The sequence below is a fragment of the Athene noctua genome, chromosome 3 (genome assembly GCF_965140245.1).
Source record: "Athene noctua chromosome 3, bAthNoc1.hap1.1, whole genome shotgun sequence".
Lineage (NCBI taxonomy): Eukaryota > Metazoa > Chordata > Aves > Strigiformes > Strigidae > Athene > Athene noctua.
In genome coordinates, this window is record NC_134039.1 from 31218242 (window position 1) to 31321694 (window position 103453).

The 103453-nt window shown below is 42.4% G+C and overlaps 2 protein-coding genes across 3 annotated transcripts in view; both read left to right on the top strand.

Moving 5' to 3' along the window:
• Positions 1 to 5313, top strand: part of RBX1 (ring-box 1) — a 12007-nt gene extending 6694 nt beyond the window's left edge. The window contains exons 3-5 of the mRNA XM_074902546.1: positions 2338 to 2408; positions 3687 to 3772; positions 5143 to 5313. Of these exons, the coding sequence (XP_074758647.1) occupies positions 2338 to 2408; positions 3687 to 3772; positions 5143 to 5155 (170 nt within the window). The 3' untranslated portion in view covers positions 5156 to 5313. The remainder of the gene's footprint in view (positions 1 to 2337; positions 2409 to 3686; positions 3773 to 5142) is intronic.
• A 30497-nt stretch (positions 5314 to 35810) lies between these two features.
• On the top strand, positions 35811 to 94934 carry EP300 (EP300 lysine acetyltransferase). Of its 2 annotated transcripts, XM_074902547.1 has the most exons (31): positions 35811 to 36125; positions 50100 to 50758; positions 57991 to 58167; positions 60271 to 60532; positions 61300 to 61413; positions 62323 to 62559; positions 65100 to 65193; positions 65527 to 65661; positions 66048 to 66165; positions 66581 to 66755; positions 68864 to 68941; positions 69799 to 69908; positions 70391 to 70546; positions 71607 to 72047; positions 72566 to 72754; positions 73683 to 73839; positions 74402 to 74520; positions 75495 to 75734; positions 76290 to 76378; positions 78788 to 78868; positions 79447 to 79503; positions 80872 to 80949; positions 82056 to 82123; positions 83502 to 83652; positions 83996 to 84142; positions 84525 to 84638; positions 86379 to 86544; positions 87205 to 87369; positions 89365 to 89526; positions 89963 to 90244; positions 91534 to 94934. In XM_074902547.1, exons 1-31 carry the CDS (start codon positions 36032 to 36034, stop codon positions 93775 to 93777), a joined length of 7359 nt encoding a protein of 2452 aa, XP_074758648.1. In that variant the 5' UTR covers positions 35811 to 36031; the 3' UTR covers positions 93778 to 94934. The 2 variants fall into 2 exon arrangements, with proteins under 2 accessions (XP_074758648.1, XP_074758649.1); XM_074902548.1 differs by lacking the exon at positions 68864 to 68941.
• Positions 94935 to 103453: the final 8519 nt, after the last annotated feature.

Genomic DNA, 103453 nt, shown 5'->3' on the forward strand with positions numbered 1-103453 from the left:
ATTTGTTTTATTTCTTTGTTGATATATTGTCCTTTTCTGAAAAGAGACAAGTAGGAGACCAAAAAGTGCTTCAGCTTTTGGGAGGCCTTTTTTTGGCAGTAGTGCCAGCAGTAGTCTCCAGCCTGCTTGATGAGAGAGTTAAATCTGGGTGTCTTGTTGGAAGGGGCTTACATCACCACCAGAGAACTCCTCCCAATCTATTTCTGCAAAAGTTCATCTGTCCTCTTAAGCTTTTGGGACTGTCATGTTGTAGACTGTATTTGGTTATCAGCAAATGTTTGAGTAACACTAAAATGAATTTCAGTGCTGCTTTTCTTCCTTACCTAAACCACCTTTTTTTTCCCTCTCTCTCTCCCAGTCAAAATATACAGTCCTTTGAAGCATGAAAAAATAAATTAAAATTGTGTTGTGTTCCAGACCACACAGCTCACAAGTTAGTCACTTGAAGGGGGATGGGGGGAAGAGACAAAATGACATAAAAATGGGATAGATGGACTTCAGATCGAATATGTACAATATCCTATTGCCAGCAGGGAAAGGGGAAGAGAAACAAGATAAGTATATTACATGCTGGAATATTTTCCTTGCATTCAGCTGAGACTTCCTGAGTTCAAGTTTGCTTACCAGTTGACTTTTCTTCCTTCAAATGGATTTCCTCTCCTTTTCCTACTATCTTCTCACCATTTTCTGTTAGTGTACAGACTCATGCCAAATATTTAAAACTTAATATAATATGCCCCATGATATTCAGCAAGACTGTGAGTCTATACTGCAGTAACAGTGCAATTGTTGCAGCAATCTTGCGTGTCAAGTTTTAAACAAATGTCCAAAGTAATTGAACCCCTTCAAGGTTCTTGAGCATCCTCCGTTTTCTTGATCATGTTTAGTTTTATTGCTGTATGCATTGCGGGTTTATGGAATTAAGACATCAGATGTTTCAGGTGCACTGGATTTTGTTCTCTTCTGTAGGCAGGTCAGGGATTGAGCTCTGGACCTCCTGCTGTGGTATATCGTATCTTGATGTAAACCATATAATAAATACAGGTCCATTCAAACCTTGCAGGACAGTTGTTGCTACTTAGTTTCTTTAGACCTTAGTCTTGTTTTGAGTAGTTTTTCATGACCAAGGTTAACCGATCTCTCTTACATCTCAGGAAAAATGGGCCTTATTTTGTTCACCTCTACACCTGAAAGAGAGTGAAAAATGGAGAAAGAAGTTAATAGGACAGAGCAAATAAAGATCATTTTTCAGCCAAGCCTGTGGGGTTTGAAAGTTTTTGAATCTTTAGTTGGTGAATCAAATACTTTCTCCTTTGGGCACACAAACAGTGAACAGAGAATTGGAGCTCATTCAGACATTTTCTTTGCCAGGAAAAAAAGATCTGCAAAACAAGGAAGCAACAAGCCTATGTATTGAGTTCTAAGATGATCATCTATCAGCATGTCCTTTCAAATCATTTGAGCTTGACTTTTAAAGAAAGCATCCTTTAGCAGAAGTAAAATGTTGATCTCATAGATTTGTGCTGCTGACTCTGGAGGAGTTGGAAATACCTTTTTTTTCTCCTGAAGTTTCTTCTTGAGCTGGAGCAGAAGTGAATTGTTTAGGCTTTAGAGTGGAGAACCAGTTTGCTGGATTTATTTTCTCAGTGCTGTTCATTCTTTCCTCACTCTCATCTCCTTCATCTATGCCACCTGACACAAAAACCCAAAACATAACCCAAATCCATAAATAGTCTTTATCCTTTTTGTGATTATCCTGGGTACTCAGATCCAAGGTATAAAAAGTTCACAACATGAATTTTTAAACTGTATTTTCTGTTGTGTATTTTTGACGTGTACTTACCTGTTACAAGACCATAGAAAAAAGACAGGCAAATTCCAGCATTACATGAGCAAATTAATTTGTAAATATAACTGATGGTACATAATGTCTGCCAAGACAGTGAATTTATGTTTAGAGAAACCTGTATAAGAAATTTAAGTAAATGTACCTTCAACTGATCATCAAAAGACATCTCTTAAAACACAAGAGAAAAAATTTAAAATATTTATCCTTAAAATTTGGAAAGCACACACGTTACCAGTAGATGAGCTGTAGTCTTGCCCTGTGGAACTTTGGAATACTAAAAAAGTAGAGGAAGGAGAAAGCAGGATGAAGTATGTTTTGATCGGATACTTTTGGGGAAACAGTACATATTTTGACACTTACAGATGTAATAAACGCAACAAAACAAAGACTCTTGTCTTTTATTCTTCCCCACTTGCTAATTTGAAGAAATCTACCAGTTGATGTTGCATGTATATCTGCATATCTGTGTTTAATCTTTCTTTTCACAGGCATAGAATGTCAAGCAAACCAAGCATCAGCTACCTCTGAGGAGTGTACAGTTGCATGGGGCGTCTGCAATGTAAGAAAAACTGTTTTATTGTGGAGCTCATGTGTGGTGATGTTATCCTCTTTTTCATGACTCGCAAAATGAGTGCTATAAAATGTTTTAGATAATCCATAAGAAAAAAGAACTTTAAACACCATATATTCAGTAGAGTGTAGAAAGGAGAGAAGAGAAAAAAAGTGAAAGTTGGAGAGGTGTAAGATGGAAGCCAGAAGAAGATAGGCCTTTACCCCCTTTTTTTTTTGCTTTTTTAAAAAGAATAATAGATCTTTCATTCTGAACATGATTTCCTGATCAAGGGTCTGCCTAGGAACTATGCTTTTTTTTTTTTCCTGATAAGGATTACTTGGATGTCAGCATGCTTGATTTGTCTTTGTGCAAGCTGATTCAAGGAGTCAATATGGGGCAACTAGTTGATTTGCTTCCCCTTTTGGAGGAAGATCAGATTTCTAGTGTATAATCTCCAGCTTTTCAGTTTATTGCTGTATGTGCTCCTTTGTACATGGTGCCACTAGCATGTGAACTCAAACTTGCATGCCTCGTGGCTAGCCTGGGTCTGAGTTGGAAGATAAAACTTTCTGTAATGGAATAACTACCTGTTCCTCAGTCCCATCCTTGCTATGCTGTGGGATCAAGTTACAGCGTGATAATGCTGGAATGGGATTATAAATGTTGTGATTTTGTTTCTAGAGGACAAGAACAGCTCTTTTAACCAGGTCAGAATATTCTAGTGTCAAAATTATGTTACTGTGTGCAAGAGTTACCACGAGTAGAAGCTTGTTTTTAAGTAGCTGTATGGAGTATGGAAAAGGGTGTCCTTATTAAACACGTAATAGAGATTTTTCTTCTTTGTAATTTTGCAAGTTCCTTTTTATTCAGGCTTTGGTTTGTCCAGAGGACTGGCAGAAAGCTTTGGTATACATATATATCATCCCTGCTGCTCACTCTGAAATCTTCTTTCTTGTCTTTCTGATTATGCTTCTATCAGCATCTGCTCTGCTGATTTCAGCAGCTGCTAAACTCTGTGTTTGCTCCTTCATCAGAAATCAGTCTGTTGCCACTGTAAGTATGCACTGTGGAACAGGCTCCCTGCTGCCATTTCGCTAGTGTTCCCTTCCTCTCTGAAAATGTGGATCAATTCTTTGGTGTTAACCAGTGAGCTGGCTGATTAGTCCTCTCCACCTTTGCAAACACTTACTACTCTCTTCTTACCATGATGCTTTCAGTGGTAGCTTTCACATTGAGATACATTCATGTGTTCTGAAATGATGTGATCTAAACTTTCTTTTCCAGCATGCTTTCCACTTCCACTGCATCTCTCGCTGGCTCAAAACTCGCCAAGTATGTCCGCTGGACAACAGGGAATGGGAGTTCCAAAAGTAGGTATCTTGCACAGATTTCAAGATGAAAAATCCAGTTGTCCTGTTAATAGAAATGATCAACATCAGATATGTGGGTAGTCTGTCTCGTTTGAGGGCATAGCTGCTGTCGGGAAAGGGTTTTTTTCCACCTTGCTGTATAGGGATGTTTCCTTAGTCACCCAATGCTAAATGTGCTCTGAAGGAAGCCCGAACAGCTGTGGGGCAAGTAGGAGTTGTTAAAAAAATAGTGATTTCTGTTGACATTCTCACTAAAGAATGGAGAGCAGAAGATAAATGAAATTCACTGGAAATGGAGCCTCATGTGAATACTACACTGCTGCATGAGCAGTTTGGGTTTTGAAAATGACCTGAATTTAGCTGCTTGTATTCCAAAGCATTTCTGCTGAGGTGCCAGATGTTTTGGGTCCCTCTGTATCTTGGTGATTTGTTTTATAACTCTGATAAGCTCAGAGATTAATACACCTGATTCCTAACATCTGGAAATCAAATGTCCATGTAACCGTTGCTGCAGCCTTGGCCCATTTATTTATAATTTCTGTATTCTTTGTTTTGATTTGTGTTTTTCAAAGGTCTGTTGTTAGAATAATAATAGGAGATCCATGGATGGGTTTTTGAGAGGTAATTGTACGCTGAGAGGGAGTTTTTCTGTCACTTGCTTCATTCTGCGCCATTTATCCATTCATCTTTTCTTAACTGTGTATTTTTCCCTCTCCCCGCCCCCTTTTTAAAAATTAAAAAAAAAAGTAATTCTAACCAGAGTCCAGATTAAAACAAAGCAAAACAGATACTGTAATTGTTCAGGATTATCTTGAGGTTCACAACCAGTTGTGCAAATCATCATTGTCATGACAACTTGAGTACCATAGTTCTGATATTAGAATGTTTTAATGAACACTTAATGAAAATTGAGCCCATGTTGCCTGGCTAGTGACTTAATATTGCACAGGCAGCATGATGAGAAATGGAGACATGAATGAATATCTTCTTATATGTGTAGGGCTATGACATGCTTTGGCCTTGTTTTCATGCAGGATATATTTGAAGTGAGATTTGGGGCAAAAGATGATGATACTGAGGGTCTCTTGCATATAATATTGTGGATTGCTCAGGCTCTCTTTTAACTAGTATCTGGACAGACTTCTGGGGGAAGCGAAATGTGGAGAACTTCCTAAGGTTTCCATAACATAGCATTTCACCTTCACCTAGTTTACATGTTAATTACATTGTGGTAGAATGAGAAGAAATCTGCCGAAATCAGCACTAGTATGAAATATAATTTTTAAAGAAGCATTAATATATCATATATTTGCAGGTATGGACACTAGAGAGAATTTTTAAAGAAGCATTAATATATCATATATTTGCAGGTATGGACACTAGAGAGATGGTCACCATGCTTCTTATTACATCGTCAGCCTCAGTTGTTCTTGTCACCATGGGTTTGTTTTAGCAACTTGAAAAATCAGTAATGTATACAGTTCTTCTTTAATGTTAATTTCTCATTATATACCATTGAATAAAATCTTGCTGGAGCTTCCCATCAGAGTTTTGTGTCTTGTGTTCAGGAGTGGGCAGTCAGTGAATGAGGGAGGAGAATTATCTGTAGACTGGGGGCTTAAGCTAGGCAGTTCTTAAGATGGGCAGCTCTTTTTGTTGTTCTGCCCAGGTTTTGACTGTGAGTTTGGTCTTACTCCCAAGCAATCAAGAACCACACCTCTGGCTCACTGAGGTCAGCATTAAGCTCCATCGTGTAGTGCAATGGGTGAAGGACTTGGCCTGGCTAAGTGTAATTTACGCAAATAGCATTTCATTTGGACGTGCTTTCTTGCAGCTGAGTTGAAATGATGATCTATAAAATTAGGGGCTGTGTCATTATTAGAAACTACTCTCCTGCTCTTGAGTTTGACTAGACCAGCTCCTCTGCAGAGGAAAATTGCACTAACTGTTCCCAATTCCATCTGTTTAGCTTGGGGGACACGAACCGAATGCTAGTTTTTATCAGCGCTCATAAAGCACTTTCATGTGTGAGGTGAAAGTAAACTCAGGAAATTCACATGCTAGATTGGCTGGGAAGCTAAAGGTACAGTGTAAAGCAGTGTACAAAGAAACTAATTCTTGTTTGACTTTCTACTGGTATTTTCCCAGTTCAAGCGAAGCTGTAGTTCTTACTGGCCAAAAATTGTTACTCTTAAAACTACATAGTGTTTTGTTTTGTGTCTCCTGTGCCAAATGGCCTGGTTTCCTCTTCACTGCTTCAAGTTTTGGCCCCCTATGTTGACAGCCTCAGCAGATGCTGGGAACTCAAACAAGGTCCAAGAAATTCTTCCTGCTATAAGAGGCTGTGCCCCTTCATGTCAGCAGCTGTAGGTACAGTAAATTTCTGTCATTGGCTGTCCATTATGCCACCTTTGGATCAACACTTTTTTGCTAGTTATTGAGGATGGCAAATTTGATAGCTGATGTTAAAACATTAGTGTGCTATAGTGATAGGGAATAAAGATGGTCATTGACAGAATGAAAACTTGCAGGCTTTTCAGTAATTGCTGGAGTTTTCTTTAATCTGCAGCGAGCAAATCTCAGGATTATATTATCAGCTGGTGTCAGTGCTTTGAAATAATATGCTTTGCTGTTTTCCACCCTGAAGAAGAAAAGAGAAACAACTAGAATCAGGTGAGTTTATAGTTAGACAGTTTATTTACTAGTTTTAGTTGGTAGAAAGATCATCCTGAATTGGCAAGGTAGTTCTGGTGATGGAGGAAGGAACGGAACAGAAGAGGAGAGGGAAGATGATCTCAACAGTGGTCAAAGCATTCATCCAGGCAGTGGGATACTAAGGTTAAATGCCAGTCCCTGAAATTTGAACTCCCTTTAGTGTCCTGTCCAGCTGAGTAAAATGTCAGTTGTCCCTGTTTACAATTGTCCATTTAGTTTGCAGTGTTTGACTTTTTTTTTTTTTTTTTTTTTCCAGGACCTGGAACCCAGATGCTCACTGATTGGGGAATTTATGTTCTTAAGAACTTTGTTTTGGGTCCAGCTACATCATTCTAGTTTGTCTCCCTTTAGTCTGTGCATATTGCCCTGAGGATATTTTTTTGGCTGGGGACAGACACATCAGTGCAGGCATTTCCCTCTCCTTCATGGCTTTGTGTGCATTTGCTTGAGGCTGTGCCTGCAAGAAGACAGGGGGGTTTTGTATTTTTTTTATTGCTTTTTTTTAAATGGATCCCTCCTAATGGCAGGCTGCAGGCACTCTACCCCCATGCCCTTTGAAACTGTTCTGCTGAAGTGCATCAAGCCCTAACTGTTAAATTTGATTTCAGATGCTATTGTAGCATCTGTCCCAAACCTGGTTTTCCCAAATGGAACAATACGGACTGTAAAGCAGCAGTTGCTTTTAGGCCCAGGAAAGAAAGTCCTTTTGCAGCTGCTGCCCATTGGAATGGCCCTCCTGCCGCCTCCCCTACTGCAAAGGGCCCACACTTGGTGACGACCCACGGCAGCTCCAGCACAGGGCTGCCAGCAGCCCCATTTTCCATAGCGCATTAAGGGTTGTGTCTGAGGGTGGGAGGAAACGCTTCCGCAGCAACCTAAGAGAGAAGCTCTGTGGCACAGGCTGAATTAAGTGGAGGTGAGAGAAATCTGTTTTATCCAAAGGCACAAAGCACCCCGTTTTCCCAGGACATGGTCACTCAGGCCAACATTGCTCTGCCCTGACTTTTATGGTTTGGCCTCCATCTCCACTGAACATGGTGGTAGTGGGAGGGGGAAAACCCATTTGTTCCCACCACCTTTTTTTTTCCTGAAGCAAATGTTTTTTACTACAGCTGCCCTTTCTTGAAAAATAGAGGGGTTTGGGGTGGAAGGAGGAATTGGTCACATTTCCACGCATGCTGGGGGGAAGGTAGGTGTGCAGGGGAGAAATGAAAATGCCAGAATTGGGATCACATTGTGCAGAGACGGCATGTTGGGCTATGCAGAAGTAGGAGGGGACAGATGGGAATTTCCCTATCAAAATCACACTATGGGCCATACATTAGAAAAATGGCAGTCCATCAGGAGGCTGCTGGTTGAAAGGTGTCATCAGAGAGAAATGTCTGAAGCCTCAACTAGTTTGCCAGCCTTGTAGTGGCACAAGGTTGCTCACTTCAGCCCGGGTGAAAGTTGCCACTACCCAGAAGCCCCCAGGCCACAGCTGGAGAGAAGTAGGAGGAGGTGACACTGATGAAGGTATTTTCTTACCACAGGTTCTCCAGCAGGCTGGAGGGGAGGAGGAGGATGGGTGTGGAGAAGCATCCCTTGTCTCCCTGCTTTGCTCACCCTGTTCTCCCCATAAAACCTGTGGGAAGAGCAAGACCTTCTTGCGTGCTTTTGCTTTTCCCCACTAGCTCACTCTGCCAATATTGCTGCCAGCTTTAATCTGCTGTGAGGAAACACACTGTTCACTGCACCACACACTCTATACATTGCTTCATTTTCTTCCTCAATGCAGCAGGTTTTGCAGCAAGCCTGTTATTGCTCGCTGTGGGGTGTCTCTGGTGTATGGACAGCTTCCACACGCCCCTCACCCCACCACTGCCCTCTCCCAGTTCCCTGTTGCTCGCTCTGGTCTGCTCTCCTCTTTCACTTTTCCCCTCTCTGATCTGTTTCCCATGGAGATCCCAAGGCATCAGTGGTGCTGTTCCTCCATCCAGAGCCTGAGAGAGGGGGGTCAGTGGAATTTGGCTCACCTGGGCTGAAGTTGCATCCAGTCCCTGAAGTCAAGCTACAAGTTGCTGGAAGATCTGTTGTTTTGTCTTTCTGTCACTTGACTCCTTCACAACAACAGGACATTGGCCTGTTGTCTCACTTTTTTCAGCCGCTTTCCAGCCTCTCCCCATCAGACATGGAAGGGGATGCTGCCCAAAGCTCAACCCAATGGCGGTGCAGCTTGCTGGGCCTTCACATCATGCCATTGCCAGCAACGGTCCCGGCTGCAAAAGAAAGAAAACAAACAAACAAAACAAAACATTTGAGGCTGCAATTTTAAAAATCTGTTGAAAATTAGCACCAGCTCATTCTGGAAAGGCCAGATCTGGGTGTGGAGATGCATGACTGCCGCCTTGCTGAATTTACCCACTCTACTGCAACAGCCTGAATGTTGCCTTTTTGCTGCCTTGTCTTTCCATATGACTGTGAACATGGCTCAGCCACCTGATTTCTTGGTCCTTACATGAAAGGTGAGTCCTGCTGTCACTGCTGTAGCACATAAGCTAGAAGGAGGGCACAGCAGTTGCCTTTGGAAAGGTACAAAAAGTACCAATGTGGTAGGTATCAAAACTCAAGATGGGACTGCGAAGCATGACCCTGGTGCATCAGGATATTTTTGTCCACGGAACATCGGAGAGGTATTTTCAGTTGATCTGCTGTCACAGGCAGATGATCCTAGATAGCAGCATGCTGGCAGTGCCTTTGAGCACATGTCCTCTTCTGGTTGTGCCCTTCTTCCTTGGTCACCCTCATCTCCTATTTGTTTTCCTATGTTGGGTCTCAAGTGGATGCTTATGCGCTGGGGAAGGGGATTAAAGGAGGTTTTCTTCTCTGGAGACACAGTCTGCTTAGTATCCTTTTCATCCCCCTTCCTCTTCCATGCCCTAGAAGATATCAGCTACAATGCAAATCGAAAGGGGCATTTGTCTGAGGGGTGGTGTGCCATTGGAGCAGTCTCTTCATCCCAGTTGTACTAGATGCATTGAAATGATTAATTCTGACATTTTAGACATGAAACGTTATGATTTTTTAATGAAAAACATGGGGTTGTATGTTTTGTGTACTTTCCCCACCCCCGAATGTCACTATCGTGGATTTTTTGAAGGGCGTGCATTTGCCAAAATGCATTCCAGAACTGCAGCCTTTTCTGTAAAACATGAGTTCAGTTTTGTACAGTTTCAGTGTGTAAGTTACCATGCTTGTCATAAAACCCTTTCACTCATGTTTGGTTTTGGGGGTGAGAGCTGGTTCCAGGTGCCAAGGCTCTCACAGTCCACTGGTCCATGTGGAACGAGTGGCCATCCATCTCCCTGCTCAGCTAAGCAGAGACCAAACATTTAAAATACTCGTAAATCACTCATTTCCAAACTGTTAGAGATTAAGGTCTACAAAAGCCCACAACAGCCCTGCGAGGATTGTCCCTGAGTCTCTGGTTTCTCCAGAAACCTCCCAATAAGATAAAACACTCCCCAAAGGGATTGGTGTGAGGAACAACCCAGACTTGTCCTCCCAGGCAGATATTTTGGGTGTCTCTCAGTGACACTGTGTACCTTTCCTGTGGGGCGGTGAGACAGCAAAGAGGTGTTGCTTCCAGGTAGGAGGCTAAATGAGATACCTGTGCTGGTTTTGACTGGGATAGAGTTAATTTTCTTCACAGTAGCTAGTATGGGGCTTTGTTTTGAATTTGTGCTGAAAACAGGGATGTTTTAGTTAATGCTGAGCAGTGCTGACACAGCGTCAAGGCCTTTTCTGCATCTCACACCGCCCCACCGGCGAGTAGACGGGGGGTGCACAAGGAGCTGGGAGGGGACACAGCTGGGACAGGTGACCCCAACTGACAAAGGGGATGTTCCATACCATACCATATATGATGTCATGGTCAGCATATAAAGCTGGAGGAAGAACAAGGAAGGGGGGACGTTTGGAATTATGACACTTGTCTTTCCAAGTAACCATTACATGTGATGGAGCCCTGCTTTCCTGGAGATGACTGAACACCTGCCTGTCAATGGAAAGCACTGAACAAACGCCTTATTTTTCTTTGTTTGCATGCACAGCTTTTCTTTACTTTTTAAGCTGTCTTTATCTCAACCCACGAGTTTTCTCACTTTTGCTCTTCTGATTCTCTTCCCCATCCCACCAGGACAGATTGAGCAAACAGCTGTGTGGGGTTTAGTTGCTGGCTGGGGTTAAACCACAACAATATCCCATCCTTTTTACAGGCATTTTAGGATAGGTTTAATTTTATCCACCTGAGATCTTCTTGAGGAGGTTCAGGTAAATGTGAATCCCAATGGGTCTATTGGACACCACTTCCAGGATGGCAAAATTTAGAAAGGCCTGTGCTGGATTTGCTTCAGGAGCTTTTCACCTATTTCCCAGACCTTGTCCCCATCCCCCCTGGAGTCACCTACAAGCATCAGCCTCTTTTCAGACAGTCACCAGCTGTTGATTAAACCCAAATAAGTCTCCTTTTTTTGGTCCAGATGCTACCCACATTCAAAACCCAAGACTGAGCAGAGGTGCTTCTTCTGCTGATGGAAAACCGGAACCCATCCTTATTCTGTTCCCGTATTACATATGACATCTCTCTCAAATATTGCTTTTACTGTTTTTGCAACCACTGTGCACATGTGACATTTCTGTCCTGGGTTGTGACCACCTCCACCACCTCACTGACATGGCTTGTCTTGCTTACAGTTGGAGACCTCTGAGAAGGAGGATGGCATCCATGAGAGACACACAGTAAATTCTCAAAAATATAACCAGCTGTGGCATTTGTGCTGAAAATCAATGTTAGAGCTTCAGCCATTGTTTGTTTTCCACCCATTTCCTCAGCCCAGTGCTGGAGGCTGCACTGGCAGAACGAAGCTATGGGTGATATTAGTGGCCTATTTTACACCTGGGGCTGTGGCCGCTGTTAATGATCTACTGAAGCACCAAAAGCAGCTCCTGGAATATGAGGCAGCCTCATTTCCTTTCTCCTTTCCCACTTGTCTCTTCTGGTGTCAGTACACCATTTTTGGCTTATTCCCTTGGGCTCTTTGTCCAGATCTTTGAGTTGTCTATGAATGTAGTATCTTCATTAGCATTTAATCAGCACAATGTAGGGTCATCCCTGAGCAGTAGCTCACAAAGATTCCATGCTTCAGATGGGAGGCACCTGTAGTTGGCTGTATCTGCTGGGGCAGCACACGCTCATTTGAGCTTTGCACAGACAGTGGACGTTCCTGGCATGAAGGTGATGACCTCAACTCAGGTCCTTTCTGCTGCCCATAAATCACATTAGAGTATATCAAAGCCCTGAACTGTCAGCACTACCTAGATGTAAATACTGTAATTATCCTAAGTAAAATTAACAGTTTATCAGAATTGCTGTGCTGAATCTTTTTATTGCAGGTTTTTTTTCATCACTGATTTGATTTGTCATGTGACCATGGATTATAAATCTCTGGCTTTCAAACACTACCTGACATCATGAGCTGTTGCAGCAGCTAATTGGCAGCCACTCAGAGGCTTATTTTGCTGAGGAGAAGGCTTTTTTCCTGGCTGCCCTGAAATTAGCTGGTCCCTTTCAAAAGAGGTTTGCCTATGCAGTGAGTGATGCCAGATCTGTACCAAGGTCCTATGGGATCCAGGCGTAGATGCAGCCCTACACAGTTAAAGAAACAAGCCCATGTCAAGGAGTGTGTGGGGTGGTGGATGTGAGGGGAGGAAAGGACTCAAGCCTCCCTCATCCTCAGCAAAGCAGAAGGCAGCAGCATCATGCAGTGGATGCAAAGATGATCTCTTCTGCCCACCATCCCCACCAGCAACTGCCATCATGGATGTTTCCATGTTAGGTGAGGTTGAGGATGGCAGCTGCCAAGGTAGGAGCTTCAGTGAGGAGCCTGCACAAAGCTGTGCTAGCATCAAAAGTTATTTATAACACAAAGCTTCTAATGATCGTATCAGGCTGCAGAGTTCAAGTCATGTGAAATAATATTTTTTTCCCCTTATCAGAACAGACGCTGCTGAGCAAAATTACTCCAGTAACAGGGAAGCAGTCAGCAAAGCCCAGCACTGCGTTTTCCGCTGCCCACCTCCCTGCAGCAAAAGCCAGCGGACAGTCTACGCAGGCATTTCACCACAAGTTACAAGTGACAGACCAAAAAAAAAAAAGGGCTGTGCATCTAACACACAAAAAATGAGCCTTTTCTCATATGTGTCTTCGCAAGCAACATTACTGCTTTTGTCCCAGCGGAGCCTGGCATAGCGGGTTTGTCAGATGTTTTTCCTGCCTTTGACTCTCAGCCTGTTCAGTGCCTCTCCACCAGCTCCACACCTCCTGAAGGTGATTCAGAAAATGAAATGTGACAAAACAAAAGTAATTTTAATAGCTTGTCTTGGCCAAGGCCAACTAGGAATATAGCTATGTTATTATCATGAGCTGGAATGCAAAACTATTTACTTCATTAGCAGGAATGACAACAAAAGACCAGACAACAAAACAGTAGAGCCAGAACTAAAATATTGTGTACAAAATAGATAAAAAGACCTGGAATAAACTCCTTATTATGGATCTAGAATAATTTTTCTTGGATAAAATAGGCTCAGAAAGCTCCAACAGCTTGTGAGAGGCTCCTTGAAAAGTGGGGTTTTATCCAATGTCTGACTGTGCAAACCTCTGACAGGCTGAAGAGATGCTTCCAGACGAGAGCCAGGGGCTGAACACTGGTACTTCATTGACCATGCTGACAATGAACATGACTTCATTGCTTAAAAGCTGGAGACTGAAGGACAGAACTAAAACTAAAAAAGTATTACATTTCGGGCTGACTACAGTTCTGGAACCAGGAATTTGTGTTTCCATTCCCAGACATTGAAAAAAGCTGAAGAGCTGCAGACAGAGTAAAGTAAGAGCAGGCTGAATTCTTTACCACGGGACTAACATAACCAGGTTGTTTTTTGGTTTATTTAATTTTTTTTATTAAAAGGCTCTCCATACAATTTGAGAAGTCTTTTCACTCATTTGGGATAACTTCTTTCAAGGAGGAGATTTCATTCCCCAGCCAGACCTGGAGCAGTTCCCCACAGCAATGTGCATGTGGAGGGGTTGCCTTCTCTTGGAGAACAGTTCATCAGAAGTACAAAACATGAAGATTAAAAGTAGAAAGATCTTTGAAAGAGGAACAGAGTGTTTATCTGGTTGTAACAACATAATGTCCTTCAGTTTGTTCCAAATTTTCATTCTATCTTGGACTCCTTTTTGCATCTTAAGTAGATCAAGCTGTCCCTAAATCTCCCATGAACATACCTGAAAACAACATGTGCTGTACCTTGAGCATCTGAAATGTTGCCTTTTTCTTCCACAGTGCACTGGAGAAACCTTTTAAAACAGCCCTTCAAACAGCCTTGCAAGCGATGAACCCATCCCTTTGTGGGATTTCAATTTTCTCTTCATGTGCTGGACACTCAGTCCATCTGCTCTGCTCCACACTGCCCCGTTTCCCCGGCTGTGGCGCTACTTGCTTCATGTGCCCTTACAGGCACTGCTGGAGGAGCCCCTGCACCTACCAGCCCTGGCAAGCCAGGAGGTGGCTATGGGAGGTGGGCCCCAAAGATCTCCAACATCTTCAGGGACTGGCGCAGAGAGCATCCCAACTGGCGACACAGCGTGCCACGCTGGGCCACCAATCCTCCAACACAGCACACCTGGGAAAATTGCTTGCTCTTGGGGCGAGAGGTCTTCCCCCATTCAAAACTGCTGTGAGCAAGGAATATGGCTGCATGTGCTTGCTCCAAGCCATGTATGTTTATGCCAACTTTAGGAGGAGATACAAAAGCTGGCAGAGCTGCTCTGGCTTCCCTCTTTCCTTGAATTATTTCCGTCACCATTTTTCCCCACACTGCTGCTTTGTGTTCAGCTGCAGCATAAGCCATACAGAAGCTTGGAGAGGACAAGGTAATGTATGTATCCCAGAAAGGATGAGCTTTGATATATTTAGTCCATGAGCACGTTTGCATGCAGAATGGTGTTCAAAGGGCCAACAGGAAGAGAAATGCAGGCAACAAGTCCTGGCTCTGCCTTTTTGAAAGCTGAAAATCTCTGCGACACCCACACTCTCTCAGTCTGACTCTGCGGCCTTTCCAAGATGTCAAGCTCACCCTCCGCCTTGACTTTCTCATTGGTGGGCCTGGGAAAGCAACATGAACATCGGTAGCATGGGGTTAGAAACAATTACTTAGAGTCTAATGTGCTCTGGATCAGAAAAGTGCAGCACAAGCACTTTTATTATTTAGGTGCTAAACATGTATGGTCATTATTCAGTGCTCATGTGTTTGGGTTGCTTTCTAAGTTTAGTCAAAAAAAACCCCAGCACCACGAAACAGTCATCAGTAAAGATGTCTTGAAAAGACAAGCTAAGGAAGGAAAGTTTCTGTAGTGAGTCATGGCTAGATCAGAAGTAATTTATCAGTGACTTCCAGTGGTTGTCTGTCCTGATCCATCCCGCTGGGCGGCAACCAGGCAGCTGCCTGCCGCCCGTGGCAGCACCCAGAATCTCCATGCAGGGCCCCGGTTCTCACCTGTCTTCTGCGAGTCACAATGCATGGGTCCCTCTGCATGCCTCTCTGTGTGCACATCCTCCCCAAAAGGTAGTCTTTGGGGTATTTTTCTTGGATTATCCAGAATGGAAAAGATACTCATGCTGGGACTAAAGTGTAAGCTCTTCCTTTAACAAGTCATACTGTTTGGATACAAGGAAAACCAAAAATCAATTTTCTTTCCCTCCTTCTGCTCACACACTTAGAAACACAGACTAAATTAATTGCAGGAACATCAGGCACCCAGAGGGGTAGAGAAAAAAAAATCCAAAACCTTGTAGTACAACTGTAACAGTGTTTTCTGGGGTCTTCATTCACAGTGACTCTACATCAAGGCTTTATCACACAGAACTCAATGTAATGTTTATTACACTCGTTCCATGCTAGGGACATGTGCTTGGCCTCTGAAAAAAACCACTCGATGCATCAGTGCTCTTTGAGTCTCTGGTAGAAGCAGGGCTCTAAAATTATTTCCCTCTTTGGTTTGCTATGAAACGACAAGCTTTTTCTTCCTTTCTTCTCTCCAGCACTGGATTAACAGATAGGCAATATACATCTGTGCCAAGGTCCCAGCTCCTGGAGCAAGGTGATGAAATTGAAATCTCAGCTCTAGGAGCTGAGATTATTTCTTTGAATAAATTGAACTTCCAGTCTTTCGTGGTACTGAGAGGAAATTTGAAAACATCACCTACATGTCAGCGGGAGTCTATGGAGATGCTGGACCTGTGGCTCAAACAAGGGATGTGCTGCACCATGCATCTCAACTGGGACTTAAGGACAAGGCTTATTTCTACAAGGGCTCCCTGGTTTATGGCTGGAGAAGAGCATGACAGGCCCAGCCTTTTGCCAGCCCATAAATGTGGCTGATGGGGTGGGAGTTTTGACAGGGGTCTTTCTGACTGACAGATGTGTGGGAGCCTCATAGCCTGATGTGGGGTTTGCCATCATACTGAGGATGGTGGACTCCCCACCACTGAATTGCCAACAATGGTATTTGGGATAACCTTTGGAGATGACATGGAGGCTACAGCAAATTGCAGAGTGCAGCTGGCTGCCGGCACAGGGGAGCAAGCCCCACAAACACACTGTACCGTGCTGGGGGGGGGGCTCATGCTGCAGCCTCTTCTGGGGGCTGCATATAGTATGGGAAGTCCTGTACAGGAAGACCTGGCAATCTTAAAGAGCACCCACTTCGTGCCTCCCATCAGGAGTGCTACAATCACTGCAACCTCCACCTGTTCATTTCTGGGGGTGAATTTTTCAGGGTTGGTGACTGAGGTGGTGGTGCTGGGAGCAAAATGCTCTGATAAAGTTCTCCGGGTGCCTGTGGGCAAAATGCCTGGCTTGGAAAATGAATTTAGCCTAAAAAAATTTTAGGCAACCAAACATCTCAAAACACATGATGCTGAATGTTCTCGGTAGAAGATCTTCTCTATAGGATTATCTTCCTTCTCAGAGCATGTCAGAGCCTGGACAAGTCAGTCCTCCAGGCCCCATGGAGGTTTGCTGGGAAAAGCCAGCCTCAGGGCAGTCATTTTCTCAGCTCTGAGTGAGGAGCTTTGTCACATAAAACGAAAGCAAGCAGTTAGCAAAGTCCTGTTTACTTGTTTTGCCATCAGTATGTGTGCCTTCTTGCACAGAAAGTTGTTCCAGCTGTCACTCGTCACTTGGGCACTTGCAACCCCCATACAATGCCATTAGATGATTCAGGCTTTTCTATAATAAAGGAACTTACTTTGGATCCTGCTGCTTTAAACTATTCACTTCCTCTTACTCTCTTTTTTTTTTTTTTTTTCCTTGAGCAAGTGAAAGTAATTTGCCTGTTCTTGCAAGATCTGTTTTGCCTCTTCCTTCCCCAGGACTGCCACACCACTGCTGGGACCAGTAGGTGACTAAGGGCTTTGCTACGGTGCAGACACCAAGCAGAGCACTTTGCAAAGTTGCATGTAAGATAGTGGGAAATGCTAAATAGGACATAACAAGTTTCAGGGCTTGGTGTCTCAGCAGCCAACACCAATTACTCCCGATCTGGGATGAATCACCCTGAAGCTGCTGTAACCTCAGGCAGCTGCAGCAGAGCGGGGAATGGGCTGCTCTGCCGCTGCCGGAGCCCTACCACCACCTTCACCGTGGCCCTTCCCATTTCCCATCAATGTTTTATCCAGCAGTAGCAGCATGGGTACTTCAGTGGGTACTGCTGCAAGTACTCTGCTTTCCCTGTGGCTCCAGTGCAATGCCTGGAGTATGTCTGGCATGGTGGGATATCATCATGGATTAGCAAATGGCACCAGAAAAATAGGATAGATATTCTCTAGCTGGGAGGTCTTACAGGGAGGTCTCTAGTCTAGCTCTGGGTCACTAAGCCCATGCAGTTTTGTGACAGCAGTATCTACTGCTGTTGGCTACTGCCATTCTTTAGAGAGGCAGAGGGATTCAACGACCCTAAAAGCTCCCAACTGAAGTAAAAAGGGCTGTGGGGTCAGCCTTGCTCAGAAAAGCACTGAAACAGGGATCACAGAGTAAGGGTGAGCTTGAAAGGTGGCTGAAAATGTTGGTGAGATCTGCATTCTGTTCACATGCTGCTCACATTGCTGGCTGTCAGACAGTGCTTGCGTTTAAAATGTCCATGGGGTGTTTTGGAGGAGCTGAGCCTAGATATTTGTTCAGGGACCTGATTGCAGCATCCCAACTCATCCCTGCTTTGTCCTGACCGCATAAATGACCCCAAAACAACACCTGTGTCTGGGCAGTAATGGGCCAAACACGCTCCTCATTGAGGACTCCCACCAGCAACATTCTGCAAACAGCTTCCCTGCTTGGCACATGCACTGCTAAACAGTGTGAGTGGGAGATGTGTCCTCCTCTGCTCTGGACAGCACCCCCTGGCTCCCCAGGACTGTTTCACGCCCTGCCGTGCAATGAAAGCTGGGATTAGTAATAGCCTGGCCGGTCCAGAGCCATTGCCATCTGCTCTTGGACATCCTGCTCACATCACTCTGGGAGCTGCTGGTAGCTCCAGAAAACAAACATCTGAGGGGATGCTGCAGGGTGAGCTTGTGTTTCAGCCCAATTAAATGGTGGGTTGGGTTGGGCTGGTAATAGTTTGAAACTGGGTCCTTCAGCAAAGATGGGTGACCAGAGGTGGATGTTTTTATAGTTGGAGACAGGCTATTTATAAGAAGAAAGTAAAAAACCTCAGTGATGTGATAATTCATTGTTTTGTCCTGAATTCAACTGCTGCTCTTTCAACTCCTTAAGATAAAAATACAGTAAAATAGGGATTTTTCAAACTGACTAATTTTCTCTATAGTAGAAGATAAGGGCAATGCTGAGCCAAGGTACTGAGCTCTGCCACAAGATCATGGTGGGGGGTTAATTCCAGTATGGGACCCTGGATTGCAACAACTTCAGCACTCTTCATATTTACAGTGGGATCTCACAAAACATTGCATCTGTTTACAACTTTTGTCATAAGTCTGTATATATGAATATGTATATATATAGGGAAATGATGCTCCAGGCTCAGCTGATGGGGAGCAGGGGCTGGCTTTGTGGTGAGCTGACATCTAAACCTGTATGCAGGCACTTTTCATGTGAAATGCTGCATTTAAATTTAAGCTTTTTCCCTGTTGTTTGTCGCTAAACAACTTTCAGGCCCTCTGCTTTGGAGCAGGATGGTGCTGAGCAAAAGTCAGCCATGTAACAATGACCTGAGAGGGTTTTCTCTTTTTTTTTTTTTTCTTTCCTGGATGCTGAATGAAGCAGCTCTTTTGTGAACAGCAGTGGTTTACACTCTTCCTAACAAAAGTTGGGATTTCCTCTGATGTTAATAATCTTGTCACTAATGTGTACTGCCAGTCAGAGTGCTTGGAATAGCTTTTTAATAATGTCTGGGCCAACTTGAGTGTGCTTGTCATTCATAGGAACAGCCTCCTGAAAGTCAACATGGTGTCAGCGGAACAGGGAGGCAATTCTTCATCAGCACCTTCTTTGGCAAGGGCAAACACCACGGTTGCTCCCTGCAAACCTCGGGCCAAGGGCTGGACCATGTTTGCAGTGTGTCAAAGCACCCACCATTATCCTTCGATTTACTGATGCATGTCAGGACCTCCAACATGCAGGGAATGATCAGCTGAAGCACCTCAGGCCAGTCCTAGTTATCCTGAGTGTCCAGCCACGTTTTCCACATTTGCATTTGTGCTATCTAGTAACTTAAGGCAATGTTTTCTCTGAGCATTTCTGTGTCATCTCAGTATTTTGTTTCTTTTCTCTCTGAGGGGCAGTGCTTGGCTTTGGTCTCAAACATGTGGCAAGGTGTGAAGGTTGACATTTTTCTGCATTCCCATTCAAAGGTGGGGGTTATCATGAGGAGGTTACAGCCATTGGGGCCGGCTTCTGCTAAGTATTTGATGATGTAAATAGGGAAGAGATTTTCTTCAAGGAGCTGGTCTTGGCAGACACCACCCTGCAGTTGAGCATCATCCTATGGGATCACAATTGGCGCTTGGGGCAGGCTGCAATTGCCAGCAAGCTCAGCAGCATGGAGGGAAGCTGCCTGTAAAGGATTGTCTGTGGTCAAAAATGGTGAATGACACAGACCCCTTTTTTTGTCCCCAACATATCCTTCAGAAAAAGCTACTTGGTAGCATGACCTACCATGACCCTCTGCTCCCACCATGGTTCTGCCCTGTACCCAGGGAGAAGAGAAATATCCCGGTGAGTTCTCCAGCTCCTGGGGTGCTGGGTGCAAACCACTCCTTCCACCTCTTGTGCTAGACCTCTTCCCACCACCACACAAAGGGCTACATGAAAAAGAAAGGTCCTTTCCAGAGGGAAACAAGCAAGCAGATTCCCAGCATTTTGGTTCTGTCCCTAAAACTGAAAGGTTTATCAAAACCTGCTATTGAGCTACCTAGGAAGCCCTCTGCCAGTTAAGCAGCTTTATTTAAGAATGCTGCTATGTTTTAGAAGACCAAAGCCAAGAGCACCATGCCATGCTCTGTAAGTAAAAATGTTAGAATTCTAAAAAGAAAGTAGTTTATTTTGACTGTCCAGAATGAATGAACGGTAGTAACCAAACTACATGAAAACACAACTAAAAACATAGTCCTTATTTTCTTTATCTGAAAGCATTCTGAGCAGGGTCTCTTGATTTCATGTCTGTACTTTTTTATTATTAGTTACTTCATAGCTCTTACTAAACTTCATGTTGAGAAATAAAATTTCCTTATTGATAATCTCAAAACTATAGAGAAAACTGAGTTTCCAAGCAAACAGCTCTTCCCATGTCAGCACCTGGATGTGAAAGTTTGAAATGCAATAAAGGTAGACAGAGAGATTTCAGTGCCTTTGAAAGCAAATGCCTCCCTACAATATTACTACTAAATGCAGAAGTACTACCATTTGTCAAAGTTGAACAGGCCTTAACCTCCTAAGACATGCTGAAAAGGAGATACTGGGGGGGGTGGGGGGGGTGGGGGGTGGAGCTGGCAGAGAACTGCTGTGTCTGGGGGGCTGGAGCAGCTGGAGGAACATGCAGAAGGCAATGAATGAAAACCCTCTCTGCCAAAGAGAGACAGGAACTCTGGTGATGGATGAGCCAAAAAGGATGCAGGTGCAAGTTGTGATCCTTCATTAAAACAGTCATTAGATCAGAAGTGCTACAATCGGGCAGGTAAAAAAGTATTAACTCCTTAGCTGGGGGGAGCAACTGCTGGGGTCTGAAATGTCCCTCATTGATGAACAAGCATCTGCAGGTGAGCAAAGGTGGGTGAAGTTACCAGATGCACTCTCTGAGGCTTCCCCTTCATTGTTTCTCTGTTCCGTTTGTCCCCTAGTTGAGCTGGGAGCATCAAGAGGGGGATCCCCTCAGGTGACCCGCAGGTCTGCTCCAGGCCAAAACTGCCTTCAGGCTGCAGACCCTAAAGGGCTCCTGGTCCATCCTGCCTGGGTCCTGCTGTTCCCCCAAGAATTGGGGCAGGGGAGCACCTGAGCACCCCTGCTGCTCCTGTTGCTGCCGCAAGCCACCCTGGCTGGGTCATAATGAATAATTTGATGGGTTTTGCATCCAATCCAGGGGACAAAATACAGATTTTTCACTTTCTCTCCAGTGTTCTCAGAGGACTGTGACAATGACACAAAATGGATATTAAATTGACAAAAAGTCTGGTTTGATCATTAAAAAATAAATAAATGCAACAGTGGACCACAAAGGTTTCTGGAAGTTTTTCCTTGCAATGTATCATTTCCCTCTTGAATTCAAAACCACACACTAGAAATTTGAATTAAAATCACTGAAAATACAAAAGCTCCAGAAGTGTTTCTGATTGAAATAGATGGACAACAAACAGATCATAAAGCTGCACGCAGTCACCATAGCGACAGGGCTTCCAAAAGGATGCAGGGAAGACTCAGCCTCCAGGAGCATCACCAGTGTCCATAGTGCTAGGAGAAGAAAGAGCATCCCAAAACGGGGGGGTCGGGGTTGTCCTTTGCAGGGAACCATTCGGGAGGGCAGGAGGGAGGTTGTGCAGACAGGGCCCTCCTTGCTTGCTCCCCTTGCCAGAAAAGTCATCAGGGCAGATGTGGGGATTTTTGGATCTGGGGAAGGGACCTTCAGAAATGTGGCCTTAGGACAGCCATTGAGTTGTGTGGGCTTACTGCAGGCACTGGGAATGGGAGGTGATCTTGGTGTCTTTGCCAGCCCAAATTTCTATTTGAGAGTGAACCCTAAAGAACTTTTAAAAAAAATCAAAAATCCAACAGAGGCCAGAATGAACCAGCTTGGCTCCACACAATCTTCCATGTCATGCACTGATTATTAAAAGAAGTGTATTGGACACCCCTGACTCCAGCACGGGGCACAATTCACAATTCACTTAATCTCATAACATAATAAGAAGATGAGTAAGGAAAAGTGTTGCTCTGCTACCCAATAAATAGCAAATACTATTGATAAGTAATAATAAAGTCCAAGTGCTTAATACTTTTTTAAAAAATTATTGTTCTTCAGTGAATATATTGCTGCTGAGTGGGCAGCCAAGAAAGGGAATGATATGGAAGCCTGGGAAAAAGAAGTGGTTAGAGAGCACCTGGATGAAGTAAATGTTTTCAATCTCATTGTGCAGGAAGAATTTCACCCAGCACTGACTGACACTACCTCAGAATAGTAGGTGGTTAATTTGGGGAATTTGTGACAGACATGTCAGGGCACCCCAAGATTAAAAAAGGGCAAAGGAGTTCCCATCAACAGAAAAGGGAAGACGAGAAAAGCCAAGGGAATCACAGGCCAGCCATCTTAATTTAACTCTCTAGGACAAATAATCAATTTATGTGTAAACATCCAGGAGGTGGCAACAACATGAGAAGCAGCCAACTTGTATTTGTCAAGAGCAGGCCATAGTAAACCAACCCACTTTCCTCCTAAAGCAGACTAGCGGGCTCTGGGGTGAAAGAAGCTCCAGATGTGCCACAGCTTGGCTCCAGCCAGGCTTTGGCACGGCATCACGCAATGCTCTCCTAAACCAGGCAGAGAAACTCACTGGATTAAACTAGTAGAAGACTAGTGGCAAAACCCTGTGCTATTATGGTCTTTAGCAGTGATTCATTTTCAAAATGAAAGGCTGTACTGAGTGAGGGTGAGCCAGGATCCGGTCCGGGTACAGGCCTATACATGGCTTTCATATAAATTATCTGCCTGAAAGAAGAAAGATTAGGTTTCTTAAACCTGCAGATGACCCAAAGCTGTTTCAGGCTGCAAGTAACACAGATAATTCTCCCTAAAAATAATATAAAAGAGGCTTTAGAAAATAAAATAAGACATTCAAATTTCAGGTATGCTTACTAATAGGATCTTTGAAAGACTGAATATACATATAGATGAGATCAGTCAAAATCCTTAGCTACATATCACCCTAAATCAGGAAATTACTTTCTACCAGAGCACTGTGCAGAGTTCAGCTCCTGATTTGTGCTGTCTCTGCAAAAGGGGAACCAGTGCATCTTTTATTTTACATTTTCATTTTTTATTTTTAAGGCCCCCATTTCGCCTCAGGTGTGCTATAATTCACATCAGTGACAAAGAAATGTGAAAAGCCTTCACTGCATTACCAGCAACCCTGAAGCCTCCATGAATTGGGAATTCAAATAAATTTTGACCCTTGCTTCAACTGGAGGTTGTGGAATGAAAATAGGTCCGAATTAGAGTCCATCCTAAGAGAACTTTAGTGGTCAAGTGCTGGTTAATATAATGGTGTTTTGTAGTTTTAGGTCAGAATCCATGAGAGTAAGTAAAAAAATTACCCCCAGTTAGCTCCCCAATTCTTTTCCATTAAAAAATTCACAGTATTTTAACAACTGCTGACAACACTGGAGGAGGAACTGGCACAAGGAAAATGCACTCAGGAGAAAGTGTGCTGAGCAGGTTACCAGGTATTTTTGTGAAAGCTGATTTCTGCTGACAGAAATTATTATTACACTCCCTTTAACTCCGTTGAAAGACTGGCATCTGCCTTACTTGCAAGGCTCCCTCCCATACATATCTGTATTTTATATAACCGATGAAGGTATGATAAGGAAAAATGAAAGATCACTTGCTGATGGGATTTCCCACCACAGCTTGTGAGGGATCTGGATGACAGATACCATCCAAAACACCAGGGTTCACAAATGGCCTGCCAGCCCTACAGCTTGAACCCAAGGCTGATTTAAGTAGAAGTTACACCTATAAAAATGATAAAAATGTTGAAAACATGGTTCTTTGTATCATTCATTCTCCAAAATAAAAACACCAACATCACTGCTCTGTCTTGCACTGGATAACCCATGCAGAGGAAGAAGAACTGGACTCGTGTGAAGGATCTCACCAGGCTGGGCAGGCTGCGGCCTGCTCCAGGGCCATGTCAGGCTCCAGGCTGTGTGCCCGGAGGAAGCCTTCAGTGCTGTGCTCAGCATAACGAAGAAATGCAGATGTGAATTAAAACCCCCGAGGAATGATGAAGATGAAATGACATTATTTTTACCTTTGTTTTAATGAACTGATTCCCTCACTTCTTGTTTTTCTGATTTTCTGTTGATATGAATGGGTGAACAGGTGCATTGGTGGGAAAAATACCCTTGAGGGACTACTAAAATTAAGTTGTAAATTAATTAGGGTGGCAGTCTTTGGAGCTGAAAACAAGATTATTCACAAGTAGCTGGGCTTACTATAACCACCCCTACTGCTTTAGCAGTGGAGGAAAACCAAGCCATTTGTGAAATGGGGACTATACAGACAATAAATGTTATGATGTTTACAAATAAGCTTAAGCTTTAAGGAAGATGTGTTAAAGGAAAGTTACTGTGGAGATACCTATCACATTATTTCCCCAAACACAGCTAAGATAAGATTATTGCATGATCTGGGTCATATAGCTTGGCAAAAAATCCAAAGAAGACTGGACATCCCCCTTCAAATCAGGGGAGAGATCTCCTTCAAAGGGGGGATATATATGCTTATATCCTTCAAAGACCTATGTTCTTCACCAGGGGGGTCACTGCATCTGCTGAAATGGGGTTCTGGCCTGAAAAGACTCTGCTGCCTCCTTGAAATCTTCCTGGACAAGATTAAACCTAAATAATTCCTTCAGTGGCAACTTCACAAATCACTTTGATAGACGGATATATAATCTGATGACTGACCATTTTAATCTATTGATTTATCGATTTGATTTTAATCATGATCTCCGTGTGATCACTTCATTGGTCTGCCTTTAATTAGCTTAGTAAAAATAATGAATTAGTTTAGCGATATCCTTACTCAGGTGTGCCTTCATCTGCTCATCCTTTTTAATCACCTCTGCAGGGAATATGCAAGGTAAGTTTACCCTATTGACTAGTCACTGAGGTCACAAACCTGAGGGGAGTGGTAAATTTGGGTAGGGCACATGCAGGCAGCTCAGCTTGGCAGGTCTTCAGTCAACACTTCACACAACCAGTGAATAAACTGATCTTCAAGCATGTTCAGTCTCCAGCATCTCCCAAAGACACCATGTTGCACTGCTGAATGAGGACATGGAGGGCAAGAAGAAAGTTCTTTCACTTCTCAGAAGTGAAACTTCTCAGAAGCAGTCAGACTTTTCAAGGACATCTTTCTCCATGCTGCACCACCAAGGAGGAGAGAACAGGGCATCCTGGGCCCCACAATGGATGATTTATCCTCCCTTAGCCTTCACTTGCAAGCACACAGAGCTCTGACTCTTTTAAAGTCCTTAGGGAAAGAGCTCTGACTGAAGTAAACAGAAAGAGAAGGTGAGATTTTGAATAGTAAGGATTTTGAATAACACATTATGGGGATCATAAGCATCTCATTTCATTCTTTATTTTTTGCATTATCTATGTTTTTGGATATCAGGAGAGATCATGCCCCCCATGGGGTGGGTAGGTACCACACAAAGAGCAAGTTTCAATGGACTTTTATGGGTGGTGGAAGGAAAGCAGCAGCTGAAATCCCACAGAAAGGCTCTTCACTGGTTATTTGCACCCAGATGGTTAGAAATTTTGAGCAGAAGGACTGAGACTTTATGCTTGGCACAGGATGGGAGTGAACAGAGAAAGAAGGAACTGGGCTGGTGCCCATGGAGTTACCCACCATCAGAGCACGCACTCCTGCTGCTCCCAACATCCAGGTTACTCTTCTTGCAGGGTTGATGCTTTCAAATTTAGGTCAACTGCATAACTACAACAGAATCAGCAGCAAAAAACCCACATATTACAGAGGCCATCAAACCATGAGTGAGTAAGGGATGCGGCTTTCCTGACCATACAGGATTTGTTAATCTTTTTCTTTATGGATATTGCTATCTGTTAGCTTTGTGAGGAGGTCCAAACACATCATCTGAGCTAGCTTAAAAAATCATAAACAAGGTTTTGTTTTGTTTTGGTTATTTTTCACTGGAGGAGCTGTTAGAGGCCTGGTTCGAAGCCAATTTAAGTCAATGGCAGGATTTAAATGGGCTTTGTTTCCAGGTTTGGCGGCAGCCTCTTTTAAAATCATTCCTCTGCTTATAATCAAGACTTGTCCCCATCAGATTTTAATCACTTCTTCCTAGGTTAGACACTGTAATGGGTGGATGACAGTCGCTGCTGCAGTCGCATACCACTCGTGTGTTCCTGGCATTCGAAGCCAGTCTGCTTCACTGTTTCCACTGTCGACTGCAAACACAGGAGAGGAGCTGGGAATGAACAGAGTGATGCAGAGTCAGGGAGGGAGGGGTTTGGTGACTGGGCTGGAGTCAGTCCCTGCCGACTTCCATTTCCAGATCGTGAGGAAGGACTCAAGCCATTTTAGGCGTCTTCTTGGACTTCCTCCTCGGGTTTTAACTGAAATACCCAGGAGGGATGGAGGAATCCATAGGCCTGTTTTGCACCGATGTGGGATACTCATGTGCAAGCACAGACACACTTGCCCTTTGTATCATAGTGTCAGGCCACCATTGTTAGCTCTTGGCTCAGCTCCTTCACACGGGAACAGGGAATCTTCCACATGTGCTTCACCTTCTGGAAGCTGATGCAGTCATCTGCAGAGACGTTCACCTCAGTGCAAATAATTTTTAAAGACTTTTCTTGCAAGGCCTAAATATGCTGGGATGGCTTGAATATTTGAAACAAAACACATTTAACTTCTATACCCTTGAGGTATATACATATACATATGTATTAATACATACATATCTGTGGCAGTGCCACAGATGAACCTGAAAACTGCAAAATCACAGGAGGCCTCAGGCACCTCTGTTTCTTTTCAGTAGGAATTCAGATGCCTATATCTAGCAGAGCAAATGAGAAAAAAACCCTGCATAGCTGCCAAGACAACCGGCACATCCAGCCGCCAGACTTTTCGCTACACTACTCACTCCAGTGTTTCAAGTTTTGCATCTCCCCTTGCCCAGCAGCACTGTCCCTTTGGCTGGAGCAGCTGTCTGGGACATCACCACCAAGATGTCCTGGTGGAGGAAGGCAGCAGGCACACTAGGAGAACATCCAGCATGGCCAGGCAGAGTCACTTCTTTCCGTTCCCAAAGAGGGAGCTGACACCATGCAGGGCAGCAGCAGCAACAGATGGGGGTTGTTGGTGTTGCAAGGATTTGTTGTGAGGTCGATGTTACAACCCTTTTTTCTTGTGCTGAGACAAGTTATTTTTCTCTGTCCAGGGGAGCTCTGTGCTCTGGTCACCCCGGGAAGTTTCTTCTGAGGCTTGGTGCTTGGCCCTGCAGTACCACACAGAATGACCATGGCCAAGCTCCTTCATACTGGGCCCAAACGCTGGCAGAAAACATTTACTCATCACATACATGATGTTGAAATAACCAAACTTACCGTCATTTTGTGATGCCAATTGTGCATCTTACACTTTGCATTTTTCTTTCTTGAAGCTGGTTCTTAAATATCAACAAATTTGCAGTCATATAAATATTGACAAAAGAGGAGTAACATAAACCTTGAAATTGTTGCTTTTCTGATCACTAGAAAACTTCTCTACATTCCTCCAAAAGTTACCTAAACGTTTTTTCAGCTCTAATGAAAGAGAAACAATTCCTTGCTGCTAAAATACTGTGCCAGCTATGACTTTCACTTCTCATCGGGGCTTGCCAGTGTATGAAAGTTTTTTAATGGCTGGTTCAGCTGTCTCAAAAGTTTACAGCTTTACTCCCAGTGCAGTGCTTGTGATGGACCGAGCAACCCTCCCCTGACAACTCACCAACAGGCTATTTGTGTCCACCTCTGTGCATTTAATCCAAGGTGCACTGTGGCAACCCTCTCCCATGCCTGTCCTGAGATCAAAGGGAAGGCATCTGAGGTTGGAGTAGATATCACAAATCAGCTCATAAACCAGCCCTGCTCTGCAGAAATGATCTTTCCAGGGCTTCAGGCAACATGAGAGCACCAGGAGGAAAAGCATGCTGCCGAGGGCCGCTACAGCTTCTGCCTTCTTGTTGCTGTCTTGGTGGCTTTTAATAGCATAGCACCATCAGGAGCTGATGCTCCCTTCTCAGAGGCTCACAGGTCTCATGTACAGGGCGGTCAGAGGTTGCGAACGGAAAGTCCAGGGCTACCTGCCTGATGTTGGTGTCCCTTGCTGGGAGAGATTAAGAGAGAAAAACCTCATGGCGTTGAAATATGAGGGTTCACAGGGGAACTTCTGGGAAGAGAAGTGATAAGCCCATATAAATTAGGGAGGTAAGGAATTGAGGATTAACCCTATTGTTTTACACAGAGCCATTGTGTTAGAATCAACTGGCTTTTGGTGTTTGTCATTAATGATTGACTTTGATCTACATGTAGAAGAAAAGCACTCATGAAGGCACTGCCTTTTCTAGCATGTCAAAAAAGCCAAGAAAGTACAAGATCTTTTTAGAGAAAAGTAGAAAAAGAAAAAAACAAAACCAGCCAGACCTATATTTCCTGTGGAAATTTTCTTTTCCATGGCAACTGTAAAAACAGCTTCGATTGTGTTGATTAACTAAGTGTATTATCCTGTGAACAACAGGGTCCCATTAACTCCATCAGAAGGCCAATACTCTCTGTACTGAAAAACTCTTGATTCAGTACATTTCTCTGCTGAAAAGTAAATTCCTGCCTGACCCCATCAAAGAAATCACTTTATATCTTGAAGCACGAAAACTAATAAAACAAAAAAATTGTTACTTCTTCCCTCTTCGCATTTTGACTGCAGACATCAAACAACCCATTGCAGTTCAGCATATAGAATGTTGTAGCACGCAAAAAAAAAATCTGAATTAAGGAACACTATGTGAAAAAGCAGAAAAGAGAGAGGAAATATAACAGAAACAATTGTATTTGTTCTTTAAAAGCATGTGTGGACAGTGGATTTGTATCTGTAGGACAATTTGGGAAACAAATGAAAAGATAAGTTTTGGGTTTAAGCTCAGCAGATTTCAAAGCACATTGTTTATACCTTCTGCAGTGCAGTAAAGCTTATCAAGAACTTTCCCATTAGATACCAGAGTCAAAAGATGTAAGAGGAATGTGAACAGCGTCCTTCCTCCAGGTCGTTACAATAACTAATTCTTTCAGCACAGATTTCCCATGTTAGCTTGAGCTCCATTGCACAACAATCATTTTTAGCAGATCTTAGTAAATATAATGCTGAGCTGACCGAGTTGTTCTGAAATTTGCCATCCTTTCAGCTTCCACAAGCTCAAAGTATGTGGCAAGTTCACAGGCTCTTAATTAAAAATATTATACTTTCACTCTAGAACCTCTTACTGTGTCCTTGTAATACTCTGGGATAAATCAACTGCTGATGTAAATGCATGTAAATTTCAGTGTAATTTTATTTAGAAGATATGAGAGTATTACATTTTCGTTTAATGATTCAGATGGGCTTTCTGTAAGGGAGGAGTAGCATCAACTCCCTGTTACAGAGGGCAGAGCTGAGCCTGGGAAGTGAAAGGCAGTGATTTGGGCAGTCCTTGCTAAAGCTGGGGTAGCACGCAAGCCTCTTGCTCCTAGTCCACATTTGTGCTTTCAATGTGAACCGGAATATGAAAACAATGTATGAAGCTATATACATTTCAGAGCACAAGATTCAGCTCTAGATTACCAGACTTCAAAGCTGTGGTATTTCCTAGGCAGAGTGCACTTCTGCCCTCTTCTTAAATTGAGAGTAAATTTTTGTCTTCTTTTTCTATTTAATTATTGCAAAGGGAGACTGCATGGCATGTTTGTTAGGACTATAATGTTGCATTTGCTAACTAAATAAAGCGGGTTTTTTGGAGAACTTCTTTTAAGCAAAACCATGTGTTCCAGGGAGGAAACATTCTTCTGGTAAACAGCTGAGCCCTTAACATTTAGCAACATAACTCTGTGTTTGCATCTATTGAAAACTGTGTGACCAAGGATGCCTGTGTTTCTGGAGCCGAGGACTGAAAGCATTTTTCTTGCTGTCAGAAAGCCAGCCCTTTCTTTTATGTATACGCTAGATGCAAGAGCCAGCTATTGGATGGTTACTTTTTATGGTTTTAATAAAATTTGTCTCGTATCAAAACGCTGCTGGGTTTTAATGTTGACGCCACAGTGAGCGATGTTCTCCACTCTGGCACAGCTGGCTTTTGCTTTCCAGAAATATAGCTGTGCCCTGACATTACTTGCAAAAATTGCAGCGTTAAATAATTTCCTTGCCCCTCTGACCTGTACCAGGAAGGACTCTCCAAACACAGATCTCCTCACTGGTATGGAGAAGGGGGTCATTACTCCTTCTCTCCCTGGCAGCGGTGCTGTGCGAGCAGAGGGCTGCGGTGGCAGGAGGTAGCTGGTGAACAGGAGAAATTACCTGCCAGACACTAGCAGCAGCCCTGGAAAGCTCAGGAAAAAAAGATAATATAGCTGGAAACTGCAGGCAGGAACAAGACCGAGAAGATGGGAGTGCCCCATACCTGGCTCATGCTCCCTGTCCCATGAGTACCCTTCTTTTGGAGACACTTGCATGGCTGCAGGGCTGTGGGGCAAATCCTATTGAAGGGGAGCGGGGAAGTTTTATTTAGTGTAAGTGATTTCCCAAGCAGCATTAGGGAGGGGGGGATGCTGGTCGGGTGACTTTGAGATCACACACTGCTTCTCAGTCCAGCAGCTGGAAGGGGAAGGCCACAGCCCCAGCCCCCTCTGAGATGAGGGAGATTATTACTTCTCTGCCTACTCGTCTTGCTGAGGCTGGGATGCTGAGCTCTGGGCATCACACTGACTCTTGCAGTACAAGAGGATCTTATCTTGTTCCTTGTAGCCCTTGAAGCAGCTGGGCATGCTTACAAATTTCAGTAACTACCAGTGAAGGCCAAACAGGATCCCATGATAAAAGTTCAAGGCCCTGCATTCCTCTTCTTATTGCTTTCCTGAGCGGATTCTCATTTTAATCGGACTTACGGTACTTTCATCCAGTTATCTCAAAGTACATAATGATTGCTGTAATTACTGGCAATAATGAGCTAACTAACTCTTCTGGGTATCGTTTTCAGGGGATAAATACTACTATCCTTGCTGTAAGAATGGGGAAACCGAGGCAAGAAGGAGCAGTTGTTGGGTGAATAGGTTTCTTCTACTTTTAATAGCATAATCCATAGGTTTATGTATTTGCTTCCCAGTATGCTTTGTGTTCTATTATTGCTTTCCAGCAGTTTTGTATGTTATTGTTTTGGCAGGTAGCATTTAGGAACAGTTGGTTGTGTGTATGTACCAGGGTTCATTTAAGAAAACTGCAGTGTTTCTAGAAAGATTAACAGATGCTGAAGAGTTTGTTGTTGGTGTTTATGTATATATGATTTATCTTAACCCTGTTTTCCTGCGTTTTCCTTTTTCTTCCTCCTTCTCTTGTTTCAGATGACCTTCTTTTTCAGAAGAAAAACACAAGTAGCATTTTTTTGTATTTGTTTTCCATATACTTCATCTTGCATTTAAGTCTCTAATATCAAAAGCTAACTGAATATGACTTTCTAATATGTAAAGAACCAAAATACTCTACTGGTTATAAAGCTTGTAGGGCAGAGGTACGGTTTTCCTGATTTATTGGTTAATTACTCATATCTGCAATTCATATTCAGAAGATATATGCTGTTTTGGTAGCATTTACCAAAGAGTATAAATTTCCCACAGTTCAGGTGTGCTTCCCTGAACTCATTTGAAGGGTAGATAGACAGGTAACCAGAGCAGAGAGGAAGCTGCACCCAAAAAAAAAAGGACTTTGTTTATTAAATTTTTCTGGTACTTAACAAAACTAACCAATCCATACAATATACTCTGGAGTAGCAGATAACTACCCAGTTCTTTAACTTCTGTCTCTCAGGCTGTACTCCAGCAAGCACACATGTGCTTTTTTTTTCTCAGTGAGTAGTACAGTGCGATTTCAGTGGAACTATGTGCTGTATAAAATTAAACACACATGCAACTATTGGTAGGATCAAGTCTCTAGATAGGAACTAGTGTCACGAATCTCTTATTTGAAACATCTGCTTTGCTCCAAACTTGTTGTTAGTAAGGGTCTGACTTTTAAAAGCATTTAGGTGTTTATGTGCACCTTGGTGTCTTTATAAACCCGGCACTAATTCTTTATTGAACTATGGATTAAGGGCCTCTAGAGAGCCTGAAAACCTTATATAGACTTATTTCAGTCAACTTTTAATTCTAAGGAGACTTAAAAAAAAAGTTAAAATTAGTCTCAGCTGTGTTAAAGAAAGTGCTTCATAAGCAAGGGAACAGTCAATCTGACAAAACAAATAGATTGAGGTAATACAAGACTTCTGTAACTGGAATGATTTGGGGAATTTAGTAGCAGTAAGAGGCAAAAAACCTGTGAGAACCATAACATGGTTTCTAAGGTGATGCTGTTAGGTTTGACACTGTTAATCCTGACAGCTTTAGTTCTGAGACTTTCTGCTCTCCAGACTATTTTCCTATGGCTTACTTGTCCTTGCAAGGCTCCCTTCACCTTTGTGTTAAAACATACAGATTTGTGCACTGCCTATGGCTCCAAGACTTTTCCAGAAGGCTTATACATGTACAATCTTTAAGCACTTTTGGAGGAGGTTGAGTGTAACCCTATTTGCATTTTCCCTTTTGTGCAGGGGGAGACAACAAAAATCTTGCTGGAAACAAAGCCCAAACAAGGGAAGCTGAAGTGTGGGAGTATGTGAGGGAGCCGGTGGATAACTGTTCCAGAGCTGTGAATCTCCACTCATGCTTTCTCTCATTGCCTGTGGTGTTTATTCTGGTGTTTAGGCTAGGCTCTTCCCAAATACCTGCTTCAGTTCTTACACACAGGATTGCGAAGAACTCAGCTCTGAAGGTGGGTGGTGAGAGACGTCCTTGCAAACGTGCCACTTGGATCAAACAAAACTGCTTTTTCTATTAAAATATACACAGGCCCACCTTTCCCTTCCACTCCTATCCCATAATGGTGTGCGACCCAAAAGAGCACAAACACACCGAAGGGAAAAGCCAGGATTGGGTATTTCCTCACCGATGAGCCCTTACAGATTTGAGGAAAACTCTTGGCAGGTCAGTAATCCTCACTAAGCTGTAAAGCGACTCAGGGGCTGTGGAGGTTTACGAAGGACCACGTCGATATTACCTGTCCCTACCTGCAGCCCGAGTCAGCCCGTGCCCAGCGCCGGAGAGCGGGTGCGTTTTCAGGACGCTGCTGTACCATGTAACGCCTCCTGCCTCCTTCCCCAGCACACACGGGTGATTTTATTGGAATTAAGGATGGCTTTTGTGGGTTTATTTACACACGCGTAAAGTGGGGGGTTTATTTTCTGTAACGCCGATGAAAACCTCCGGCAGCTCCCGCACTCCCCAGTTAAAGCAGTACGTCTTGAGATCTCGTACGCCCACCGCCCGCCGGGCCTTGGGGGTCTGTGCGGCCGCTGCCCGGCTGCCAGCGGATGGGGGTGCTGCTCCTCATCCCCGCTTTTCCCAGGCCGGGGGTGGTGGTGGTGGTGTACCCCCGCCCAGCGCCGCCGCCCCGGGGCCTGCCTGCCGGCCCGGGCTGCCATGTCTGTGGCGCAGCAAGGCCCAGGACCGGCGGGCGGAGCGCCCCGCCCGCCGGCACGGCGGGGAGCCGACCGGGCGCCGACAGCCGTGAGGGAGGGCCGCGACGGAAGAAACCCGCTCCGCCCGCCGGCCCCTCAGCCCACCGGGCTGGGCAGCGGGTACGCTGGCCGCCTCCCTGCTCGTCCTGAGCCGCAGGTTACAGCCGCCGCCGCGCACCTTTCGGCCGACAGAAAAGAAGAACGTGAGGGCAGAAGGAGGAAGGAGCTTTTTTTTTTTTTTTTAAATGAAAAAAACCCCTTTGCCTTTAAGGGGCGGAGCCAGGGGAGTTTGCGGAAGGGCCCGGCAAGAGGCGGGCGCTGATTGGACGGGCGCGGTCTCGTGACGACGGCTGGGCGGTTGCGCTGCCCCCACCCCCTGCTCGCGCACGCCAGCCCCCCGCGTTCCATTGTGTGCGCCAGCGCCGCCGGGCCCCGCCCCCAGGCCTGGCCCCGCCCCTTTTTTTTCTCTTGGCTCATTTCCGGCCGCCGCCGCCGCCGTTCGCTTCCCTCCGAGGACTCGGGAGAGTGAAGAAACAACAGCCGCCATTTTGTTTGTGTGTGAGCGACTGAGGGAGGGAGCGAGAGCGAGAGGCCGAGCCGGACGGGGCGAGCCAGGGGGAGGGCAGCGCAGAGAGACTCAGGGGCCCGGCCAGGGGACGGGGAGAGAAGCGAGGAGCCGAGACGCCCCCCCCCCCTTCCCCCCCCCCCCCGCGCCAGCCTGCCCGTCCCCTCTCTTTTCTCTCTCTCTCCTTTTTTCCTTTTCCCCGACTTCTTTCTCTCCCTCGCTTCCTTCTGCCCCCGCTTCTGCCCGCTCCGCCACACACGCCACTAGAGCGGCCGTAGCTGGGCCGCCGCCGAGCGCCAGGCAGGGGCAGTAGGGAGCCTGCGCTCGGCCCCCGCGCTGCCTGCGCCGTCCCGCCCCACCCCCCCCCCCCCGCCGGGGAGCGCCGAGGACCCCCCCTCCTCCTCCCGGCCATTTAACCCACCCCGGGGCGAGTCCCTCACTCTCCCCTGGCGTAATTTTTCTTCTACTTTATTATTTTAATTTTACTCCCCCTCCTCGGAGGGGTCGCTGACCGGCCTCCCCCTCCCCTCCCCCGACTACCAACCTCTTCGCTTCCTTCCCCACCCTCGCAGAGGCGAAGAGGGAGTCCCCGCCGCGCCCGAGCAGCGGCCGAGGTTTTTCTCCCTCGCTTTCCGCACTCCGCATAGCCCGTGGGTCCGCGGGAGCGGAGACGGGCAGCCCCCTCCCTGCCCGGCGCCAGCATTCGCAACCATCCTCGGCCGCCCGGGAGGGGGGAAGGTAGGCAGAGAAGGGGGGGAGGGGCCGGCTTCTTCCTCCTCCTTCTCCTCCTCCTGCCGCTGCTGTGGGATCGGCCCCTCTGCCTGCGCCGGAGGGGGGGGCAGCCTGCTACTGAGAGAGAGAGAAAGAGGAAGGGGAAAGAAGAGAAGAGGGGGGGGGGGGCAGAGAGGGTGTTGAAACCCGCCCCCCACCTTCCCATCCCGCGATCGGTGCTGCCTCCATCAGGACAACAACCCCTCCTCCTTCCCTGCACAACAAGATGTGAAGCGGAGACTCCTGGGACTTATCCTCACCCTCCTCATCCTTACAGCTCCCCTTTCTGCAGCCATTAGCGACGGGCGAGGAAGAAGCGAGTGGAGCTGGGGACCCCGCGCACGCCTTGCTTCTCTCCCCGCCGCCTCCCCCCCAGCCCTGTCGCTGGCGGTGGGTATTTTTTTGCTGGGTGGTGTTGGAGGGGGAAGGAGCTGCTGCTAGAGGACGGTGATCTTTTTTTCTTTTTTCCTCCTCCTCTCCCCTCCTTCGCCCGCCTCCTTGTGGCGATGAGGAGGAGGAGGACGGCGCCGAGGAGGAAGAGGCTGATGGCGGCGGTGAGGAGGCAGCAGGAGGAGGAGACCCCCCGAAGGATGAAGATGATGATGGTGGCGGCGGCGAGGAAGCACCAGCAGCACAACAGCCGGGATTAATTTTACTAAAAAAAACCAACCCCACCAGCCTTTTTTTTTTTTTTTTTTTTTTTGGCGGGGGCTCTACCAGCTCTTCTCATCTTCGCTCAGCCCTTTCGCCTGGGGGAAGAGGCCTCTTCCCCACCCCCCACCCCCCCCGCCCCAGCTCCCACCTTCTCTCTGCTTCTCCGCTGTCGCCCTCCCGGAGCCCGAGGGGCAGAAAAAGGGGAACTTGGCCCCCCTCCTCCGCCAGATCCTCCTCTCTCGCTCTCGGCATTATTGTTGTTCTTCAGCTGACTCGGGGCCCGAGAAGAAGGTGAAGGTTTTGGGGTTCACCCTGCACCGTCTGTGCTCTGAGTGATTGTCTAAAAAAGAATTAAAAATGGCCGAGAATGTGGTGGAGCCGGGCCCGCCTTCAGCCAAGCGGCCTAAACTCTCCTCACCGGCGCTCTCCGTGTCCGCCAGCGACGGCACAGGTCAGTCTCGGGGGCCCAGGCCCTCCTCACTTCTCGGTGCCGCAATTACTGCCCTTTTCTCCCCTCTTCTGCCAAAATCTCCTCCCTTTTGCTGCTTTTAACTCGTGCCTGCCTTCAGCCTTTCTGTCTGCCTGTTTCTCCCTTTTTCGCTCCGTTTCAACCTATTTGCGTTAATCTCACGGACAGGGTGTTTGGATGTTTCTGCCCTTCTGTTTTTTTGGAAGTGATTGAAAGCAAAGCTCTTGAGTTTATTGCGCTTTTGATCAACTGCGGATAAGACTTAACAGTTTGTCATTTTCGTGTCTTTCACAATAGTAGTTATTACTGAGCTCCTTGCTAAGCATATACCTTTAATGGCAGTTGCAGAAATCCAACACAGTGCTAAAGATGATGCTTTTGTACTCTTTATTGTTGAGTTATGTGTTTAGTTCATACACACAAATTTGTCTTGTTTCTTATTTTATTTGTATATACAAGGGTTTTTTACAGCTCGTTTAGAAATGAGATTTATTTCTCCATCTTTCTTTTTTCCTTCTTACATGCAGTCTGCTTATTTGATTTACTTTTTACAATTCTTCTTAGTCTTCCTTGTAGGAAGATATCTAAAAACTGTTTTTCTGATGATTCAAATAGACCATCGACTTGAGGGAAAAACAGCTAAACCCAAAATCTAGATCCTAAGCTTGGGGCATAAGATTTATCGAGACTCCTCTTAGCAATGAAATGTTATTTCACCTTATTTGCATTAAGAATCAATATGGAGTGTTCATCTTGCATCTCCCATTTCTTTGCTGCGAGACCAAGATGTCTGAAATTCCCCTGTAGACTTAAGGGCTATGAAGATAAAGGGACTTTTCTGCAGTCCTGCCAAGGTCTTCAGTGCTGCTGTGAAGGCAAGCTAGAGGTTTGAAATCTTAGGTGTCCCAATTCCTAGCAAATATGAACTGGTTGTACTGGAAGGGGGGAGGGAGTAACAAAGGGCTGTTCAGCTTTTTAATGCTTCTTGTGAAGCAGATGAGTATTCGGTGTCATTTTGCTATGAGAGTACTTGGTTACCTGTCCCAGAGGAGTTTCTTTGAACTCACTTTAGATCTTTTTAGCCTATGGGATATGGAGAAGGCCTTCTCCTTCCAGAGGCTGGTGAGTGGTGGCGTTTCTGGAGCCAGCGGTGGTCTTGTTCAGTGCGGTTAACAGCTGGCAAGAAAAAAATTTGTTTTTTATTAAAAAAAAACCAAACTCCTCACTTGACAGTAAACAGAAGGCTTTAGTAGCTGGTTTTTGGTTGAGCAGTGGATGTGATTCTACTTGGAATCATCTTCAAGATTTTGATTTTTGCCTTCTCTATTCTCGGTGAATGATGTATTAGTTTTGAAAAGTCTGTGTGTAACTTTTAGAGCATATTAGATACAGGCAATGTTATGTTGTAACTGAAGGATGTGACTATTCCTAATATCAACAGGTCTCTAGGAAGAGTAGGAGAAGCTGCTCCTTGCTAGTTGCGGTTTTTGTGCTGAATTCAGTAGTAACCATTTTTAATTTGTCTTGACAGTGGTTATCTTGCTCTTTTTAGAGAGGTGAAATAAAAATGTGTTTTGTGAGAGAATTCCTGATACTTGAAAAATACAAAAGTTAAAGGCATCTTTTGATTGATTAACGCACATATCAAAGCTAAGACATTTGTGATCACATAAGGTTTGGATAATTTGTGAATGTACTTCAGTTTAGCAGGTGCAGATTTTCACATAATATTTAGTCTGCTTTAATTGTTACCTTACTGGGTAGCTCACTAAATGAACTTTTTACAGTTCTGGTGAAACACCTAGGGATTGTTGGACAGTTTCAGTAGTGCACAAATGGGATGATTTTTTTCAAAAGTGATTGAGATTGTCATCACCTGATAGCTATGCAGAGGTTTATAGTGGTGCAAATACTTTATATACGCTGCATTAAAAACTATTAAGGGTTTCTTACTCTTCTGGATTTTTTTGACAATTTATTACCTGAATTTGGGACAGCTTCATTTTCTGTGTTTAACATGATCTTATATCTGTTTCTCTAATTAACTAAAATCAAACCTCTTAACCAATAAGTGTGTTTTGAGGGTTATATTTTATTTGCTGCTTGAGAGACTGCAATTTTTTGTCCAACTGCTGTTGTGGGAAACTGCTCTGAAGCTTACATTTTTTTTTTAACCTATCTAGTCCTTAAGTTTCCCTTGAAATAGTGCAAGCAGTTTTCATTGAGTAAATTCCACTTTTAGACTCTTGTATTGTCCCCACTCCTTAGTTAATTATAGAAAATAAATAACATGGTGCTTATGTACTTACTCAAGCGCTCTTTTTAAAACTCTTAGATTCACAACATCATTAGAGGGAAGGACAAGGGTAAGGAACTTGCACTGTTGATGAAACTTTTTCTAGCACATGTGCATAGTGGATCTTTCTGTGTATTCCTCCTGTTAACTTTTTGACTCATTTCTTAATCTGAAATACTGTTTTAGCCTGTTAGATACCTAAAAACAATGACTGACTCTAACTCCCAAACTTGCAGATGTTCAGTGTGTTTATATTGAAGACTAAGCTGAGTCTCTAATTCACTCCTGTTTTCACCGTAGACCTGGATGATACTGATATTCTGGGCTTGGAATGTACTAAACTCAGATGTTGGTGATTTTCTTCTAAAAAGAAGTTGGCAAAAATTATCCTAATTCACTTCATTTATTGACAGTAGCCAAATACAGCTGTGTTTCCCACTGTTGTTGCAGTGCTGCATCTTCATCTGCCTTAATCTTAAATGGTTCATGTGTTCTCTGCTCAGAGTTTGCTTTGCCATAGAACATAGGTACTAGTGTAGTTTTGAGTTACTTTATTAATGCCAATTCCTTCTTCAGGAGGTAAGAATAATGTAGACTTACAGGGAAACTGAAATGTTTGTAGCTCATTTTGTAATAAATATTTTGAAGTAATTTAGAAAGTCTTGGTATCGTCAGTGTTGTGTAGTATATTAGAATTTTTGAATAGTCTCACTTTTTTCTTTAATGTTGTGTGGTTCTAGAATAGCTTCAGGAGCAGGACTGTGTGGATTCCCTTAAACTGCCAAAGGTTTTTCTACAACTTTTGTTTCCTATTTAAATGTTAAATTTGCTGCAGAGAAGAATGGTAATTATGCATACATCTTGTCCAGACGTTAAATTTTCTGAGGGCCTTTACAGCTCTACAGTGGGGTCTCCTTTTGTTGGTACAGTATCCTTACTACGGAATATGAGCTTGAGACACTGGATGCTAGTACAACTCTTCTGTACTTTGCCAGCGTAGCTCGTTTTGCTTACATTTCTTACAGATAGAAACACTGTTGTGAGATGTTGCACCTACTCTAACAAGACTTTGTTATTGTATCAGCAAACTGGTGTGCACCAGTCTACTTTGCGCACACCCCCACCCCCCACCCCCCCCCACCCCGACTGATTTGCATCCTGAATAGTTATCTCCTTGAGTAAATGGGCGGAAGTATTTTGTAAAGATAGGATTTTAACTGGATGCCTTAAACCAGTGATTATTATTTTTTTTTTAAATTTGTGAACCTGTCAGTTTTTCCTGCAGTAAATATAGGTCTGCTGAAATTGCCACATACAGATTTCTGTGTGGTATATTCTGGAAGGGAGAGTTAAATCATGTTTTACAGTCCCCCCCCTTAGAAAGAACCTGTTTCTGTGAATTAGGAAGGCTTTTGGGGCTCTGCATTCAGAACTGCTGTGTTTTGTCAAGGAATAAAAATGGAGTCTACTTTCTGCTGCAGCATGGTTGTATGGTATAATTTGAGTTGCTTGATCAGAAAGTAGTATTTTAAGTGCTTAGTGTTTCTGGCTTGCTGTAATGTTGGAAGTTGATTTTCTACAAGTAGTTGGCGTGTGTGTTGCTTCAGAGATCAGTGGTATGTACCTTAACATCCTTCAGTTTACTATACCTGAAAGTTGCATTTTTTCAGAGTAAGAGCACATCTTCAATCTCTTCAGTACCTATCTTTAGTAGAGTTACTATGTTCCTTTTTTTTTTTTTTAGAGGAACTCTTGTGACCGTTAAAACTTTACTGTCCCTTACATCAAAGGTCTTAAGACTTGTAATAAAACTTCTTGCCTGGACTACTGCAATTTTTACTGATATTCATCTTTCATTTGTTACAAACGCATCAGGATGTTTCTTTACACAAAATTAGTCATATTAAGCTTGTCTCACTGCTTTTTCCAGAGGTATATGCGTAGTTTACAATTCTGTTTTCAGACAGCTATGGTTTCTTCCTAGTGTTTTTATATACTACTTTCAAATACTTTTCACAAATCTGTTTTCTGGGTAATGTTTAAAACCAAGTCATTAGTTACATCTAACAGTCATCAGTTAAATATTTTTATTCCTTCTTGTTGAGAGCCACATTTTTTCTTACTGTAAATCAAGTATTGCAGTGGTGGATGGTTGTGTGGCAAAAATGGGAATCTTTGCCTTGTAGCTAAGTAGATTCTCAAAGTAACTATATTAAGAGTAAATTTAAATTAAGATACTTTAAGCCTGCAAGATTTTCTTTAGAAAGTAAACTGATCATTCGTATGGTGCTTAGTAACTTTTTAAAGAAAATCTTGCAGGCTTTTGAACCTCATAGGTTTCCAAACTGATAAATCTCTGCTTTTTTTCCCCTTTCACCAAGTGGATTGTGTGTTTGACCCTTGTATGTACTTTTTCTGAGCAGTGTTAGAAAGGTACCTATTTTTTTTTTTTAAAGTATCCACTACAACACAAGGACTGTACATATTGTGATGTAAAACTGAATCGTGAGCACATACAAATAAAAAAACTTGGAGACTAGAAAACTGGTTTACAGTTGCAACTTAAACAGATTCACAAGTTTGATATTGCAGAGAAAACCTTTGTTGCTGAACTTGGGAATTTAAATCCTAGATTTGGAAAAAAAAACCCCAACCACCTACGAATTTTTGCATCTTGTCCCTCAGGGTCCTAGAGCAGGGTTTGGATTTAGTCTAAAGGGTCCTTAGTTCAGGTTATTGGTCAGTTGTGTATTTGCAGAAAACCAAAGTTTATTTGGGAAGGGTCTAACACTCTAGGATTTACTGTACCTTTTTAGGGGATGTAGGTTTCATAAGGTACTGGGGGTAAACACTGAACTTTACTGTAGGAATTCTGGTTTCTGCCACCTTTACAACTTGGAGAAAATTACTTCAGATTTTTATTTGGTATACTTCAGTGTGTATTTCTTGCATCTTCTTTGTAGGCTGCTTGCTTATCTCCAGAATGTCACTTCAGTGTCTTTGCTTAGCTGCTCTAGCAGGAGCAGCCTTTCAGTGCTTGTTTTAACAATGTAATGGTACTAGTGCCCTCTCTGACAGGGCTTGATCAAAAATAATTTAGATGTAATATTTGGCTAATGGAGTAATTTTGCTAGATAGATTTCAGTGATAGATAAACAATGCACACCTGTCTCCAAGGATTTGGCTTTTCTGTCTTAAAGTATAGCAGCAGGCTCAAGTAAAATACATCTGTGTCTGCATATGGTTGCATGCACTGACAAAAAATGTGATTACCTTGAATTTGTAGAACTTCAAGGAGGGCTTGAACTAGGGCAATTCATAGAAGTCTTCTCCCTGAGCAGTAGGTGATCTGACAACATCTCTCCATTATGTTCCTAGCAACAAGTTTCCTTAAAATGAATTGGCATATGAATGTATTTAAAGTTCTCTTAAGAACTTGATGTGCTATATTATTTTTCAAGCATGTATTTCTTCCAAAAGTTTTTGAAGAAAATCAGAAAAAGGAGTGTTGAATTCTAACTCAAATCACAGTAACTTGTGGTTTAGCTGATATCGGGTGTGTTTACAGGAACAATAAGAGGATGAAATCATGGTCCAAACTAGGGTTTTCATTAAAAAGTGCAACTTAAGTACAGGACCATCAAAACCAGTGCAGGCCACTTTCTGTTATTGGTGGTTGTGAGATGGGGCAGAGAAGATACTGCTTTTTTTCATTTGATTGCAAAATGATTCTGTACTGCACCTTCTGTTGCATCACCGTAAGACATACAAGTACAGTTTTGAACTATATCTGCTTGTGGAATCATAGTTTACTGTTTCTTACTTTGTAGAACTCCCAAATACAAGTGAATAGATAATCTCTTACAATATATTCTTACTGTGTTAATGAATTAAAATAATCTAATTATCTTTTTTCTTTTTTTAGAATTCTAATAAATAAAATTCTGGTGAAGTGCTGGTATATGTCTTGCTCAGTACAAATTCTACTGAAGCCTGTTACCTATTCCTGAATATAATTTCAGGAGCTCTGGTAAATTACTGGTTCAAGATAAGAGAAGTCTGATCTGCTGACTTCTGGTTTTAGTTTGCTTGTATATTTTTTGGTAGATGAATTCAGCATTTCTTTCTGGTTTTACTCAGGAGTAACATTGAATGAACTCAAGTTAGTAATACTCAGAAAACTGACTTGACTTTTTTTGGTAATTGTATTTTCATACATCATTTCAAAGTTGTTAACTTGACAATGTGGTGAACTTTACTCTTTTCTTGAAACTGATTTGTAATCACTTCTAAAATGAAACTGATTTGGTGTGTTTGTGCACATAATAGCAGACCAGCAAGGCATCGCTAACTTTCCAGACTTGTGTGCATGGTGGTCCACAATTTATCAGACTCCCAAGTGAAATGCCATTCTTAATATTTAACAATACCACAGACCGAGGTAACTTAATGTGGTCTTATGGGAATTTAGTGGCATATACACAGCATAGTCTTGGGAATAAGAATACTAATTTAGAGACTTTTCACTAAAAGTAACCCAATGAAATTTAGACAGATAGCAATGTGTTCACAAGGAAATTAACTGTGTGACTTCAGTTTGGAATTAAAATGTTAAAACTCCATCTTATTTGGGTCACCGGTGATGGCAAGACCAGTACCTTTGCATTGTGTGTGAATAGGCAGCTGCACGAAAACCAGTATCTCTGAAATTCCCCTTTAAGTAATGTTAAAACATTAAACGTACCTTATCTTGATTCTTGCACTCAGTCTTTTCCGTATGATTACACCATTTCTGTTTCCCTAGAACAGCTACAGTTCTATATTTCAGAATCATAACCATTGAATTTTTCACTATGGTTTTCAGTGGTAAACACGTGCTGTCATCTATATCTCTAAATACTGTTTGTTTAATAACTTTAAATATGATCATTTGTAACTGTTATAAATACTGTTCTGAAGTTGCAAAAATATACATCAATCAGTCTACTGAAGTGAACATTTCTGTTGATACTAGTTTGGGACAAGTATGACTTAAACTTGCAGATTATTGAGTCTTTGCAAAATTAAGGCTTTTTTCTTTAAGCAAGAGTTGATGTGTTTGATACCGGTGTTTAAATAGGAATAACGCTAGCTTAAAAAAAATTGGAGAAGGGTCCTAATTTTAGGAGTTCAGTAGATGCTGAACAGTAAGTTTTTGGTTCTTTAGAATGATTTTTTGTTTATACTTGTGAAATACTTATGTTTATACCTGGTTGTTAGAACTAATGATGAGATTGTGTGCATTCTGGATAGTGGATTCGACTTTGACCAACAAACATTTGTTTGTTTTTTTAAAAATATGTGCCTGAAGTTGTGTGCTACCATGATATGCTACTGTCTTCTGCCTTTGTTGTCTTCCAGGGGTTTTGAGTATGTCCTTTTTAGATGTGTTTTCTGCTTATATTGTTTGCAGTCTTCAAATTATCAAGTTTCTTGGTGTAGTGAAAAAATTCCAGGTCTTTTCCAGATTAGCAGGTAAGGAAGGAGTCAGTCCTTCCCCAGCTTCCTACAGGAAACGGGATTAATATCAAAGGCTAATGCTGCAGACTTTGTTACCCATGTAGCGTAACACAGAATACAAGTTCTCAGTTGCTGTCGTGTAAGCAATAGCGAAGGCCTCTGCATCACATTTCCACTTTGGGGGTGAGTGATAATTAGGGTTGTACAGGGACTGATGTCCTAGGATTTTGGAAGCAGTAGTTGCAATGATGAAAATATTCTACACTGATGTTGAATTTTTGCCCCTTTGTGGCAAATCAAATCAGTGGATTAATTTAAATATAACTGTACATTTCACATTAGGACAAAGTGGTTTGGCAGTTTCTGTTACTATTGGGTGATTGTGGCTTCATAGGGGATCACCATGAAAAGCCTTCTCCTTAATGGGCTTTAATGGTAAGAATAAATCTGATCTCCGAAATGCTGTATAGCAAAGTTCTCTCACACCCACCTGGTAAGAATTTTAAGAGGTTTTGCTTCTTAGACATGTGGTCTGTCCGTTGTTGTCATGTTCCCCCCACCCATCCACCTGTCTGTATGTGTCTAGACTCATTGCCTTGAGAATTGATTACTTTATTAGCACTTTGTTTCAAGTTTGTGATTCATCTTTACATCTGTGTTTTCATGGATACATGAGAATCATCTGTGAGAGTGTGTCTCCTTATTTTGTTCTACCTCTTATATTCTTGTTTTGACTTCTGGCTTTTTTTGAAAGTCACTTGAGACAATAGATTTTAGGGCCTGTAATGCTGGTGCTTGACCGCAAGCTTGAGTGGCTGGCTTCTTTGGAATATTAGTTGTATTCTCTGGGCACCTCCTCTGTTACATCTAGGCCCTGTTCGATTCCTGGATAGCTTTCATGTCGCCATGCAGGGAAGATACTGACCTCAGCAGCTTATCGTTATTCTTTGTTGAAAGTGCAGCAAAGGTATCATGTTTTCTGTGTAGTCCAACATCATCTGTGGCTCCTGTCAACCCTGTCACGTGCATGCTTTGTATTCAGTGTCCTGTATTAAGCCTTGCCTATTTGTTTCATTGTGAACCTAACAACTGTGATGTAATTTGATCCACTGATAGGTTTCTGGAGCCCAGAAATATTTGTGCAAAAAGGTGACTGGTCAGCAGCTTTCTAATTTGATATGTCTGTGTTCAGAATATAATATAATATAATAAATGGGATGCAGGGACAGGAACTGTAAAGTTTCTTACCTCTTAAGATCAGCAAGCGAGGGTGAGCACTGGAGTAAGTTGTCTTACATGTCTGGCATGCAGGGTTCTTCAGGCATCACTGTTCGCACACGATGCTGTTTGTTTCTTCAAATATACCAACTGTTCTTTGAGACTGAGTGCTTGAACGTATTGAGTCAGAGGGTACATATACATGAAAGTGTTCTTGCTATTTTATAGCATGTGGGCAAGTTCTTAGAAAAAGTATTATTCACTGCAGCCTATTTGCTGGAACCAGATAATCTCCATATTAATAGAAATGTTGTTTTATTCTGAAAGGTGAATAGAGGTCTGTTGTCTTAATCCAGAAATGAGAAAACTGAATCGTGACTGTAGGCTAGAAAGCATGCAAAAGAAACTAGCATGTGACACTTGAACCCACATGTTGGTTTCTTTACTAAGTAGTTAGTATGGAAATGTTTTCCTTGCACTGTAAGCATTGTCAGAAATCTCTACCTTGCCTTGCATGCTTTGAGAACTGTTACATCACTGGTTCTGCCAGGTGCTTTTGAGTAAAACTAGGTTGAATTAAATACTTTAACTCATTTGAAAATTGCTTTCTTGTTAAGGCACCAGTGTGTTAATTGATTTAGGATTTTGGTTGCACACTCTGAATCTGTACTAGTTTAAAATCTGTTTCGGTGCCAGGTAGGTTTCCATTCCAGGCCAGCAGTTTCCTTGCATCTTGCAGATCAGATACTGTCAAAGACAGACTTCTTAGAAGGAGGGTTCAAAACTAAGAAAATAATTCACAGTATGCAACACAAGTTAGCACACTGATTTTTTGAAGTTGATTTCTCAGTTTAGGCTGCAGTTCATATTACTTAATCTAGTCTAACTGGACTGCCATTGAAAGAAATGGACCTCTCGATCTACTGTCTTTTACTGACCCACTTTCTCACTACAGATTTAATGTAGCCAGGGCAAGTCAGGCCAGTTCCTTGACTCTACAAAAGATGAACTCGCTTAAGTGTTCAGTAGTGGTACAGTTCCTAAAAGGAAATATTATATGCCTTTGCATGTTGCGACTACCTCAGGTTAAGACTTTCTGACTATCTACTTAGATGTTTTGTGGAGGTACTTATCTTTCCTTTGAATCTTAGGTGGTGGTAACAATCCATTCTGTAACTTCTTGTTACCTACGGAAAGACATACGCTAATAATACCGTAAGTAACATAATGTGGAATCACTCTGTGCCACTCCATTGTGATCAAGATTTAGCTCTACCACTTATTGCCTGCATGTTACTGAATGTTTTTCAGCTCTTAGGCCAGATACTGTCTGTTCTCTTACGCACCAGTTTTTCTGTGTCTGATTATACCCTAAGATCTCCAGGGATTATGAATCAGGTAGACAAACCTTTGCAGGACTAATCTACATCCTTTGCCTTCCCACAAGCTTTATTTTGTTAGTAAGAAATCTTCATGTGTATCCTTAATGAAACAGATTGCAAGACTAGCAGTGAAGTCAGTCTCTTCCCTGGATATTTATCACCACTGTCTTAAGCTGTGCCTTTGGCTCAGCCTTTCCAGTTTTTGTATTGGTCATAGGTAAAACTCTACAGTGGGCTTTAGGATACATTTTATATATAAAAGACAGTGAAATGGATTGCAACTTTTGCTAGATATGCACAAAGTTTTACTGATCTTTATGGCCTTTTGAGACTGTCTACAGTCTCAGTCCTGTATCTGAAAACTTCTGCCTCCTGACAGTTGACTAAAAATGTAATTTTCATAGTTGATGGGAACTGAAAGGTTTTCTAGTTTTGTTGTTGATCTACTGGATGAGGAAGACTTTGAAGTTTTGTTTTTGGAAAAGACTTCTAGAAAGAGCAAACTCACATCAGGATATTGCCTTGTTGGCCTTTACTAAAGATTTTGACTTGTACCTGATGATAATCTTTTATGATTAATCTTCTCTTGTGTATTCTCTAGGATTAAAATCTTAAGTTAGTTTTATATGGAAAGTACAGTTTTCATTTTTTTTGATGCAAAGAACTAATCTGATTGGATTATCTCACAACATTCTGGGTGTTTGCTTTTCTAATGTAGCTGTTGATTTGTGTATTTTGAGACATTAATAAAAAGAATTAAAACCACTTGAGTTTTTATGATATTTTTCTTCCTGCTTATGGGTGGCACAGAATGACCAGCCCAAGGAGCTCAGGTAGCTTGTACCTGGATACTCCAGTTGGATATAAGCAAGTAAGCCTTAAAGGTGAAATTATCTTCCCATTTATGAGGAGGGGGAATTTAAAAAACAACTTCAGAGAAGCAGATTAATATTTTCTTGTGAAGAAAGATGGGCAAATTTTTGTCTCTCAAAAGAATTGCACTGTCCCTTTGCAGTGTTATATCTGAAATCATCTAAATGAGTCTTTCTGTGTTGGATTGAAAAATGAATTAGTACTTCATATTTAGACATTTACTGATCACTTTCCAGTGGTCTTGTGAATGACTTAATATATGATGGTCTGATGTCAAGAAAAGTGGAGATTTTTTGATTTGGGATTTGCCCTGTCCTGGAAGCTGTGTCTGTTCAAGAGCAGAGGTTCTTTTCCCCAGTTAGTCAGTCACAAAACTGGCCTTTGACCTGTGTGGGCATCTTTTGCCTCAACAGCTCTTTCCCAGTTTGCATATGAGAGGTTGCTGCATGCTGCCATTATGTTTGTGGTAGGTACAGGGTTTACACTGGCTTATGTTCTTCCCAGACACTTAACTTTTGTTTTCAAGTTTTGTTTGCTCATCATTAAGGAGAATTTTTTTTTTCTGGACAGCAGACTAACTTGTGAATTACTGATGGTATTTTTTATTCCTTCCTTATGGACTGTTCATCAGGTTATTAGCCAGAGTGTTTTCTAGATGTAATACTTCAGCATTTGCCTGTTAAAGGTATCCCAACAGGTGTCTTAAGATGTCTTTTGAAGCCATTTCAAACTGTCATGTATTTTTTTGGATTGCTTTCTCTGTTTCCTTCATCTCCCCTCTAATTTGAGGGTACTTTCCATTGTAACTATTCCCAGGTTCATCAATATTTAATTTTTAAGCTAACCACTGAACACTGTAAGGTTTTTTGGGTGTGTGTTTTGAGATAGGTCTACTGACACAAAACTCTAAATCCATCATTTTAATTGGAGGAGAACTTGGACAAATCATTATTCTTCTGATTCTTCCTTCACTTCTGAATCTTCAAAAATACCAGTAATGCTGAAGACTATTCATGATGCAAATGAAAGATCAGTCCTTAGTATGTGTTGCAAAACGTAACTTCTAGCATGAGATTTACATTGACAAAGAATGGGCTGACTGATTTTAATAGTTCGAAACGCAGCTCTTCAATGGAAATTTTCATTCTGTCTCTGGTGCTTTGCAGTAATGAAGATTATATAAATGGAGTTATAAAATCTCTGTTGTGGTCTACCTGCATTCTTATCAACCTTATACCATATTTTCAGAATTCTTAAATCGTGATGTTATCTGTGATAACAGTTGCAAAGTTGTAGAAACTCTGTTAGCGCTGGAGTTTGGCAGTTTGAGTATGGTATCGTGTGAAACATTTTGAACAGATTTTTAATACTGATGAGCTTTTCTGAATTATGTGCTGTTCAACTGTCGTCTTTTTTATTAATATTTAGACCAAGTCATCTTGCTGGCCTCTAGAATTCAGCATAGTTGACATTTCCTTTCAAATGCGGTTGGTGAGATAGTGATATTTTAGGTCATTGTCCAGATCTGAAGATTTTGAAAATGCAGTGCAATACATCCTACAGAGCATCCATGAAATGACCTTTCTGACAGAAGTGGTGATGAAATGCTCTGATAGTTAAGACTGAAAAAACCCTCCTTTACTAGGTATTATCAGATTTCCAAATACTAAGCTTTACAGACTAGTTGTGTGTATCTATGTGTCTTAGCTTTTAGCCATAAACTTTCTAGGTTATTTTTTGTTTTAACTACCATAGATTAAATATACAGATCTACAGGTCAGGGTGCATGCTGCTTCTGTGGGCATAAGAACTGTTTGCTTTCTTGAGCAAGCTGATTCTGGGTAATTTGTGTAATATTATTGTATCTGTATATCCCAAATAGTAACCTTTTTTTCACTTGGTTATTTTGGGGATTGCTTTGCATGGGCTCTTGAGATGGGAATTTGATTTTTCATCCTAGTGTTTTTTCACAGTTTTGTTCCCAGAAGGGTTACTTTTGATTGTTTTCTGACAGTGTTCATTGTGGGAAGGTACTGACTATCCAGTCAAGTTCAGTGGAATTTTGCAATTCTGTGCTGAGAATGACTGAATGTGGAAGATTTAAAAAAAAAAAAAAAAGGCAACAATGTCCACCTCCCAGGAAAAAAAAAAGCAAACCTAAAACCAAACCAAACCCCACAACCAAACCACTATTTATTATTTTATTAATAGTAAACATTTAATGCTAAACTATTTTACTATATTAGTTATGTCTGTTCCAAAAGTGATAGTTCAGTGAAAGTTAAAAATCAGACAGTGCTTTTCCATCAGCCTTTTATTTCTTTGTGATAAATGTCTAATTCCATTGTCTAATTCTGTGGGATTTTTTTAAATAAAGTATTTTTCCTCTCCTTCCTTGTCAAATTTCTCAAGTTGAGACATCATAGTCTGAGATACCCAGTGATCTTTCAAGGTAAACTGCTGTAGGAGAGTGAAGTAGAATGGTCTTCTCTAGTAAAGACTCTGAAGTTTAGAAATTACCTTTATCATGACAAATTGGCTAGCTTTCAGTAATGACTGTTATGGGAATTTTGCTGGAACACAGAAAGTGAAGTTTTAGTAGTTACTTGAAATAAAAAATAGAACAAGATTTTTTCGAGACACTACCGATTGCTCTGACCTCACATAAAATTTGGTGTTGTTTTTCAGATTTTGGATCACTCTTTGATCTGGAACATGACTTGCCAGATGAACTGATCAGCTCCACAGAACTGGGACTCACCAACGGTGGTGACATTAGTCAGCTGCAGACCAGCCTTGGCCTGGCACAAGATGCTGCCTCTAAACACAAGCAGCTGTCTGAACTTTTACGGGCTGGTAGCTCCCCAAATCTCAATATGGGGGTTGGTGGCCCTGGCCAGGGAATGGCCAGTCAAACTCAACAAAATAGTCCTGGAATGGGAATGTTAAACAGCATGGTGAAAAGCCCCATGGCACAGGCTGGGTTGACGTCTCCCAATATGGCAATGGGTGCAAGCGGACCAAACCAGGGTCCTTCAGCCCAATCCACAGCAGGAATGATGCCAACAGTAAACAGTCCAGTTAACCAGCCTGGCATGGGAATGAACACAGGGATGAATGCTGGCATGAATCCTGGGATGTTGGCAGCAGGCAATGGACAGGGGCTGATGCAGGGGCAAGTCATGAACGGTTCGATTGGAGCAGGCAGAGGGCGACCTAATATGCCGTACCCAAATCCAGGAATGGGTAGTGCTGGTAACTTGCTGGCTGAGACGCTGCAGCAAGGCTCTCCGCAGATGGGAGGACAGGCTGGACTGAGAGGGCCACAGCCTGGAGCCATGAACAAGGTAAGACAAGCTAAACTTGACTTTATTACCTTCCTTCTTGTGGTTGACTTTGTTTTGTAAGATTTATTTCTCTGCAGTATGGGTTCTATAGAACAGGATTTTTTCTTTTAAGAGTCCTGGATCATGTGATAAATAGTTTATATGCTGCTAAAGTGGAATTTGTGGCAGTCATGGGAGACAAAAATTGAGTCTTTCACAACAAGCAAGACAATTGCTAGATTAAAAAGCCTATTTTAGAAATCTTGTGGCAGTATAGATTATCAACAGCACTGAAAACTAAGTTGATTGTATTTTATTCTGTTTTATGCGTTGTCTGCAGATGTATTTTCCCATCTAACATGATGCTGGCAGAATCCATCAGGACCTTTTAGATGTGGTGCTTTTTTCTGTGTGACATTTAATAAGCGTATTTGTTGTCTGAGATCAGCTTTAGCATCTGCCAAGAGACGCATAAAGGTTTGAATGGACTGATACACTGTATGTGCTAAGACATACATTGGCCTTGTTAAGAAATAGGTATTTGAGTTAATGGTGGAGAATGAATGCTCATGTAAACACCTGAAGACAAATGTTGGATTCTTAAAAGACTGTTAATCCAACTCATTTGTAGTTTTAAAATTTACAAAGGCTTCATCTGTAGGAGAGTCAACCAGAAAGTTGAAAAAAAAAAACCACCTTTTTTTTTATACTGGAGAGGAAAGTAGATACACTTCTGTAATTTAGGAGACTGGAAGAAAGTTGTCACTTAAACCACTAGGTCTTCTCATGATAAGGAGATGTCTGAATTTAATATTTGTCATGCACAATTAAGCTTTTTTAGAGTAGGGACCCACTTGGGTGTTTCTTAAGTTTTAGCATTTTGATTAAAAGCCTAGAAAATAGTGTTTTGGTTCACTTTAGGTGGGTATTTTGTGGTTCTTGGCTAATGAGTGGAAAGGTTTTCCAAGGTGCTTTGCAATACCTGATCTATCTTGGAGTGCTTAAGTCAGTTCACTTGGAGGACTTAAAATAATAAGTTGCATAGTCTATAAATGTATTTGAAACAGAAATTAAAATTATGCTTTGTGTTAATGGTTTTGCTATGCTTTAATATATTGAGCAAAATTGTTTTTGTCTTGTGTATGTTATTAATTATGAAGTTCTTTGATCTTAGCTGTTTGCTTAAGCTCAGTGTGCTGCTAACAATGGTTCATGTATATATACATCTATATATGTCTAGTAATGAGTTGATTTTGTGGTCTTGTCATTTCAGGTATTTTTGCCTGATAGGAAAGTTGTTGCAAAGCTTGATTGCTACAGTAGAAAATTTTGTATGCAGTTTACAGTGGAAATAAATACGTAACTACTTAAAAGTATTCTCGTATTGGAATTACATAATGTCTCATTACTCCTTAGCTGTAAAAAAAAAAAAAAAAAAAACCAAAACAAAACCCCACAAAACTTTGATCTTCAGAAAGTTGTATTCAGAGGTCAGAAATTGATGTATTGGGTATTTCGGTGAAATGCAACTTCTTAATCCTTACTTATCAGAGCTAAAGTAGGGTTATGCCCTATAATAAACTCATTTATCTGGAAGAAGTAAAGAAAGGACATAAAATCATCCTTTTGACTGATGTAGTCCAAAATGTCTTCCTAGCTTGCTTAAATTCTGAGATGTGCTCTACATCTAAAGTAAGAACACTTTATGCTTTTGGGAATATTCAGACCAAATACATAATAACTTCTGTTTTTTACTTCATAGTCCCAGACTGGTTAAAAATACTTAAGAGTTATTTATTGCTGATAAAAAACCCTTCAGACTTCTAGTGGAAGTACGGTGGGTATAGCCATCATAAAGGAGTTGAAACTGCCAGATGAGAAAGAACAGTCTGAAATGGAGGCTCAAATTCCAGAATGTCTTCAATTGGTTTGGTTATTGGCAAGGAGCCTGTGTTTCACTTCATACAGTGGAGTTAGCAAAATCTGACAACAGTAATGTCTGACCGTTTTATCTGTCCACCCATCTGCTTTTGTTTTTTCCCACCTACAAATCTTCAAAAAGTAGATGAAAACAGAAGACCCTAAGCAGTTGTTTTTAAAAGACAGGTTTTTTTAATTGGCAAATTTAGTACTATGTTGCTGTTAATGTGGGAGTTTGTGTAATAACTTCTGTCAGTTTCCTTCATCGCTGCAAAAAATGTGCATTATCCAGGAGCTGTCCTTCAGTGGGAGTTAAAAATAGACCCAGACACTTCGGTTGTGTTCAACTTCATTATGCTCACTTGCCAAAGTCAGACTCCTTGCCTCTGAGTTCTCTCTTGGTAAGAGAGGTGTGTTGTCTGCAATGGTTTGTATGGAGAAAGAGCTCAGGTTTCCTGTGAGGTTAACTCCTTGGGAAGGATGATGATATGCTTGTCATACAGTAAAGATGAGCTCCAAATGGCTAGTTAAATAATTTGGAAAGCAAAATCAGTTATGCTTCTGATTTGCTCTGTTGTCCTGTGAAATTACTGAAGCATTTTCTTTCTCTTCTCCTAAAACACTGGCTAGCAATAAAGTGGAGCAGTTGCTTTACACATTAGCCATGTGCTTCCCAACTTCTCTTGTTGAGCATGTTACTTTTTAGGACTCAATCTCAGATGTCAATGTAAATTATTTTATTTGGGGTCACCTGATATACATAAACTTGTACTGTCATAATCTGCCCCGTACATCCTGTGGTCTAATGCTGTAGCTTAACGTATGATGCAAGCAGTCACCGACATAAAAAGAAGCACTTCTGTCTGCATGCCATCTCTGTGCCAGTTGCATGACAGGCTCAGTGGAAATAATCCAGACTCATATGGTCATTAAAAAAAAAGTTTTAATTGGTTTTGTGGTCCAATTTAGACTCACCGGTTGAATAGCTAGTGCTGATGTTCAGGAGGGGACATATTAAAGGAGCTGATATTGCCAGTCAGAGGAGGGTGTGGACCCTGCTTTGGTGACAGTACCAGCTTAAAAATGCCTGTGGAAGTCTAGCCTGAAAGGAACTGTTAGAAGTTTGGAGGGGAAGGGAATTGTATCAAGTTTTGTTTTCTTGAATAGCTTTTTGTTTTCTATGTGCTTGGTTGTGTGCAAGTTAGGAGGATGACAGACATGCCTGTTACTCTTTAAAATAGAGTTTTGGAAATTGTTTGGAATGCTTTGATTCTTTCAGTCTTTAAGCATTTTTGGGGCTTTTTGTTTCACTAGATAGTTTTACAGCTTTGATTAATTTAAAAGTAACCAGCACATTCAAGCTCTATAATAAGAACAAATTCATGTTTCCTGTTTTGAACCATTCTTCATTTGGAATTATATCTAGTTAAAACCTTTGGTTATTCCACTGAGTTCTGTCAAGAGTGCCTAGTTACCGGTTATGGTCTTAATTGTCCAGCCTCTTATCAGGGGATAAGGGCATTTTGCACATAAGTTTGTGTGTGCATTTCTGTGATAGCAGTGCTCTGTCAGAAAGTGACTCAGTTCACCTGGCCTTCAGGTAATTTAGATTTCACCTCCCACTGATTCAAGTAATGTTCTGTTACTTGAGTAATGAAATGGATGTGAAGGTAGTTCAGATTAGTAAGGGCATTACTGCTGCCTCTGCTATGTCCATAGTTCACTTGCATGTGAAATTACTGGAAATGTTTACAGTTCCAGTAATAATTCTTTGTCATTTGGCTTACTGTTTGAGGATTCTCCCCTGTTGTCATGGATACACTTGGTTTTATTGTGACCGAGTATACCATCTGACCAAGTACAGTAATTCATTAAAAGTGTAGTTGTGTGTTCTGGTTCTTTTGCATTTTTCTTCTTTGGTGAACCAATGTGAAAAAATGATTAATGGCTCCCTTTATCCCCGTATAAGTGAGGAATGTTTGTTTATGAGGGAAAAATGGAGCTGTGAAGACTTGTCTTTGAGTCTTAAGTGTCTGGGGTGGATAGGGGAGTTTCTTGCACAGATGGCAGTAAAATAATAATACTAGTGTATTGTAATAGGTATCTTAAAACATTATATTTCAGCCATGTATGTGTTTGCATGGTATTGCAGATAAAGCCTTGTACTTGTCTCATACAGTGATACTAACACCACCTTTCTTTGGTGGGTGGTTCAGCACTCGACTGTTTATCTACCCCTCACTCCCAATAGATCATTAATATGGTGATTAACTATATGTTAATCTTTCTGGTTGTTTCTTACTGATAAAATGATACAGAATTATTTTTATTTTCCTTCTGTAGTTATGAAGCCGTTATTTACTTGACGTTTTATTCATCTTTCTCAACATGTCACAGCAAATGACATGAGCATGCTCCTGCTTCTTGTGCCAGGGTCATAAGGCCACCTCGTGCCAGGTGAAGAATATCCCAAATGACCCTTCTCTTGACCCAGTCTAGAGTTGTGTGCGGGTTGGTGGTGTCAGATTAGTAGGTCTGTGATGGCAGGACCAGGGGGCATTGCTGTGAGGTTTGGCTGTGGATCTGACAGGTGTCAGTCTCACTTGAACCAAGTGATGGCTGCTGATTTGTTCCAGGAGACCCTGAGCATTTGGTTTTTAGCATCTTCCTTAGGTGTTGCTTGAGCGTGTGGCTTTCAGAGTCAGTTTGGCATGTTTGCCCTACAACCTAGCCTGGGCTTCTCTGGTCTTTGCTTCTCCTGTAGGTTGAGATGGGAAATTGAGGATTACCTCTCTTGGGAGCAGCTGGGCTGAGCTGGGCATGTATTCTTCTGCTGCCAGGTCCCTGGGAACAGCGTGGTGGAGGAAGTCCCCTTGGGGTAGATGATGGTTCTCAGTCTTAGGGAGTGTAGAGCCCTGTGTTTCTGCCCTGAAGACAGCCTTGTTTGAGGGGGCTGGTTTTGCACCCCAAATAGTGCCAATGGCTCATGCTTGAGAAAACATCAGAGATCTTTTTGCTTGGCCAACTTGATTAGTATGTTTTGAAAAGCCACATGCTTTACATAAAGTTTGTGTCCAGCTGCATTGCAGATACAAAGGATTGGCATGGTCAAACCTCATCCCTGTGTTTGCTTGCTTTTTGGGTGACATAGCAAAGGTGCTTTTCTAAGTCTAGGTTTGGATTTCTCCTCCTGCAGTCAGGACAGAGCTGGCTCACCAGCCCAAGTCCACAGTTACTCTGAATACTTCAGTATAAATGTGTGAAGACCCCAGCTGAGTTGAGCATCTTGATTTCTCCAAGTGACACCAGGGTGTGAAAATGTGCCTTCAGTTGAGTTGTTGGGTTAGGGGGGTTTTTTAAAGGCTAATAGCAGCATAAGTTGCAGAAGTCATATTGGGGCAATGTTAGTGATGGCCACCATAGTCTGTTTTAGTGTACTCTTGGGTGTCATCTGACTTTGGGAGCTATGATTGTTAATGAACTTAAAGCTGCTTAGAAATTTCTGTTTTGGGGCATATACCTGGTTTTAAAACCCTTTGTGGAGCTGAAGGGATCAGGCTATCTTACAGGAAAACATACCTTGTTTTCTTAAGGAAATAATTCCCACTGTCACTCCTTGAACCTGTTGGTCAATTTGAGGTAGTAGTGATGATGGGGAAGAGTTCTGATGGTGTGTTTGCTGACTCCTTACATTTTTCTTCTCCCATTACCTTTTGCTCAGCTTGCACTTAAGATCTAGTCTTCTGAGGGAGAGGTAGGAAGGGTTTGAGTCTTAACCTCTTCTGGTTTTGGCAGCAGCTGCCTGATTGGTCACCATGTGTGTTCATCAGAGTTGAGACATGACAGGGGTGATGCCAAATGAAGGAGGGGAAAGGAAGCTTTTTTAGTTTTGCTTGATCGTTGCTTAGTTTGTTCATCTGCCATGTGTAGATTATTTTCATTGCTCTCTAATGTATTACTGCTGTGTGATTATGGTTATTGCTTGTGTGTGGAGGAGGGGAGCTGGCCTCAAGGGAATTCAGTTGTACATATCAGGTGTCTAAAGTGGCAGGTTCTTTATCAAATTTTGTGTTCCTCATCCTGTATCTTGGGTTTAACCCTGCTTTATTTTGTAAAGACAAACTGAAGGCTATTATAATGGATTGGCAGATGTTATAACCTGAAAAAGGAAAGTGTTTGACTAATTGCAGTTAATCTCTGGGCATGTAGGTTACTTCTCTGTGTGGGTTGGATGTAGGAAAATGCCCAGACTTGAACCAAAAAGCATCGAGGAGCCTAATCATTGTCTAGTCAAATGCTGACATGACTTGAAACAATACAGCTCTTTAAAGTATTTTCATGCTTTTATTATTATGAGTTACAGCTCCTCGAGGATCCTGCCTGAGTAGTAGTGGTGAGAATTTTGTAGTGTTAACGAAGATCTCCAGTTTTTCTGGTCCTCTGTGGCTAGCTGTTTTGGTCCTAGAAGGCCAGATTTCCTGTGAAAAATAAATGGGAATGCAAGGAATGGGGGGAAAAAAATCTCAGAGGACAACTTCATTGGCAAGATTGCTCCTAACTGTTCTTTAGGTTCTGGGGCATTCCAGTGCAACAAATGGTATATTCTGGTATGTCAAAACAGTTTAATAAGCATATAGCTTGTATGACATAAGAATCTACTTCCCCTGTGGATGAATGGTTCAATAGATTTGTTTTGTTTGCAGAGTTCCTTTCTACAGTCTCCTTTGACCTCTAGTACTGTTCACTGCAAACAAGTTACAGTGACTGTGTGTGGTGTTACCTATGCCTATGGTGTATTCTTAAATAGAAAATGACTGTACTGGAAATGCAGACATGCATTGTTATGGTTGACTGCAGGGGAGCTGTGGGAGTGCTGACAGTTGTGTAGGAGAATTTTGGGATAAACCCTGCTGATATGAATGAAGGTGGTATTTGCCTCCCTTGGGAGTCTGCCCAGATGTAGGGAGCAGAAAAATTATTCCAGGCTTGTAAGTTATAGTCTGTGGTACAATTTTTTGATTGGGAAAGCTGAAATGAGAAATTTTTTAAAGAATATGTTTTATAAAAAATAATCTGGTCAATTCTAACCAGACTGACCTCAAAGGTTGGTAAGTTGGCTTTGCTAACTTTATAGGAACTGTTTGGCTGAGTAGCTAATGTTGTGTGATGGGTAAATAGATGCACATAAAGGAGCAGGGGAGGTATGTGGATCGGTATTACATTGCAGCTGGTTCATGGCTGTGATCACTCTTGCTTCTCTGAAGTACTGATTTGCCTTCTACATTGTGAACTTAAGTTATCTTACTTGATTATCTTACCATTTTAATTCATAGATGGGAATGATGAACAATCCCAGCCCTTATGGCCAGCCATATAGTCAGAATACTGGGCAGCAGATCGGAGCCAGTGGACTTGGGCCTCAGATGCAGAATAAAGCTGGACTGCAGAATAGCTTGCCACAGTTTCCAATGGACAAGAAGCCGGTTCCTGGAGCAGGAATGCCTAACATGGTAAGAAGAATGAAAGGTATCTCCAGAAAATGTTGTAGTAGACCTAAGTGGAGCAATATACTCTGGTGTTGCCATATTTTAAATTTTTGCAGCTGTCATACCCACTGTGAGTGCATGCTCCTAAATCCACACATAATGCAATTGTTTCAACTCCTAAATAGGATTATATGAAGGGGAGGGCTGAGTTGTGCTTTCTCTGAGCTGCACCTCTACTCTTTGCCCTTCAAACACTGTTAGCAGAGGAAATGGGATGGAGCTTCTTAACTGAAGTGAGCTTTGCCGCCTGTTTGGACACCTCTGCCTCTCCTCTCCCATACCTTCTGTTGTGGTTGGTGTGTGCATTGGGCCCCTTCTCATCAGTATAGCTTTGTCTTGAGGATTGTTTTCCTGCTTATCTTCCCTGATGCTTTTGGGAGAGAGAAGTATCCATTCTTAAATGGGTATTAGCTATGATAGGGCTTAGAAGCCCCTGTAGTGTGTTTGTTCCTGTTCTGAATTACATGAACACATACAACAGTCCTGATGCTGGAGGTTCCCTGGAAGTTGTTGCTGTAGTAGCCCTGTTGCCTTCCTCTTCTTCACCTTCCCTCACCCTGCTATTGCAGCAGGACTTAAGGAAAGGGGAAATAAGAGTGGTGGCAAAAGTGGTCAAAAAGTGGACGGCCCAAGCCATAAATGACTGGTCTTAACATTAGGTTCCCTAGCTTGAGCTTAACACTGATGGCTGAATGTGTTTGCTTCATTATTTCAGAAGCTTAAATCCGGGGTATGAAATGCAATATGTCCTGCCTTTTTTTCCCCCCCTACATCTTTTTTTTTTAATTTGGGAAGCAAATTCACATTGCTGAATAGAGCTTGTTTCCCCCTGCTTCAGATTCTACCACCCCACCCCCTGGGAGGGTCAGTCTCTTGATCTTAGTAACTTGCTGAAAAAACATTTCCTGGTAACTTCTGTACCTTTGAATTAAAAAGAGCTCAATCCTGTGAGTTTCATTTAATGTTTTTTAAGTTGAGCATGAAACATTGGAAGTCTAGCAAACCAGTTGGTTGTATGAACCAATAAAGAAGCAGCCAAAACTTGCTGTTCAGAACCCCAGCTGTCAAGCATGTGTTCAGTGCAGAGTATATAACTCTTCTGAAGCTGAACTGCTACCCAGCTGAACCTAGGAATGAAAAGTTGCTGCTATGTCATTGTCATTTAGAATGACAGGCTGCAAACAAGGCAGTTACGGTCATATTGGAACATATACAAACCCAGAGGGGACTGGGTAATTGGTGAAGTCTCCTTCTAAAATGAAAGGTTAATGCTAGTATTGAAGAGCTACAGGAGAACTCTGTGAAGAGTCTGTTAGAAACTGAAGGCTGTTGAACTGAAGTGATGCAAGCAACATAGTCTCTCAACTTCTCTTCTTTGCTGGGTACTCCTTAAATGTCACCTGGAAGAAATGGGAAGAAGTCTGAAGAAATAAACAGAAGTACAGAAGAACTACTGGATGTGTTGACATACTTTACACTAGTTTTGTGGCATTATCCTGCAGTTGTGCTTCATCTCTAGCAGAGACAGACTTGGAGATGCTTGTTTTGAATGCCTGTGTGCAAGTTTCCTGATGGAAAAAGGTTCCCAGAACTTGTACTTCATTATCCTTTTCTAGAAACATTAAATTGAGGCACCTTGTACTGAAATAGGACAAAAACTCTTGTCACTCTAAGAGGTGCTTTTTTCTGTTAATGCAAGAACTGTGAATGCAACTTTCTAGGCTCCAAAATGAGGAGGTTTGAGGTCTTAAGTTCTATTAATACTTTCTGGCTGGTCTGGCACCACAAATTAGCCTGTGAGCATGTGCAAAGTTCTACTAGTCTTTGAGGCAAGAGCTAGGACGAGGAAGTGATATGGAGAAGAAATTGTGACTGGAAAGAGAATTATTGCCAGGACTGTTGCTAAGTGATATATTTGAGTCATCCAGAACTACAGATAGGTGAGTTACCCCCTTAATCACAGAACGTAGTGGTTTCTCTTCCTTGATTTTTGTTGTTGTTTATGTGCTAAATGGATTATCTCAAAAATAGATTTATTTCTGGCAATTTCCTTTCCACCTTCTCCAGGGCCAGCAGCAGGCTCCCCAAGTTCAGCAAGCTGGGATGGGGCCAGCAGCTTCTCAAGGAATGGGATCTGGAGCCCCGACAGCAGATCCAGAAAAACGCAAACTCATCCAGCAGCAGCTAGTTCTTCTCTTACATGCTCACAAGTGTCAGCGGCGAGAACAGGCCAACGGGGAGGTGCGACAGTGCAACCTCCCTCATTGTCGAACCATGAAGAATGTCCTGAACCATATGACACATTGTCAGGCTGGCAAATCTTGCCAGGGTAAGTGAAGAAGTGGTTATATAGATGTGCGCAACATTTGCAGGATGAGAAGGGCTCCTAGGAAGAGATGAACTGGTGGGTGGCTTGGGAAATAGAGTCTTTTTTAACAATCTGTCCCCTTAAGAATGGAAATCTTAAACACGTACTGAGCCTTTAAAGTTTAGGCAAGTTAGAGGGGACAAGGTAGCACAAAGAGACAAGTGAAGATCTTTTGCTTAACTTGGTAACTCACTGTAAGATCTTTTGGATGCTGCCTTCTGGTAAGGGTAGACATAAAGCAGGAATCTGCAAGCAAGAGTCTGCCTGCCTCCCTTAAACAGAAGACACAAATCTCAAGCGATAGCTGGCCAGGAATTAAGCTGCTACTGCCACTGTCAAACTCTAGTCTGTCATACTAGCCAAGGAAAATGTATGCTACCTTTTTGGTAGCTTAGTGTTGTCTGGATTGTGCCAGTTGCTGGCATCCCAATTACTTGGTATAGTCTGATGTATATGGTGTTATCCTTTAAGTCAGGGAGACATAGCCTTGCATGTATAATACAGAGCTTTCAAGGAAGCTTTAGTTGAGCCACTACTTGAAGAAATCTAGCTACATTTTCAGGACTAGTTACTGCTGAATTATTTCAAGTAATAGTTTACTGACCTGTGTTGATACACATGTGTGCCCTGAGAGAAAGAGTTGACCCCTACCCAGTTTGGGTTGACCATGTGAAGATACTGGCAGTAGTTTGTGAAAGTTTTGTTTTTTATTCCCCTCCCTTTCTCAGTGGCACACTGCGCGTCCTCCCGACAAATCATCTCGCACTGGAAGAATTGTACGAGACATGACTGTCCCGTGTGTTTGCCTCTCAAAAATGCTGGAGACAAAAGAAATCAACAATGTAAGTCTACTGGGGAGTTCTGTATATTGGATAAACCATAAAATGCACATTGAGAGTTAACTTTCTTGCACCCAGGTGATAGTGGTGATGCCCTTGAACCTGGGAACGTGTAATACGATTTTCCTCTTGCTTTACAGTTGCAGAGTATTTTTCTGTCTCTGACAGCTAGTGCTTATGGGTGCTTTCTAACTTTAGTGGATTTTCCTAGCAGGAGAGTGGTAAGGGTGAACAATTCTTAGCTCTCTTAACCAAATGATTGGCTTTTCACTACCACCTCTTTCAACTGGCCCGGTTCTGGAGACAGATATGCCCTCACACAGAGAGTTGTGTCATTTCACCTTTGATGGTATTTGGTTCTGTCTTCATCCTTTGTGAGCATCAGATATCTCTTCCCTCTCCTTTTGTGTCCCCTTGGTCTTCCTGCCAAAATCTTTGGCAAGGTGTGTGTTGTTGTGTTACCTGTATGGGGTTTTTCTTCCTTTCTTAATGTTACTTTGGACTCTTCTCATGTCTAATACGTGCTATTTCATGTTTTAAGAAAATGGAAGAAAAAAAAGGCATTACAATGGCTGCTGAAGAGCTGTATGTACCCTTCTGCCTTTAGCATCTATGACATGTTGTGTCTCTGTTTTCAGTATGAAGCAAACAGATGTGTCCTAAATACATAGAGTGGGATTTCCTCTCGGCAGCTGAAAGGGAAAACGGCATTTGTTGGAATGGCTGGTTGGGTCAAAACTTGTCTTCCTGTTTCATGGCATGTTTTTCAGACCTGGACTCTCCTCTGCATGCTCCTAGGAGATGCTTTAGTTGTGAACAGCCAGTGCACTCTTCATGTTCTTTCCCTGGTTTTGTGGACCTTTTTGGCTGCCTTGTTAACTTGTCCTTATTAACTTGGTATGTCTCTTCCAGCGCTGCTGGGCGGAGCTGCAGTAGGACTTGCAAATACTGGCTCTGTGGGGGTGGGGCAGCAGACAACACCCAGCATAAACACTACCAGTCAGATAGACCCCAGCTCTATTGAGAGAGCCTATGCAGCCCTCGGACTGACCTATCAAGGGAACCAGATGCAAACGCAGCCCCAGACTCAAGTGAAGAATCAGCAGCAAGGACAGTCACCTCAGGGTCTGCGCCCTATGAATCCTATGAGTAAGTTTGTTTGTGTTAAATTACAAACTACAGACAACTTTCCCGTGCTATCTAATGAAAATTTTCTTAACCTACTAGCTTAATATTGCTAGTTAATTTGTAAAAGGTATGGCTTTGCAATATTTTAGACTTGAGATAGCAAGCTACTCAGTGAAACAGGAACATTAAAGGGCTGAGATGCTTTCTCTTGGAAAGCAAGTTCTCTGGGAAAAGTATTTTATCTGGAAAAAAAATAATTTTTTTGAGAACCAGCTTTCTAAAGTATTTAATGTTTTGTAGCTTTACTATTGTACTGTAATGCAAGTTTTGAGCTTTTTAGGAGTTTTTAATTGGAAATGCATGCATTGGAATGCCTGTATTTAAGTGTACTGCCTTGTTACTCAGACTGTAGCAGTTGTATCTCAAATATGTAATGTTTGTTTTCAAAATGAATAGTAGTAAACAACAGACTTTCTGAATCCTGTTGTGGACTCACGTAACTAAATTGTCTGGGTGGCTTATTGCAAAATCACAAAAGACTTCTATTAAGAATTATTAATTTGAATAAAATTAAGAATTCTAATTTGAAGTGCAATTCTAACGTGGCTATCACTGGTGTCAAAGGAAGTAACTTTTAACCATCAAATCTAATTTTGATACTTTGAGATTACATTACAGGAATTTTTCTCACCCCAGGCTCTTTGCTTGAGTTGCTTAAGTAGAGGTGGGTCTTTTTAATGGAAAGGAGGAAAGATGAGCTGGTAGAGATTTATCATGAGCTTGTATGGAATTGCAGTGATCTTGCCTATATAAGTGCTGTCTATGCACAGGAATTTCTTGGGAAAGGACCTGAGAGATTAGAGGAAAGTAGCAGTTGGTCGCAGTCTGCAGTTTGTTCTGTTTCTGCACCAAAGAACATGCTGCTACTGAGTTACTCCATAAAAGGCTGTTGGTTAGAGTAGACTTGTTAGAGATGAATGTTTCTCATAAGTTGCACGTGACCTGTGTTTACTGCTAAAACTTTGCTGTCCAGTGTGTAAAGCCTTTTTCAAAAAAGGAATGTAGGGAAGGGTCCTGAGAGCTTAGTCTTAAAACAATTAGATTAAAATAATAGTGGTTTTCTACTGTGTATTAGTGTTTTACAAATAAATTCATTTCTAGAAGCTCCAAAATGTTATAGTAAAGGCTGTGAAAGGTTGAAAGGAATGCATCATCCTTTTTTCTGAAACAAAATAGGTCTCTGGGGATTTTTACTTATGGACACAGAGTTTGGTCTGCGCATTCTTACTGGATACTCCTTGTAGCACTGATAAGAAAATCCAATGAGATAAGGTTGAAGAGCTCTTGGAGGGTGAAGAACTGAAGCTTAATGTAGAAAGGACAAGCACAGGAGGTGTAGATTTTTGAGTGTTGTTTCATTATTAGGAGTGGGTGGCTAAGGACAGAATTGCAGCAGGTGAGACAGGAGTTAACAGGTCAGGGGTAATATGACAGCAGGGCTGGTTTAGGAGAAACAGCAGGATTTGGTGAGGACTGCCATGTGAAAAGATGCAATCCTCAGTACATTAAACAAATGGTTGGTTTTGGCAGTTGAAAAGGGAGAGTTAAGGCACAGGTAGATAGCTGTCTTCTACACCAGCTTGCTCTCAGATGGCAAAGTGAATTTGGGAAAGAGAAGAAAGTGACTTAAGGGAAGGGAGACTGGGGGCAGCTTTATGAAAAGACTTAAATGCTTGGTGGTAATATTAGAGGTATATATTAGTCTTAATATACTTACTTTCAGAAACACAGATTCTACAGATTCTGTAGGTTTCAGATGTCCTAGATACATGGGAAGCTTGGTAATGGCTTTCATGCTATGTTCAACTTCACAAAGTGATCTGTTCAGAAGCTCCAGACAGAAAATGCTGGGTTTTTCTTCACTGTTTGAGTCTTAACTGTAGCATGTGAAGAAAATAGTTAATTTTTTATGGTGTTTGAGATCTGTGATTCAAAAAAGCAGATTTTGGTACGTAACAAATTACTCGAGGTTTTGTCTGCAAAGAATTGTCAGATTTTTCCTTCTCAGTACAAACATTGCAGCTAGTTGTAGGATCCTTAAGTATGGAGTGGGTGAGAGGGGACCTCATCAGATGTAGGTGGTAGCTGACGTTTCAAGTTTTTGAAGCCTTTGTGAATATATATCCTAAGCCCCTGAATGACAGAAAAACCCAACCATTTCTAAACAAAGAACCAGAAGTTGTTGGTAATGCTGAATCTTTAGTTAGAGACACACAGAAAAGGACTCTGGTACATAATGTCTGCAGCAAATTGAAATTGCTTGCTTGAGAAGTTTAGGAAGATGTGAGGAGTAATGTGGTGTGATGGTTCACCTGGAAGGACGCCAGTATTGTGCCTCAGACTTTTTCTATGTTTGAAGAGGGTAAAGAGAGCAACAGGTAATTAAATTCCCTTCCCAAATGTTAAAGTACTTCAAAGTCTAGACCCTTGTTAACGCTGAGCCATTACTGATTTTGCACAGTAAATGGGTTGTTGACTTAAGAATACTTACTCTTTCCTAGGTGCAAATCCAATGGGAGTGAATGGAGGAGTAGGTGTTCAAACGCCTAATCTGCTGCCTGACTCAATGTTACATTCAACCATGAATTCTCAAAAGTAAGTTGAATTATCCTTTGCACCCCAGTGATCTTGTTTTGAACTCATGGCACTTCTTGCATAAACAGTGGGGTAAATGCCATTGATGGCTATCTCTCCCTTTTGGCTTTTGTAGCTTTTGTTGCAGTTTTCCAAATCCTTGGGTAGGACAGCATGTACTCTTTCACGGCGTTGTTTTGGTGTCTGTGCAGCTATTTCTGCAGAGTTTGTCCATTGATTAGGGAATGGCTGAACTAGCACTTTGTCCTAACATTATTCTAAAAGAGGCTATGACTATAAGATGACTAAGCTTGGGCTAGACTTTTGCCCTCAATTCTTGCTCTGTTTTTGAAGCCCCATGATGAGTGAAAGCGCCAACGTTGCCAGTTTGGGAGCCATGCCAACAGCTCAACCATCCAATACCGGAATTCGAAAGCAGTGGCATGAAGACATTACTCAGGATCTCCGAAACCACCTTGTTCATAAATTGTGAGTAGCTGATGCCAAAACAGTCTCCTGTTAGGTGAGTTGCTGCCTTTGAGGTCTGGGGGGGGGGGGGCAGGAGGAGGCCTGCCTTCCAAAACTGGGGGGCCAGGGAGGAAGTTTTATCAGGGTGCCTGAGAAGGGAAAGCAGAAACCTGAAAGTTGCGTTCTGGCTTTCCTGATGGTTAATGGAGCTGCATCTGCTGTTTTGGGGCTGTGGCATTGGGAGTGTCCCACTCTGTACTCGAGCCGTCTCCATGGGGCAGTAGCAGTGCTGCAGTCTGTGGGGAGATCTGTTTGGTGCTTTGTGTTCAGATCACCAGGGTTAGTGCTGATGTTTCCGTCTGGGGACATCCTAATCACTTGTGTACCTTATTTTTTTTCTTCCCCAGAGTCCAAGCCATATTTCCCACTCCTGACCCTGCAGCACTGAAGGATCGGCGTATGGAGAATCTGGTGGCGTATGCTCGGAAAGTGGAAGGAGATATGTATGAATCGGCAAACAGCAGGGTGAGATGCGATCCTCCGTCATCTAGTCACGTGTATCTCTGCCTTGATCCCATAGCGGCTGGGGAGGACGAGGGGTGAAAGCACAGATGAGAGTCCCAGGCCGAGGAAGCGTGTGTTGAGGGGCTGCTGGATGGGGCCTGGGACTGCCCGCGTGCGTCGCCTGTCGGGGCGTGTGGTTCTCCCAAAGAAGTGTTGTACACAAGAAGAGAAATGTCTGGTGTTGGGCTAGTGGTTGCCAGCAGTGCCCCAAGCAGTGCCCCTTTTTGCTCTCCTGTCTGCCCGGCAGCCCCTGCAAAGGGGGAGGCCACCCCGACCCAAACCGAAACGTGTTTTCCGTGCATGGATCACTGTGACCCTGTTGCCTTTTCTTAATGCGTGGTCGTCATCTTTCCTGCCTTGTATTCCTCCCCAACAGGCAGAGTACTATCATTTGCTGGCAGAGAAGATCTATAAGATTCAGAAGGAGTTGGAGGAGAAACGAAGAACCAGACTGCAGAAGCAAAACATGATCCCAAATGCTCCGGGCATGCCACAGGCTCCCATGAATCAAGGGCCCAACATGGGACAGCCCCAGCCAGGGATGTCTGCAAGTAAGAACAGTTGGGTTACTGACTACCTGGTGCAGGGAATCCTGTACTGTCATTGTCATCATGGTCAGGCTGGTGACCATTTTGTCTTTCTTGTTTCACAGGTTCAAAGTTAAACAGAACTTTTTCCTTTTTGTTCAGAAGTACTTGGAAAAATCTTTGCTTATGTGTTAATTAATGGTCTTAGATTATCTAACAGCATTTAGTCTTCTGAACAAACTAAAATATTGTAAACCTTTACACTTACTTTGAGGGTGGAGGGAATGGAGATTAATTTGCATCCTTAACACTGTAAAACTTCAATCTCATTAGATTCACCTCTAGAGTTAACTGTTGTAAATATAACTTCTGCTTCTATAAGAAATTATTTTCATAATATTTAGTTGTGTGGTGTTTAAAATTATCTGTATTATTATTGTTGCTAAGCAGAGAGTATGATTGGAGTGCGTAGGTATTAATGCCATTTCAACTTGCAGTTGAGGCCATTTCAATTTTCAAGTTTAGGTAGTGATTGTTCTGTGCCACATTTGTTTTTTCAGACAAACGGCCTTTCCAGCATGCAATGAAAACCATATCTCACTTTTTTCCCCTTGCAGCTGTATTCTATTTCACAGTAGTTCTGTTACTTGAATTGACCTTCCTAATGCTAAACAGATTATGATTATTGCCATCAGATTCCCTCTGTTAACCATCCATTTTTATATTGGAATAAAATTGACGTTGAAGAGTTGTTAATGATCAGAACTGTCATGCCTGCTGAAGAGTGTAATGTCTCTTTAAAACATTAGAAAGGGTCAGGGTGCTGTAGGCTGTCAGATATCTAGTATATTTTTATTTGGTTAACAGATAAAAACAGGTAACACATTATTGTGGGTGATATTTCCAGTTAGAAAGCGAAGTGAGGCATCTGCTGACATAGTAATTCTGTATTTCCAGTTAAGTCCTGTAAAAAATTGAAATACAGGATTTTAAGCTGTACATATCTAAATAAAATTGCATCCCATACGCTGATTTTAACTGTAAAAGAGAAATAGTATTTTTTTTAAACTACTCTAGCCATAATCTTTTTTATTTTCTTCGTGATTCTGGACTGACAGCTCTGGAAACTGTAGCAGTCTTTCTTAAAACTAAGTGCAACAGTTCTGCAAACATACTTTCCAGAGCACTGCCCTGCCCCCCATTCCCCCCACCCCCAACTCTCTCTTGAGAGCTTTCTTCTCAGAAGAGAAGGATTTTTTCTCCTTGATTCTTTGTCTTGAATGTTCTTAAATACTTAACAGTTAAGAATGGAGTTCTCAAGATGCCTCATGGAAGCAGGTGTATAGCTGTCACTGACACTGTAATAAGTTATTTAAGAAGATAGGGGCAAAATTTGAATGAGTCAACTGAGGAGACAAAAAATTCCTGGGTTTTTTTCATATCACTGCGGAAAGATCCAGTAGCTCTTGGCATATGCTACAAGAATCTTCATTTGAAGTTTTTTTTTTTCCTGCTTAAAAATTCAAATGTATCATGGTAAATCCAGTTCTGGGTTGTTTTTTATGGTTGAAGTCAGAACAAGATTTACCATGATGTTTTGCCAAGATCCAAGAAAGATCTTTAGAGGCTGATACTGTGACTTCATTTGCTGTAACTTCTGTTGGAAGCTGGATCAGTGGTAGATGTGATGCTTTTAGTTACTTACATAATCCAGTAGCTCTCTTGAGAGCTTTGATACTCTATTGAACCATGTAGTTTTCATAGTGTTTTAACTCTAGAGGTACGGTAACAGTGTAGAGTGGTCTGTAAAAGTTCTTGTGTTCTGGAATGTTGCTGATCTAATAACTTTGTCAATAACATACTTCAGATTTGTTTCTCTGAACAAAATTTCTGAAAGCTGACTCTTAAGTCAGAGAATATTTCTGTCAATGGGACATGCTTATATTTTCAAGGAAATTTTTGGGTTTTGCCTCACACTTTGAGGACTCTTCAGGAGTGTTTATTTACTGGACTATATACGTATTTTGTTTTTTACAGATGGGTTTTAGTGTCTTGTTCCCACGAAAATGTTTGGTGGATAAAACATGGTCTTCTCAATGGCGTCATCTTATTCCAATATCTTTTTTTTCCAGATGGTCCTCTTCCTGACCCAACCTTGATACGTGCCAATGTGCCAAACCAGATGATGAATCGCATGCAGGCACAGCCAGGTAAATATTTGAAGAAAATTCACTACGGTGATTTTGAAGGAATCTCGGAATTGGGCAGCTCTTGCTGAATTGTCATGGTTCTTGTTTCACCTGCAGTTTTCCCATTTGATTAAAAAAATATCTATCTGTATGGTCTAATACTTCTATAACTATATAATGTATATAAAGAACTATATATTTCCCTCTAATAGCATTTCATGATCTTGTCAGTTTGAGCTGCATGTTAGCTGTTTGCTTTGTGAAATAAAGAACTTGATGCTTTTGGAACTTCTGATTGTGTGAACATAGGATGGTGAGGTCAGTCAAATATGGTGGGCCTAGCCATCTTAGATTAGGACATGTTGGTGGCAGAGGGAAGATGATGAGAATTATTGCTCAGAAGGAAGGGGGAGAACTTTTGTTGGATATTCAAAAAGTATTGTAGCCAATGTACAAATTACTTAAGGAAGTAAAGATACAGTTTGGGATTAAATGGGTGAATTTCTAATATGTAATGAGGACAATACAGGATCCTCAGCAATAGATGTGACACTTTGGGGTATTTATAATGTACTCCAGTAGCTCTCAAACTTTAGAGCTTTAATAAGAGTTAGTAGAAAAAAGTCTATCAGGAGGAGAAAAACCTAGTATGTATTGTAAAGGAACATGGCAGCTTGGACATTTCATATTTGAAATTCTTCTATGTCACTGTTTGATAGAAGGAATTACTGCCTTTGTAATATTGCATGTTTGAAAACTGGTTGCTAGAAAAAGAAGTTAGGAAGAAACTGACAGCATTTCTTCTCCAAATGTTGAATGGTGCCCAAAGGAGAATTCAGGCCTTTGTTTATAAGTGTGTTTTTGGCACTAATGCACAGGAATGAATCAGTTTGGCCAGATGAACATGCAGCTGTCACCAATGGGACCCCGGCAAACCCCTCCTCTTCAGCACCCTGGACAGCTAAGCCAGGCTGGGGCCATGAACCAGGTCAGTGTGTGTTTTGTCCAGGGTGTTGAGCTCTCATGTTTGCTTCTGTTGGCTGGGGTTTCCTTAAATAAAAAGAATCTTAAAAATCAAGCATTATTTCTTCATTCTGTTGACCGTCTGGGTTTCTCCTTTTGTATCTCCACTGAAAGATTTGTCTCGTTGTGGTAAGTCTTTAGATCTCCATGGTACAAATTGTCTAAAAAATAAGTTTTAAGTGCTTTTTTGTGCTGTTGCATCCCTAAAACAAGGAACAAAAATCTTAAGTCACAGTCTCAATCTGAAATCAATATCCTTTTCTTTAGCTTACAAAAGAAATTATGATTTCTGTATTCCAAGAGGAGCTATAAGCAGGCTTTTCATATTGTATCTTACAAGATAAGAGGCAAGCATCAATTTCTGCAACAAGATAAATGGGTTTTTTTGTAAAATGTTATCGAGGTGTGTGCACGTTGTGTAAAATTAGTTCCTTTCTTTTCCAACAGATGGGATTTCCTTCACGTATGCAGCAACCAGGAGTTGGCCAGTCTTCTGGTCAAAATCAGTTTCTACAACAGACCCAGTTCCCTGCTGCTTCCCCAGGAATGAACACAGCTAGCATGCCTATGACTCAGCCTGGCAATCAGACACCAGTTTCTCAAGTAAGTTCTGATTTCTGCAAGTGGTGTCAGTGGTCTGTGTCATATACTGGTTTCACTGTTCAGTTTGTAGCAATGGAGAACAACTTGTTTTCTCAAGATGCTTTCAGAATTATAGTCAACCAAATACATTTGAGACTTTCAATTTTCCTGATACAGCACTGGGAATGTCAAGGGTGAAACGTTGTTGTCTTGTTCTCAGGCTTTAGTTCATGTGACAGTCTTTTTTTTGAAGGTTGTTTTTATGGAGCAAAGAAATTGTTACTTAGCTTGCAATAGTTAAGAATTTCTTGCTGAACAGCGAAGCAGCAGAGTCTGAGAAATGAAGAGCTGGTGGAGTAAGTCATAAAAAGGCAGGTCTGTCCAGGACCAATGTGTGCTGCTGGCTTTGGGGAATAGGAGGGTTTATCACTACTAAAGATCTGAACTTATGGTCCAGCAGTTTCCTTTCTGTCCTTTCCCTCTCCCTTTTCAGCAAGAACCTTTCAGGCCAGGAAGAAGTAGGGAATGTCAGTTTGCTTCTCATTGATGCTTCTTCCTAGTTTGCAGGCAAGATTATTGTGGAGTGACAGCTTGCTTTCTTTGACCAATACAGGTGTTTTTGTAATCTTATAATGGTACACTTACAGCTGTACTTCTTTCTTGATGCTAAATTCAGTTTTTACTCTTGGGGATGGGGGCCTGCGAACACTAAGTGTATTTGAATGCAGTTTTCTACTGTGATGCACTGTCCCACATTCAGGATGTACAAATCTGCAGTTTTAGAAAGAAATGCTTTGCGAACTGGTAGTGTAGGTGTGCCATTCTTTAAATATATCAAGTATAAGTTATTCTGTCAGAACTTCTCCTTTAGAGCTGAATAAGTTATAGAACAGCTTTGTGTTTGTGTGGAGCAAAATAACAAATAGACCATTTCTCCTTTAGAAAGTTTCTAAAACCAAAACAGATACTTTTTAAAAACGTGACAAACTATGCGAGTAACTGTGGGAAGGCAGCCATTTGACAATTATTCTCTTGCTTTTGTATTTCAAGTCATTGCAGATGTGTACTTGTTTTCCCGCAGGCACAAATGACCAGCGCTTCCTGCCCTGTGAATTCTCCTGCAATGGCTCCAGGTTCTCAAGGGAGCCATATTCACTGCCCACCTCTTCCACAGCCTCCCATGCACCGAAATTCTCCTTCTCCAGTTCCTAGCCGAACCCCAACACCTCACCACACGCCTCCAGGCTTGGGATCACAGCAACAGCAGGCAGCAGCAGCTGCCACTACTGCCCCCACACCTACTCCTCAGGCAATGCCGCCTGGACCACAGTCACAAACTATGCACCCCCCTCAAAGGCAGACTCCAACGCCCCCGCAGGCACAGCTGCCTCCACAAGTCCAGCCTCCAGTCCCAGCCACCCCTTCCTCAGAGCAACAGCAGCAACCCTTGTCACAGCAGAGCACGACTGCGTCTGTTCCCACACCAACAGCACCACTGCAGCCTCAGCATCCCACAACACCTGTAAGGAAATACTGTAATTGGCTTTCCCTGCAAATGTTTAAGTGTAAGGTTTATTTTTTTAATTTTGGTTCAAGTCTGTGATAATAGAGGTAAGAGGTAACTCCTGGCATGTTTAATATCAAAATAGGTGCTTTTGCATTTGGGAAGTAACATTTTTTGCATCAAGACAAGTCTATAGATCATCTAGTATTTCCAGAGAGGGAATATTTTTTAGAATTCTAGTACATGTTTCAAAATTCATTGTGAAACATGGATGAGGTCTTTAGTTATATATACATATGCATAGTGGTGGCGTACAATAGGGAAACAGTAGGTAGTTTTCTGTATACTATGGCTTTCAGTGCATGTTTGTTGCATGTTTTTCTATAACTGGAGTTGTGCAGCAGTATGTTCTTCAGGTGAAGTAAGTAGGACTAGAGTGCATTTAAACTTGGTGGAAATGTGGGATAGATAAAAGGTAGATTAGAGAGGAAAAAAAAAGTTCATTAGAAGTCTGTTTGTGTGTTTTGTTCCCTCAGCTTTCACAGCCAGCTGTAAGCATTGATGGGCAGGTATCCAACCCTCCATCCACCAGCAGCACAGAGGTGAATTCTCAGCAGGCTGTTCCAGAGCAGCAGCAGCCACCCTTGCAGGAAGTGAAAATGGATATTAAAACAGATGAAGGGGAGCCAGAACAAACAGAGATGCAAATGGATGAGAAACCTGAGGTGAGATTGTCAGCCAGTTGTTAGATAGAATATCTTTTATCTAGTGCTGCTAGATGCTTTGTCTCCATGCAAGTCATTCCTTCCAGATTTTAATGACAGCTGTAGGTGCTACCTGCTGCTGCTATTTCTTCTAAAGAAGGGTCTCTGTTTCCTGGTGAAGTGGTGGTAGAAGCCAGTGGCCACAGGAAGGACTGTGATAATGTGATGGCAGCTGTGAGGCTTTTTGGTAAATGCCAGTGTAAGAGTATACTCAGGTCAGTCCTTCAGATGTTGAGGGCAGCTGTTAAATGTTAGAATAGCAGCTATTAGGACAAGAGGAAACGGTTTCAAGTTGTGCCAGGGGAGGTTCAGATTGGATATTAGGAAGAATTTCTTCACTGAAGGTGTTGGCAGCCTGTTCCAGTGCCTGACTGGGGAAGTGGTGGAGTTCCCATCGCTGGAGGTGTTTAAAAGATGTATAGATGTGGTGCTTTGGGACATGGTTTAGTGGTGGACTTGGCATAGGTTTATGGTTGGGCTCAGATGATCTTAAAGATCTTTTCCAACCTAAATGATTCTATATGTACATGATGGTCTGCTTTACTGGACTCTGACTACTTGTCACTGAGGACAGCTAGGAGTGTGGCTGCCAGTAGCATCATCCTGGCAGCCCCAGTGTATGAGAGACTGTTGGACCTGTCTGAAGAGCTGGATGAGTACCTGTCTGTCTACTTGTGGCTCAGAATGGTTAGCAGCTCATTACTACTACTGCAGTGTTTAAAGATGTGTGCACATCTACTCAAGTTTTAGGCAAGCTTTGACTCTGAAGTAGGTACCCTTAATCCTAGGGAAGAGTGGTGGACAGGATGGCAGATAGGTTTAAAGGACAGAGATGTGGATGGGTGACTTCACAGGAGGCAGAAGTGATAGCCTTCAAACTACTTTGCAGGTTAAAGCAGAACCAGTCGTGGAGGAATGTAAACCAGACCAAATGGAGCAAGAAGAGAAGAAATGCGAAGTGAAGACTGAGGTACCAGAGGGGGAAGAAAGACCAACTACTCCAGCTACTCAGTCTTCTCCAGCAGCTGGGCAGTCTAAGAAAAAAAGTAAGAAGGAACACTGTTTTGGCTGAAATTCACTGCATCTCCCTAGAGAAATTCGGGGGGGGGGGGGGGGGGGAAGCTGAGCTTTATTCACTGATATGATACTCAGTAGGCTTATATGGATTGTTCTTTGTGGCTTTTAGATAAAAATATCTAATACATGTGCTTCTAACAGGCTTTGGGCAAGTTCTTTAAGGCTTTAGTATTAGCTATTAAGCCTTAGTGAAATTGTCAATACAACAGAGATTTGAAATACTCTTTACTTACAGATGTTCTAGACAAGTATTTTCTCAGAGAGGGGCTGTATCTGGAATGTAAACCAGCTCTATTAAATTTAGCAGTCTCCTCTGTGAAAAAAACAAGATAATATTTTGGCCATCTCCTTGTGTCCAGGTGATCATTTTAATACCCTTCTCAGAAGTCAGTGTTGAAAAGGATAAACAAGACATGCTAAGTACCTTAAACCCATTGTTTGTAGTCTTTTTCCACAGACCTCACATTTTCCATCAGGTTTGTTTCTTACAGCTGTTTCTGCTATCTATCTAATGTTGATTGTTTTTCAAAGTTTTCAAGCCAGAAGAGTTGCGGCAGGCGCTTATGCCAACACTGGAGGCACTTTACCGTCAGGATCCAGAGTCTCTTCCATTTCGACAGCCTGTAGATCCTCAACTACTAGGAATTCCTGTGAGTGTCTTAGCAAGATACTTTTCTGGCTTTAATTCAGAACTACTGTATTATGACATACCTGTTTGAGAACAGCTTAAGTGTGTCTTAATGTTTTTATGTTGATTTGAAGAGGTTTAGCTTAGGCAATGGAACATATTAATCTGTTATAAGCAAGGAAGAGACTATTCAAGTTACAGTTTTTGTTCAGGTTGAATTTTCTGCTTGTTTTACAGTTGTCTTCAGAAGACATAACTATCCTTCAAGGATATGTGTTTTTAAACTGTGGATTTGACCATAAAAGTTAACTATTTATACACAAATGTATACATAGAATTCCTACTTAACTGCTTTGGGCAACCTGAAAGGGGTTTTGTTTGGTTTTTGTCGTGGCTTTTTTTTTAGGATAGATGCTATGAAAATTCAAGGCCTGCTGTACTATAAGCAGGCATAAATATTGCTAACACTATTTAACAAGCTGTCACTTGGCTGTCATATCCTGAGGACTCTTGTAGAAGTGATCCCATAACTGATAGGAGGAGATTGGAAAAAGGCATTCTTCAGAGGAGACATGATGTCTTTTATCATCTAATAAAGTTATTTCTTTGTTTATTACGTTGTCTGGTCTATTAAAAATGGTTGCTTTCTATTAATGCTGTCATGTATATCCTGAGATCTCAGTGGCTGCAAAAACATTACCATTTTCTACTTTTTTGTAATAATTGGTTTGCTGATTAAGATTAGAGTGGCTTTATTTCATCAGGAGTGGAAGACCAATAGAGCCTGAGAAATAAAGGAATAATGAAAAGAAAGCACTGGGGAGTGATATGTTACTTAGAGATTTCATTGTATGTCACAGGCAGTTTTGACAGTCAAGTCAGGGAGGAACCTGTTTTTCTTGATGTACTGCAAAAGAATTCATATGCTGAGAATGTGCATACTGTCATGTCACAACATAGTTCTGTAGTGTTTTGATACACTGTGTATTCTTGCAGGATTATTTTGACATAGTGAAGAACCCCATGGACCTTTCTACTATCAAGAGGAAGCTAGACACAGGACAGTATCAAGAACCGTGGCAATATGTAGATGACATCTGGCTCATGTTCAATAATGCCTGGCTGTATAACCGCAAAACATCCCGGGTATATAAGTACTGTTCCAAACTAGCAGAGGTGTTTGAGCAAGAAATAGACCCAGTTATGCAGAGCCTTGGTTATTGCTGTGGAAGAAAGGTAAGAAAATAAATATTTTTAGTCTGCTGCTTGCTTCCTGGTATTGAAGGAGGAAAAATAGAGCAGTTGTAGTTGTTAGCAGTTATGGTGTGTCAAATTTTGGAAGTTTACCAGGATTTAGCAGTGCTGAGTAATCTGATTTTGAGGTTTTTATGGATCTTCTAATACTATCCAGTGCTTAAATCATCTATTTGTATATAAATAAGCCCTTGGGGGTGAAGAAGTCAATAACTGGAAGCTTACTTTGATTAGGGTTAGCCTGTTTGCTATTGCAAATTAAACAGATGTGTTACTGCTGAAGTGCTCTCTGTTCACTGTATATTGAGACTGTATTTCCGTTGTCTGTTTGGATATGCTTTCCATCTTTGGAGAAGGACTAACTTGAAAATAACAGCCCATTGTATGGTTTTTATGACTATTGCTTCATACGCTTGCTGTACTGAGATCTGTGCACAGAATAAGGTGGAAATGATTGCTGTCTGGGTCACACTTGCTTCCCATGGAGAGCAAGTGAGAACACATATGAGTACTGAGGCAACCCATTCCTCTTTGCAGTTGGAGTTCTCGCCACAGACTTTGTGTTGCTATGGCAAACAGCTATGCACAATCCCTCGAGATGCCACTTACTACAGTTACCAGAACAGGTAAGGAAAACTCATGTGGTGCAGTTTTGTGCATGCTGCAATCGATCTGTTAAAGGTGTGCATGTATTTATATAAACACCCTCTTTATATGTTGTGTATACCTTTGTGTTTTAAGATGAAAATTTGCTGGAAGTACCCTTGAATAGTTTTCCTCATGTTAATTTTTTTTTCTGCAAAAGTTCACTTACGGCCTTTGCTCTTCCTCTTTTATTTGCAGAAACGTGATGTTTTACTAAATTTTTTCCTGTGGTTAATTAAATCTTTAGTTCTCTACAAATAGTATAGACAAATATGTTGTCTTTGCTTCCTACTATGCAGCAGTATTTTTCATGCAGAACACTGATTTAACTATGCAGCAAGTATATTAATGCTCATAATGCATATTATACTTGGCAAGTCTTTCTTATGATGTTAACACTGAAGAGCAAACTTATTTTTGTGATGCAAATCTTCATTGGAAGATCTGTGCGTTCAGGTCTTCAGTAGATTGGTGCTTGCTTTTTCTCCCTAAGTTTCCTTAAGAGAGTTGTCTCACAGTAGCTGTCAGCAGCTCTGTAAAGTCCTGTCACTTCTATAGCTCTTTTGAATAATTATTTTTGACTTGGGGTTTATTAAAGGATTTAAGCCTATTTGACTTCTGGAAGAAGGTTTCCTGCTAGGCATCTCTGCCAATGGGGGAAGCAAGGCAAGAAGAAACAAGGAAATTCGTGCTTTAACACTCCCATATCCTCTGGCCTGTCACCAGAATGCACCTGCTAAAGTAGAGGGCTGGTAACCTCTAAACTTGTCACCTCCTATCAGTTTAGTTCCTGCTCTCCGTTCTTTCCAACTCCTTAAACAAACAAAAAATCCCCAGAACAATGAAAACACTTAAGGCTTTTATCTGAAAGCCAAGAAGATTTTGCAAGAATTGTAGTTTTCTAAAGTACGTGGTCAGGTAAAAGCAATCAGAGAGCTATGGAGTTATATCTTAACCTTCTTAGGCTTCATAAATGTTTGTAACAGTTAGTGGAGATTTTGGGGAGTGAAGAAGTATAAAATAAGCTTATAGTGGCCCCTGATAACTGTTGTAGTTTCAGACTTACATAGTGTAGAGCTTTTCATATCATGTCAGTATCTTCTGCTTACACTTATGGGCAACCACTGGATGGACCAAAAGACTATTATTTAAAAATGACATGCTTTCAAACATTAGGAGGGAATATTTGCACTATAACAGGTGTATACATGTGATTCGTAAACTGTTATATACACACATGCATATATATCTATAGACAGAAATGTACAGTTCTAGAAGTACTGTTTTCTGCATTATCTCAGATGAAAAGTGGGAGATGGGTTCAGAGACCTGCCTTTTTAGCCTATCAGCTGCTATTGTGTTGGCTTGCGTGGGTTTATAATAAACTTGGTTGAATTTTTTTTTAGATGTCTTGTGCACTCAGTTAACATGCCTTGGTAATGGAGAGGCCACAGTTTTAGAACATTTTTGAGGGATGGGGTAGAATCTTAAAATCTGTTTTATTCAAGTATAAATGAAATCTTTATCTGTAATGCTTGCTGTATTGATGCCTGGACTGTTCTACACTCAAACTGGGTTATGGCAGAATCATATCAATGTAGAGCATTATGTGTGTAGTTAATGCTAGGTAATTAGTTAACATACAGTTTGACAGTTTTGTAATTCATGTCTGTAAGATTTTTGAGGACAAATTTTATTGTTTTGGAAGCTTCTGATGTTTAGCTTTCCCTTTCAAATGGGAAAGAATCCTGTGGCCTTTCAGCATTTATACATTTAAAATGGAAGACTATTCCTCTTCCATTGATCTCCTGTAGATCTTCCTGCCAGCAGAACTGCTGTCCTGATGTAAAAGTCAAAGTAGCAGTTCTTTCTTCCTTCATCTCTTTCCCCTTTTTCATTTTAATTCTTTGCTGTACAAGGCATGGATTATTAAAATGAAGAGGGTATGGGTATGCTAAAATGGAGTACTCATGTTTAATTTGCTTTAATCATTTGCTGCTTGTGAACCCATTTGAGAGATTTAATGCTAATCTGTGCTTTGCCTTGGCTTTCTGCTTTGTGTTGTCCTGTCCTGCTTCTGTGTTTTTGTTTTTGTCCTGCAAACCCCCATTTCTTTGTTCGTGTGTGTGTTATTTTTTATTTCTCCTTCACGCTTGTCATTGTCTGCGCTTGACTTTGCACAAAAAAAAAAAACAAACCCAAAAAAACCCCAACCAAACACAATGTGGGGCCCATAAATCTGCATCATTGAATATCCTTGTCGCCGTTGATGACCTGCTCTCTGCTCCTGTCCCTTCCTTGGCCTGCTGTGATTGGTGGCTCCATTGCTTGACTTGGGCTGTGTTGTGTGGACGGAGCAGTTCACCCAAATATGGCCTTCTTGCTGACAGGTATCATTTCTGTGAGAAGTGCTTCAACGAAATCCAAGGGGAGAGCGTTTCTCTGGGAGATGACCCATCACAACCTCAAACGTAAGTTAATTGTTCGCTTGGGCTGTGCATTCATAAGCTGCATCATGATCTGTAGGGCTTTCTCAAAGGAAAGGAGTTTAGTTTTAGTAAATGCTGCTAAAGATAGTGTAGAGTAATGGCTAGACTGGGGTTGCAGGGTTTGGAAGCTGAAATTTATCCTTTGAAGTTAATCTAGGAGGAGGCCTAGAGGAATCTGAAATAAGATAACCTGCCTTTCTCAGTAATCAAAGAATTGGAATTCTCTGCCTTCAGAATATCACAGAGGCATATCAAATAGTCCTTTCACTATGAAACACTGATCGGACTGGTCCAAAACTTGAACGTTAGCAAGTTTTACCGTTTATCTTGAGTAAAACTGAAGAAGAGAGCAATGAGGTTCTCTGCAAGCTATTGTCCCATTGAAAAAAAGTTTTCCACAGGCAGAGTCACTTTGTGAAATACAGCTCATCCTTGTAGTGCCGGTGAGCATTTAAAAAATCTGCTTGCAGGTTTTGTCTTGGTGTGTGGATATGTGTGGTATGGCACAAATGTATGTTGTCTTGTGTTAAAACTGAGTTTTATTGGCTGTTTCTCCATAGCACGATAAACAAAGAACAGTTTTCAAAAAGGAAAAATGATACACTGGACCCTGAACTGTGAGTAATGTTGTCACACTTTGAATGATCCTCATTTTATTATAATTATTTTGTAAAAGACATGTTGTTCACTCACCATCAGCTTTGTTTTTCAATGTTTTCCAAATTTCATGTAACTCAGCTGGCAGGGGCTGTGCAGTAAGCAGTGTATCTGGCATTCTGTTTTGAGAACCCAACTGCCACAGCTGAACTTGAGAAATATATAGTGCTGTATATATGGGCCAAAGCTACTGTCTTGAATGTGGATTCAACAGAAGGATGAATGCAAACTCTACTTTGAAACCCTGTTGTGGCAAGTGCTCAAGTCTCAGAACTGATTTGAGTCATTTGACAGTAGCTGTCTTGGTGGTGTTGGATTTTCTAGTTGTGTTTTACAGGCAGCTGTAGTAGAAGGATAAGTTGTTAAATTTGAATTAGACTGTTCTTCTACACTGCTCGACATTCAGTAAAGTTAAGATGATGGTGACTCAGCTGCTTTTCTTTATATTCTGAGGGTTTTTTGAAGCCACTTCATGTGGTCCTGTATTACACACCTGTGCTGCTACTCTGCAAACATTATCTTCATTCTTGAATGAATGAGCAAAAATAATGTGTATTCCTTCCTCCTTCAAAGGGCCTCAGGGTCAGCCAGTTCTTCTGTTTTACAAGGGCTGTAGGAAGGAAAGAATAGTAACTTCATTCGTAACTTTTCTTCCCTTGGTTATAGTGAAGATACAGACTAACACTAGTACAGTACTATATGCTCTACATAAATGACAGCTATTTGTTCAGAGTCTCAGACTCTTAATAGACATGTTCAAAAGGAGTCAGATTGTTCTGAAATATGAAGCAACCTTAGGTATTTTTGAGAATTATATTCACCAACATATGAAATAGATCATGTCACCTCAGCTGTCCTTAAATGTCTGAAAGTGACTTTGGTATAGCTTATGTTTTCTTCTTTCCCACCTTTCTGTAGTATATTTGCAATGTACCCCAGGCTTCAAGCAGAGTGGGGCAACTAACAGCCAACTATTTCTCCTGGTTATTTGCTTCTGATACCCGTGAATCCCTTTTTTCTCTACATTATAGCAACAAGCAATTTACAGATTTTATACTTAGAAGGGTTTCACTTCAGAAAATGACTGAAGTGAATGACAATAAGGCAAGTAAATGGTAATAATAATGTGTCCCTGCATAGTCTACCTACTTGAGCTGACATTCTTAATTCATTTTGGAGACTGTTCTCAGCATAGATGTGCCCTCTATGTTAAATAGGCTCAAGAGCCTAAATGCTAGAACTCCTCTAACAAAATATTACAAAATATACAAGCAAGTATTGATATACTAACCTTGCTTCCCTTCCCCCTTTTTTTTCCCCTTGTACAGATTTGTTGAATGTATAGAGTGTGGAAGAAAAATGCACCAGATCTGTGTTCTTCATAATGAGATAATCTGGCCTTCTGGGTGAGGAATTTCTCCTTCTTAAGTAGAGAGTATATGATTGATTTACTAGTTAGGGCATAAACTTCCTTATATTGGTTATATTTGAAAGGGTGTCTTAATAGAAGAAGTTGCATTCCCAGCTGAAAATTTTAAAGAATCTATGGGGTAACATCAGATTTAGACATCATATCTTCCTGTGCTCTGTGTGAATTTGTTTTTAATCTTAAATGTTTCTGACATTCCTTTATGTGAAAAGGGCCTTTCAGTCTTGTGTTTCAGCCTTTTATGTTTAAGGATAACATAGATACGTTTAAAAATATGTTTAAAGATAACATCTTTCATAACATATGAAAAGATGTTTTTGCTTTGGTAACAATTCCATACTGATCTATTTTCTGTACAAATCGTATTGTTTTGTCATCTTCAAAAAATATTTTGTAACAGCTAAAGATTTTAACAAGTTAATTCACTTTTTTGAACAAGTGATCAGATTAAACTGAAAAACAATCTAGTCTTTCGATACTCCATAGTTCGTGATCAACAGACTAGGTTGTTGTCTAATTGCTTTTAAAAAAGCTGATAAATTTTATGTGGATAAAGCTCTAAGAGCTCAAATGTTCCCTTTCTTGACAAGAAAGCTATGACTTACCATTCTGTTGTTCCATCCACATTGCTGCAGAAGAGGGTAGGGATCCTGCAACTGAGGAAGAATCTGCCTATCGTTTCATGCTACAGTATAACAGGGTATTTAGAAAAAATCAGCCATTTGCTTTGTGTTGCAATATCTCATCTTCATCAGACACAGCAGTTTGAGAATATTTGTTCCAAGAATACTTAAAGCCCAATATTGTTAGACCTAGTGGAGGCCCTGTTTCCTAGCTTGCAGGTGGTAAAATGGGTGACTGACAAGTGCTGCACCCTCTGGAACTTAGATCCTCCTCTGCAGCTCTGAAACATTTGGACTGTTTCTGCTGGCACTGTTCTTTGTGCTGTCTTTTATTTCAAATTTCAGTTAAGGTGTTTTCCACACCAGATAAAATCTGTGAAAGATTTTGCTTCTAATGGTGAGATGTTAAGGAACTTTATGGTCTGACTTGGTTTTTCACTTTCTCCTATTTTTGCTTCAGCTTTGTCTGTGATGGCTGCCTGAAGAAAACAGGAAGAAGCAGGAAAGAGAATAAATTCTCTGCTAAAAGTAAGATTGGCACTTGCACCAAAGAAATTTTAAATAATTTGTTAAGAACGGGGAAGGGGTGGGTTTTACGATTGTTTTGCATTTTTCAGTTGTTTTGAGTTAAAGGAGGATATTTTTGGTCTGAATTGAATGTTTGTATTCACTTGTGTTGTTGCTGGTTAGTAGTCTGTTGCAGAGGTTTAATGTACTGTTTCAGAGCACTGGTAATGGAAGATACACATCCTTTTATCTCCATTGCAGTATTATTGCACTGGGAAATAGTTGCTGTGTGACTGAATTCTAACTTGAATTTATAACATGTTCAAGTCACCATGAGTACTGCTGCTCTTAAAAGCTTTGATGGAGGTAAAGGTTGCACCACCTAATGACAAAACTTTCTATAGACATTTCCTCTTGATCAAGGCAGCTGATTTGAAAGCAGTGTGGGAGAAAATTTGTGCAGCCATTGTCCCTCTGTTCTATACAAAATAACTCTTTCAGAAGCTTCTTAGGTTGGTGTATTTCTTACAAATAGTGAGTGTTTATGTTTCTGCTACAAAAAGAAAAAAAAATCCCTGGCCAACCAATAGCATAAAGATTCAGCAAACCATTCAGTGAATGATTTCAACATCTGAGTCTCTTAAGAATCAAAGCTCCCTGGATTCACCAAGATTACAGGAAGAATACAAGGTTTTTTTGAGGTTTTGTCAGTTCTTGTTTCTATCAACCTGTATGCATTGCATACTTAATGACAAATTGGAAAAATAAAAAGCTGACTGTCAGATACATAACTCTGCCAGAAGTCATAGACAACAGTGAGACAGGCCCTGTTACACCAGAAGTCTTAAACACCTCCTTTTCAGTTTTAGTTTTTTGTCAACTAATGTTATGCGTTAATTCTTCTGTTTGAAGATTGTTTGAAAATGAGAAACTTCTAAACTAACTATGTTACTTGCAGGTACAGTTGTGTTTAGTTGTTCTTTCCATTATTGAAATATATTCTTTTGGTAAATGGAGAGACTAACTTGGCTAGCGTGGCTTTATAGACAGAATATAGTTCCAAATGAAATGCCTGCTCTTGAAGCTGTCTGACAGCAGTGTTTTTTAGTCCAGTTTAATTAATAGCTTCTATTCAGGAGGAGTCTTGATTGTGATTCACTTTTAATACAGGTAGAAATTGGGTTCTTTCTTCATTGAAATAATGTATAAACCATAAACCTGCCTCCAGGTGAAAAGCAGCTCACCCCATCTAGAAATGTTAGTGCTTAAAGATAAGCTTTAGGTTATTATAACATCCTGCATGCATTAAAAGTCACTTTTCATTTAACATCTGAATAGAGAAATCACATTTGAACAGTTCAGTTTTGTATATGTTTAGATATGTATTTTTCTCCCACAGGGTTACCAGCTACGAGACTTGGTACCTTCTTGGAGAACAGAGTCAATGATTTCCTAAGACGACAGAATCACCCTGAGGCGGGAGAGGTTACAGTTAGGGTGGTACATGCATCTGACAAAACTGTTGAAGTAAAACCAGGAATGAAAGCAAGGTATGTTCTTTCCATTTCTAGTTGTACTTTTTTTGGGAGGAGTTTGAAGCTATTTGAATTTACTTATATGCCACTATTTTGAAAAATCCTGTTGTATTCAAAACCTCACCACTGACCAGTTCTTGACAAACAGATGTTACAGCAGCTGATTAATTGTGGTGAGTGTTATCTTCATAGTAAAAATTGGATGCCTTGTATCTGAGTGGTCTGTAAGCATTTAACCTTGAAATCACACTAAAATTACACTTAGAGTAGACCTCATCTTTGCCTTTACCTCGCAACATGTATTCTCCAATATGTGAATATATTTGGTGTATTCATTTTTACCCTCTGTCATCTGCAGGTTTGTAGACAATGGAGAGATGGCCGAGTCTTTCCCTTATCGAACAAAAGCGCTTTTTGCCTTTGAGGAGATTGATGGTGTGGACTTGTGCTTCTTTGGGATGCATGTACAGGAGTATGGGTCAGACTGTCCTCCACCCAATCAAAGGTGAGGAGCTGCATGAAATTCTGTTTTATTTTGGTACTGTCTCAGTTGGGTGAATATTCTGAAGTTCTGTGTTGCATATGTGAAGACTCTTCTGTTAGCTTCTAGAAACAAAGTAGCTTCTGTAAGAGAATATTTCAGTTTGAGCTGCTACTTACTGGGGGTGCTGGCTGGCAGACAGTGTTGCCTTAAGGAGGATCAGTTGTTGGTTTTCTCAAGGACGGGATTGGGTAATTTTGATATCCTAGCCTCGTCTCTCTAAAAGAAGTTTCTAAGGGTAAATTAGGATCAGGGACTTTGAAGACTGTTGTATTGGATGCTTCAACTGTATAAAATAATATGAAGAAAGTTGTAGAACTCAACATGCCTCTTTTTGGTTTTTTAGGCGAGTGTATATATCTTACCTTGACAGCGTTCATTTCTTCCGCCCTAAATGCTTGAGAACTGCTGTCTATCACGAAATACTAATTGGATATTTAGAATACGTCAAGAAACTAGGGTAAGTCTTTTTTAATGTGTTCTTCTGTGCAGCATTTGTGCTAGATGGTTCTTAATGCAAATGAAATTACTGTAGCCTGTTGTACAGATTATGGTGCCTAAAACCAGTGATAGAATAATTTGGCAACAACTGTGTATAGTTGAAAAGGAAGAGAGACAAAAAGGGATTGCAGGCTTTTCGAGAGGCTTATGCTTCAGATGTTTTTAGATTTCTAAACTTATATAAAACTTCCTTAAGTCTAAGTAGAAAGTGAGCCTTTTCATCTGGGCCATAAAATCTTGCTGGCCTTGTTGATAGTGCAGCCCTCATGTAATGCCACTGCTTTAATTGGGTCGTTCCTTTGGGCTGACAAGTAGGTTCTTACCCATGTTTATAAGGAGAAAGGTAAGTGTATTCTGTCTGTACTGATTTACTCTGTAACAGCTGTGCGAGGCCACTAAGAAATCTATTATAGAATGAGTGGGTGAAATTGTGAGAAACTGAAAAGCTAGTAAAGAAAGAGTATACTTGGGACAGCACAAAAGAGAACACAGAATAACTGAAGAAATGAGAAAGGTGGAAAATAAATGACCACGATTACTGAAGTAGAAAAGGCAGTGAAATAAACATCAAACTGTTGTCAAAGGTAGCTGGTACAACCTGGCAGAGTTACTCATGAAGAAATTGTTAGGGACTATGTTTTGAGTAGTTGCATGAGAAGGATTAGGGGAGTCAGAATGGAGGTGGGTGGTACCTCAGTGAGATGATATATTCCTTAGTACTTCAAAGGTATATGTTAGACTTCTTTCTGCCTTATTTAATTGTGTTAGAACCTGTGAGCCTGTAAAATTGCTGCATAGAGCTCAGGCCTCAGTTTTACTTAATGCTGTTTTCTGTGCTAATGGGTAACATCAGGTACTGCATGACCAATATTGTTTTCCCAAAATGAGTATCATCTCTTCCCCTCTCAGGCAGAAGGAATGACAACTGTCTACAGTTCCCAGGGTTTGGGTAGGGTTCTGCTGAGCTGTTTCTTAACACGGCAAGGATGGCCATTTTTCTCTAACTTGAGATCTGATTATTCCTCCTACTGGAGTTCTTTTCAAAAACTAATAGAGAAGAACTGAGGATGAAAAAGTGATCTTTGAGGCATTATATTCTCTGCAGCTGCTACTATTTGGATGTCATCTCTCTTCATAGGGCTTAGATTGTACACCCAGCAGCACAGGTTGACAGTGACTGTTTATTCCCAGATATAATTGTGAAACCTTTTAAACTGATCCTCAGAGTTAAAAAACAGCAGATTTACAGTAGAAAAGTGAATTGTGTGTTCAAGTAAATCTTGTTTTAAAATGGTGCTAGATAATGAATGACTCCACTGTCTCAAAGGAAAAACATTTCAGTAGTGAAAGCCAGAATTACCTAGTCTCTATCTTTCTTTTACATCAGTTAATTAGGAGGTGGCAATTGCAGGTCTATATGAAGCTTTGATTTTTATCTAGACTGGAAAACATGCATGCTTTATATAAAACTGCTCCACATATAGTGCTGAACTTTAAAAAATGGTGCAAAGATGGTAATGCTATTGAATGAATGAAGCTGGAATGAACACTAGAATTTAAGTCTTAGAGAGCTGTAATTATTGTCCATCTGGTAACATCGGCCAACTTTCTGGTGGCTCCATCTCGTGGCAGAGAGGAGAGCAAGCTCTAGTGTTCATCTTCAGAGCCCACATATACTTTTTTTGTCTAATGATACTAGGTATACTACTGGACATATCTGGGCATGCCCACCTAGCGAAGGAGATGACTACATATTCCATTGCCATCCTCCTGACCAAAAGATACCCAAACCCAAACGACTTCAAGAGTGGTACAAAAAGATGCTGGACAAATCTGTGTCGGAGCGCATTGTCCATGATTACAAGGTTTGTTAATTGTCTGTTTGTATTGGGGAGCAGGGGTTTGACCAGTCTTGTCTTGGTTTATTCCTTGCCTTAGGCATTGTGCCTGATTCTTGGAGTTTACTGTATGAGTTTTAAGAGAACTGAGCACTAGAAGTTCAGAGTTAAAATGCATTCTCTTCAAAGCATGTAGCTTCTGAAATCGTTCTAGCAAGAGATTTGAAATTATTCCTTAGAACAAACTAAATTTTTGAGGAGTGCTATAAAAGAGAGCAAATCTCATTTCAGTAATACATGGAAATTTTAATCTTCCCATGTTAAATAAAATTGCAGAGTTAGGCTGCTGCTGAAGTTTAGAAATATGTAAAATCTTTGGAATTATCAGGACTTCAGCTAGTGTCAACAATATAGCGATTATATTGTCCCATTTAGTAAGTATGCACAAGTAAGTCTAGTCACATGGTAAGGATTTGTTTCTTCAGAGTGGGAATATTTGAAATGTATTTGACAACCTGTCTGTAACTGATGCAGTGTTAAATTTGTGCTCAGAATGCTCTTGTGAAGTGAATTGAAATATTAAGCTCACCTTTGATCTGCTGGTGACTTTTTTGTTACTTAATGGAAAGGTTGCCTTTACTTATGTGACTTGTAGCAGTGGTAACCAAGTGTTCCGCTCTTTTTCAGGATATATTTAAGCAGGCAACAGAAGATCGTCTAACAAGTGCAAAAGAGCTACCTTACTTTGAAGGAGACTTCTGGCCTAACGTTCTAGAAGAGAGCATTAAGGAACTAGAGCAAGAGGAAGAAGAACGAAAGAGAGAAGAAAACACTAGTAATGAAAGCACGGATGTAAGAATGCTACTGTTATTTCATGATCCAGTGTAAAGGTTGTCACTACATATGACTAATTAAAAAAAAGTGGCAGCCTAGGCACTTTGGTTAACTGGCTTTTTCACCTTTCTAGCTTCACTCCAATACAAATTTCAATTTTACGTTTTATAAATTCGAGCTGTTAAAATACTACTAAGCTACACTCATATGAACAGTGGCTGTTCATATGGCTATAAACCTAATTACCAAAGTCAATTAGATAGAAACAGCTGCTAGTTGAATATTTTGCTGCTGAATCCAATTATTACCAATGTTGATAGTGCAATCTCAGTCTGACTTGGAAGCTTTTCCCTTAAGCTTTAGCTTCTGAATACTGGCTAACTCTTTTCTTTTGAGCTGAGATGTTATAATACCAACCTTAGCAGAATGTTCTGAGAAAGTAACAAAGCCCTGTGATTCAGTAGTTTACTTGGTGTAGGTTTTTTCAGTAGAAAGCTTTAAGGCATTGGGGATCTGAAGCACAAATTACAGCTGAACTGTTGTTAGGCTACTTAAACTAGAGAAATTTCTTGCTGGTATCTTGTGCAATTTTTTTTTTGGTGAATATGCAACAACTGTGTTTTCACATTCCACAAAGGACAAAAAAAGGTATGCTTCTTAATTCAACAATAAATTTTTAAATGGACAGATGCAGAATCTATGCATCTGCCCATCTTGGATCTTCTGAACTTTTATGAAAGAGGTGGTGAATTTAGGATAAGGTTATAGCAGTTTTGCTTATGCAGTAGTACTTGTTAGTTAACTCTGTTTAACAGTGCTGCTTCATCACCTTATTAGATACTAGATTTTTGTTGGATTTAAAATTACAACTAAAATTTGTGATTCTTCTGTGCTGCTCTTTGCAATACCTCTTTTCAAGGACTGAGTAACCTGGGAATTATGCAACTTGATATCAAATTTACATTAACATCTTAAGGTATTATTTAAAGGTTTGTTTTCTGCTTGGTGTAGCTGCAAGTTCCTATCTCTCTAATATACCAGAAACCAGTTGTGAGGAATCACCTAGCTCTGTGCATGAGGTTGGTCAACACTTAGTTGATCCTTCACAGCAGTGTGAAAATCCTGTGATGGAGGAAGCTTGCAGCATATTAATATTTAACCCTTATTATTAAAAATAGTTTTAACTCTTCATTGACCCCATGTTTCACTTCTTGAAAATGAGGCAATAATAAATTGTCCTTTCAAATGAAGTGATAGTCATTCACGTTCACTGGAAATTTCCATCCTGACAAAGTTATTTTAAGCGTAGGAAAAATGCGTATTTGGATAAGAATTGCTTTGATCCTTGATCATCATATGCTGTAGTGTTTTGAAGCGCCCTCTGAGAAGCACAGAGAGGAATAAACTGTTCATTGCTGATTTATTATAATTGAAATTTAGCTGACTTGTTTTGTTCCACTGTTGCAGGATATGACAGGAGGAAGGTGCATACTAGAAATTGCACTACTAGTGCCTTTTGGACTCAGAACAGCAGCTTCATATCAAAATCCGTTTAATGCAGTCTATTAAAAAATAAAAATCTATCACTTGTAACAAACTAAATCTAGGTGGATTAGGTCTTTCTTACCTCTGGTTAAGTGCAGTGTTAGTTGTAATTTTCAGTTAGTTTTAGTTTTCAGTTCCACTGAAAAGCTATCTGCTGAACCCCCCTTTGTGATTATCCAAGAGGTTCTTCATTGTTCAACTGTAGCAGAGAAACGGGTTTCAGTAAATAATGTTTTCCTTGCACCTTATGAGCACTTACACTTTTAATATTTTTAGAACTGTGTATTGCTGCTCTAGGTATCTTCTGGAGTGATTCTAATGGAATTAATGTTTCAGGGGACCTTGGTTAGTGTCTCCAGAGTAAATTATTGTGAAGTGTGTTTTGTCCTGCGGTTGCAGATGATGTGAAAGTAATAAAATGCTGATGTGTCATAGATACCTGACATAAAATGCCTTTAAAATTAATAGGTGAGCAAGGGAGACAGCAAAAATGCCAAAAAGAAGAACAATAAGAAGACAAGTAAGAACAAGAGCAGCTTGAGTCGTGGCAATAAGAAAAAGCCTGGCATGCCTAATGTGTCCAATGACCTCTCCCAAAAGCTGTATGCCACTATGGAGAAGCACAAAGAGGTAAGAGTTGATGGAGTGAGAAATATGTATTTTGCTGAAGTAGTGAGGTGTCCAAAGTTTTGATACACCTGTTGTGCCCTGTAAATTATACAGGTTTGGCTGGACAATTGAGTGGCACACCAGATAAGTACCAGTAAGTCTGGGCACTCTTTGCTGTGAGGGCAGTGGGGATAAATACAACTGTGCTCATACAGAACTTTCTAGCAGTCCAGATTGCCACAGCAGTTTCACTGTTAGACTTCAGTCCAGTGCTGCTGAAGGTGAACCTGCAGGGCACCCAGAGGTCTGAAATTTCCCAGTCCTTAACAAGCACACCACCCTGGCAGCACATCATTCAAGTGTTAGTTGGTCCTGGAATTGTACACTCTGCATAATGAAGTTTAGCAACCAAGACATCTTGATAAGTGCTGGCATAATAAGTCTTTTTACTTTTCAGGTCTTCTTTGTCATCCGTCTCATTGCTGGCCCTGCAGCCAACTCCCTGCCCCCCATCGTTGAGCCTGACCCACTCATTCCGTGTGACCTGATGGATGGGCGTGATGCTTTCCTAACCCTTGCTAGAGACAAGCACCTGGAGTTCTCCTCCCTGCGGAGGGCTCAGTGGTCAACCATGTGCATGCTGGTGGAACTGCATACCCAGAGCCAAGACCGCTTTGTTTACACCTGCAATGAGTGCAAGCATCATGTGGAGACCAGATGGCACTGCACTGTTTGTGAGGTATGCTTGGTGAAGTTTTCCCTACTTGTGTCCCTGTATCTTTGTGCCCAGAGTGCTCTTTACCTGAACTAATTTCTCAGTATTAACTGATGGAAGATGATCTCTGCAGCTCATTCTCAGGCAGTTCAGAAAAAAAGGGGAGGAAACGTTTTCTGTAACAAGCAATTCTACTAATCTACTTGGTGTGATTTTTGTCTCCTCCTTTGAAGCTGTGGAGAACTGAAGTAGAATTGTATTTCTTGTAGTTCATTTCAGGTGCTGCTGCTTAAGTAGTTGGGAACTGTAGCAACTGCTTGAGCTGTAATGGTAGGATTAGCTGATTTTTATGAAGAGCAATGCGACCTTTCTTCTTCCGGAGTCAGAAGTGTTGTGCTGCAGTTATTTCTGTAAACAGGGCTCTCCACTGATGTACTGGCACACAGAGGCTTTGTTGTACTAGAGGTCCAGATTCCTATACTTGGGTGACTCTTCCACTACATTGTTGTCTCTCTGTAGAATGCTGCAGACAGCATTTTTGTCTTCCAAAGTGTTTGCAATACCAGTGTGTTTGAAGATCAAGTCCAGTGGTTTGGGTCAATGCTGTGCCCTCCAGAAGCTGGACTAACCTTGAATCTGGCTTGTAACTTATTTTCTTAACCTGCTGGAAGCAAATGACTCTTTCCAGATTCAGTTCTGAAAAGGTCTGATTAAAATATGATGCTCTCATTCAGGTATATACCTGAAAATAAATTCTAAATTTTCTACGGATTAATGAATCCTGAGGACTTGGATCTTTTTCTTGAAGATCAGTTATTGAGCCCAAACTCATATGCTGTTGTAAGTGAGGTTCTGTTCTTGCTGTTTAACTCACCTGAAAACTGAAAAGGCAGCTCTCATTCTTCTTTCTTCTTTGAGAACTGTTATCTCTCCTGCCATTCTTGCCCTCTTCTTTTGAAGTAGCAGTTATTTGTTTCTTGCCTTTTACTTCTCCTTTCCTATTAGGAAAGGAAGGGATTTTTCTGGCCCAGCTGAAGAACGTGTGACTTATTAGTTCAGAGCAAACTTGTTTTTCAGGCTATATATATGTGTGTAGATTTCAGACACCCTTGCACCCACACGTTTTCCCTGGCTGTAATTTGGATTTATTCCTTCTCTAGAACCTCAACACTGCCTGAAAGATTGACTTTTTCCCTAGAGCAACAGATTGCCTGGAACGGACTGGGAGTAATTTGTTGAGGTGGCATGATATCATCTATTTATTGTATGGAGTTTCAGGAACACTGATAACTTTTTCTTCATTGTCTTTCCAGGATTATGACCTGTGCATCACCTGCTATAACACTAAAAACCATGACCACAAGATGGAAAAATTAGGTCTTGGCCTAGATGATGAGAGCAACAACCAGCAGACTGCAACCACGCAGAGCCCTGGTGATTCCCGCCGCCTGAGCATTCAGCGCTGTATCCAGTCTCTGGTCCATGCCTGCCAGTGCCGTAATGCCAACTGCTCGCTGCCGTCCTGTCAGAAGATGAAACGGGTTGTCCAACACACCAAAGGCTGCAAACGCAAAACCAACGGTGGGTGCCCCATCTGCAAGCAACTCATTGCGCTCTGCTGCTACCATGCCAAGCACTGCCAGGAGAACAAGTGCCCAGTGCCCTTCTGCCTCAACATTAAACACAAGCTCCGCCAACAACAACTTCAGCACCGCCTGCAACAGGCGCAGATGCTCCGAAGGAGGATGGCGAGCATGCAGCGGACCGGTGTGGTAGGCCAGCAGCAAGGATTACCCTCTCCCACGCCAGCCACGCCAACGACTCCAACGGGTCAACAGCCCCCAACACCACAAACCCCGCAACCCCAGCCTCCGCCCCAGCCTGCCTCGCAGCCTCAGCCGGCACCTCCCAACAGTATGCCACCCTACACCATGCCAAGAACTCAGCCCCCCAGCGCTGTGTCCCAGGGCAAGGCAGGCGGCCAGGTGACTCCTCCAACTCCACCCCAGCCACCTCAACCACCGGTTCAGGGTCCTCCCCCAGCAGCAGTGGAAATGGCCATGCAGATCCAGCGGGCAGCAGAAACCCAGCGTCAGATGGCCCAGGTCCAGATCTTCCAAAGGCCGATTCAGCACCAGATGCCCCAGATGCCACCTATGGGAATGAACCCTCCACAGATAGGCAGAGGTCCCGGTGGCCATATAGATCAAGGAATGGGGCCAGCAGGAATCCAACAGCAGCCACCGTGGGTGCAGGGGGCCTTACCCCAAGCTCAGCTGCAGCCAGGAATGCAGAGGCCATCCATGATGTCAGTAGCCCAGCCAGGTCAGCCGATGAATATGGCACCTCAGCCAGGGATGGGTCAGGTACCTGGTGCTGCTCAGCCCAAGCAACCACCTCTGCCCCAGGCGGCCTTACAAAACTTGCTGCGGACTCTCAGGTCTCCCAGCTCACCCATGCAGCAGCAGCAGGTGCTTAACATCCTTCACTCCAACCCTCAGCTGCTGGCCGCTTTCATCAAGCAGCGGGCTGCCAAGTACGCAGGGTCCCAGAACCCCCAGGGGATGACGGGTCAGCCGGGCATCCCTCAAGGTCAGCCGGGACTCCAGCCGCAGCAGGCCATGCAAGGGCAGCAAGGAGGGGTGCACCCCAACCCAGCCATGCAGAACATGAACCCCATGCAAGCAGGAGTGCAGAGGCCCAGCATGCCCCAGCAGCAGCCGCAGCAGCAGCCGCAGCAAGCCATGGCTGGGATGAATCCTCAGGCACAGCAGATGAATATGAATCACTCGGGGATGGCTCCCCAGTTCCGAGACCTCCTGATGAGACGGCACCAGATGATTGAGCAGCAGCGCCACCAGCAGCAACAGCAGCAGCAGGGAGCAGGACCAGCACTGGGGCCGGGGATGGCCAACCACAACCAGTTTCAGCAGCCCCAGGGTGTTGGGTATCCCCAACAGCAGCAGCAGCAGCAACAGCAGCAGCGAATGCAGCATCACATGCAGCAGATGCAGCAAGGAAACATGGGACAAATAAGCCAGCTTCCACAGGCGATGAGTGCAGAGACAGGAGCCAGTTTGCAGCAGGCTTTCCAGCAGAGGCTACTTCAGCAGCAGATGGGGTCCCCAGCTCAGCCCAATCCTATGAGCCCCCAACAGCACATGCTCCCCAGTCAGGCCCAGTCCCCGCACCTACAGGGTCAGCAGCTCCCTTCGTCGCTCACCAACCAAGTGCGTTCTCCACAGCCTGTACCCTCACCGCGGCCCCAGTCCCAGCCCCCCCATTCCAGCCCGTCCCCTCGGATGCAACCTCAGCCTTCTCCACACCACGTCTCCCCGCAGACCAGCTCCCCACATCCAGGACTGGTAGCTGCCCAGGCTAACCCCATGGATCAGGGGCACTTTGCCAGCCCGGACCAGAGTGCAATGCTCTCCCAGCTTGCTAGCAATCCCGGCATGGCAGGCCTCCATGGTACAAGCGCCACAGAACTGGGGCTCAGCTCTGAGAACTCGGACTTGAATTCAAACCTTTCACAGAGTACACTAGACATACACTAGACACATTGTAGCATTTTGGGAGCAAAAAAAATAAAAAAAAGAAAAAAAACTTATTTTCTCAAGACTTTTTCTACTGAAGACAAATTTTTTTGAATCTTTCTTAGCTAAAACAACATTTTTCCCTGGAACACATCTGAACTCTGCAGCGGTAGTTTGGGGTTTTAAAAACAAACCAACAATGAACCTGAGGGACAGTAGAGTACAAAGAATATATTTTTGTTATGGCTGGAATCATAACCAGTCCTTTTTCTTGGTTTTTTTTTTTCCTCGTGTGCGTTGGGGAGGTCGGGGGAAGGAGGTGGTCTTTTGGCTGTTCACCAAAGGATGCCCTACTCATGCCTCCAATAGGTTTTATTTTTTTTTTTAAATTAATGAAAATATGTAATATTGATAGTTATTATTTACTGAGGCAGATGGTAAACATTTTCCCTATTCTGGTTTTTCTTCATGTCACTGCAAAAAAACCAACAAAAACTAAACAAAAAACCCACAGGAGAACCTTTTCCTAAAACCGGAGGACAAAAGGGTTTAATGTTGCTTTAAAAATACATTACATATATAAATATATATATATAAAAATAAATACCGATCTTTTCCTCTTTGGTTGGAAATATGTCAGTTCTCTGAAAAATGTAAAAATAGTAAATAACTCAGTCCCCTCCTGGAAGTCTACTTTTGTCCTCCAAGAATTTTCTATACAAGAGTCTGAGCTTAAAAAAAACTTCAAGTATTAAAATAATTTGTACATGTAGAGAGAAGATGACATTTTTGCAAATACACAGGGGCAGCTGCCAAATGGATGTAGTATATATATTGTGGTTTCTGTTTTCTTGAAAGAATTTTTTTCGTTATTTTTACATCTAACAAAGGAAAAAAAAATAAAAAAGAGGGTAAGAAACAATTCCAACGGGATGCTTTTAACCTGAGAAAAAGTCCCTAGGGTTTCTTCTTTATGCTTGCTTTCTCTCTCCCATGCCCCCTTCCCACCCTCTTCCACCTTCTGTAAAACTTGAAAATAGAAAGCAAAAAACCCTCAAATGTTGTAAATCATGCAATTAAAGTTGATTACTTATAAATACGAACTTTCGATCACTGTATAGACTGTTAAAAATTGATTTCTTATTACCTATTGTTAAATAAACTGTGTGAGACAGACAGCTTGTTTTTAATGCTTCCCTTCTCTCCCACATCTATTGCTTGGTCTTAAAATGGTGGGGGTAGCAGAATGTCTGCTACTTCAAGTGTTTGCTATTTAGATGTTGGAGAGCTATTTAATGTACATGACTGTTTTAAAATGCAAATCTCTAATAAGGGACATGGAGTAATAATTAGTCTTCTAAATGGACACTTTTGGTACAGCTCTGCATTTGTGTTTGTTCCTGGCATGTATCTTACCAAAGAAACGAGGTCTGACCTCAACAGTTGTGCCAGTCGTGCCCCACCCTGCTCACACAGCCTGGGAGCAGCTGATCTTCAAAGGACCTATTTTGCATTTTGAAATGAGAACTATTGTTTGGATATGTGATATTAAAAGATCCTGTTTCACTTGGAATATATTGTACACCTTCTGGCACTGAAGTGTGAGCATGAGGTAAGCTTGTGTGGATGTCCCTTAGCCACCGCGCCAAGATGTCCTGTAGGTGCCCCATCACCTTGGTTCAGGCTGGTGATCTGCCAGATGTAGGGCTTGTGTGGTTGGTTACCATATTTTATATATGGATATATGGATTTCCTGAACAGAAATGCTTCAGCTGTGGAGCACGTGGGGTGAATTCAGTTCTGTGTTCTGCCCGTAGCTGCGTGCACGTCGAGTTAATCCCCCCATGTACGAACATGGCGTGTGCTGGCTGGGCACCAAGGTTATGTGCCGCTTCATTGAAGGCTTCCCAAAATACAGCCATCCCCTGTGCATGTACAGACAGTGCTGGCTGCCTAGGGACTAATGCTGTACCGGGGCCTTACATACCTGCAAGACCCAGATGAGCCCAGGGGTGTCACAGAGCACATCTGCCTAACACAGCTGTGTTGTGAGCATCAGCATAGCCACAACTCCCAGACTGGTAACAACATGAGCAAGCTGCCCTCAGGAAACTGCTGGTGGGAGGTGACAGAGGGGGAGCCTGGATGCATGGATCAGCCAAGTGCCGATCGAAAGTAATGGTGTATTGCAATGTGAATGGACATTGGAGGCTGTTAGAAAACAGGGGAGTAAAATGCTTGATATTTTGGTATAAACACTAGTAGGACAATGAATCTTGTATTAAAAAAAGATGGGTTTGATAGTAAGCCTTCAGCCAGGTGGTGGAAGGTTCCTGGGAAGTTTAAGGAAAGCAGTCTGTGCTTTGGTACTCTCCCTCAGATAATCCTCATCCCGATCCCCACTGTGGGGCACAGACCAGCTCTGTACAAAGCCCACAATTACCTCCTCTGCTCTGGGAGGGGCTGTTGCTGACCTGCTCTAAAGGGGAGCAGAAAACAAAAACCCCCATGTTGAATGCCAGGGCAGCAGCCTGGGATGGTTTGTGTTCTCCAAGCCAATCCTGGCAAGCTTTCCTCTTCCTTCCCCTCACCACAGCAAAGCCCAAACTTTCAGCCCTGGGTTGCTTCTCAGGACGGGTTATAAATAAAATTCCTTCTGACCACATACTGGCTAGCAAAGTGTAAAGCATGCCCGGCTTTCTCACTCAAACGGTTTTTGTGCATCCCAACTTAGCAAACAGCTTTTATTCGTGCCTCTGTGTTAGCACACAAAATGTGTTTTGGATTTGTCTAGGCCTGCATGGGAGCATCTGACCCACGCTGAAGTGGGGGAGCCTCCAGATCTTGCAGAGGAGCTTTGATTTTTCCAATCCACAGATCTTCCAAGTTTGAATGCCAACGGAATGACTTGCCTAAACAATGCCAGGAGGCATTTTATGTGACAGCACAGCTGCTCTGTCCGTTTGTAGATGCTGTCTCTGAGCCAAGTTCAAACATTTTATTGAGGTGGTGTGAATGATCAGTGGTCTTGAATTTCAGAGAATCATCTAGGTTGGAAAAGACCACCTAGATCATTCAGTCCAACCATTAACGTAACACTGACAGTTCCCAACTACACCAGATCCCTCAGCGCTGTTGTCAACGCATGGGGTTTCTTTCCCCTACATCCTTCTGCCTCTGCTTTCCCTGATTGTACTGGAGAACTATGGCTGACTGGGGAAGTGGTAGGACTTTAGTATGGCAACAAAATCAGGATATCATCTGTATCACTGCCATGGGGTCTTGCCAGTCAGTTGCATCCAAGTTAAGAGTAGGTCATTTCACTTCCTAACTAACTATTGGTCTCGGACCAGCAAAAAGAATTTGCACTCAAAGTTTTAGCAATCCAATCAAATCTATTGTCTGATTACAACGATGCTAATGCAGCTCAGTGATGTGAACTTTCTAATGTCTATCCCTTCTGATGCCCCTTTGAATTCTAGGGTCAATGACTGAAGTTGCAGGCTTAAAGTCAGTTTGTCATGGGGAGGAGTATAACATTTATGGTTTCTCCCTCAGTCTTGGGGTCATCTGTTTGTAAAAAATATTCTACACCTTGGTCTTTCCTAGATCGTTGTTCCACACTGTGTACAAATTTACCATTTCTAGAGTGATTTACATATGTTGCATACTTGTTCTTTGTTACCCCTAAAACTGGTTTTACCCAGCTCCTGGTTACTCTGACAACTTGATCATTGGTGAATTGCTTATAGCTCTGAGCCTGCAGCATCATCCTGTGACTGTAATACTGGGTATTTTTATTTATTCTAGCATCATCGATATCCTATTCTTCGCAGAGCCACTTGTTCTTACAGAAGCACAGAATGGCTGAGGTGGGCAGGTGCCTCTGGAGATCATCCACTCCCTGCTCAGAGCAGGGTCACCTAAAGTGTGTTGCATGGGGCCATGTCCAGATGAGTATCTCCAGAGATCCCCCTGAGCTTTCTCCTCTCCAGGCTGAACAGTCCCAGCTCTCAGCCTTTCCTCATCTGACAGATGTTTCAGTTCCCTCATCATCTTGCTGGCCCTTTGCTAGACTCACTTCACCATGTCCATGTCTCTCTTGGTATTGAGGGACCTGAACACAGCATTCCAGGTGTGTCTCACCAGTGCTGAGAGGAAGGATCACCTTCCTCCACCTGCTGGCAATACTCTTCCTGATGCAGCTAAGGAGGTTTTTTGTTGCCTTTGCCACAAGGGCACTTTGTTGGAATATTGTTCAACTTGCCACCAGCACCCCCAGGCCCTTTTCTGCCAAGCTGCCTTCCAGCACGTACTGGTGCAGGGGCTTGTTCCTAACAGGTGCAAGACTTTATGTTTACCTTTGTAGAACTTCATGAAGTTCCTGTCAGTCCATTCCTTTAGCCTGTTGAGTTCCCTCTGGATAGCAGCACAACCCCTTGGTGTATCAGCCACTCCCCTCAGTTTTGTACCATTTGTGAACTTCCTGAGGATGCTCATCATTCCTGCCTCTGCCCCATCATTCAGGTCACTGATGAATATGATGGGAAACAGTATTGTCCCCAGTACCAACCCCTGGGGTCTGTCAGTAGAGGCGTCCACTGGACTTTGTGCCGATGATCCCAACCTTTCAATCCACCTTGCTATCTAGCCCATACTTCCTCAGATGGTGAGGAAGTTGTCAGAGATGGTGTCAAAAGCCCTAGGTAAGTTCAAGACAAACAACATTCACTGCTCTCCTCTCATTCACCAAGCCAGTCGTCACAAGGCTGTCAGGTTGCTTAAACATGATTTCCCCTTCATAAATCCATGGTGATTACTCCCATTCACCTTCTTGTCCTCCATGTCTTTGGAAATGGTTTCTGGGAAGATTTGCTCTGTCACCTTCCCAAGGATTAAGGTGAGGATGACTGGCCTGTAGTTCCCCAGGTTCTCCATCTTTGAGACAGGAATCTCATTCCTTCACTCCTCAGGAACTTCACCCAATCACCATGACTTTTCAAAGATTAATAGAGAGTGGCCTTGCAACGGTATCAGCCAGCTCCCTCAGCACTTGGGTGTGCAACCATCAAGTCCTACTGACTTGAGCATGTCTAGTTTGTTTAAATGTTCTCTAGCCTGATTCTACCTCACTGAGAATGCCTCCCTTGCTCCAGATAATCCCATTTGTCTCAGCTGGGATTGCTGAAAGCAGGGAACTTCAAAAGGGCAACCAGATATGCTGATGTCCCAGAAGAGCTATGAGAGCTTTCCCCAGGATACTTTCCTCACAGCACATCCTGGTTTACATGCATACACATGGGCTGGGCCCCCATCTGCCATGTATCAAGATCTCTCCTGTCCACATCACACTGCAACCTTTGCTTGACAAGCTAGTCCATCACTTCCTCACTCTATTGTCAGTTCTCCTCTCCCTCACCTGTTGTCCCTAGTTTAAAGCTCTTCTCCATAGGTTGGGCAGCCTTTGCTTAGCAAAGATGGTTTTGCCCCCTTGGGCAGGTGGATCCCATCTCTCCGTAGCAGTCCTTGAAGATCCTTGAACAGGGTCCTGCGACCATAAAAGCTGAATCCCTGTTAACACCCGCTGCACCAGCAGTTGTTGACCTGCAGGCTGCATCTGTTTCCCCTCACCAGCAGAGGATGACTCAGCCCCCATACTCATGGCCATTGCATCCAGTGCCATGAAGTCACACTTGATATGCTGCTCCAAGTCTCCCCTGGCAGCATCGTCAATGCCCACATGAAGAGAAGCAGGGGGCTGGTAAGAGTGAGGGCTGGACAAGCCTTGGCAACCTCTCCATAACGTCCCAAATCTGAGAACCTGGTAAGTAGCACGTCTCCTTAGGCAGGTTGGTAGACGGTGACCTCCATCCCCTGCAGTGGAGAGTCTCCCACCACCAGCCCCACCACTTCCATGTGGTGCTGTTGCATGGCTCAGGCCCAGGCTCAGGCAGTTTAGACATTTCACTGGACACAGCTCCCAGCCTCACATCTGCTGTGAGGGCACTGAACTGATTCTGTTGCTGTCCTGCACATGTGCAGGTAGAGCAGGAGACACCCTCCTGGTGCCACAAGTCACAGGCTTCCAGCTTTCATTACTGATTCCCAACCCAATGAGCACAGACTCTGCCTTCAGTACAGATGGGGGGGTCAGGCTCTTAAAACTGCAGGCTCTCCAAGAAGATCCTGTTCTGCCTCAGCCAAAGCAAGAAGCCTCAAACACTCCCTGCAGCACAAGACTTGCAAAGTCATACCCTCCCACAGGAGAGCTCAAACTGGGTGGAGGCTCAGACATTACAGGGAGACCTGTTCCAGCGTCTGTGGGAGACCATGCCATGTGGCACATCACCGCCATTGCTGAGCGCGGGGGACCCTGACCCCCTCTGTGCACCCCACTGTGCAAACCCCTGAATCTGTTAGTTGCTCTCTGGGAGCTGCGCTCTAGGCCCAGCAGTTACATGGGCTTCTCCCTAGTACCTGCTATTAGTCACAATAATATATACACAGTAAGTGTCACACCAGATAATTGTACAAAAACTAAAACAGTGTTGGGGCGGCAGGGAGAGAGAGAGAGGACAAGAACAGTCATTAGACAATTGTAACAGTGCAGCGAGCTACAACACAGCTCCTGGAAGGCCAAGAAAAGTCCAGACAAATCCTGACAGGGCCCAAGTTATTCACATAGCGCAGAGCTTGTGGCCTCTTACAAGTGGTGGCAGGTGGAGGCTGAGGTACATGATGTGACAGTGACAGCCATTCCAGCTTCTGCTTCCTTTTCCAGTGCTTATTCCAGTGTTCGATACACACTTAGTTCCTCTGCAAGAAACTCCACCTCCTGTTTCCAAGATGATCTTTTTACGAACACCATGTTCTTGATTGTGCTACTCCCGGTTCCAACCAAACTCAAGGACTCTCTGGAGAGTCTGGAGTGGGTGATTCTGCCTAAGTGTGTGAAGAGGCCTCCTACCCTTAAAATGAGCTTTTCTTTGAAGAACAGCCATATGTTGCCCTCTCTGAGGAATGTTTGTTTTTATAAACCCTCTTAGCAGCTGCCTTCATACAACACAACCCTTGGGTAACTGTCAGTTTGCACAAGGAACCATTTCCCTCCCTCATCTTGTCAAAACAGATCACATGGTATAGATCCTGGCCTGAGACAGAGCCTACCCCAGCCCCTGAAAGTGTGAGAGCACAACGGGTTCCATCTGCAGTGGTTTTGGCAGCCTCTATGCCTGCATCACAGTTGAAAAGCCACCGAGCTGCTACATCAGCCTTGAAGGCATGTTGTGTGCACTGGAATTTGCCTGCCCGCCTTCAATCTGGCACTCCATTTAGAAAAACAGGGGTTTGATGATTTGCTTGAGTTGCCTTAGTTGCACTGCCTTAGAACAGGATCTTGGTCGTAACTCCCCAGCAGGAATCCTGTGCATGGTGGATGTTTGAAAGGGAAACCTGTTCTGTAACTGGTGCTGTGGGTAACTGATGGGCAATCAGCCTCAGCTCCAGTCTATGCTCCCTGTTGTAGGCAGTGTGGTGGATTTAGGGAGGGTGGAAGAATTGCTATTGGCACCATCTCCCATAGCCATCTTTGAAGGGCTATGAAGGGTTCTTCATAGCTCCTGGTGAAGTTGACATGGCTCAGACTGTTGTTTTCCCCAGGTGTGCTGGGTGGTGGCAGGCTCTGGTGTGTCTTGGGAGCACAGAGCTACATGTCAGTGGGTGTTTTGCGTCTCCCCATACCTCCGCAGTCCCCAGGGCAATAGCAGGTATTGGAAGGTAGTGACAGTAGCATTACAAGAAGAAAGCTCTTTGCCAGTCCTGCTCCTCTGGATGAAAAGGCATAGATTCTGCTGCCCAGAAAAGTGAGGAGTCCTTCACTTAGGTTTGTTTTCTTCTTCACTTTCCCCTTTTGTTGTCATTGTTGCCCCACAATGTTGTTGTAGCCTTTCCAAAATGGGGAAAGAATGCAGGTACAGCTGCCTGCCCTGTGGAAGGAAGAGTTGGAGCAGCATGGGCCTCTGGGGCTGGTGAAACAAGACCTCAAATGTAGGGGCATCCCTGGGCTGATATAGAAAGGATCTCCAAGGGCTGGAAAGCAGGGCTTGGGTGTGAAGTTTTGTCTGGGAAATGAGGCCTGGCAAGGCAGGGCCCAGCCCTCTGCACTACTGCCATGGGTACTGGCCACAGGGGTGGGCAGGAGTGGGGTCTGGAAACATAGCACTGGAAGCCAGGGTCTCATCTTCCACTCATAGCAACCCCAACTCCCTAAGCTGAAGGTCCTTCGGACATCTGCTTTTCCTGTGCTTTCTTGAGATCGCAGTGAGAGCAACAGCAGCAGTTGGGGAAAAACAGTGTTCTTCCTGTGCAGATGTGTTCCACTCTTCTGGCAGCAGGTCGGTAGCTTCAAGTTTCTCTAAAGAAAACACTTGGGGAATATTTTGGACATTTCTTTTTAGTCCATCTACTATAACCCATGCTGTTCCTCTCCTGGATTGTGGACCATGTGCTGTATCTTGCCTGAAAAGGTATTACAGGGGCATGTGGGGGGATGTGGGGGACAAGAAGGATGCCTGTCCCTACACAACTCATGCAGCCTGCTTGGTTCACGGAGCAACACATTTTCTTTTCTGTTTTAAGAACATCTGAAAGGTTCCTCTGGGGAAAGGAGAGATGACAACAGGTCGTAGCAGAGGCACTAGCTACCACTGTGGTGCTAGATCAATACTGTGCTGAAGCGAAGAATTTAATTTGCTCTAATCACAGCTGTGGTGAAGATTACATCTGTCCAGCCAAACATTGGGACTGGCTTTTTAAGTTGGTATCCCAAACAGCATCCAGTCTGTGGTCTACACTGAGTCATGCAAACCCACAGGCAAGACAAGTCCTTGCTCAGTGTTGCCACTGAAACCCACAGCACACACCACCCAGCTCAGCTGGCATTCTGCAACCTGCAAGACAAGATGAGCTAACTCACTTGTGCTCATCTGGAGTCACTAGGAGCCACCCTGCAGCTTCAGCTGCCCCATACAAGGTGGAAGACAACGATGGAAGCAGTGGACAGGACTGGTATGAATGTCCTGCAGGACTGTGCTCAGGCAGCAGGGCTTCCCATCACTGCTTTTCTGGCAGTGGTGTGCAGATGGTGATGTTGGTGTAGGAGACAGGGTCCCCAAAGCAGCCAGCCCAGAGATGCCGCTTCTCAAAATGACTGGGGTGAGGGTGGAATAAATGCTGGAGGACGTGGGGAGGAGAAGAGAAGCCAAATATAAATGGCCTCCCAAGTGACTCAAAGCCGGTACCTGTGGCATCCTTGTTCTCTTGTGACTGTTTTGAAGGGGAATTCAGGAATCTGGTCTCTGCATCCACCCCGTGATGATAAACTGTGCATAAAACAAGTGCACTATTTTAAAGCCAGGTTCTTCCTTGGATCATGCATTGTTCTGTCATGACAGAGGCTTCTAGGCCACACTCTGGTACTTGTGATGCTTTTTGTCAGGCACCTATATAGCCTTATGGACGTTTTTAAACTGTTTGTACTGCTAAGGCGTGGGTGGGTGGGGGTGGCAGGAGAGTGAGACTAAAGCATTTCCCTTCCCTGTTAGACTCAACGATTTTCTGATTACAGAAGCTCATAGGTGTTTCTCCCACAATTCAGCTGGCTCCAGAGAATCAAGGGGAGAACAGGATTTATTATTCC

What these genes read in the sequence shown, in the direction of transcription:
- EP300 (XM_074902547.1), top strand. Translation starts at nt 36,032, where the DNA reads ATGGCCGAGAATGTGGTGGAGCCGGGCCCGCCTTCAGCCAAGCGGCCT. An exon ending in CTCAGCATCCCACAACACCT is followed by an intron (nt 72,048 to 72,565) that starts GTAAGGAAATAC and finishes TTGTTCCCTCAG; the next exon opens with CTTTCACAGCCAGCTGTAAG. An exon ending in GCATTGTCCATGATTACAAG is followed by an intron (nt 86,545 to 87,204) that starts GTTTGTTAATTG and finishes GCTCTTTTTCAG; the next exon opens with GATATATTTAAGCAGGCAAC.